General features: G+C 35.3%; 10 protein-coding genes and 1 pseudogene across 10 annotated transcripts in view; 6 read left to right on the forward strand and 5 right to left on the reverse strand.

Annotated features, from left to right (window-relative positions):
- Nucleotides 1-553, forward strand: part of LOC101966796 (olfactory receptor 52D1) — an 828-nt gene extending 275 nt beyond the window's left edge. Inside the window, exon 1 of the mRNA XM_021721302.2 lies at nt 1-553. This exon is cut by the window's left edge and continues 275 nt beyond it. Coding sequence (XP_021576977.2) covers nt 1-553 — 553 coding nt within the window.
- Nucleotides 554-3,726: 3,173 nt separating this feature from the next.
- Nucleotides 3,727-4,683, reverse strand: LOC101966511 (olfactory receptor 51L1). Its single transcript, XM_005342098.3, has one exon. It carries the CDS (start codon nt 4,681-4,683, stop codon nt 3,727-3,729), a length of 957 nt encoding a protein of 318 aa, XP_005342155.1.
- An 11,120-nt stretch (nt 4,684-15,803) lies between these two features.
- Nucleotides 15,804-16,966, reverse strand: LOC144376837 (olfactory receptor 52A5-like). Its single transcript, XM_078045113.1, has one exon. The coding sequence runs from the start codon at nt 16,964-16,966 to the stop codon at nt 16,016-16,018; it is 951 nt and encodes a 316-aa protein (XP_077901239.1). The 3' UTR covers nt 15,804-16,015.
- Nucleotides 16,967-40,019: 23,053 nt separating this feature from the next.
- On the forward strand, nt 40,020-40,958 carry LOC101963312 (olfactory receptor 52E4). The gene has a single exon (XM_005342088.3). It carries the CDS (start codon nt 40,020-40,022, stop codon nt 40,956-40,958), a length of 939 nt encoding a protein of 312 aa, XP_005342145.1.
- Nucleotides 40,959-46,911: 5,953 nt separating this feature from the next.
- LOC101966216 (olfactory receptor 52A5) lies at nt 46,912-47,891 on the reverse strand. The gene has a single exon (XM_005342097.2). It carries the CDS (start codon nt 47,871-47,873, stop codon nt 46,923-46,925), a length of 951 nt encoding a protein of 316 aa, XP_005342154.2. The 5' UTR covers nt 47,874-47,891; the 3' UTR covers nt 46,912-46,922.
- Nucleotides 47,892-56,040: 8,149 nt separating this feature from the next.
- Nucleotides 56,041-57,033, reverse strand: LOC101963028 (RNA-binding protein 4 pseudogene; annotated as a pseudogene).
- A 6,909-nt stretch (nt 57,034-63,942) lies between these two features.
- LOC101965622 (olfactory receptor 52E8) lies at nt 63,943-64,887 on the forward strand. The gene has a single exon (XM_005342095.2). It carries the CDS (start codon nt 63,943-63,945, stop codon nt 64,885-64,887), a length of 945 nt encoding a protein of 314 aa, XP_005342152.2.
- A 14,691-nt stretch (nt 64,888-79,578) lies between these two features.
- LOC101962745 (olfactory receptor 52P1) lies at nt 79,579-80,523 on the forward strand. The gene has a single exon (XM_005342087.2). The coding sequence runs from the start codon at nt 79,579-79,581 to the stop codon at nt 80,521-80,523; it is 945 nt and encodes a 314-aa protein (XP_005342144.2).
- A 10,440-nt stretch (nt 80,524-90,963) lies between these two features.
- Nucleotides 90,964-91,908, forward strand: LOC101965328 (olfactory receptor 52K1). Its single transcript, XM_005342094.2, has one exon. The coding sequence runs from the start codon at nt 90,964-90,966 to the stop codon at nt 91,906-91,908; it is 945 nt and encodes a 314-aa protein (XP_005342151.2).
- A 13,427-nt stretch (nt 91,909-105,335) lies between these two features.
- On the forward strand, nt 105,336-106,280 carry LOC101965035 (olfactory receptor 52M1-like). The gene has a single exon (XM_013366081.2). It carries the CDS (start codon nt 105,336-105,338, stop codon nt 106,278-106,280), a length of 945 nt encoding a protein of 314 aa, XP_013221535.2.
- Nucleotides 106,281-125,979: 19,699 nt separating this feature from the next.
- LOC101964740 (olfactory receptor 52A1) lies at nt 125,980-126,936 on the reverse strand. Its single transcript, XM_005342093.3, has one exon. It carries the CDS (start codon nt 126,928-126,930, stop codon nt 125,980-125,982), a length of 951 nt encoding a protein of 316 aa, XP_005342150.2. The 5' UTR covers nt 126,931-126,936.
- Nucleotides 126,937-144,179: the final 17,243 nt, after the last annotated feature.

Genomic DNA, 144,179 nt, shown 5'->3' on the forward strand with positions numbered 1-144,179 from the left:
TATCTGTGCACCACTCCATTATGCAACTCTGCTTACAGGTTCTCTCATTGGCAAGGTGGGTCTGGCTCTGGTGGCTCGGAGTGTGGTTGTTGTCATCCCCGGTGTCCTCCTCATTCTCAGGCTACATTTCTGCAGGAGCAATGTTATTCACCATACATACTGTGAGAACATGGGCATTGCCAAATTGGCCTGCAATAGCTTTACCCTTAATAGCATTTATGGACTCACTGCAGCTCTTCTTACCACAGGGCTGGACTGTATCCTTATCTCCCTCTCCTACTGGCTAATCTTGAGAACAGTCTTTCAACTGCCTTCAAGGGAAGCTCGGAAAAAGGCCTTTGGAACCTGTGGAGCTCATATATGTGTCATCCTGATATTCTATACTCTGGCTTTCTTTTCCTTCTTTACCCATCGCTTTGGGCACCATGTGCCCAGGCATGCCCTTATCCTCCTGGCAAACCTCTATCTATTGGTGCCACCTACCATGAACCCCATTGTTTATGGGGTAAAGACCAAAGAGATAAGGATACGAGTACTGGCACTTGGTACCTAACCAAATTGATGTAAGAGTAATGAAACGAGGACTGGGGGACTCTAGAATGGATAATCAAACTTAAATATAAAATCTGAATCAATCAGGACAAATCTATCCTAGATCACCTAAATATTGGTTAGAGCCTAAAATATTCATATTTACAAATGCTATCTTTCTAAGATGGAGTAAGTAAAAAGTTTACAGGGAATTTAGACACCATCAAGAAATATATCAATAAATTAAGGAAATAAGAAGAATGTCAGAATAACAGAGTAGGGGAATTAAATACCACTTTTGCAGTACATATGCTTCTTCTCTATCTATTTTCAATGAATAAAATAAAGTGAAAATTCCATGAAGTAAGGATTACTTCTGATCTAAGTTTCCCTATTATATTAACAATACCCAGAATATAAAAGTAATTTAATAAACAGTTGCAGAGTAGATAAACATCTCAATTAATCAAATAATAAATACATAAATAGAAAATTTCCTGGTAGACCCTCATGAATAGGACCTGCATGTAAAATTCTTCTTTTTATTTTCTCTCTAAAAACATTCTTTTAATTTCCAGAAAATATATATTTCTTATCTCCTTTGGTAAAATAAATATTTGTAACATTATTCAACAATACGAGAAAAAAAGTTCTCCTAGTTATAAATTCATATCCAAATGAGATATATCCTCAATCATACTATTGGAATTCTAAGCAGGAACAGGCAGGCTTCCCATGTTAGAAGCATTGCTTACCAGAGGACTGGACACCAGCCTTCAGTAAGTTTTCAATGGCAAGATAAAATTTCTGACCTTAATCCACAATGCTATGACATGACCATCTACTTCTTTATTTAATCATATGTATTCAATCACTCTTCTCTTCACCAAATGTATTTTGCTAGGAATTATTATCTTAATTTTGACAATATATATTTTAAATGCTTTTGTTGAGATAAATTTCATGAACATATATAAATATCCGTGCTAAAAGAGTTTTACTTGCATGTAAATTTAAAAATATAGACTCTGAGATTTTAAATGTATTTTTTCTTTTTTATTAAATTATTTATTTATTCTAATTAGTTATATGTGATGTCAGAATGCAATTCATTTCATATTATATAGAGAGAGCACAATTTTTCAAGTCTTTGGTTGTACCCAAAGTATTTTCTCACCATTTGTGTCTTCACATTTGTACTTAGGGTAATGATGTTCAACTCATTCCACAGTCTTTCCTAGCCCCATGCCCTTTCCCTCCCCTTTGCCCTATCTGAAGTTCCTTCATTCCTCCCATGCTCCCCTATTCCCATTATGAGTCAACATCCTCATATCAAAGAAAACATTTGACCTTTGGTTTTGGAGGATTGACATACTTCACTTAGCATTATAGTCTTCAACTCCAGCCATTTATCTGCAAATGTCATGATCTTATTCTCTTTTAATTCTGAGTAATATTCAACTGTGTATATATACCAAAGTTTCCCTATCCATTCTTAAATGTATTTTTTCAACAAAAAGATAGATAGTATATTTTGAATCATAGTCACTAAGAAAAGTATGTTTAATATTCAGAAATGTAAAATGTAGTTTGCATTTTAAAGTCTTATTTCAAGGATGATTATATATAGTTGAATATTACTTGTATGAATGATAATAATGTTCAGTTTCTCGAAATTTTCTTAAATTAATTTTGAATTATTTATTTATCATATCAAGAGAATCATCTCACTCTGATGTTTCTATTTCTTGCATTATTCTTAGTTGGTATTTCTTTGGTCAAGGTGAATGTGCTCAAAGAATGTGGTAATGAGATGTAAATTCAGGAAAGGGGTAAATAAATACTATTGGGAACAGACATGGTTGAATCGAAATCAGGGAACAAACAAAAGTTCATGGATTTTCCAGGAATGCTTTATGTACTTGTAATTTGCAACACCAATTACACATTTCTAAGATCAATTTTATTGTATGAAATGAGACTTCATATCAGCTCCAGGATTAAAAACAAATACATATACATACAAGTCTTTCTTTGTTCTATGATTGGTTTATTTCTTAATATTTATGCACCCAGTAATTGCTAAGTACCTCTTTTACACCAAGTATAGTCTAATTTTTACAAATCATGTGTAATTGTAGTTAGAATAAAATACATATATTAAGACCAACATCAATATTAGAAGTAATAAAATAACACATGCCAAAAGTCTTCCTTTCCTTCTTGGTTTATTTTACTCCTTCAGCCATTGTATACATGTGAATTAAGACAATTCAATTAACTTTGCAAGTATTAAAATACAATCTTATACACAAGCATGTCTGGTCTATTATAGAGATATAAGAAAACAGTTTTCTGTTTTGAAAAGAGATCTGGGTAAAACTTGTATAGAATTTTGTGTTTCTACCACACACTTGTAAATAGTTATACCTCACCGCATTATCTTTTTATATTTAAAAGTATAATTTAACCTAAATTATTATTAAAATACAGTGTAACAATGGTTTATAGTTAGTAATTTCAAATGATACAGCCTGGGAGCTTTAAAAATTTATAAGTCTAATATTTCTACAAGATTAAAGTTATTATCACAAAATTAGATAAAATAAACATGGGAGAAGCCCTTTGTTTTCCTGAAGAAACCAAATTTTCCCAGATAAGGAAGATCATACATATCAATGTTTAAAAGATGATTCTGATACACTATGATGGTTGATAACTTCTGCTTATATTTTTGGATCAAGATGTTAACATCTGTAAGAAAGAAAATAAACATATATACAAAAACAATAATATAACAGAAAAGGAAGTATAAAATTTTATGCCAAATGTTATAGAATAATACAAATCAAAGAAATGAGTTTTGAACATTCAAGGAAAATTTCATAGGTAAATCAATACCCTGGGTAAAGGTTTAGATTAAAAATGGAAGATGGGAGGAAATGATTTAAAACACATCCTCTGCAAAATATTCATAATTAAAGGGTTTTTATGAAGCATGTGTTAGGTCAGGCTGACTAATCCTAGTGAATGTCAACTTTCTCTTTTATAGCTCTTTTTTCATGCTATGTTAGTTTTTCTTTTATACTTTCAGTAGTCTTTTGTTGACAAGGTTGGTTCCAACATACCTAGAGCAGATAATTAGCCAGGAGTTCTTATCATTAGTGCTGATTCGATTGTTGCCTTGAGGACATTCTACATTGAAGAAAAGATTTTGTGGGGGAGAATCAAACGGAGGACTCCTTGGCGGATCTGTTTGGTTTTCACACTATAGATGATTGGGTTGAGCACAGGTGGAACCATTAAGTAGATATGTGCCATAAAGATGTGTGTGAAGGGAGAGGAATGTTTGGCAAAACGATGGACAATAGATAAGCCTATCATGGGCACATAGAGAATGAGCACAGCACAGATGTGGGACGCACATGTGTTAAGAGCCTTAAGCCTCCCCTCACGGGATGCAATCTTCAACACTGAATGAAGGATGAAGACATAAGAAACTAAAATACCCAGAGAGTCCATGCCCCACAGCATGGTAATCACAACCAACCCGTATATGACATTAAACTTGGTGTCAGCACAGGCAAGGCGGATGATGTCCTGGTGTAGACAGTAGGAATGAGAAAGGACATGGGAGTGGCAGAAGGGAAAGAAGGCCAAACGGGTCAGGAGTGGAATGAGTGGAAGAGCACTTCTGAGCAGGGCTGCAATTCCAATCTTGGCAATAAGCTTTGGGGTGAGAATAGTAGCGTATTGCAGGGGGTGACAGATAGCTACATACCGGTCAAGGGCCATGGCCAAGAGCACTGATGATTCAGTGAAGGAGAAAGTGTGAATCAAAAACATTTGGATGACACAGATGTTGAACGGGATCTCCTTGGAAATAGACCACAACACCCGTAAGAGTGATATCATTGTGGGCAGGGACATGCCCATGTCACTGAGGGAGAGCATGGCCAGGAAGTAATACATGGGCTCATGGAGCCTGGGATCTGTCCGGACAATATGCAGGATGATGCAGTTGCCTGTTATTCCAACAAAGTAGAAGAGGCAGAAGGGGATGGAAATCCAATGGTGGAATTCTTCATATCCAGGGATCCCTGTGAGAAAGAATGTGGAGGACAGGGTACTGGTGGAGTTTGAGGCTCCCATAGGGCTGACTTTTAAACCACAACCCAATTCCACAGACACTCCAATGGGTAAAGCATTGATAAGACCAGAATCTGCATCATGGAAAACTGAGGAAATAAAAAGAAAGAAAACAAAACTTCAGTCCTTACCTCTAATCACACTTTAACCCATCCCCAAATTTCTGCTTTATTTTTGTCCATATCATTGCCAGTATTCTCAGTTAAGTAAAATATTCACTTTAAAATCCCTAGGACCTTCACTTTTGCCTCCCAAATGAAAAGCCATTCAATATCCCCTCTAAATGGTGATGATCTTCCAAAACCAGTTTCCAGACAGAGCAGCATACATGAAAAGTTCTATAAAATATTTTTAATTTTATAATGTATTTAGGAGATTTCTTGGCCAGGATGCTTGTAATACATTAGCCATATTTAATGATTGCTGCACTGGTTAACATTAAATTCCTTCATCTGCCTAAATTTAATATTTTCTTTCACAATGTTAAAAAAATAGACAAGGTACATTTACAGAATTCAAGCAAGTATGAGACAGCATGAATCCTAATCTTTTTCTTAATTAATTAATTAATTTGTTCTAATTTGTTATATATGATTCCTATTCTTATCTACCCACAATGATGAGATTGATGACATAGTCTAGGCCTCTCCAGACAACTGACTTTAATATCTATTTGGTTTTGCCTTGTCATCTCCAAGAGCTAACAAGGGCAGTAAGACTCAATGTAAATAATATATAAATTTCAACGAAAATTTTATAGTAAAATATAAAGTATACAACTTAAAGTATAATTGACCTTCACTATGATTTTTACAAATTTCAGAATCTATTTCCTATTACCTCCTATTCAGAACTGTGACTTGTTTAGAAACTTACAATTTAAAGAAAAATATAGAGAAAATAAAATAACAGAAATATTTACTTACATTAGAGCCCAAATTAGTCTGTCATTCTCTGACATTGACATTAAATCTTTTGTCAACAAACCAAATGAGAAAATATAGTCCCCATTTCTATAGTCAAAAACTAAAACTAAAACTAAAAAAAAAAAAAATCTCTGAAGTAGAAAAGAGAGCTGTCTCTTCATAACACACTTGTGTGTCATTCCCACATATCCTTGTTTACCAAATGCTGACCTGGGAATTTACCATCCAAGGGACAAATCACTTCCAATGATGATGAACAGATCAATATCCTCCTGTCTTGTGAAGTCTATTTTGCCCCTTGAAGGTTCTTAACTCCCCTTTAATCTCCTTAAGTCCCATGAAGATGCACCCTAAATGTAGCAGATATTTGCCTGGAATGTTTAATAATGGTAATTTTCTAGGAAACTAAAGACCCACAAACAAGAAATCAAACAAGTAAATTCCAGAAATAAATTAAACCTTGCTGACTATTCACATTATAATCAAATTCTATCCATGTATTGTACACACTGGTACTTAGAGCCCTGCCATTCTCTTTACTCTCTCTGCCTTTTCCCACTTGCTGCTCTCATCTTGGGCTTGTGTGACTGTCTTTCTTTATATGCTCACACTCCTGATCACCATCATTCTCCAGATTTCCAGATCTGATCCCTTCTTCTTGATTCCTTTCCAGTCTCTCAGCCCAAATCAGAAACAGGAAATCTGTCTTTTCCATCTCACTGTTCAGTCAGTTCAGACGATTTCTCTGATCTAATAACATCTGTCTCTAACTGCCAAGGAGGAGGAAATATGAAGTTAATTGGAAAGCTGGAAGATATCTGAACTGAAGTCCAGTTTCTTTTCTGCGTAGTGATCTCAGTGATTCTTTTTGGGGGGCTTTAAGGAGGTGGCTGCCTACCATCTTCCTAATTAACACACTGCTTCTCTGGCTCTGTAGTCACACCCCTCTAGGTTATTTTCTACTTTCAATGCTTGATCATTTTAATAGGGGACAAATGATTATTTTTATCTGCCCCAAGTTGACTCCTTTGTCAACTCAAGATAATGGCAACTTCACTGATCGTTATGGGAATAAATGGGGATATCACAGAGTGATCACGTCAAGTAAATTAGCATATTCATCATCTCAAACAGTTATCACTTCTGTTCAGTGAAACATTAAAACATGTCAATTAAAATTAAAATACAAAAGAAAATGATATATTGTAGGTAAAATACTTAAAGTCTATCCTGTATAAGGGACCACAATGTGCCACTATTGCTACTAACAACGTGGCAATGAGGACAGCAGCGGCAGAGGTCCTGTGAGACCTAATGGGAGGGTGGAAGAGATGGGCACATCTGGAGTGCCTTCTCATAGAGATAAACAGGAAGAATGGGCATTTCACAAAGTGATCTAAGTAGTCACATGGTGAGAATGACAGTTTGGTTCAGTGAAGTCCCAACATAGGCAGAAATAGGAATAACTTCTGTTTTTCTCCCCTCTGAATTCCTTTAATAATTTTTATGGGCCTAACTATGTGCTTTTCATTCTATTTAGTTAGTGCCAATTTTTTTTGGGAAAAAAAAGTATAGAGTGGCATGGGAATTTCCACCTAAACAAACCATGATTTCCTTGGGCTTTAGTGGATGATGACCCTGAATAGCCACATTCGTATTCTGAAGTTCCCACAGTTTCTGTATTTACTGTGCAACATCTGTATTCACCAGTGATAGTTCTCCTGATGTTCCACAACCCCTTATACTGCAGCACTCCTTTATTCCATCATCCAACTCCTACTGCTCCTGATGCTGTATTTTTATAATCATCCCCAAGGCCATGTGGTATCTTCCACCCTTTCTCAGAAGAAGAGGGTAGATTTTGAGGGTTTTGTTTATTAACTTCAAAATCTAAAAGACTTATAAATTAGAGTTAAGATCTCTGAGCTGTAATTAAAGTAGTAATAGAAAACACTGATACTTCAGATTGAAAGGAATCTTGAGGTTATCCGGTGAAAATCTAATTTCATTCTGTAATTTAATCCCTTCTCTGTTATGTCTGAAAACAATCTTTACTTGTGTAAACAACACACCCCTGGACATTAACATCCAGGGCATCTTAAATAAGCCCTGTCTATCTGTAAAGCCAGTCTGACTTGGAGACTCAAAACATGAATATGAACAAGGTAGGTATTTTGATGAAAATAATGTCCTTTGGTGAAAATAACTTTTTCTCCTGACCCAGTTTCTGTGTCCTCCTCACACTTTTAATGTCTGCCCTTCTCTTTTGCTTCTCAGGTTACCCCCTTATTTGCTTTTCCTCCCACTTTTATTTCCCCCAGGTCTCACATACTTGGTAGACTAGTTCCTCTTGCTGTGAAGGACCCTTCTGTTTCTGAGAGCCAGCAGGATGCCTTAATAAGCCTTTCTTCTTCAGTCTTCAGAGATATGAGGCCCCATGATAAATACAGGACAGTGGCTGCAATCTTGCCAATGCTAACATTTGGGAACCTTTTCAAAGTCCTCTCTACACTACTTCAAGATTGCAGCCAGACATTACAATTTAAAAGCATAGAAGGAAGAATTCTTTGGAAATGCTCAAATATTTATTTCATCATTGTCTGAAATACATGATGTAATGCAACAGGAGATGAAATGCTGGCATACGGTCACAATATGACAACATCCACTACTAGTGACAAAAATATAATTTTGAATATGTTATAGATAATAGCAGGGACTAATTAAGAATTTATACTGTGAGGAACATAGGTCTATTACTTAAGTACTGGAAATATCTTGTGTTCAGTTCTACATAATATTAATAATGGATAAAAATGAAACTCAATTATTTGATTTCCTTCCTCAAAATCATATAATAAGCAATAAAGCCAACATTATTATCCAATATCCTGATTCTCTAGTGTGGTGACTTTCTCTCTGTGCTAGAGTTCTCAAAAAAGCAAATTTGAGCTGACTATATGACAGCTTTTGTTCAATGAATAAAAATCCTGTTTGTCAATATTATTGACTTCTAAATGCCTGTTGTCAGATTGAGTGCTGCAATAGGTAGACTACTAACTGATAAAAATATCTATAGGATTTGGAATTTGAATTGTAATATCAGTCCCACTCAGTACAGGAACTATCTTAATATCTAAGCTTATTAATCTTCAGATGCTACTGTACTCCGTGCACTCAACCAATAGCTGTTTTTTTTTTTCATGAACTCATGACCTCAGGAGAAGTTACACTTCTCATAAAGAAAATTTTGTTAATTACTAAAGAAATTCAACATCCACTAATAGTCTATGAAAATGAGATGCTATGCCTTATTATAAGAAAAACTTTCCCATCTCCATCTTTTTACCTCCCATTGTGAAACTACTACCAGATAAATAATTTGTTCTTATGCCATTCACTGGTACTGGATATCCTAAAAATTATCTTTGTACTTTAATTATTTTTATATTAATTTAAATAACATTGAATTTATCTAATTTTGGTATGATAAAAAATCCTTAATTTAAAAGATTATCATTATTCAATGCAAATATACTGCTTTATTTTATGTTTTGTATATTTCTCAGATATGCAATGAGAGAGAGAAAGCAATTACAACCCCTCAATTGCCAAATGCTCTGACAACCCAGCTCATAAATGCAATCCCATATGTCCATTCAGATGAGGAGAACCTGATGGGTAAATACCCACCTTTAGAGTTACAAGTAGAACATTACCTAGACCACCAAGAGTGAGAATGGGTACAAATGTTGACAGCCAAGGAGATGTCTGAAAAAACAGCAGAACTCATTTGTTCTCTATCACACGATCTCTTGGGAGCACCGCACATTCAAACCATAACACTCCACACATTTTAATTTTTTGATGTCCCCATTTACATCTTTCTATATTGCATATTAAATAACATTAATATAGTTGTTATTTGTAATTTTTGTTTTTTAGTCTTCATACTAAATATATGAATGGTTTATGAACCACATTCACTTTAGAGCATTTTGAAACTGCGTATTGCTCTTTTCAGTGAGTCTCTTACCATTCAATATATTCTTGTTACTCATTAACATGTCTTTCTTTCAGTTCAGAGAAATCCCTTTATCATTTTTGGGTAGAGATCTGATGCTGTTAAATTTTCTCAGCTGAGCAATAGTGCTGGGCACCTGCTCCTCCTTAGCTGGTACAGTGGACATCTCATGCTACACTCTACTGTCCTGTGTGTGAGGTTTCTCCTGAGAAGTCTGTTGTCAGGCCCATTGTGACATCCTTCTGTGTTATTTCTTTTCTTTTGCTGCCTTGAGAACCCTGTCTTTATTAGAACCCTTGGAAAGTTTGAATATAATAGGCTTAGACTTGGTCTAGCTGAATTTGGCTGATCTTTGATCTGCCTGTTTCTGGATATATGTATCCATCTCTAGTTTTCTATCTATTTATTTATATATTTTTATTCTTTTGGTTATTCTCTTGAATAAGCTTTATACCTTCTTTGATATTATCAACTTCCTCTGGATTGCCCATTAACTTGAATATTTTCCATTACAATGGTGTTCTAAAATTCATATAAACTTTCCTCACTATTTTTAATTCTTTTTTTCCCTCCAACTGGGTATTTTCAAATATTCTATTTTTAAGCTAACTCATTCTTTCATCTGTTGTCTCTTCTGTTTTTTGAGACCTTTTTTCACAATTTTAATTACACTTAGTATGCTTTTCAGCTCAAGGTTTTCTGTTGGACTTATAAAATTCTAAGTGTTTCAGATTTTTAGACTGTTTCTGTGTCTTCTTGAAGTCTGATGAGTTAGTTATTAAAGCAGTGATTTTTTGAATTCTCCATCTGAAAGTTTTGATCCTCTCTGAGTGTTGCTATAGGGTCACATACTGTCACCTTATTCTGTTCTTTAAGATCATGATTCCTGGAAAGTTCTTCATACTTGTTGATGTATAATTTTGTCTCTTTATTAAGGATTAAGTTTTTATTCAATTTCTTAGAATCTGGCATTTGTGGAGTTCTTCCTTTCAAAAACTGTAAGCAGTGCACTTGTTTCCTCTCTGGACACTTCCACTATTTCCGCACTGTTTGGTCCCTTAAGTCCAGGTTTGCTGTCTAAGTGTTGTTTTTTTAGTTCAACACTAGAGGGTGTCCCAAGCCTAGGCCTGTCCCAAATTCTAGGTGTGTTGTTCCAAAAGATCTGGGAGTGTCTAAAAAGGATGCCGCATCCCCACATCTCCTACCTGGTAGGAGAATATGCCACAATCCTCATCCATGGTCACAGGCTTGTGATCAAGTGCCAAAGGATTCTGCTGGGTTCTGGTCCTTACTATGAGGAGATCAGCACACAGACCTAGGCAGTGGCTTCACAGCTACCTTTTTTTATTCTTCTGACTCCCCTGTCCAGAGTGGGAGGCTGAACTAAAGTCACTCGTGTGAATTTGGGATGACACAAAACACCACACAAACACAAAATATCTTTTATATGAGCTTCAGGATGGCTTCCATGACTCCTGGCCTTAGGTTCCCCAAGAAGGGGAGCAAGAGAAGGTCATGAGAAGCTGAAGAGAGAGAGAAAGAGAGAGAGAGAGAGAGAGAGAGAGAGAGAGAGAGAGAGAGAGAGAGAGAGCCCAAGAGCGAGCAAGCACATTCAGAAGTGGGCTTTTACTTTTTTACTTGGGGGGCACTGTTTCTTAGAACATTCTATCCAAAAAAGTCAGAATGGGTAGGATGACAAAGGAACAGGTGAGAGTAACTCAACCCCAGCGGGTGGCCTACATCTGGAGCCACACTTTGTTATCCCAGCTGGGGTAATGCCCAAGTTACTGCAGAACACAATAATTGTTCAGGACCCTGGGGCATCAGGAGTTAAAGGCGTGTTCATCCAGGGAGCCTCCCCAGACAATTGCTTTATTCAGGGGAAGAAGGAGTAGGCAGTTTCAAGGACATTGGCGACAATCACAGATCATACCCTGAACCCAGAACTTACAAGGAGCAGTGCAGCACTGAATGGCCCAGCACGCACTCTGCTGTGGCCTCTCTGCTGGCCCAAGACTGCTGCAGAGAGCCACAGCTGGTGCTGGCTGGGATATTAGTCTGTGTACCTGGGTCTGTGAGTCACCAACAGGCACACAGATGGGTCCAGAGGCACCAGCTGCAGGCACTGTCCTGGGGACGGTGACTATTGTGATACACACAGTGCTAGGTTTTACCAGCCCCATATTAAGTTCTAAGACAAGGACTTATGCTCACTTTCCTGTCCTAATCAACAGGAGCTGGAGCTTTAATCCTTATTGTCTGTCCAAGGTTGTAGGAGAGGTGGTGGCCACCTGACTAAGAGGGACAAGAGGCTCAGCTGGGCAGCAGAGTCTATGAGCCCTGTCCAGCACTGAGTTTCCCTGTGTTGGGGACCACACTGGGAAAGATCAGGACTTAATTTCTGCTTCCTACAACTTTCTGCACATTGGGCTCCCTGGGGTTGGAGGAGGGCTGACACTGACAGCTCTTTTCTTCCTACTTTCTTCAGTGTGTGTTTCCAGGCACTGCAGTGTTCCACCTGAATTCCGAGGTGATGTGAAGGTGTTTGGTGCATGAGGAGCTGTCTAAACTGGGCAGATGATCACTGAAGCCTCCTAATCAGCCTCCCTATTCTCCCATCTCCTAACTTTTAATCGTTATCTATTTAATTACCTAGCCCTTTTACACCTAAGTGTGCACCCCAAATGAAACACAGACCAAAAGAGATTTATAAATGAACATGAACAGCAGCTTTATTTATCACACCTACAACTTGGAAAGAACCCCAATGCCCATGGACAAATGAATGGTTAAGTAAATTGTAATATATTCATAGAGTAAAATATTATTTAGCAAGAGAAAATGAACAATTGATGAATTAATTTAAAAGTAATTATGATAAATGAAAATAATTAAACAAAAAATGCTATTAAATAGCATTTTTTTTTGCATCAAAATCTACAATGTGCAAAATTCACCTTTACTGATAGCAAGCAAGTGGTCACCTGGAGATGATGGTAAATGGAGGGAAGAATAACAAATGCACTTGAAATCTGGGTGATTGCTGGCTTAATTGAAGTAATGGTTTTATAGATCTACATGTCTGTCAAAACTGATTAGATTGTATACTTTATGTACAGTTAATCATATGCTCTTTTATACTAAAGTTGTAAAAATAAACACTATCTACTACTTCTATTATTAAAATGTGATTCTACATTTATTTTATATCTTAAAATGAAGATAATGGAATAGATATGATCATAAGCGTCCATGAGGCAGATGTTTTAAATACAGCAGGGTAAGTATTAGACTTTAGTGTTTGAGAATTTTGGATACATTGAAGCACATATATTGGTTCCTCAAAATGCACCAACAGTATATTTCAGAAAAGATGACAATATTTTCAATATGTATAGCAGAAAATTGTTGCACACAACATATATAAAGGTCTCTGAAATATTAGTAAAAACTAACGTAGATAATTTGATAATTCAGGTAGAAAATGGACACAATTATTAAATTTATACAAAAGAATATGCAATCAGGCTATATATGTGAAAATGTGATCCAATTTTGATAGTTTTCAGACAAATGTCAATTAAAAACCACAAAGAGTTTCTACTACTTATAAACCATGTGACTAAAATCACAAGGTCCAGTCTCAAGCATGGGAAAAATATTAAACAACACAATATTCTTATTCTTTATGGTAGTTTTAGTTGATGGAAGCATTCCAGAAATGTTTAAAAATACCTACCAATATTGATATGTATGAATTGGTCTTTTGATTCTTAGATGTACCAATCAGCATTCAAAGTGCATGAAGACACATACATACGAATATATCATTTATAATTGATCTTTTACATTCAAATATATTATTTATATTTGACCTTTGTCAATGCACATCAACATAAAAAAGTCAACAAATTACAGTGTATTTTACCATGGCATATTATTCAAGGAGAAAATGAGCAGAATAGAGGTACAACCAGCAACCTAAACAAAATTTATAAGATACACACAATATACACTGTGTAAGTCATTCACACAAAATTCAAAATCAAGCAATACTAAAATTTAAAACTTAGGAATGCCTGCTTAGGCTTCGAAGTATATAGAATAAACGGGGGGGGGGAGGAAATAATTATATTAGATGTAAGAAAGAAGTTTATACTTGTTAAGGGAAGTGAGAGATTGTGATAACAAAAGGACAATTACAGGACATGTTGACAGTGAGTAATGATTTATTTCTTCACCTACATTATAATATCAAGGTCATTTTCTTTATAATAAGTTTTTCCCTTTTATGCTTGTAAATTGTAAACTAAAATAAAAAGAAAAAATACATTTCCACCAGTGGTTTTATTTACCTATTTTTTTTCTAATCACTTAAATCTAAGATATTTGTAACTACTTACTCATAGATGAAGAAGAGCTATTACCACACTTGTATTTTCTTCTGTACTGTCTACTCTTACAAATGTACCTAAATCTAATCTCTTTTATGTAGAGAAAATAGTTGCTAAATTATTACAACCTAAAATAGTTTCCCATAGTTAATTCTGATGTCATAGGAGTTTCATTTAAAAATTCTTTTTCCAATTTACATGTGTATTTTAAGATTTTTGTTATCTTACTTCTTATTCCAGAAAAATACTTAAACCATGAATTCCTAAGGATACATACTGGATTTCTTTTTTCTGATGCAAGGAGGTTAGATTATTATATTTTCTGTTTATATGTTCCAAAAAGGCATTTTTCTAGTTTCATTTATTTACTTTGTTGTATTTTACATTTGATACCTTGAATTTCATTATTTAATTTATGATTAACTGGTAGTTATCATTTTATTCTATCATTTTGGTTTCTTATTTGGAAATACCATATGTGTACTCTCTCTATTCGTATTTTTTATGCATAATAACTTTATGAAATTTTTGTATATATGGCACATATTTTTCTAAGAGAATGATTCTTCAACAATTATTCGCTCTGTATTATTAATCCCACAAATACTGGAATATCTAATTATCCAATGCAGAATTAAAATGAATTATTTAGTTGTTTGCATTTATTATTTCATTTAACATCTTATTCAGCTTGTCTGCCTATCCACTAACATGATTCTTTTTAATTTTGAAAATGTTTCTATTAGTGCATTATAGTTGTGCATACTATTTCAGTTCAGTTGACATAATCATACACGCATGGAATATAATTTGCTACACTTCAGTCCCCAGTACTTCAGTACTTCTTCTTTCCCTCTTTTCCTCCCTCCCTCTGTTCCCCTTCCTCTACTCCACTGATTTTCCATTTTTTTAAATTACTGCTTTATATACATATACATAAAGAAAAGTTTACTGTGATACATTCATATGTGTACATAGTATAATTTGGTGAGTTTCTCTTCACCATACCTCCTTTTTCTTTTCCCTCCTGCCTTCCCCTCAACCCTCTTCCTCTATTACACTGATCTCTTCCACTGATCTCTATCCCCTTCTTTAATTTAGCATTCACATATAAGTGAAAACATTCAGCCCTTGACTTTTGGAGTCTAGATTATTTCACTTATAATGATGTCCAGTTCCTTCCATTTACGCTGGTAAATAACGTAATTTCATTTTTTTTATGGCTGAATAAAACCCATTATGTATGCATACCACATTGTCTTTATCCAGTTATCTGTTGATGGGTACCTGGGGTGGCTCCATAGCTTGGCTTCTGTGAATTGTGATGCCATAAATATAATTGATTCCAAATTTGTTAAAATGTAGATTTAAAAAATAGCAAATACAGTGGAATGAATCTAACATAACTATCCTATATATATATGAATACACCACAGTGAATCTCCACATCATTTAAACCACAAGACTGGGATCCTAATTAGATAACATGTACTCCATGTTTCTATAAATATGTCAAAATATACTCTACTGTTATGTATAACTAAAAAGAAGAAATTTATAAAATGTTCTTAAAAAGCAGACACCAGGAAATAGAATATAATAATTATAAATAAATAAATATAATAATTATAAACATAATAAATTATAAATAAACATAATAATCATAAATAAATAAATAAAATAGAACATAATATTTAGAATCAAGCACTTTTCTCCGAAATCTTATTTTATATAAAAGTCTAAGGAACTAGAGAGGAAGCATTGAGTTTAAATGGACAGGGTATACATAGAAGAATGACATAACTAAATTGAAATCTCAACACAAGAGAAATTGTGTTCCTTATATTTTAGAGAATCAGTTGAATTATGAGCATCTGAGATATAAACCTTTATTTTTAGATGTAACTATATGAGGAAGATATAATTTTTTACCTCAGTGAAGTTGTTACTTATAACCAACCAAAAACTTATATGCAGGGAGTAGTTAACAATCAAGAATTTGGGGAGGAGACAAACATTTTCCAGACATGTCTGCGGATTTCTTTGGTTTTAACTCCATAGACAATAGGGTTGAGAAAAGGTGGGACTAACAAGTAAAGATTTGACAAGAGGATATGAACATAGGGTGGTATATGAGAACCAAACCTGTGTGTAAAGAAAGAGAAGAAGGCCAGGAGGTAGAATGGTAGGAAGACACAGATGTGAGCTACGCAGGTATTGAAGGCCTTGACTCGGGCCTCCTTCTGGGGCAACTGGAAGACAGTGACAAAGATTCGAACATAGGACATGGTGATAAAGATTATGTCAAATCCTAGGATGGCAAAGGCAACAAATAGGCCATATATCTTGTTGACTGTGATGTTTTCAGCAGCCAGTTTCACAACAGCCATGTGCTCGCAATAAGAGTGGGAAATAACTGTAGTTTGGTAGAGTTTAAGTCGGCATTTGATAAGCAGCAGGGATGGTAATGAAAGAATGGCAGCTCTCAGTGTTACCCCCACTCCAAGATGAGTCAAGAGTTTCTGGGAGAAGATAGTAGCATGTCTCAAGGGGTTACAGATGGCCACATAGCGATCCAGGGCCATTGCCAGCAGGACGCCTGATTCAGTTCCCTGGAATGAGTGAATAAGACCCATTTGCAGCAGGCAAGCATCAAAAGAAATCTCTGGCCAATGAAACCAGAAGATGCCTAACATTTTGGGAAGAATACAGGTGCTAAGTGCCATGTCTGTGGCTGCCAACATGGCCAAAAATATGTACATGGGTATGTGGAGGCTGTTTTCTTTTTTGATGATAACCAAAATGAGGGAATTCCCAATCACAGCGATGATGTACATGGCGCAGAATGGAATCCCAATCCAGCACTGCACTGACTCCAGGCCAGGAATCCCAACTAGTGTAAAAACAGAAGGCATGAAGAAGGAGCCATTGAATGTGAGCATGGTGACTTGGTCAGAAGAGCCACGTGCTACTGCTTCATCTTCTAATCCATGTCAAGACTGGATGAATGAAAAATGAGGAGGAAATAATTTATGTTAGAAAAATATACTGGAGTTAGATTACGAGTATGGTCTTTTAACCATTTCACCCCCAAAACTCCTATTTTTTTTTTCTATTTCCTTTGCCAAACTCATTGAAAAATGAGCCATCAGGATCCATGTTTCTGTATACCATGATCATATTAAATGAGCAAAATTAAATTTACTAGATGATTACTTTCCGTTTCCTTACTACTAAACCAAGAGGATTCCCTTTATCTGTGTTTGCTACTAATCGGGTATGTTTTTGACTTGTAACTTGGAAAAGAGACAAAAATTATTTAATTATAAAGATATTTCAAAATCTAGGTTCCTCCTGCACCTTATATAAAGAATCCAGAGGTGACAGAGCAGTTTTCTGAAACTCAGAAGACAAGTTTCCAGGTACATTTTTCAGTTTTGTAGCTCTTTAGCTGGATTTCTTAGGTTAGTCTATTTATACTTTCTTTTGTCATAAATTCCCTTGGAATACAATCAAACTCATTTCTCAAAGTTCCAATTTTCCCAAATCCAAGCATTTATTTGACAACTTTCTCTATCTGTCCTCTGAGAAAATGAATCCATTATACTTTAGTTCATGGACACGTTCTCTCAGAACTTCTCACCTTCCATGACCAGCTATGTGCACATCACTTGTATTTAACATCAGAGCCAACCCATGTTCTCTGCTTCTCTTGCTCTCTCTGAGCAATCATTTCACTTTTCTAAGAATGAACAGTTATTTCTCTTTAACCTTTTGAAATAACATGGAATGACTTATAAAAAGTATTTTTTTTCTTTACAGCCTTGTAGATCTTCCATCTAACCAAACTACAATTTCCATAGAGGTGAAATTTTTCTTCTCCACAGTGTTTTCCCTAGGACTCTCTCCATCCTGTTCTGTCTCTGCCTTCACTGGTCACCCCCACCCCCATGACACTGCAGACATCCATCTTGGTTACCAAGGAATTTGCTTCAGCATAGAGGAACTTTGCCTTACATCTTCCAAAGCTCAAAGTCATTTTCCTGCCTGTTTGCAATCTGTATTTATTTCTCCTTCAAGAAATAATTTTCTCTCAGAATACAAAAATCTTAAATCATTTACACAATGCATTTGTTTTCTTGTAGAATTGTGAAAAGCATTTTCTGAAGCCTTTGAAGTAATATTTAAAATAGTTACTTAAGAGATAGTGAGGTTTCATTGGAAAATGAGGAGAAAATAATTTATTTTAGAAAAATATACTGGAGTTAGATTAGGAGTATGATCTTTTAACCATTTCACCCCCAAAACTCCTCTCTATTTTTTTCTATTTCCTTTGCCAAAGTCATTGAAAAATGAGCCATCAGGATCCATGTTTCTGTATACCATGATCATATTAAATGAGCAAAATTAAATTTACTAGATGATTATTTTCTGTTCCTTTACTACTCAACCAAGAGGATGAAAACCATGTCTTCTCCATCATTTCACAGGGGTGTTTGTTGTTGTTTCATCCACTCCCTTGATCAACTAAAAATGAATCTCAGAAATAAATTGGCAACTATAACCCACATCAGGGCAACTGGAAGAGCATTTTCAGCTTCCTTTTCTTTAAACTTATCAAACTATGATCAAAACTTTCCTGAGTCTTGTCATTGAGAAACTCTTCCTTTTAACAAATACAAAATCATGTTCAACCAGGTCTTCTTTCCATCACAAGGTAATGTTATCATACACAAATTAAATGTTTATCTCCTAATGTTTTTATTCAGATATACTTATTAAATATCTTTTATCATCTTAGTATTATTTAAAGCATTTGAGGAATAAAGACAAATTAATACAATCTATATTTAAGAAGTAACTAAGTTGTACTAAATACCTAGAGTTCAAAAGGAATCATCTACTATTTATTAAAAACACATTAATCATCACTTACTCTTCTAACATCTTTGAAGGTTTTAGATTATTATACTTTCTTTGCCTTATAATGTTAGCATGTTATCCTACAATATTAATGAACTAAGAAAGAATCATTATAGGCAATTTTCTTTGGATCTGAACTCCATGGCATATTTACTCAGCAAGAACAAAATAACAAATTTATATCCTTTGAGGTTTTGTAGTTATAATTTAATTAAAAATATTAGGAAATGTTCAACATAGTATAACTGAATCAGTCTGGGCTATGTAAAATACTCTAAATGTTTTACGTGGTATGTATCTGTTCAGAACCTGTTCCTGTATCACTTCCTTAATCCACAAGGTACATAAATACAATAGAAATAGTATAGAACATGTACATTACATGCCACCTATCTGATATATAATCACATATCCTACAGCATATGAACGTACAGTAACCAAAAATAATCTGTGATTCATCTAAAAATTACAATTTTGGTTTTATCATTATGTTAATTGGGGAAATTTTACATTGCCACATGACTGACAGTTGACCTGAAAATAAGAGAAAGTGATGATACAAGCTGACTCTGACACTGTGTGTACAGAGTGATCAGATGAAGGAGAGTGAAAGTAGAAGAATGCAGTAACTAAACAAAATAACAAATAAATTTTTAAAAATACACATTTTCAGTCTAAAAGACCATGCTGCAAAATTAATTTACCTTTATTCTCCCCAGTTTTCTATTTCCAAATTCCATGATTATCTAACTGATAATCTTCTAGGGCAGGTTTCTCTATAATGGCCTAACTACATTTTAAGGCAAATAATTTTGTTGTTGTTGTTGTAAGGATAGTCTCTGTGATGCTGATGTTTTAGCAGCATCCCTGTTTCCTACCCACTGGATATCAGAAGTAACAATAAAAAATGTCTCAGGCATTGCCAAATGTCCCCTGGATGTGTGGGGAAGAATGTATCAGAGAAGGAGCTGAACTTTGTTCAAGGGTCTTACACTGAGAAGAAGAGGAGCCCTAAATTAAATAAGAATTGTTGAATTTACATACCTTTTAAAATCAAGCAGGATAAAACTAGCTATCCATGGGAATAATCTTCAGTAGATAGTAACCAGACAAAATATATGAAGAAAGGAATTCTAAGAAAAGAAAATACATTGTTCAAAATCACAGATGTGATGTATGCTGGCATTATCAATCAATAAATGTTTTAGCATTAAAGTGGCTAATAAGCAAGAATGATAAGAGTTGTGGCAATGAACAGGGAAGAAGACCAAATGCGAGGTACCAATTTAAGCAAATCAATCATGCAGGTGGTTGGGCAAAATTTTTGCCCATTATAAATTCAATCTGTCAGTAGCTTGGTGAATGAACTGATGAGCTTGAAAATAGTGGAACACAGTGGAAAGCTATTTGTAATAGCCCTGCTGGCATATCATGAAATGATGTGAAAATAGTGAAAGAATAACAAGGCAAATCCATGGAACTCACTGACTTGATGTAGGAGTGTCATCACCTATCCTAGCTGGTGACTTATGCTGCATTCACAAATCTGACTATTCCAACAACTTAAGAAAATGGGGAAGAAAACACACAAACACGCAGAAGTACCTTTTCAAGAATCGTAAAGGCTCTCCAACCCTAAGGGTCTATGGAAAGAGAGAGAGCCATTGGATTCTCTATTCTTATATAGGAGACACACAAGAGGAGGTTCCATGGAACATTCTATCCCCAAAAGGGCAAAGGGGTAGGATTACAAAGGAAGAGGTGAGTGTAACTCAACCCCCTCCCCAGTAATCCCTACTCCTAGAGCCACACCCCATTATCCGAGAGGTGGGAAAGCACAAGTTATTGTGGGGTGCAATAATTGTTCAGTATCTCTTGCTCAGGACTTAAGGGCGTGTATTTCCAGAGTGGCTCTCGACATAAAATAATCTGAGAGAGATGAAGCAGAAAATGTTCTTGGTCTGAGAATTACTGGTCTGGATGACAACAGACAACCTGAGGGAAACACTTTGTGTGCATAAATATGCACATCTTTAAAAGAATAAAAAGCAATTTCTCTAATCATTGAAATCCTGGAGCCAAACAATACTGAAATTTGGATATTCTCTGTATGGGTGTATCCTTAATCATTATTCTCATCTATAATTCCTGTTCCAAAATATGGCAATTACCAACAACTAGAATTTTTAAGAAATTTAAAGATCTCAATATAAATTTCCTAAAAGGGCAAATTTCTTCCCTGCAATATAAAGAGCTCTTCTTTTTATCTCATATGTGATCTTTATCCTTTGATTTCTGCCTCAAGGTCTTCAGTGACAGAAAACTCCCTTATTTTTTCTATGACAGTCTTTTACATTGCAGGTCAGCTCTGAGTGTCCGAAAGATCCTTGTATAATTATCCCCAAACTCCCTCCATCTTGATTTTTTATTAAGGTTTTAAATCTACATTCCCAAAAAACACATTTTCCATTGATCATAGCAGTGAATTGTCCAGAATTTAAGACCAGACTAGACAGTTCAAACCCTGAATCTGCTGCTGAATACCTTTCATGCTCTTGAGCTCATTATAAAAGTAAGTTCAACAATGTCACCATTGGTAAAATTAGACAAATGGATAGAACCACATTAAAGGATGACTGAAAATTAAATGAGATAATTCATTTCAAATACATAGAAAGAATTGTAAAATATACTGTTATTTCATAAAATGCCAGATGTTAACTCACAGATACTTACCCACTCCTTCCCATGAAACAAATCAGATATTTGAAGATACACTGAGAACTTCTGAATCCCCTCCAGTCAGCATGGATAGGCTCCTAACCTTTAGCAAACAAAGTTTAAATTCAAATATTAATCCATTTCTCTAGAGATCCTCCAACTTGTCAGACCTTAAATTTTTCCACTCTATATTTTGTCAACTGTTTGAGATATATTCTGGAAAAGATTTATTATGATAATATGGAATCTTCCTGACTTGAAACACTTGACTCTAGACACTGTTGCTTTCTGATCATTCTTCCCTCATATAGAGTCACAGAGGTATGTCTTCTTTGGGAAACAAATCCTCTATTTCCCCAATCACACTGCAGAATCTCAAGATCTCAAGCCCACAGACTTACCAGGGCCTATCCACTAAAATATAAACAGAACCCATAGAGTAGAAACTTTTGGATATTTCAGGCTGTGAAAATTCAGTGTTTTATACACTAGGGTGCCCCTGTGGGATTGGGTTTCTTTAATTACTTCTGAGCCTTTTGGTCTCCCTAAAAGAGAAAAAAGAAAGCATAACATGGTTCAGAACTTAAAGAGTCCTTGTCTCATAGAGGTTCTGTCTCATTTTTCTTCCCCTCAAACTTGGATATCTCTTTGGAACTTGGAACCAAAATGACTTTCCTTTTAAGAATTCTGAAGAAAAGACAGCATTCAATGATGACACCAAATAAACCGTAGTGTTTAAGTAACGAGCCATAAGGAAAATAGAAGCACCTTGAGATACTCAGACTAATCCAAAGAGACCCTTCCTGGCCAAGAAACAAGGGGAATATTTTTAAATTTAATGCCAGTGTGATAAACAGTGATTCTTCTTAGGCCCCTGAAAGGGGCTGATCTTAGAATCATTTTTAAATCTCTGAAACTCTTCCACTTGAACTCTGGTGTCAGGAATCTTTCCTATATCTAACCAGCCCTCACCAAGTTTTTCTTGCCATGTCCAAAAGTTTGCCCTGAAAATATGTATCTTTGATAAATTTAATGTGAATATATCTACAATAGAGATCTAATATTTAAGCCTCCATTTACATAGTTGAGAGAAGAACCTGTGCCTTAGAAAAGGGATTTTAGGAGGTGAACTCATAGAATCAGAGAGGAAAATGATGGTTACTAGAGGCTGGGTGGGTAGGGGAATTGAGATGTAGGTCAGAAGAAAATTTCAGTTAGGCACAATAATTTGAGGGATCTATGGTACATCACGGTGAGTACGCCAATAACAATATATTGTACACTTGAAAAATGCAAAGATTAGAATTTAAGTGATTTTGCCACAAAACAGGTATAGTGATAAATACAATAAATATCTCAATGTAGCCATTACACACTGTAATCATATATGAAAATATCACACGGTATACAATAAATTTACAGTTTGTATGTGTTAATTAATAATAAAATAAAAGGAATTTAAACCTTTAGCTTGAGGAGAAAGAAGAAAAAAGATTCTCATTCTCTGCATAGTACAGGAGATAGACTACCAAGACTGGATAGCATGCAAATGTTTGAGAGACACAATAGTAACACATGACAGGCAAAATTTTTGTCTTGTGTCATTGTATCTGACCTTATTCAATAGAACTTCTCTTTTGCATTGAAAGCCATTTGACAGATCTTTTGGTTAACCACCTGTAAAATTATATCTACTCCAGGGAAAAAAGTAGGGCATAGATTTGAGGACAGTTATGTTCATATGACTTAGTTCATATGGCTTAGAAAAGCTAGTTGCATGCATCTCTACCCAGCTGTATGTATAGGAAATGTGTTGTAACCTGAATTGATCCATTGCAGGAGCACCTACACCAGGAAAAACAGCAAATGATTCAAATAAGGGTACAAACCCACCTAAGGGACAGCAGAAAAAGCCAGAATAAAAGGAAATGTTTGCACAGAAAATAAGATGAATATTTTTCAAATAAAGCATGAGGTATGCTCAGGTGTGCATTAGTGAGTTCTCCATTCCATACACAATTCTTCATGTGTAATATAACCAATAAACTTATCTGTTGAATGATTCTTAAGATACATTTAAAAACACACATTTGAACATTTGTACAGTGCTTGCCTCACATGCACAAGGCCCTGGGTTCAATCCTCAGCACCACTAAATTAATAAATAAACAAACAAATAAATAAACAAATAAACAAATAAGGAATTTTTAAAAATAAACATCTGAAAGTCAAGAAATCACAATGCTATAGAATGCTAGAGTCAAAAACAATCCTAGATACTACCTTTCTAAAACTCATTAAAATAATGGAGAAATAATCTCTTTTATAAATGATGTGACCACTCATGACTGGTACATGTCTTTAGAACTCCTATATTAAATTTCAAAAGGAGCTTTCACAAAACAACTTAGAGAAATACAAACTTCTACAAAATGTAATAGAAAATAAAGACAAACTTTTAAAAATTAGACTTATATTTCCTCGTGTTTTTCCAAGAAAACAAAAAGCTAATCACACTTAAATTCAATTATAAGAACGTAGAATGAAATTTGAATAGATTTACCATAGAAGGTTAATAAATTTATGTGAAGAAAAGATACATGTTTTCATGAAATATAGAAATATATAATACAAGGGCCTGACCATAGATATATTAATTGGGAAGTTGTTTGAATTAAGTTGGGAGAGTTTACCATACAAAAAAAAAGAATTGTGGAAAAGCTCACCCTGGCCAAAGACCTGCCTGCTAGGCTAACGAGCACTCAGATATTTCTATTCAATGGACAATTATTTGGCAGTAAAAGTAAATGACATTTGATTCATGCTAAAACATGGATCAACTTGAAAAATGCTAAGTGAAAGAAGTCAGATATATAATGTTACATATTATAGGATTCTTCTTACATGAAATATCCAGAATCCATAAAACAGAGAATAAAGTAAAGGATGCCCAAAATGGAGAGCAATAGGAAATGCAGTGACTGCCAGTTTTGCATAATATTTCTTTATTACTGTGACTGAAATTCTATAGAACTATACAGAGTAATAATAGGCAGGGACATACCCATATCACTGAGAGAGAACTTGGCCAGGAAGTAATACATGGGCTCATGGAGCCTGGGGTCTGTCCAGACAATATGCAAGATGATGCAGTTGCCTGTTATTCTAACAAGGTAGAAGAGGCAGAAGGGGGTGGAAATCCAGTGGTGGAATTCTTCATAGCCAGGGATCCCTGTGAGATAGAATGAGGAGGACAGGGTACTGGTGGAGTTTGAGGCTCCCATAGGGCTTTTAAGCCACAACCCAATTCCACAGACATTCCAATGGGGAAGGCATTGATAAGATCAGCATCTGCATCATGGAAAATTGAGGAAATACAAAGAAAGAAAACAAAACTTCAGCATTTACCTCTAATCTCTCTTTAACTCATCCCCAATTTTCTGCTTCATTTTTTTCTGTTTCATTGCCAATATTCTCAGTAAAATATTCACTTTATAACCACCAAATCATTCAATTATGTCTCCCAGATGCTAATTCATTCAACAACCCCTTTAAAGGAATGAACTCCTTTCTAAAGACACTATATGTACAGAGCACCATATACAAACTCAAGATATTTTTAATACAATTATTTTCTTAGGAATTTTTTGAACAGGGGTTCTGCTCATACATTAACCATATTTTTAAAGATTCTTATACTGATTTACATTACATCCTTTATCTGCCTGATCTTGATATTTTCTTCCACAATGCTAGAATAACAGGCAAGTCAAATTTACAAAATACAAATCCACATCCTACCACACACACACACACACACACACACACAACTTGATAAGAACCAAAATGAGTTTATTGATGTCTTACCTGACACTGAATAGTTTGCAAACAGAACAAATAAAAAAATATTTCCGTACTTCTGTGGATAAGAAAAACATCAATGAAAAAGAAACAAACTGCCTCTTAAAACCCCATTTGTGATTACTTGCAGTCATACCTGCTCACCAAAATGTTGATATGAGAATTTAATATACATGACACAGATTACTTCCCATCATAAATAAATGAACATCTTGGTATCTTAGAAATTCTATTTTGGCCTTCTGAGAATTTAAGGCACTCAAGTTTTTAAAAATTTGTTCTCATTATTTATACATGATAGTACAATACATTTTGATACATCTTCCATATATGGAGTATAATTTCTCCTTTTTCTGGTTTTAGATGGTGTAAATTCACACCAGTTGTATAGTCATATATGCATATAGGGTAAAAATGTCAGATTCTTCTTACCCCCATATTCTCTCCCCCCTTCACTCCCATCTGCCTAATCTAAAGTAGCTTCATTCTTCCCTAGCCCCCCACACTCTTGTTATAAGTTAACATCCACATATTAGAGAAAAAAAAAACATTCAACCCTTGGGTTTTTTTGCAATTGCCTTTCTTTGCTTAGCATGCTATACTTAAGTTCCATCTATTTACTGGCAAAAGCCATAATTTCATTTTTTTAAGTTTGAGTAATATTCCATTATGTTTATATACCACATTATCTTTATCCATTCATCAGTTGAGGGGCACATAGATTGGTTTCATAGTTTAGCTATTGTGAGTTGAGCTACTATAAACATTGATGTGGCTGCATCACTTTAGTGTGTTGATTTTAAGTCTTTTGGGTATAAACCAAGGAGTGGGATAACTGGGTCAAACAATGGTTCCATTCCTAGTTTTTTCAGGAATCTCCATACTGTTTTCCATAGTGTTTGTACTGATTTACAGCCCCATCATCAATATATGAGTGTACCCTTTTCCCCACATCCTCATCAACATTTTTTGGTGCTTGTATTCTTGAAGATTGTCATTCTGACTGGAGTGAAATCAAATCTTAGAGTAGATTTGATTTGTATTTCTCTAATTTCTAGAGATATTCAACATTTTTCATGTATTTGTCGATTACATTTCTTCTTCTATGATGTGTCTATTCAGTACCTTAGCCCATTTATCAATTGGATTGTTTGTTTCCTTGATGTTAAGTTTTTTAGTTCTTTATATATCCTGGAGATTAGTGCTCCATCTGAAGTACATGTGGTAAAGATTTTCTTTCATTCTATAGTCTCTCTTTTCACATTATTGATTGTTTCCTTTGCTGAGAAAAAGCTTTTCAGTTTTAATCCATCCCATTTATTGATTCTTAATTTTACTTATTGAGTTTTAGAAATCTTGTTAAAGAAATCAGATCCTAAGCCAACATGGTAGAGATTTGGCCCTACTATTTCTACTATTAGGTGCAGAGTCTTTGTTCTAGTGCTGAAGTCTTTGATCCACTTTGAGTTGATTTTTGTGCAGGATGAGAGATAGAAATTCAATTTCATTTTGCTACATATGGATTTCCAGTTTTCCCAGCACGATTTGTTGAAGAGGCCATCTTTTCTCCAGTGGATTTTTGGCACCTTTGTCTAGTATGAGATAATTGTGTTTATGAGGGTTTGTCTCTGCATTCTTTATTCTGTACCATTAGTCTACAGGTCTATGTTGGTGCCAATACCCAGCCATTTTTGTTACTATGGCTCTGTAGCATAATTTAAGGTCGGGCACTGTGATATTTCCTGCTTCACTCTTCTTGCTGAGAATTGCTTTGGCTATTCTGAGTCTCCCATTTTTCCAAATGAATTTCATGATTACTTTTTCTAGTTTTATGAAGAATGTCTTTGAATGTTAATAGTAATTGCATTAAATCTATATACCACTTTTGGTAGTACAACTATTTTGACAATATTAATTCTGTCTATCCAGGAGCATAGGAAGATCTTTCCATCTTCTAAGGTCTTCTTTAATTTCTTTCTTTAGTGTTCTGAAATTTTCACTGTAGAGGTCCTTCAACTCTTTTGTTAGGTTGATTCCCAAATGTTTTATTTCTTTTGAGGCTATTGTGAGTAGGGTAGTTTTCCTAAGTTCTCTTTCAGTAGATTCAACACTGATGTATAAGAATGTGTTTGATTAATGGGGTGTTGATTTTAAATTCTGCTTCTTTACTGAATCCGTTTGTTAGTTTTAGAAGTTTTCTGGTGGATTTTTTTTATCTTCTAAATATAGAATCATGTCATCAGTAGATAGTGATAGTTTAGGTTTTTATTTTCCTTATACTATCTTTTTAATATAATTTTGTATGCTATTTGCTAGAATTTCATTGAGAATGTTGCATCTATATTTATCAGAAAAATTGAGTTGAACTTTTCTTTCTTTGATGTGTCTTTGGTTTGGGTATCAGCATGATACTAGACTCACAGAATGAGTTTGGAAGGGGTCCCTCCTTTTCTACTTCATGGAATAATTTGAGGAGTACTAGTGTTAATAGTTCTTTGAAAGTCTTGTAGAACTTGACTGAGAATCTCTCTGGTCCTGGGCTTTTCGTGGTTGGATGATTTTGGATGGCATCTTCCATTTCATTGTTTGGAATCGATCTGTTTAAATTGTGGATGTCCTCCTGATTCAGTTTAGTAGGTCATATATCTCTAGAAATCTGTCAATGTCTTCAAAATTTTTTATTTTATTTGAGTATAAATGTTCAAAATATTTTCTAATTATCATTTGTATTTCAGTAGTATTCATCATGATGTTTCCTTTTCATCACATATTTTAGTAATTTGAGTTTTCTCTCTCTTACTCTTTGTTAGCATGGCTAGGGGTTTATCAATTTTATTTATTTTTTCAAAGAATGAACTTTTGTAATAATACTTTTTGTTTCACAGTATTTATATTCTTACATCTTATGAAATTGTGATGGGCTTCTTCTCATCCTTATGCTATTTAAGAAACCATTTTTTTTTTACTAGTAGTGCCTTGTAGCAATCATTTACATGTAAAGTTTATGTGCATATTTTCTTCCATAGTTTAAAAAGTATGTTCAAATATATATTTTTATTCATTCAGATTGGAAGATAGTTTTTAGTCGAATTTTAAGATGCTACTTATCCTGATAGAATGTGAATGTTAATATTTAATATTAGTGTGAGTATGTCAAAATAATTGTCCAGAAATCAAGTCTACCAATTTATGGACATATCATATTGTAAGATTTTTTCCCATTTACTGACTTATTAAGTGTTTTGATGAAAACATTGCTAAAAGTATGGAAGAGGAGGAGAAAAGGAGAAGGAGAAGAAGGATGAAACAAACAAAAAAAGCAAACAGGCACAGGAATGGGATGAATCCCATGAAAATTCAAGGGAGATTAGTGAAATAAAGGAAGGAAATTGAGAGGGAGGGAAGAGGGATGGGAAAAGGAAAGAATGGTGAAATTAATGTGATATGAATATACCACCATGAATCTTCATGTATGTCCACAAGGCATTAACTTAAAAAAACCTGTATGTAAATAGCAGAAAAATCAGCAGAGTGAAGGGAAGAGAACAGGGGAAGAGAGGATGGAAGGGAAAGCGGAAGTACTAAGGAGTGAATTTTGAATTGGTGCAAATTACATTATATGATTGTATAATTATCTCAAAATGAACACTAATATTATGTATATCTATAATAAAAAGGTGAAAAGAGAAAATGCAGCCAAAGAAAATCTGATCCTATGTGTCTTTTGTTTCTATGCTTTTTTGGTTTTGTTTTAGTTAATACTGTCATCTTTACTTGTTGCTGTGTTTACTAGTAATGGAAATTAGTTTTATGCTATTATTTCTTTTCTTTTCCACTGTTCTTACTTTCAGATTCTGTCATCCCAAGCCAACCCACAGTGGGTGAGATGTTATCCTAAAATGAACTGAAAACAATTAAAAAACAGTTCAAGTCTTTGCATCTTGTTCTGAAAATCTACACTTGTTAACTTGGAGTTCTCAGATGGAAAAAAGAGTTCAAGTCCCATTTATGCAGCTGCCTGGCCACATGTAACATCTGCTTCTTCAGATTACCTTTTCATCTCATTTCCAACAGTCACCTCTTCTTTGTACATTTTGTTCTACACCATATCATTGCCTCAGTTTCTCTCATATGAGAGAAGATATTACACCCTTGACTTTCTGGGGCTGGCTTATTTCACTTAGCATGATTGGTTCTCTAGTTTCATCCACTTATCCACAAATGCCATAATATCATCCTTATTTATGGCTGAGTAAATCTCCATTGTGTATATATATCACATTTTCTTTATTCATTTAGTAAATTTGAATATATGAAATTATTCTTCATAAATATTAAATGAGTCCTTTTTATCATTTGCTACTATTCATTTATGTTCTTATTATTCATTTTCTGTTTATATTTCTAGATTTTTCTGATGCCAATCTCTCCATATGGTCTGTGCTAAGATAGCCCTGATGTGTGTTGTAAAATGATTCCATGACACTCCACGTTTCTGACATGTTGATATATTTAATGCCTCCAAAGTGTGTTTTCTCATAGGCAGATAGAGTTGAAAACTTCAGCAGAGTTTACACATCAATGTCTTGAAGCAACTTTGTATAACTGGTGATTTCACTAATAGATTTGACTCACAAAAACTACTGCTTTTTTTTTTTTTTTCATCAGGGCTGAAGATCAAACCCAGGTATTCTTGCAACCCAAGCCAGTCCTCTGCCAGTAAGCCACATCTATAGCCCACACAAAACTTTTAATAAGACACTTATAAGACAAAACCCCTCTGGATATCTGTGTGTATTTATATGCTATTATGTAAAGGAGAGAAATGAGCTGCTTTAAGGGGACAGGTGGGGAGGGGAGGGCAGGAAGATATGAATAAACAAAGGTACAATTATTTTTGAATGGTGGAATTATGAGTGATTGCAATGTTACTCTTCAAGTTTTCTTCCTGGGCATGCTTCTATTATCTCAGCTGAAGAAGAGGGTCATGAATTTGAGGCCAGTCTCTGCAGAACCCATCTCAAACAAAACAAAACAAAACAAAATCATAGTTTCCTCAATGAACTTACATTACATTAGTCAAGAAAAAGAATTGGGGATTAAAGTTTTAGGCTCACTAGTTTAAAAAACATCATTATGGTGTGTTACATTTTAAATTTTAAAATCATTTAAATTTTAATATCTGCAAGTGAACATAAATTATTTTGCCTTTGTCCCAGATGTATAAACTGTATATCAAATGTAGATATTTAATAGGAAAAATAATGGAGGTAAATAACACTCTGGAGCTTGTTCCTGGTATAGTGTCTGATAAATTTTTGAAGTTTAATCAATTTTCTAAATCTTCAGCAGCGTTCATTAAATACAGATTTTTTCAGACAATTTGCATATATTATTATATTTAATCTCCATGATTCCAGAAACATAGTGCTTATTGTGTCAATTATAATGAAGAGTAGAGTGGACCTCAGTTGAGTCACAGAATCACTTAGTAACCCACTTGGAAAGTACCAGATTGAGGAGTTCAGATTCAAGGCGCAGGCTTGTTGTGCTATGACTTACTGCTTCCTAATATTTAACAGATTTATTCAAAGGGACACTTAAGAAATGACAATGAAAATATTGTCGGAATAGGATACACTGAAATTAACTAGAAAAGAGACCCAATGTGATAGAAATCTGAGCATAAGAGTGCAAAAGTCAATATCAAGGTACTAAGAGTATAACAGTGGTCCACTTCATTTTTGAATATAAGTTCTGAATATATGCTCTGAAGCTTATTTTAAAAAGATATGTTCTTTTCCTTTTCTCCCCCTCCCCCTCCCTAACCTGGGGGCAAAGAAAAAGCTTACCTTCAGTTATCTCTGTTCCACAGGAAGGAGAGGTCTGCTGGAGGATCTAAGAAGTGACTATCTCCCAAATTAACAAGTGAATCCTAACATACCATGGGTGCCCTGGGACCCCTATATTTCAGTATACCTGGAATAAAGCCTTTGAATATCTTCTTTAAGAGTTCTCTGTTTTCCCTGATGGGCAGAATCACAGCCTCAGGGACAGGAGTCCCCTATGTTTCTCCTTTACTAGCAAAGCAATAAAAGAACTTTTTTCCCCCTCAAAACAGAGTCCTCATTATTAAATTGGCACTAATTGGCACTGGGGACAAGGACTGAGATTTCTGCAACAAGGGCACTCAGCTGAGAAAAGACATGCTGACCACATTTTCTAGGTCCCACTAAAATATGGTGTTTTTTCACCATGCCATTCATCCTCTTCCCTCCTCTTTGATGTCCACCATCTGTTTTGTGTCTTTTTGGAATAAAGAGTCTTGCCACCCTCCAAAATTTCCTCCTACATGTCACCAATTCATAGGAGTATTCTTTTTTCTCTTTTTTATTCATATTTTCTAGCAAGTGTTTATTTTGCACTGTGCTTAGAATGGGGGATTGAACATTGAATAAAGCTGGTCTCCCAGCAGGTGTGTGGAGCACTTCAAGTTTGGCAGCTCTGCCAGGAAGTTATGTGTGCAACAACTGAATTGCCTCTCCAGGTTATGCAAATTAATTGTAGTCACAAGGGCAAATAAAGCTTCTCACTCAGTTCCTATAAACACTGAAAGAGGATTACTTTCACAGCAGTGGGTTCCTAACCCTCACTTTACATAATACCTGGAGGACTGTGTGGTAAAAATACACATTGAATTTCCTGATGCTGGTGATTGTCAATCACTAGGTATGAAAGAGTAACTCGCAATTTCTGTAAAGCTCCCTGGAATATTCTGATTTGACAATTTACATCAATTTGGAACCATAATGAACATATAAAATTATTAACTTGAATGTCTTAAAAATGTAAGTGTGAATTGAATAAATCAGTATCTCTTAAAATCCTGACTTTATATACACTTTCCCTTCTTTGAACCAACAAACCAGAATTACTGACACTGATTCCATCCTGTACTATGATACTTTCAGGATTTGTAGTAACTTAGCCTTTCCCTGGAGTTCTGTGAAAATTTTTGCTTCACTTGATTTTTATCTTCCATGCAATTAAACACTACACCAATTAGTAGCCCTCAAAATTAATATGTTAAGGTAGGATGACTAATATATGTAATACAACAACAATTCAAATAGATAAATGAGGATTTTCTTAGGATTTTCATGTGCCCGTGCTACCCTGATAGTGGAAAAGGATAAGAAAAGCTTAAACAGAATTGATCTAGACAAGACATCTTTCTTTTGGAGGCTCTACCAGTTCAGAAATTCTGAGAATCCAGTTATTCTTCAACCTTCGAGCTGGGCATTTCCAGGAATTCATTATTATTATGCAAAACTACTAGCTGATCTGAGAAAGGAGTATTTTTTAATCCTATTCATAACAATAAAAAGAATAAATTATGAAAGACTTACATATTGACTAGTTTGGGGAACAAGAAAAAAATGAAATTTGCATTGAAGAGAGGTGAATGCTCCTTGTTGCACACACCCAGAGGTAATAATTTGGAGGCAAAACTCTATAAAGGGCTTTCTGTGACTAAAACTTGTTCTCAAGTATCCAAAGGAACTTCATGTCATGTGATAATGAGTGGAGTCCCGGCTTTGAACCTGGAACAGATTCTGCTTAACTGGCAATTCTATTTCTGTCTCCATTTCCTGCTCTACAAACTGAATCCTTTAATCCCTAGTGCAAAACATTGTGGAAATTTAAAAAGTTAATGTTTGTATAGCCCTCAAAGCATTTCACGATATAGAGTGGAAATTCTGTAAATTTTTTTTTATAATAATTAGAACTAAAATGTTCTGTAGAAACTCACATACGTCTTAGCTGCCATGGAGCTGTCTTGTGGATTTCAGCAGTTATTGAGGCATCAATGAATGACATTCTGTTCTTTAAATGTGGACATATTGACATTTGAAAATAAGACATGTAAACCAAACAAATGGCATTTGAAACATTTGGTTTATTACTTAGTAAAACCTGTATAGCATGTCTTCGTTTAGATATTCATCTAAACTGGTAAACTGAGCTATTTAAAAATCTCTCCCACTACTATCCCCTCCTAATTAGTTTAACTTACCTCAAGCTTCAGGCTTTCAGTGGAAGGAACAGGGCTTTTTCAGGAAAGGAGTGAAGAGTGACTCTGAGATCTTTAGGGTTACCACTTTCATATGTCAAATAAATCCATGTGTTTCTGGATTCTCTGTTTTATGCATTGATCTTTTTGTGTATTCATTTGCCAATAATCTTCTTTCATTAGTAGAAGAAAATTATTGTTATATCAGAGAATACATCTTGTTTCTCTCTCCTGGATCTCTAAGGTCATTCCTTAGCTAGTTGTTTTTCAATACATTTTTTTAAAAGTTTCAAATAAATGGTTTTGTTTTTGCAGCACTTGCAGATTACAGATAAATAAAAATACAGTACAAAGAATTTTCTTATAAAGGTACATAATTTCTCCAATCATTAATATTTAGTATCAGCAGGGTCATTTGTTATAATTGATAAATCACATTGATACATTATTATTGACTAAAGATAAAAAAAGTTGGAATGAATATACTTCACTCAGATATTCTTAGTTTTTACCTAATATACTTTTTCTCTTATGTTATTCCATTCAGGATACCACATTTCATTTATAGTTATGTATCCTTAAGATCCTGCTGGCTGTGACAGTTCCTCAGATATTCTTGTTTTTAATGACTTAATAGTTTTGGGAGCATTTGTCAGAAATTTTGTAAAAATATACCTCAACTGGAATTACTATGATTACTTTTTCTCATGGTTAAACCAATGTTAACTGATCTGAGGGGAAAGATGAGTGAGGGAAATCACAATTTATACTTCTGCATACCAGATGTTTTGCATATCAAATATATATTACTATCAACGTGAATTGTCATTGTTGCCATTGAACTCAGTCACCTAGTTGAGGTAGAGCTTATCAGAAAGCTCTTTGTCTTGCTTCCATTTTTATTCTTTGGAAGTAAGTACAATTTGCCAATAAATGGATGGAGCTGAAGAATATCATGCTAAGTAAAATAAGCCAATCCTAAAGAAACATTGGCAGAATGTTTTCCCTGCCATGAGGATGCTAATTCACAAATAAGGGTGGGAGCCAGGAAACAATTGGTGTACACTGAATTAGATAAAGGGGAGTGAAGGGAGAGGATGGGGTATGAGAGTAGGAAGGTTAGTAAAATGAATAGGACATTATTATCATATGTGCATATATGACTACACAACTGGTGTGATTCTATATCATGTCTAACCAGAAGAATGAGAAGTTATACTGCATTTATGTATAATGTATCAAAGTGCATTCTAATTAGAACAAATTGTAAAAATTGGAAAAAAAGAAGTAATATTACTACTAAAAATATAATCTGATATTTCTTAACTACTTACAATATTTTGGGAATTACATTTTGTACTTTGTTTAGTTCACATTTCATAGTTATTTATGGTTCAGAATTTAACAGCTTATATACAGCCACAAATCTATTGTATAACAGAATTTGAAATGAATTGTTGAGTTCCTGGGCAATTTCTTTAATCTATCTGCTATGATTTATTGTAAAAATAGACTATAAACAATCACATGTTAAAAAAAACTTTAGAAGCCTACCCGATATGATAGATGTAATTAAAAATATAATTATATAAAGTAAAGCTATTGTCAGAAAAGTGAATAAAAGAGGGCAAGGACATATTTGAAAAATAACAGTTTCCAAATGCCAAAAGGCCATGATTAAAATAATTAGAGAGACATATGAAGATAAAAAAGTTGGAAATAAAGATGTCCCACATGAAAAGTTGGTGTGCCTATGAGAGAACATACAACAGGGATTCCTGGTTCCTTAGATGTAGCTTTGAACCAGCAGGGATCAGATTGCTTGACCCAAGCTCTCAGATGCTCTTAGTTCCTGAACAGATTGAGCCAGTCTGTACTTCTCCAGAGAGTTACCTCCTTGTCATAGTGATCCTCCTGAGAGGCATAAAAGCAGGGATCCTGGACACAAAGGCCAGCCTGACCCTGCAGAAAAAGGCACTGCAAGAAGTGCACTTTCACTGCAGATGTGGGCCCTGGTGAGTGACAAGTGTCCAGATCTATGGACCGCACCTGATCAGCATGGTAGTAATCTTGGAAATAGTTGCTTTATCTTATCAGCTGGAAGGGGATGAGTTCTGCACTCTGAGTTGTCAACAGTTTCTCTACTTGTGTATGATGGTCCTCATATCCTATAAAGATGATAGTGTTTTCATAATCTCAGTTATTTTTTTAAAGCAAATTTGAGTTGCAGAATCCCATTTTGTTTGATGATGCCAATTCCATTTTATACATTCCATGTTTCAGGATAAAATTCAAGTTATTTGTAAATTTCCCCCAGAAAAAAATGACTTTCCCTAGTGGATGTCCTTAAAGTAATCCTAAAGGTTTTTACTTCTGTTACCTAACTAAATATGCAATGAGGGCCTAGAATATATTGAATATGCCTTAAAACAGGCTCCTAATCTAATTAAATAAATTTGCTCACCTTCAATTTAGACTAAATTATGGGGCCTCAATTTACATGGTCCCTTCTAGAATAACAAATTTCTGGTCTATACTATTAGTGAAATGTTGCATTTTATTTAGTTATCAAATATTAGCACAAAGAATCATACCCATGGATAATAGTAATGGCACATTATTCCAGAAATGTTAATAAAGATCCAGTGTCAGAATACTCGTTAGGTACCTGATACCTTTTTTTATTACTAGTAGAGTGGTATGGGTTGATACTATTACTTTCTCAACTTCCACAGATAAATAAAATTAAGCTAAGGGAATGATTTCTCTAAGATCATTAGTAAGTGGGAGAGTGAAAACATAAACCTAGGTTTGCCTAGGTCCAAAGGGAATGGTCCTGAATACCAAATGAACTGATTTACAATCAACCACAGTAGAGAGATGGGTTTTGATATATAGAGAATCTATGGGCAGGATGGGCATTGAGTGGGCCTTAGTTAGCAAGAACACTCTAGTAAGAGGAATAGCATGTCATAATACTTCCTATTATAGTATATGTCATTGCATTTGACATCATTTAAATCATGAGTTCTTCAAATAAGTCCGTAACCTTATAACTTTGGAAAAGGTGGGAAGGTTTGAAATGTGAGTTGGAAGCTGGTACTTCTATTAGGTCACCATCTACCAATGCATAGTGAATGTAAGCAATGCTGTTGAGATGTTTTGGTTCTGAATCTATAGGCTCAACAAAAATAACATATTTTTGTATTATTACTATATGCTTTAAACTTTAGATATAAAATGTTGTTATTGCTATATATGTTGAATAAAGGTAATCTCAGAATCAGACCTGCTATCACGGAAATATTGAAAAGGGCATTTGTTTCCTATTGATGGCCCAACTGCTGATAAAGGGGAGAGGAACCTTCAGAGAATACACATATAAAGGAAAAAAAGGTAAATACAATTCAAAACAGAAGTCATAATAGAATGTTTAAAATTCCTAGGGTACTTTATTAAATATTATTTTAATGTGAATATAAATATAAATATGGTAATTTTTGATTTTTTTCTTTCTTTATGAAGTACAATAAATTAATATTCTATTCAAATATAATAATGTATCTAAAAGAAGCTCTAAAATTTAATATTTGATTAAAGCAAATTATACTTGTGTAGGTGATAGTACTCTGTAAAGTATAATGATAACACTTATTTTAAGTATATTAACATTTTATACCAATTTATTATCAAGTATTGGAAACAAATAGAAAGGAAAAAAGGAAACAAAGAAAGATAATATTCTCATCATCCAGTTTCAACAACCATAATCATTCTGTTATTTTCTCCAAGCTTGAAATTGATTTTTAAGATAAAATGTATTTATGCTTAAATGTACTAACTTACCTATACATTTTTGACAAATGTGTGTGTATACATATATATATTTTATTCCACCATAAAGATGGAATTTTTTTATTACCTTAAAATAACTGTTTATATTTCTTTCCAGTTCATACCTGACTTTTCCCAGCTCTTGGCAATAATCCACCTGATAATTTGAATCTATGATTTCATGTCATGCTCTGGAGCTCTATATAAATAGAATAATATAGTAAGTATTGTTTTGTTATTAGTGAATATCTTTAACTCAGCACAATTATTTTTGATTCATTTATGCTTTTGCATTATAAGTAATCCATATTTAACACTGAAAAGCATTCTTTATGTAAACATTCTGTGGTACTGCTGATTGAACCACTTAACCACTGAGCCACATTCTCAGCCTTTTTTCCAATTTTTCTTTGTGCCTAATTTTTACTATAAGTTTTCTTAGTTTTCACTAAATGGCTGAGGCTGACTTTGAACTCACAATCCTCCTGCTCCAACCTCCCCTGTCCCTTGGCTTATAGGCATTCAACACTGGGCTTGGCCTAAATTTGGCACTTTTTAGGTAACACTGTTTGTAGAAGAGTCCTTTGTTCCATAGCCTTGCCAAAATTTGGTGATTTAATGCTTTTTAATTTCATCCAGTCCAGTGGGTGTGTAGTACTATGTCTTTATACATTTAACTTACAATTTCTGATGATTTTGAGAATTTTAATGTTATTTGTGTATTTTATTTTTCCCCTATTTTTCTTATTTTTTATCTATAAATATATTTATATGTTCTTAACACAAATTCTTTTTCAAAAATAGGGATTGTAGCTATTTCCTTCCAATCTGTGCCTTCTAAAATTCACTTTCTTAATAGTATATTTTAAGATTTAACAACAGGCAATGGATTCTTTTTTATGGTTATCATGTTTTGTGTCATAAGAAACCATTACTTGAGGGCAAAGATATTCTCCTTTGTTGATTATAAAGATTTTAGAGCTTTAAATTAAAAATGCTTGACTTATCTCAGAAATATAATTAAATATTACGTGTATTGTAATGTTGTAATTAGAGATTTTTAAGCTAAATGTATTCAGTTTTACTAGTATCATTTCTAGAAAAATGAGTCTCTTATCTTCATTGAATTGCAATATTGGTCTCTTTATAAATACAAAGTTGTGCATATAAAATGTGTCTATTTCTGCTCTATTCTGGCTTACCTATACTTCCATCGCTGTTAAATGCCATTCTTCCTTACTATATTAGTTTTATAATGGGTTTGAAATTGTTTAACATATGTTACACTATTTTGTTATTATTTTTCTAGTGAATTTAGGGTATATCTGTCATTATCTCAAAATACATCTAATTTTTTTGGTATTGGCTGAAACTATTTTAATTTATAAATTTGACCAATCAGAGAAGAACTAACATCTTAAAATATTTCAGTCTTGAAAATAATGGATCTATACCTACTTGGGCACACATACATGTGACTTCTTAATTTCTTTTTCATGTTTTATAATTTTAAGTGCTGATTACTAATACTTCTTTTGTTATTACATCAGAAGTGGTATTCTAAATTTTTATAAATTTTTTATTTCAATATTTTTCTATATAGAAAAGTATTGGTTCTTATACCAAAGTAATTACATTCTAAATGGTTCTAAATTTTTAAATTTTTACCTGAACGTTTATATTTTTTATGAATAAGAAACTTTATTCTTTTCATTTCAGTTTTGATACCTACTTATTTCTTACTTCTTTTCTTTTTTCCAGTGAGATATCAGATAGAATTGCCTATGTTCTTGATGTATTTTCCATTATATAGGAAAAGCCTTTTGTGTCTCATCATCCAGTGTGTCAGCTGCATTTGTGTTCATTAAGTTGAACACAATTCTTTCCTAAGTTTGCTAGAAGTTTCTTTTTTTAATATCATGCATGTATGCTAAATTTAAATGTTTTTCCTACCTCCAAGAAAATTATCATGTTTTTGCATTATTAGTTTGTATGGTAAATCACAAATTTTTTAATCCATTAAAATAGCAAAACACTAATACTTGACTCATCAACCATAGGAGTCTCATTAAGAAATTGGTAAGAAATACACCTATAGAGCAGGGCTCTGAAAGACAGATGGAAGAGTACAGTTTTTTAACCATCACCTACAAATTTTCTTCCCATTCCAATTTTTCTCTTTTTTTCTAACATTTTGAATACTTTTCTCTTAAGTATATGCTCAATTCTGTAACCATGGTAACATGAAGTTATAAAAGTTCTAGTTACTGGAGGGGTTTCATTTGATACTAGTTTATATAGATAAGCATTGCATAAAAGAATGAGTAAAGATCATTGTGAAACACATTACCACCAGAAAAGACAGCTTCTAACCTCAACAATCCTCAGGCAATATTAAATGGGACAGTTAATAATTTGAGTATCTCTGATAGTAATGGTCCAGTAATTCCCTTGGGCTGTTCTCTTAGAGTTTGATTGACTTGCTATTTAACATAGTGATATTTGACCATGATGTATTCTCTTATGTCTCCACAGAAGTGCCAAAGATAACAGTAGAAGATCTTCCCAGAATCCTCAGCAGGATGTCCTCTGTCAATGGCACTGACTCATATCCCTCTGCCTTCCTCCTTCTGGGAGTCCCCGGTCTAGAAGCTTTCCATATCTGGATTGCCTTCCCTTTCTTTGCTGTTTACCTAATAGCACTTATGGGGAATTTCACAATCCTGTATGTGATCAAGAATGAACAGAGTCTTCATCAACCCATGTTCTATTTTCTTGCTCTTCTGTCTTTAATTGATCTAGGCCTCTCCACCTCTACCATCCCCAAGATGCTGGGCATCTTCTGGTTCAACCTCAAGGAGATAAGCTTTGAAGGCTGCCTCATGCAGATGTTCTTTATCCACACCTACACTGGTATGGAATCTGTTGTACTCTTGGCCATGGCAATTGACCGCTTTGTTGCCATATGCTACCCATTGAGATATACCACAATTCTCACCAATAGAGTGGTGGCTATCATGGCCTCTGTGGTAGTGGGGAGGCCAGTCGTACTTGTCATCCCCTTCTGCCCTCTACTCAAGCGACTTCCCTTTTGTGGACACTACATCATCCCTCATACCTACTGTGAGCACATGGGAATTGCTCGCCTTGCCTGTGCCAGCATAAGGATCAACATCATCTACGGTTTGTTCACCATTGCTGCGCTGATCTTAGACTTGATCCTTATCGCCCTCTCTTATGTTCGGATCCTACAGGCTGTTTTCCGCCTTCCTTCCAGGGATGCCAGACTCAAAGCACTTAGCACGTGTGGCTCACACGTCTGTGTCATCTTAGCCTTTTACACACCTGCATTTTTCTCCTTCATGACTCACCGTTTTGGTAGAAACATCCCTCGCTACATTCACATCCTCCTGGCCAATCTGTATGTAGTTGTTCCTCCCTGTTTAAATCCAGTCATTTATGGAGTCAGGACAAAACAAATTCGAGAACGAGTTGTGAGACTATTCGTAAAGAAAGAGTAACTCAAGTGTCCTCAGAAGTTCATAAATTCTCTCAGGTTCCTCTTTTCTTTCAGGCACATTTCTCAGAGTGCTGAAAATTGACATTAGGTAAAGAACCACTCAAACTTTACTTCACAGATTTTTAGGGTGTAAACATATGCTCAGTGGTTCCCTTATATAATTTCTATTTTTTATTTCAATAATTCATATATTGTTTATTTCTCATTGAGTTATGAGGTACAAATAAGAGATATAACAAGATCCCTGAATGTGTGGGACAATTATGTTTCTCCCTCATTAGTAAAATTTCTATATTGGTTTTACTAAAGGAAGATTTTGAGAGCATAAAATTCTTCAGGCTTTGACCCATAAATCAATATTTTCTAACTCTTCTTCCAACCTACTTATCTGTCAGTATTACAATTTTTTAGGTTTTATATCTTAATTTCACATTTGTTTGACATCTGCATGTTGTTTATCCCTTATTTCTCTCTCTGAAAGAGTCAAATTCATTTTCTGTTGCCAGCTTTACAATGATACCAAAAACAGAAGAAAACATCATGCAAAAGTAAAATCAGTAGTCAGATTGTTTTCATAAACAGCTATAAAAGTGATTAAGAAGATTCATGAAAATTGAATAAATAATTATATAATACAATCATATACCATGACCAAGTAGCATTTATCTCACAAATGTAAGGGCAACTCTTACATCTGAGAATCATTCAATGTATTTTACCATATTATTAGAGTAAAAATATCACATTATTAAATGTAGGGAAAACATTGAACACAACCCATTATTAATCCTTCATAAAATTTCTGAAAACTAAGAGCAGAGGGGGAAACTACCTCAGATAGAGGAAGGACATATATCAGAATTCAATATCTTTCTTCACATTTACCACATTTCAAAGTTTTGTAACCCACATCAGAATTTAATTTCAGAATACATTTATCACCTAAATGAATCTCCATTGGCTTTAGTCATTTCATGTTTTATTCCCAAATTCTTCACAATGCGGTCAGAGATTAACTTTCACATAAACGACCTTATCCATATATTTCCCCAAATCCAAGACAATTATTTCCAATGCAGATGGAAGCCACTTCCAATATTTCATAACATCTGGCTAAGAAAAAGTATGTGTTATATGGGAATATATGTAGTGATAAAATTTCAACAGTTTTGGAACTATATAGCTTGACAAAACTTCTTTGGTATAAAAGACATTATATCTTCTACAATATGATTCGTATATTCTTTTGTGTCTCTTTAGAGATTTCTTCCCACATATTATAAGACAAAAAAACTGCACTATTCATTAAGAATGGGTACCAGAAGTAGCCATGGGTTCTGGCATGAAGTCTTTTCACTTTCATTTTCCATAGGCCTCTGACAGAAGTACCAAACTTACTTGTTTTTGTTGATTTATCCCTCATTGCCCTATATTTTAACTGCTACTTTTCCTCAATGCCTGTTTTTAGTGAGGTCTCATTTCACTTCTATTAGTAAAAATGAAGAGAAGTAATTTATTTTATGTCATATCCTTGTGTTGAAAAGAAGTTTTCAAGTTAGAGAATAAACCATCATGCGCGCGCGCGCGTGTGTGTGTGTGTGTGTGTGTGTGTGTGTGTGTGTGTGTGTGAGAGAGAGAGAGAGAGAGAGAGAGAGAGAGAGAGAGAGAGAGAAATATCAAGAGAAATATCAGCCTGAAAATGAGTCTGGGCTAATAATTTTGGAATAGGTCCTTTCCAACTACAGAGGGAAAAGAAATGGAACTGAGAGCTTCAAGTGCCTGATCCCTAATGCAGGTCTGCCATACAAGGGAGAAGCTTAAGTGAAAGATCTGTCAGAATATAGGTCTGTCAACAGAGAGCAAGTTTAACAGTTTAACATGTTGAAGTATCCTCCTGTGCATGAACTTCACTGTTGAGCCTGCTGGCTTCATTCAGCTTATAATTCCCTCATCATGTATCAGAGGTTTCACCTGAAGTGACTGACATCACTCATACTCAAGTAATGGCTGTGGTCAAAGTCCTGCACAATTTTGTATGTAGATACAGAATTTTGGAGATCATTAAGTATCTTTAAGTGTAATATATGCATGTCTCATAAATAGAAAGAAGACCAAAGTCCCAAAGCGATAAATAGAAATAAGAAGGGAATTCTGATGTATTCTTTAACCTGAGGAATATCCTCATTACCTTTTGCTTCAATGACTGCCATCACTTTTAATTCAATTTTATTTCTACATTTCCCTCTTAGAATTCACCCGCCAAACAATGACTTCCCAAAATGCAATTGCAAATCTGACTATGTTGATCCTCTGTTAATAGTCAACAATCTTTCAAAGGCTATCTCTTGTATAAAGAATACTGTTGAAACTTTGTGTGTGTACTTCTCTTACAGGCCTTGCCATATGACAGAGGGCAGTGGCAATATTTACTCTTCATTTCTGTTTCCAGAAATCTCTATCTCTTATATTCACTTGATCTCACTCTTAATGAGTTGAGAATAACCTTGCTCTAAATGTGACCCAAGGCTGATATTTACTAGTTCTTGTTCCTGGGAGACATCTTTCTCCAAAATCCCCTAAAATTTTTCTGACTTTGTTTTCCAGGACAGAGACCAGCTTGCTCTTGATAAATAAATCTGTAGGTCAGAAGGATCATGATACTATGGGAGAGTCAGAAGGATAACAATGCTCTGAGATCAGTCCAAACTTGAGGAAAAATACATTGACTCTTCCATTAACATCTATATGTGATGGAAATTTGAATGGAAACAGTTGATACAACCAGGCTTTTTATATGCTAGACTACTCCTCAGATCTTACCAGTAAATTTTTCCTAAAAATTGGGAACTGAATGAAAGTGATGGCAGTTTATTTTATGAAAAAAAAGGGGGGTGGGAAATAGGGGTTTTAAAGCTAGCTTTATTCAATGATTTCTTTGTCCATTTTTCTGTTATATATTTATATTTATCATCATTAAAAAAAGATAATGAGTCAAACTAATGTAGCTTAGAGTTAAAATATTGTCAGAGGTAATTAGGTAATTTAAAAAAATTTTGGTCCTCCTATAATTAAGGACATAAGCAAGCTTGTAGCCAAACTTTCTGGATTATAGTCAATTAGATTTCAGTTAATTCTAATATTTCTTGATTTTTTGGAAATGAAAGGGGTTGATGTAGAGGCAACCATTTTTCTCTTTACTTTAAAGGTCCAGAATGCTTCACAACAAAGATTAAGCCCTTTTTCTATGAAATCAGTTGACTTATTCAAGTGGAATGAATTTTTTCATCTATTGTGTCATGGGAACAATTTGTTCATATAACTTTAACTGCAATACTCACATGCAAATACAATCATTGGTTTGCACCATTTTCTTCATATTGAATATTAAAATCTGGTAAATGTGTTGTCAAAAGCTTGGTCCTTTTCCCTGATGCTAATCCAAAAATCAGGACACAATTTTGAGAAAAAGGCAAAAGAAGGTTTATTGCTTTGCTAGCAAAGGAGAAACACAAAGGATTCATGTCCCAAAGTCTGTGATTCTGAAATCAGCAGAAACAGGGAGCTTTTAAGAGGCAATTCAGAGAAAATGAGATTAAGGAGGAGAGATCAGGAATAAGATCAGGGAAAAAAGATCAGGGAGGAGAAGGCTAGGGAAAAGAGGATCAGGGAGAGGGTCAGGGAGAAGAAGGTTGGGAAAAAGAAAAGAATATATAAGTTTCAAAGTTACAAGGGGTATAGTTAAAGCATCAAGTGAACCCCTGTTACAAGTGGATAGAAATGGAGTCTATCATGCTAAATGAAATAAGCCAATCCCACGAAACCAAGAACATTCTCTCTCATGGATACTGACTCACAATGGGGGTAGGAGGAGTGGAAGTTCACTGGATTAGACAGGGTGGAATAGAGGATGGGAGGGGGGATGAGAATGGGAAAGGCCATAGAATGAATTGGACATAACTTTCCCATGTTCACATATGAATACACAACCAGTGTAACTCCATATCATGTACAGTCACAAACATGGGAAGTTATACTCCATGTATACATGATATGTCAAAATGTCTACATAACTAAAAAGGACAAATAAAAGATTTCAAAAAAGAAAAACTTACCCTGGCTGGAGTCTTGCATGTTACACTGAAGAGTATACTTGTATATTTTTATTCAATGGACTATTATTTGGCCATAAAAATAAATTACATTTTGCTTGACTTCTGCTAAAACATGGATGAATCTTGAGAAAAGCTAAGTGAAAGAAGTCAGATATAAAAGGCCACATATTAATTATATGATTCTGCTTACATGAAATATCCAGAATGCATAAAGCAGAAAATTCATTAGTGGGTTCCAGAAATAAAGAGCCAAAGGAAATGCCGTGACTACATTTTGTGAAATATTTCTTTATTAGTGTGATTTTTATGCTCTAGAACTCTCTATCGATAATAAATAAGAACATACCAATGTTACTGAGGAGCATAGTAGAACTGAACTTTATATTGCTAAATTCTAGTGTCTATTGTAGCCCTCAGGACACTGCAATTTATTTATTTATTTATTTATTTTTGTTGATGGAAAAAAAAGAGGAGCTTGTCAGACAAAAAAAATAGGATATTAATTGACAATGATTGTAATTTGTCTCAAAAATAATTGCCTGCAAGACTGGTAGTTATCATATTCTTTTTGCTTTCATTTCTTATTTGGTAATACCACAAATATACTGTCCCACTCTTTATTTTTCCAGGACAAAAAATTCTCTGAAAGAATTTATATATTTGCATTAATTTTTCTAAGAGGATAATTTCTCATCAGTTACTCATTCTGTATAATGATGCCACAAATACTGGAATATCTAGTTCTCCAAAGCAAAATTAAAATGAGTTATTTAGTTATTAACATTTATTTTTCCATTCAACAGCTTCCTTATCTTGTCTATCAACTAACATGATTTTTTAAAAATTTAAATGTTTCTATTAGTGCATTATAGTTCTATATACCATTGGGGTTCGTTTTGATATAATTTATATGCATGGACTATAATTCACTCTACTTCATTCTCCAGTACTTCCTCTTTCCCTCTCCCTGTTCCCCTTCCTATACTACACCAGTCTTCCTTTATTTATTTATAGCTTTTTAAAATTATGCTTTATAGATGAACCCAAAGGTGAAGTTTCCTGTGGTACTTTCCTACATGTACATAGAATAATTTGGTCAATTTAATTCCACTATGTCTCCTTTTTCTTTTTCCTTCTGTCTTTCCCTCAACCCTCTTCCTCTGCTCCACTGAGCCCCACACCCTTTCTTTAATCAAGAATTCACATACAGTGAAAACAAACATGCAGCCCTTGACTTTTGAAGTCTGGTTTATTTCACTCAGCATGATGGTCTCCTGATCCATCCGTTTACAGCAAAGGCCTTAATTTTATTTTTTGATATGGCTGAATGAAATCTACTGTGTATGTGTGCCACATTTTCTTTATTCATTCATTTTTTAGGAGTACCTCGGTGTTCCATAAATTAGCTACTATGAATTATTGCTATAAACATCACTGATTCCAAATTTGTTAAGACATAGATTCAGAAGCAAATATTAGAAAATGGAACACAGCCCAATTAAAGATGTGGTTCAGGTTAGTAGTTTAAGAATACTCATGTGTATTTAGAATCAAGTGCTGTTTTTTGGAATTTTGTTTTCTATAGAGGTCTAAGTGGTACCAGAGAAGAAGCTTTGAGTTTTAATGGATAGTATATAATCAGAAGACTAAATTAGGTAAATGGAAATCTTAACAAAAGAGATACTTTATTTCCTTATGTATTAGCCAATCAATTGAATACCTTCTTAAATTATGAGCATCTGAGATTTAAAGCTTTTTTTCACATACACATACTTGTGGAAGACATACTTTTTTCTCAGTAAAGTTCTTACTTAAAACCAGCCTAAATTTTCTACTCAGGGAGTCAGTTGCAATCAAGAATTTGGAGAGGAGACAAACATTTTCCAGGCATGTCTGCGGATTTCTTTGGTCTTAACTCCATAGACAATAGGGTTGAGAAAAGGTGGGACTAACAGGTAAAGATTTGACAAGAGGATATGAACATAGGGTGGTATGTGAGAACCAAACCTGTGTGTAAAGAAAGAGAAGAAGGCCAGGAGGTAGAATGGTAGGAAGACACAGATGTGAGCTACGCAGGTATTAAAGGCCTTGACTCGGGCCTCCTTCTGGGGCAACTGGAAGACAGTGACAAAGATTCGAACATAGGACATGGTGATAAAGATTATGTCAAATCCTAGGATGGCAAAGGCAACAAATAGGCCATATATCTTGTTGACTCTGATGTCTTCAGCAGCCAGTTTCACAATAGCCATGTGCTCGCAATAAGAGTGGGAAATAACTGTAGTTTGGTAGAGTTTAAGTCGGCATTTGATAAGCAGCAGGGTGGGTAACACAAGAATGGCAGCTCTCAGTGTTACCCCCACTCCAAGATGAGTCAAGAGTTTCTGGGAGAAGATAGTAGCATGTCTCAAGGGGTTACAGATGGCCACATAGCGATCCAGGGCCATTGCCAGCAGGATGCCTGATTCAGTTGCTTGGAATGAGTGAATAAGCCACATTTGCAGGAGGCAGGCATCAAAAGAAATCTCTGGCCAATGAAACCAGAAGATGCCTAACATTTTGGGAAGAATACAGGTGCTAAGTGCCATGTCTGTGGCTGCCAACATGGCCAAAAATATGTACATGGGTATGTGGAGGCTGTTTTCTTTTTTGATGATAACCAAAATGAGGGAATTCCCAATCACAGCGATGATGTACATGGCGCAGAATGGAATCCCAATCCAGCACTGCACTGGCTCCAGGCCAGGAATCCCAACTAGTGTAAAAACAGAAGGCATGAAGAAGGAGCCATTGAATGTGAGCATGGTGACTTGGTCAGAAGAGCCACGTGGTGGTGCTGCTGTTTCATCTTCTAATCCATCTGAAGACTGGATGAATGAAAAATGAGGAGAAAATAATTTATTTTAGAAAAATATACTAGAGATAGATTAGGAATATGATCTTATCTCTTTCATCCCGACAAGACCTTTCTGCGTTTTTTCAAACTCCTTTTATAAAGTCATTGAGAAACCAACAATCGTAATCAATGTTTCTCTAAGCCATGATAAGCAAAATTGATTGAGTAAAATTAAGTAATTTACTGTGTGGCTACTTTCTGTTCTATGACTACTGAACCAGAAGGATTACCTTTAGCTATGTTTGCTACTCATAATGTTATGTTTTTTTCTGTGACTTGCCTATTCATATTAGAGCAAAAAAAAAAAAAGGTATTTTAAGAACTATGCTACCGATACTTGACATAAAGAATCCAGTGGTCTAGTGGTGATGGATCAGATTTCTCAAAATCAGATGATACGTTTTCCAGGAATATTTTCCAGTTTTGCAGCTTTTTAGCTGGATTCCTCAGGTTAGCCTCTTCATAGACTCTTTTCTCATCTACTTTCTCAAAATACATTCAAACTCATTTCTCAAAGTTCCAATGTTCCCTAACACAACCATTTATTTTGCACCTTGTTCTCATCCTCTGAGAAAATGAATCCATTATATTTTAGTTCAGGGACACTTTCACTCCGTGCTTCTTGTCACCTTCCATGATCTGCTCTGTGCACATCACTTGTATTTAACATCAGTGCCAACTCATGTTCTCTGCTTCTCTTGCACTCTCTCAGCAATAATCATACTTTTCTAAGAATGAACAGCTATTTCTCTTTAACCATTTGACATAGTATGGAATGGTCTATAAAAAGTATTTTGTTTTCTTTACAGCTTAGTAAATTTCTATCCCTCCAAAGTACAATTTCCATAGAGATTAAAATTTTCTTCTCCCCATTGTTTTCCATAGGACTCTCTCCATCCTGTTCTGTCTCTGCCCTTCACTGGTCACCTCCACCCATGACACTGCAGACATCCAGAGCCTCTATCTTGGTTACCAAGGGATTTGTGTCAGCATAGAGGGGCTTTGCCTTACGTCTTCCAAAGCTCAAAGTCATTTCCCTGCCTGTTTGCAATCTGTATTTATCTCTCCTTCAAGAAATAATTTCACCTCAGAATGTGTAACATGTTAAATCTACACAATGCATTTCTTTTTATATTTGCAAAACTCATTTTCTAACAGAATTTAAGTAAAGTATAAAATTGATAGGGAGAGTAAGGGTGGCCTGAAACCATGCCTTCTCCATCATTTCACAGGGGTGTTTGTTGTGGCTTTATCCACTCCCCTGATCAACTGAAAATGAATCTCAGAAATTATAGGACAACTGTAACCCCAGTTCAACTAGAGGAGCATTTGCTGCTTCCTTATCTTTAAACATTCTAACCCTGAGCAAAGCTTTCCTTTCTGAGTCTTCTCATTGAGGAACTCTTCCTTTTAACAAATACAAAATCCTATGTTCAACCAGGTTTTCCTTACATCACAAAATAAAGTTATCAAATACAAATTAGATGTTTATTTCCTAATGATTTTATCCAGATACATTTATTAAGTATCCTTTATAGTCTTAGTATTGTTTAAACTAGTGGAGAAATAAAGACAAATTAATAGGGTCTGTATTTAAGAAGTAACTAAATTGTACTACTTACCTAGAATTCAAAAAGTATCATCTACAATTTATTAAAAATATATCAATTATCACTTACTGTCTTAAGATCTTTGAAGGTTTTAAATTATTTTATTTTCCTTAGCTTATAATATTGGCACTGTTATCCTATTAATGAACTAAGAATCATTATAGGTATTTTTTTTATGTGAATTCCATGGCATATTTACTCAGCACGAACAAAATGAGAAATTTATATCCTCTGAGGTTTTATAATTATAATTCACTAAAAAGGATTATAAAATATGCAACAGATTATAACTGTATAAAATACACTAAAGGTTTTAGATGGTATGTGCCCACTAAGAAACCATTCCTGTATTACTTCCTTAATTGACAAGGTTCTTACAGTACAAGTGGGATAAAACATGTAAATTACATGCTGCCTATCTGATAAATAACCACATATCCTACAGCATATCGTCATACAATAACCAAATAATATGTGACACATCTAAAAATTATAATTGTGTTTATATCAGAGTCTTAATTTGAGACAGGAGTGGTGGTTCACACCTGTAATCCCAGAGGCTTGGGAGGCTGAGGCAGGAGGATCAAGAGTTCAAAGTCAGACACAGCAAAAGTGAGGCACTAAACAACTCAGTGAGATCCAGTCTCTAAATAAAATACAAAATAGGGCCGGGAATGTGACTCAGTGATTGAGTGTCCCTGAGTTCATTCCCAGTACCACTTCCACCACCACCAAAACAAGAATAATGGCAATTTGGGAAATTTTACATTGCCACATGACTGATAATTGACCTGGAAAATAACTGAAAGTGAAGATACAAGGTAGCTCTGACTATGTATGTATACAGCGATCAAAGGAAGGAGAGAGAAATTAGAAGAATGAAGTAAATAAACAAAAGGACAAATAAATAAAATAGAAAAATATGTTTTCAGCCAAAAATCCAAGGGTCATGCTGAGAAATTAACTTACCTTTCTTCTCTACAATTTTGTTTCCAAATCTCATGAGGACTGTCAATGTTCTAGGGCAGGTGTTCTCAATGATGGCCTAACTGCATTTCAGGCCAAATAATTTTTTATTGTTGTTGTGTGGATAGTCTCTATAATTCTTATGATTTAGCAGGATCCCTGTCTCCTACCCATTGAATATGAGAAGCAACAGTCAAAAATGTCTTGGGTGTTGCCAAATGTCTTCTGGATGTGTGGGGAAGAATGTATCCTTGAGGAATGCTGACCATTGTTAAGGGGTCTTACACTGGGAAAGAGAGGACCCCTAAGTTGAATGAGGATTATTGATCTTATATACCTTCAATAAAATTGAACAAATAAAACTGGCTATCCAGGGGATTACTCTTCAGTAGACATTAGCCAGGCAAATATATGAAGAAGGGAATCCCAAGGAAAGAAAATGGATTGTTCAAAATCACAGATGGGATGTATGCTGGCATTATCAGTCAATCAATATTTCAGCATTAAAGAGGCTAATAAGCAGGAATGATAAGAGCTGTGGCTAATGAACAGGGAAGAAAACCAAACATGAGGTAACCAATTTAGCAAATAAATTTTGCAGTTGTTTCAGAAAAATTTCTGCCCATTGTAAATCCGGTCTGTTAACAACTTGGTGAATGAACTGAAAGCTTGAAAATACTGGGTTGGAATAACTTAGTGGAAAGCTATTTGTAATATCTCTGATGGTATACCATGAAATGATGTGAAAATAGTTAGTGAAAGAGGCAAATCTATGGAACTCATTGACATGATGCACAAGAATATGAGAGAGATGAGGCTGAAAATGTTCTTGGCCTTCAATATCAAGGAGCTCTTCTCTATCTCATCTGTGATGTTCATCATTTGATTTCTGCCTCAAGCTCTTCAGTGACAGAAAACTCCTTTATTCTTTCTGTGACAGTCTCCCACATTTCAGGGGACAGCTCTGAATATCAGATAGATACTTATATAATCATCCTCAAACTGCCTCTACCTTAATGTTTCATTAAAGTTGTAAGCCTACTTTCCTTTAGTATTCATTTTCCATTGATCATAGCAGTGAATTGTCCAGAATCCAGGCCAGAGTAGACAGTTCAAACCCTGAATCTGCCACTGAATATCTTTTATGCTCTTAAGCCGGTTATGAAAGTAAGTTCCACAATGTCACCATTGGTAAAATAAGATAAAAGGACAGAACCATATTGCAGGATAGCTGAAAATTAAATGAATAACTCATTTCAAATACATAGAAAAAATTATAAATATACTGTTCTTTCATAAAATGCCAGGTATTAACTCACAGATGCTTACTGGCTCTTTCCCATGAATCAACTCAGATATTTAAAGATACACCAAAAACTTCTTCTGAATCCCCTCCACTCTCAGCATCTATAGGTTCATGACCTTTTAGCAAACAAAGTTTACAATCAAATATTAATCCAATTCTTTAGAGATCCTCCAACTTGTCAAACATTATATTTTTCCACCCTATTTTTATTAATTGTTTGAGAAATATTTGGAAAGCATTTATTACTAGGAGATGAAAACCTTCTGAATTTGAAACTCTCAACTCTAGACACTGCTGCTCTCTTATCATTCTGCCCTCATCTAGCCTTTTATGGGGTCACATGGGATAGGCGTTCTTTTGGAAACAAATCCTCCACTTCCCCACTTACATTGCAGAATCTTAAGATCTCAAGCCCCTAGACTTACCAGGGACCCTCTCCTGAAACATAAGCAGAACCCATAGAGTAGAATCTTTTGGATATTTTAGGCAGTGAAAGTTTAGTGTTTTATACCATAGAGTGTCCCTGTGGGATTGGAGCTTCTGAGCCTTTACATCTCCCTATGGTAAGGGAGAAAAAGAAAGCATAACATGGTTCAGAACTTAAAAGTTCCTTGTCTCATAGGGGTTCTCAATCAAATTTTTCCTCAAACTTGAATATCTCTTTGGAATATAGAACCAAAATGACTTTGCTTTCAAAAGTTTATAAGTTGGACAACATTCAATGATGACAACAAACAAAACATGACACTTAAGTAATGAGCCATAAAGGAAAATAGAATCACCTTGAGATACTTAGACTAACCCACGTAGACTTTTACTGGCTGAGAAACAAAAGGAATATTTTAAAATTTAATTCCAGGATAATAAGCAGTGTTTATTTTTAGGTCTAAGAAAGATGCTGATCTTAGAAAGTGCACCACAGGCCCCAATCTCCTTCAAGTGTCTGAAATTCTTCTACTTGAACTCATGATTCTGTCATGATTTTTTCCTATATCCAACCAGCCCTCACCAAGTTGTTCTTGCCATGTCCAAAATTTTGCCCTGAAGAAATGTATCTTTTATAAATTTTTTGTCAATATTTTACAATATAGACCTAATGTTGAATCCTCTAATTTACTTGGTTGAGAGAAGAACCTGTGCCTTAGAAAAGGGATTTTAGGAGATGAACTCATAGACTCAGAGATGAAAATGATGGTTACCAGAGGCTGGGTAGGTAAGGGGATTGAGATACAGGTCAAAAGAAAATTTCAGTTAGGAATAATAATTTTGAGAGGTCTATGGTACATCATGGTGAGTGCAGCCAATAACAATATATTGTACACTTGAAAATGCTAAGATTAGAATTTAAATGATATTACCAAAACAGTTGAGGAAGTAGACACACTAAGTATCTCAAATGTAGCCATTACACACTGTAATCATAGATAAAAATATCACACTGTACACAATAAATTTTCACAATTAATTAAGAATAAAATAAAATGAATTTACACTTTTAGTTTGAGGAAGAAGGAGAAAGAAGATTCCCATTCTCTGCATAGTACAAGAAATAGGCTACCAAGACTGGATGGCATGCAAATGTTTGAGAGACACAATGATAACACATGACAGGCAAATTTTTTGTCTTGTGTCATTGTATCTGGCCTTATTTAATAAACCTTCTCTTTTGCATAAAGCCTTTTGATGAGATCTTTTGATATAAAATTATATCAATTCCAGAAAAAAAAAACTGGCAAAGCTTTGAAGGCAGTTATGTGCCACAGTCAGATCAGATGGCTTAGAAAAGTTGGTTGCATGTATCTCTATCTAGCTGTGTATATAGGAACTGTGATGTAGCCTGAAATCATCCATTGAAGGAGCACTTATACCAGGAAAAACAGTAAATGATTCAAATAAAGGTGCAAAACCCACCCAAGGAAGCAGAAAGAACCAGAATAGAAGGAAATATTTTCAGGGAAAATAGATGAATATTTAAATATTCATCTAGAATATTTTCTAGAAGACAAACACTTGAAACTCTAAAGGAAACAAGAAGGTGGATCTTGTGGTCCTAAGTTAAATATGACAAAAAGGCTCTTTCAGAGTTTTTGAAAGTGACCTCAAATCTGCTCAGAAAACATGTAGGGTCCACATAAGAATCCAAATATTCTCCAGGCAGTAAAAGATCACATCAAGATTATCTTCTTTAGTTGAAGCTTTAATTGCTAATTATTTATATTAAAGCTTCTATTTTAGAAAATATGAACATATGTCAGTGTAAAGAGAATATTATAATACATCTGCATGTGTTTATCACTCAGTGTTATGGATATAAGGTGTCCTTCTGAAGCTCCTGTGTTAATACAGGAATAAGCAGAGGTGAAATGAATGGATTATCATAACACTAACATAATTAGTCCAAACTAGCTTGAATGTACTGATTGGGTGGTAACTATAGGCATGTGAGTAGTAGTTAGAGGAGGTGAGTTACTGGGGCATGCCTGGGAAGGATTCATGGGCCTCATGGCCCACTTCCCTGGTGTTCTATCTTCCTGATTGCCATGTTCTAAGCAATTTCCCTTCACACTGCCATCCCACCATAATGTCATACCTCACCTTGGGCCCAGAGCACTGGAGTTGTCCCACCATGGACCAAATCTGAAACAAAGAACCAAAATAAATTTTCCATCCTCTAAGTTGTTCTTGTCAAATAATTTGGTCACAGTGACTCAAAGCTGACACTATCAAGTGATACAGAGTTTTGCTTCTGATTTTTTTCTCTATAATTTTCATTATTCCTAAATTGTTTGGACACATTACACACATTATATAATTCAATATGCAAACACTTCAGTACCCTGAATATATGAACTTGTGTCACATTTTTTTCTGATCAGAAACCCTTAAACCTGTCAGTAAAAGATTTTATATAAACACACACACACACACACACACACACCTATGGACCAAATACCTTTATTTTATTTATTTATCTTTATGTAGTGCTGAGAATTAAAATTCAGTACCTCAAACATGTAAGATAAGCCCTATATCACTGAGCCACAACTTCTGCCCCAGATTTCTTTCTTTTTTTTTGCAATATAGAACTAATATTCTGAAACTTTAATATAATGTGTTTCTTTTGATAGAATCAAACATTTACTTGTATATTTATATCATTCTTTCATTTTGATCTTTCATAACTTCACTAACATATGCCTTGGTCAAAATATTTCCATATTGAAAAAAATGTTTCTTACAGTTTCTATTTTGTTTGTTTGTTTCCACTGTAAAGATACCCTTTATTCCGATTATGAGTCTCCAAGTTGTCTTACATATGAATTATTATCTTTCTAATTATTAAACATTCTATAACATTTCTTTTTAAACAATTCTGTTATTTTTTTGAAATGTTTATTATGTTATACCAATTATTTAAACATATTTGTTTGTTATTTGTGGTACTATCTTGCAATTTGCCCCCTTTGCTCTCAATTCTGCCTTTTTACCTCATTTCATCTTTAAAGTGTATTTTCACAGAACTTTTGCTTTTATAGGTTCATTTGGAACTGCAAAGTTTGTTGTTTTTTCTACTGTTCTCTTTAGCATGATGAATATATTTTCCAAGAATTTTTTTTAAACCATGGCTGTGAAGAGTTTAAGTTTTCATTATTTCTGTATTCTTTCTTCTATTTAGTTTATCTAAATGATAATATAATAAAAGCTTTATTTTATTTTATTATTATTATTTTTTTTAAGTTGAGAAACCATTTATTTCACAGGAAAGAAAAAATAGAGGTTCAATTCTATAGATCTATCCTTTGGGCCAAAAGAAACCTAGTAGCGCTCACCTTCTTATTAAGTCATTCCCAAATCCAACACCCACTGGAGGAGGTGGTGCAGAGGAGACAGCATAGCACCTACCACCGTATCTGCATACAGTGAGGCCTGCTGGGAGAACAGAAAGTGAACAGGAAAGCTATAGGAACTTAGCTAGGAAAGTTAAAGTCCATGGTTCCTGAGGACTGAATGCTCGTCCCGGAGATGAGGTACCATGAAGGTTATGTTTTCATGCACAACCGCAGCTCAAAATTACAGGCTCCACCCATCCCACCTCAAGCTTTAAAAGGCTGAGTACTCCGCGGGATCTGCTCAGCCTTTTAAACTGAGCAGATCCCGCGGAGAAACTGCTCCACCTCTTACCCAGCCCTGTCTTACAGGGAATTCCGTGCGACTGCTGAAGCCTGGGACATCTCACTCTCGTGCCCATAACCATTGCCCTCTCCAACAGTGAGGACCTGGGCTGTAGCGTGACACAGGAGGCTCCTTTTCCCATAAGGTGAAGTGGAAGCTGTAGTAACAGCAGCAGCTGTGGCAGCAGCAACGCCTGAGATCCACAACTGATGTCTATTATAGGGATCAAGAGGTGGAGGTGAGGTGACTGGCCAAGGCTGTGTTCTGAACGTGTGGCAGCTGGGACAAGGGTCTGCTTATTCGCAGAGGCAACTGCAGCCATCACTGCCTCATAGAACCCCGTATATCTTGGCAGCGCTTGTAGTAGGCAAACCCCGCTTCTCTAAGCCTTGTAATACTGCCAATCAGGTAGCTCAGGGTATAAAGCATACGCACTGCTCCATAGGGCTCTTTATATTGCTAGGTCGAATCTGCCACGTTGCCTGAACAACTGAACACTTTGTACCAGTGTCCCTCTTTCCTACAACGATAGCAGCAGCTCTGGTCTTCCATCCCTGGCTCAGTCCTAAGCCTGCTGGTGGACAACTGCACGTAGTATTCGTTTGCCTTGGAACTCTGCCTTATCATGGCTCCTGATGGCCTTCATTGCATCCTCTCCTTGCTCCATGTGTACAAAGGCATAATTTTTCACCATGTCACATTTGATGACTGGAACATACTCCTCAAACTTGGCCTGAAGCTCCTTGTCCGTGCAGGTGAGACTGAGGTTGCCCACATGCAACTTTGTTGGGGTTTTTCTCTTATTTTTGCTGGCTTCTACATTAATATTCACCCCCATGTAGCTTGTAGTGGTGCAGGTTGCATATAGCATCCTCAGCTGCAGTTTTGTGCACAAAGCCATGTTTCTTAATGATGTCACATTCCAGCACCTTCTCATACCATTCCAAGAGTGAGCAGATCTCTTGCTCTATGGCCTCCCTGGGCAGGTTCCGAATAAACAGCTTCACCATCTCCATACAGCAGCACAGAAATCAGCAGGGCCTCTTCCTCTTGGTGTGGACACTTCTGACAAAAAGCTCAAAAACTGTTATTTAGTTGTTGTTTTTTTAGTTTCCTATTATTTAAAGTTACATTTTTATGAAGTTAATTTGTTTAAGTTCTGCTGAAATCCTCTTTTTATTACTTCAACCCATTTCTGTTTGCCCCGTTGATTGGGTACTTTAGCTTTGAATATTGAAGCTTATTTATTTTTCCCTGTTGATTTCTGAGTGAGTTAGGTGCTAAGAATAGTGAGCCACTGTTATAGTGATTTTTTTTTTTTAAGTTTTAAGAACTATCTGGGCATTGGTAGTTTGAACATTTACATACTTGACCTCTTTCTTTAATGCAGGATTGCACATCCAATGGTCTACTGTAGATCTCTGCCTGTATAGCTACCAGATACAACAAATAATACATGCCAAAATATAAGAATTCTTTCTCTCTCTCTTTTATTTGGGGGAGGGGAGGAGTGAGGGGACTAGGAATTGAGCCCAAGATTGCTTAACCACTAAGTCACATCCCCAGAACTTTTTATTTATTTTTATTTTTTTTTAAATAGAGTCCTGCAAAATTTGGGAGGGCCTTGCTAAGATGCTGAGCCTAGCCTTGAAGTTGCATTCTTCCTACCTCAGCCTCCCAAGCCACTGGGATTACAGGCATGCACCACAATGCCTGGCCACTAATAACGGGTTCTTGATAACTGCTTTAGTGTTTCCATATCGGCACATGTAATTCTTGCTATATAGTTCAAATGGAAAAAGTAGGTCTTGTCCTCAGTTATTCAAATCTTTACCCCTACCCAGCTACTAAAAGCATCTGTAGTGATAATACTAGTCAGTAGTTGTAACTTTAAAAAAATACATGTATTGTAATCACAGACTCTAGTCTTGCTCTGAACCAATTCACCTTTTTACTGTAGAGTTGTCTACAATTTTTCAGTTCTTTATATCTTCCTTATCACATTCTGGTAACTATAATTTCATTCATGGAGCAATTGTGTTAGGTTAACACATGTTTTGGATATAATCTTAGATTCTGGGGACTAGGTAGTGACTAAAAAGAACAAATTCTTTGCACTTATAATCTCAATGTTTTCATAAGATAAAAAAATACACAATAAAATTTCAGATAATGATAAGTACAGACTCTCAGTCTATTTACCAAACTATGGGCTATAAAATATGCTATTATGCATATACTTTTATTTATGTATCTATGAGGTAGACATTATAATATCATGTAATTTTTTGTGGAAACTGAATACTGCCATGTCAAGTCATGAACTAGAAAAGTCTTAGGAAGAGCTTGCCTTGGTTGAGAAGTTTTCAGTAATCCAATAAAGTATAGCCAGAGCCAAAGAATGCTGAGCAATGAACTTTCTTGGTGGGTCTTCATCACCATAAAAATATGTAAATATGATTACTTATAAACACTCTACTGACAATGAAAATGACCATGTTTTTATCTTCCTAGAACTCCCAGATTTTTTCTATACAACTTCATTATTTTTCAAGAAAAATTGTAGCTTATATAAAAAAACGGTCTCCTTAATTATCTTCAAAGAGGTCTGAATCCTACATGCTTGTGCAAATAGGCATATTTCATACAATTTACAAAGAAATGATCATCTAGGGGGAAAATGAGATTATGGATGTTGAAGTTCAAGAACAGGCTTTATAAGTCTATGATTGAGATTAATAAATCATACCCACAGGGAGCTGACAAATTTTTAGATGAGTAGGGAAGTTAGTATTTCAGCATATAAGGCAGGGATGGTGATATAAACTTGGAAATCATCAGCAGCACATAAATGCTGTTTGTAGCCCCAGAACCATTGAAAGAAACTCTATAAATAGATGGAAGATAAAAGCAGAACAGGGAAACATTTTAGTTATTTTGGAAACCTAACATAATCTTAACCTGGTCTTTGAAAATGGCCTTACAATCAGCTTTGTTTGCAAATTTAACATTCTTTATCAAGTCTCTATAGAGGACATCAAATTACATATCACCAAAAACTCTGGTTCCTATAGCCTTTTTTGCAGTGGTCAATAAGGTTCTAAATGGCCTAGCCTGCGCTCTCTTTAACCTCCTCTGAGGACACTCTTTCTGTTGTATTGGCTTGCCATGTTCAACTGTCCCAACTTTTTCACTTCCCTGAACGCTTAGCTAGGAATTTTTCCCCAGGGATGCTGTACCCCATATTTGTGATAGTTCTTTTCTTGCAATTTTCTTCCTCAGTTCTTTGAAGAATTGATTTATTCTTTTTATTTAAGTCTCAATTTAAGTATCATCTCCTCACAGAGGTCTTCCCTGGCCATTGTCACCATGTTCCTCCTACTTTTGATCAGTCTATATCACCTCAATTTCTTCTATCAAAGAACTTTCTGTTTCCTGAAATATTATATAATTATTTTATTGATGATTTTTTGATTACATCAAATATTTATAACACTTCAGATCTTATTTGTATGTTTATTACATCCCCAGTCCCAAGAATATTACTTAGTACCTGTATACCAATTAAATAAATAATTGAAGAGTATGAAAGATTTCCATGTATATGGTGGTGCAGTAAGAGATCATAAAATTTTCTCTGCATATTTCTCTGTAGGATAATACTCATACGAGTAGATTCTAGGTCTTTTTTTTTCTTTTTCTGTTTTTCTATTATGTTCCTATTAAACTGGCATAAAGAACTGATCTTCAAAGTTTTCCCTAATAAGGGGATCAAAAAAAGAAAAAAACAAACCACAATTATACCCAGGAAGTGGACAATGGTTAAGTGAATTATTGAATATAATTTTAATAATGTATTTTGTGAAATTTGGAATGATAACTATGAAAACTATAGCATTAACAGAGATTTTATTGCATTACATTTCTCATAGGATTATGTGTACTCAATAAAGTAAAAATTATTATGTGAAGCTCATCTGATCATACATTTCAAGGAATTTACTGGAAGAAGCATATTTCTAAATATTTTTGACCAATTGATATATCCCCAATGAAAAGAGTTTTATAGTGAAATGGATTTCATAGAAGAAATTGTCTCTTTTCTATTCCCTTTGTCAATTTTTTAATTTAAAAAATGTGGAAGAGAGAAATTCCAATGATTGTTGCTATCTTCCACTCAAAATCTCTACTGTGGTAGATGATGGGCTCCACAGAGAGTTTATGCTCCTCTGGGTCACTTCGTCTCCTGTGGTAAACTGTAATTTTCCATCTATTAATGTAACTAGGTTATATGGGGGAAAAACATATTAAGACAGAGCTGTAGTTTCTGGTGACACAAGACAGGTAGGGTCAACCATTTCAGCCTCTCCATTCATTAGAAAAGCAGAGAAGGAAGCCCTTGGCACTTCATCAAGACCAAAGGAATCAGAAAAATAGATTGAAATTGGAGAATTAAAGTGATTGTTCCAGGAGAATAAGGGAAGAGAAAATGAGAAGGAGATGATTATTACCTTCTATAAAGGAAATTTTTCATGTCAACATAGAAGATAATATGTAATTTTTTTAAAAAAAATCTATCTTTTTTTTTTATTTCTATGAACTCAAGGTCTGTATCAACTATCAAATTTCTTTAATAACCAGACCTTGTTCTGGGTCTTCCTTTTCCCCATTAGCTTTAGATATTAGATTGGATTTTGATATCTAATCTTGCCTCTAGGAAAGACACGCCACACAGTTGAGATTTTCTAAGGATAAGTAGTTCTTGGTTAAAATAGGAGATCTAACAGTATTTGCCCTGATCCTTTGTTTTGTCATCATGTTGGGCAAAGGACACATACTTGTATTTGATATGCAGAAAAAATGGTCAAGAGTAAGCCAAGTTGTTTAAAGTATTCAGCAAGGAGCTGAAAGTGAACAACTGCAGAGTATGAAATAGAAAGAAATCCTTGGGAGGAGAGAGAGAATAACTATGTTTACTCATTTTCTCTCCTGTTTGTCCAAGATTGCTACTGGCATATGCCAATAGGCTCCAGGGTTCCTGACTCCTCCACTCTGTTTTACCCAACTGAAAAAATTCTAATTCCATTTGAACTTCTAATTCAGGCCTTACTAAGTCTTAAGAAGAAAATTAATTTAGCAAATACATTTATTATAAAGTTTGAGACTGGAATTAGGTTAGAAATATAGGCATATTCTCCTATTGTACAATGTGATAAGGGTCTATTCCTTTGAACTTGATTTACTGATTAAAAAAGAGAGCTCTTCTGAAGAGCAAATTTAATGGCACAATCATGACTATACTTTACCTGTTCTTTACGTACTACCAACTACTTCTTCAACTTCTGTTTTATTTGCTAAAGTACAGCCATTATTCAAAATAAATCTTGCACCATATTTATTGAGTCAAATTCCAGTTTCATTACCAAATTATTTTAGATTTCTTTTGTTTAAAAAAAACTGTCTTCTTATTCATTTTTAAAATGGGAAATCTGCCTATATTTAGGGACTACCAACTTCAAAATTGATTGAAAAATTTAGGTTTAATTTTTCTCCCTAGCCATTCTTTGGACTCTAGAACCATTGACTCTTTTGAATTCTTTGACCTACCCCTGAACTAGAAGTTGAAGAGGACAGATCTGAGAAATTTGCAACCTAACAGAGATGAACTATTTTGTTCAGCCACCTACCTGGTTATACTATTATAACACTGATAAAAATTGTAGCTTTTATTTTTGCAGTTTTTCTACTTCCTATATCTACAGCTATTTATTTTTGCTCTGATTTGTATGTCTCTAAGGATACAATGTGCCCTGATTTTGTTTGTACATCTAATCTGTAAGTTAGATATAGTAAAATTCACTTTATATTGTTAAGTTCTAGTGTCTTCAGAACATAGTAAAATTCACTTTATATTGTTAAGTTCTAGTGTCTACTGTAGCCCTTAGAACATTGCAATTAGAATTTTTTGTTAGCTGTGAAAGAAGAAGGAAAGAGGAGCTTGTCAGAGAACAAATGGGATATAAATTGAAAGTGATTATAACTTGGCTCAAAAATAATTACTTGCCATAAAAGTATAGCACATTTTCTATTTAGTTTGAGGAGACAAATGCAGAGAGTATCCTGGTTTAGAAACTTTTAGTCTTACATTTGTAGCTCATTCCTTTGGTAAAGAGTCTAGATCACTGTCAATCAAAATTATTTATTTTTATGTTATAATTGTGGCAAGGGGAATTGAGGAAAAAATCTTCTATTCCCTCAAGTCTTTTATAAATAGGCAATATTTTATTTCTATATCCCTTGATATGCAACTTACAGATTCTGCCAGCGGATTTGTTTAAAATGTCTCAGATATTTCATTCTGGTTTGTAGTGTTTCAGGTGCTTCATTTTACCTAGGTCTACTCAAAGAATCTTTTTTTAAGAAAACAAGGTAAGTATAATACACAGCAAATTTTTATTAATTAACTAATAATGTATCATGATGATCTCAGCTACTCATTTTATAACACACACACACAAAAAAAACAAATGTGACAGGATCTCACACATAGAAATTTATAAAATCTGAGCTCATAATGTATCCAGTAAAATGGTAATTACCAGGGTTTTGGAGTTAGGTGGTACTGGTGAAAGAATTCATAAAATTTGGAAGATTTTTAAAAGGAAACTGCTAATGCATAATTCTGTTGAACTACCATAGCAGAACTCGAACTTTCAATAAATCATCTCAACTTAGAATTCATTTATTCAAAACTACTTTTAAAATTTATTAATATGACAATGACATTATAGATTTAAGGAAACAGAAGATTTGTTCCTAAATTTCCCTTGCCACAATTACAATGTACTAATTAAGAACTTTAATTGAATATTATCTAGACTCTTTTACCAAAGGAAAGATATATAAAAGTAACACCTAAAGTTTCTAAACAGGGATACACTCTGTATCTGTTTCTTTGAGCTAAATAGAGTATCAGCCATACTCTTGTGGCAGGTAATTATTTTTGAGCCAAGCTATAATCAGTCAAAATATCTATTTCAACACATAGTGCCTACAGTTAATAAAAATGTACTGAATTATTGAAAATTGTTGAGAGTTTTTAGTGTTCTTATCACAAAAAAAATATTTAGGATAACTCATATGTTAAACATTTTATTGAACTATTCCGCAATGTATACATATTTCAAAACATCATAAGTATATAAATTTTCTATTTTCAGTCTTAAAAAATTATTTAAAGAAGTGTAGGAACTAATCTCTCTACATATACACAAAAGCTATTTTTTTTTAAAAGACAATTTTTTTTCTTATTTATTATTTTAGTTTTCAGCGGACACAACATTTTTTTTTTTTTTTTTTTTTAGAGAGAGAGAGAGAATTTTTTTAATATTTATTTTTTAGTTCTCGGCGGACACAACATCTTTGTTGGTATGTGGTGCTGAGGCTCAAACCCGGGCCGCACGCATGCCAGGCGAGCGCGCTACCGCTTGAGCCACATCCCCAGCCCACAAAAGCTATTTTTTTTCTCAGTAGAGTTAATAATGTGTTCCAAATTTGAATTTTTTAAATATATATTTTTCTCTTTATTTTAAAGGTCCAGAATGCTTCACAACAAAGACTAAGCCCCTTGTCTATGAAATCATTTGACTCATTCAAGTGGAATAAATTTCTTCACTATTGTATCCTGGGAACAACTTGTTCATATAACTTCAACTGCAATACTCACATGCAAATACCATTTTCTTCATATTGAATGTTAAAATCTGAAATTAGAGATTGGGTCCTATTTGCTCTTTGTTTGGGTGGTAAAAAATATGGCAAGTATTCTGTGTAAGTTAATATGTAAGGACATCAGCATGTGAATGGACGGGTGTATATAAAAGAATCCAATTCACAGCTGAACCCAGCCAGTGGCTTTCATCATGTCATTGTCAAATAACACCAGTTTCCATCCTGGTATCTTCCTTCTCCTTGGCATTCCAGGAATGGAATCAGTCCACACCTGGTTGTCAGTGCCCTTCTGCTTTGTTTACCTGAGTGCTCTCCTGGGCAATTTCTCTATTCTCTTCATTATCAAAACAGATTCCAATCTGCATGAGCCCATGTACCTCTTCCTGTGTATGCTCTCTGTGACTGACCTGGTCATCTGCACCACAGCTATGCCTAAAATCCTCAGTATTTTTTGGTTCCATGACAGGGAAATCTATTTTGAAGCCTGCCTTATACAAGTATTTCTCATTCATTCACACTGTAGTATGGCCTCAGGGTTTATCTTGGCCATGGCCTTTGACCGCTATGTGGCCATCTGCAATCCTCTGAAACATTCCACCATCCTGACACACAGAGTCATCAGGAACTTGGGGCTGGCTATTGTTATTCGAGGGGTTTTACTTTTCAGTCCTCAGCCATTCATGCTTCGGTGGCTTCCCTACTGCAGAACCAATATCATCCCTCACACTTACTGTGAATTCATGGCTCTGATCAAGCTTGCTTGTGCCAAGACCAGGGTCTGCAGAATATACAGCCTGACTGCTGCCTTTCTCACAGGGGGCTTAGATTTCATATTAATCATATGCTCCTATGTTGTGATCCTTTACACTGTCTTCCGTCTTCCATCCAAGGAAGCTCGGCTCAAGACCCTCGGCACCTGTGGATCCCATGTGTGTGTCATCCTAGTAGCCTACACTCCAGCCTTTTTCTCCTTCCTCACTCACAGGTTCGGGCACAATGTGGCTCCCCATATTCACATTTTGGTGGCCAACATCTACCTCCTTGTTCCACCTATGGTAAACCCAGTGATCTATGGCATAAGAACCAAGAGAATCAGAGAACGTGTCCTTCAAATTTTGACATCACACAAAATCTAAAATGGCAAACTCATCCCTTCACAAGATTCCTCGACTTAGGAAAACACAATGATGACACAATTACAACAACATAAGCCCTTTATATATAAGCCTAAACCTACATCTTCTACTTGTAATGTTTAAAGTATTTATTCTCATTTTTATATTTTGTTCTCAATAAATTTGCTGAGAAGGTATCTGACATAGGAGATTTGTTTGTGATATATTTGTCTCATAGTATTCTCACTATTTTATGAGGGTTTTTTTTTGTTGTTATGTTTGCTTCCTCAAGACTCTTCTATTGTTCAATTTTATCAGCTTTATCAAGAGATGTTGTCCTTAACTTTTTTCCTAACATCTCTGAGAAGACTTCTATTTTTAGCTGTCAGTTAACAGTTTTGTCTACATATTCTGTTGGAATAGACTGAAACTTAATTTTACCCTTGAAACTGGGATGGTGCTAGTAAAATAAATACCTTCTGAACAAGGAGGTGAAGAAACTCTTACTATATCCTTTGCAGAGGCCTTCTTGAGTTTTTTTATGATGTGTTATTTTTCTCTACCTAGGGTGAATTTTTTTTAATTTCTAAATAATATTTATTCTCAAAAATACTTCCACAAAACACTTAAGAATATCCAAAATTGATGAATCATTTTTTTCTCCTTTTGTTTGTTCAACATGTTCTAGTTGATTCTCAGAGAATACCTGTAATCTGTTGTCCCATTCCATGATGAGACTGATATACCTATTTCCTCCTATTCTTTATTACAAAATAGAGAAACATTGTTTCCTTGTAAATTGTGATTCTCGGTGTTCTTTACTGATACTGCTCATTCTTCTTTCTTTTGTGAAGTCTAATAACTGGAATTTGTATGGAGAATCTTGTAGGATAAGTCTTCATGAGTAGGTGGTATGAAGATTACAGTGCTTTACCATCTATCATATCCCGTTGGTGACCAAAATAGCTTTGTATATAAGTCAGTAGTACATTTTGCCATGTTTTTCTGTGAGTAGAGTGCTCCTCTCAAACTGTGGTTTTAGAGAGGATCATGTGATTACACAGTAAGTATCATGCCATTTTTGCCCTTGAATTTTTAATTTCTTCTTTCTGAACAAGGTAAGACCTATGAGGGACTGCAGGTATGGAGTATCACAGAGGTCTTTTCAGCTGATCCTAAGAAGATAACACACCCTTTTCCTTGAAAGGAAAGTGTCCACCTGATGTTCAGGTTTCTGATTGTATAAACTTATTTTATCATACTCAATTTGACATTGTCTTGGTTATGATGGAATACAATTGTATGCCTAAAATTTTAAGAGTGGCAGTAAAAGTTAGAGTTTAAGACTCATGCCTTTCAACCCACAGTGTTCAGTTGTGAATTGTAAACAAACTATCACTGGCTGTCTTAATTTTTTTCAAGATACATTTTGATAAAAATCCATATCTCAGTTTCCTGAATGGGAAATAGAGATATTAATATTTTGAAAAACACTGCTGACAGCTAATGTTTTCATTTCTAATTTTTAATAATCAATATCACTATGCTCTAAAATGAAAGCAATAAGACAGTGTATCCCTCAGAATACTTTGCATCATGTGCCAATCTATAGAATTAAAGGCGACAGAAATACTTTTGAAATCCTACAAGAGATTTGGTTCTATTTGCAGTTAATTTATCATGATCTTGATAAAATCTGAAATTTAGAAAATATTATGGAACAGTAATATTTAAATTACAAACTTCGCGCTTAAACTAAAAATAATTTGATCATTTAGGGGGCTGATTTTCATAAATTCTGATGGCAAATGATGAAGGACTTCTAGTGAACGTAGAGAAGACAAAGATTCAAAAAAAAAAAAGGAATATCAATTCAATTAGAAAATCTGGATGAATGGCTTCCAAGAATCATCTTCTAGCTCTGTTTATACAGAGTGTTTGTAGGTGAATGTAAGGGCAAAGACTAACCTGTGCCTCATGATCCCACTTAAATGGAAAATTTCCCCATGTGTGAATTTTAGTGAATATTGAGAAAGTATTTTCACTTACTTCTACATTCATGACAATACATGTTCTAGAGTAGTCAGTAACATGTAAAAAATGTAGTAATTTTTTAAGGTTAAAAATCACATAATAGTCCAGGCAATTTCTTACGTGAAAAAGACTCATTCAGGAAATGCATGCTAAACTCCTACAATGACCACTCATGACAAGGGTCACGTAAAATACATGGAACACATGCTTCATAAAATGTATGTTTGATGGGAAGACAGCAACTAGGAATCTGCATAAAATAAATTAACCTAAATATTGACCAAATAATTTCATGTTCTAAAAATGTGGTATAATCTTTCAGAGGTGAGATAGTGTGAGAGAATAGGAAATAGTGGCTGGAACACAATGATCATATTATTTCTGACATAGATTGATATGTATTAGAAAGGTTTTTATTTTGTTTTGTTTTAAGCTAGAGAGAGAAAAATACATGTGGAATAAAGAATAAGTACAAATTTAAGCTTGGGTTGGGCACAGTGGAGCACACTTTTAATCCCAGCAGCTAGGGAGATTGATACAGGAGGATCATGAATTCAAAGCCAGCTTCAGCAACTTAGCGAGGCACTAAGCAACTCAGTGAGACCCTGTCTCTAAATAAAATACAAAATAGGACTGGGTGGGGATGTGGCTCAGTGTTAAGTGCCCTGAGTTAAATTCCCAGTACAAAAAAAGGGGGGGAGCGTGGCTCGGAAGTCAAAAAAACTCAAGTTTTTTAAGGACAGATAATAAATCAGTATGTCATGAAGAAAATGATTAAGGAAAGAGAGGTATATTAGAAATCAAAACAAATCATAATCAAAACTTAAATCATAAGTCATACTTATTAAGAACACAAAATTGTATGACTACGTTTAGGGACACTGATATATTAAAAATATGAAAATGAGACCATTATTAATCATTACTTTAAGATAAACCTGGATTAACATGTGACGTTTTGAAAGAATATAATTAACTCTTATTAACAATGCTTGATGAGCAAAGAAAATTAGGAGTAGTAGAGCTCCAGAGAAGATGAAAGTCTTCACCCTAGAACATGTTCTAGGTCAAATTCAAGTCATGTTTGAGAAAGAGTAGGACACCAAGATTTAGAATGGTCACATCTGGGTTGAAAAATCTAAAAAAATTTTAAAATCTCAGATTAAAAGATGTATCAAAACAAAACAAAAACAACAATGATGATGAGATACTTAATTAATAATTAGATATGGAAATTTTATTGATATGGAAGCAAACCTCCATGACATAAGACTAAATGTCTTTGCAAGAAACTTGGGAGATGGTGCTAATATATTGTAGTTTAGCTTTCAGAAATTTGGAAAAATGATGTTACATAATGAGTAAGATAAAAATGATAGTAATGTCATGACACATTATACAGAAAGGTACCAGTGTTCTGGACATAATATATTATAAGATGCCAAAAACCACCAGTAAAATATGGTCCATGGAAATCACTAGAGGACATTTCATTAAGTGAACATGAAGGAATGTAAGGGAGAAGGTACCATAATCATTGAGGATGCAATGGTGGCTAGCCTTTTTTGTTTAGTATAAAAGTAGAAAGCACTATTATAAAAACAAGGTACAAGTATGTGAATGAGACTATTCAACTAAAAAAAAAAAAAAACACAGGTCAAGTGGCAGCATTTAATCATCTGAAAGAAGATGGTAATTCTTTTTGTGTAAATTGTCAAGGCCAGAGTCGTGACTAACTGGCTTCATGTAGAGAGAGGGACAGGGATAGCTATTAAAATGTGCTATTCCTAGAGGTCAGCCGGTTGTCAACCAACAAAGATATTTTTCATTCTGTATCTCTAAATAAAAACCAAGGATATGACACAGAAATTTGATGTCTGAATAAAATGGTCAAATATGTTGCTTAGTTTTCAACCTGAGGCAGTTTCCAGATCCAAAACCCAATGACTAAAGAAAAATTCATGTTCCTAAGAGCCAGAATACCAAAACCAAATTCCAAGTATATGTGAGACTATATCTTCCAGTTCTTCTATGAAGGAATCATATAGAGATATGAAGGAAGGCTAATGTGAAGGCTAATGAGTGACTACTCTAAGACTTATGTTAAAATTAAATAGCATTTTTAACAGTACTAACAGGTACTTAGGCAATAGGGGATCACCTTCAGAAATGGGTAATACTGTGATCATGGGAATCACCTGCTCATGAAAGGATGCATTCAGATTGATTTTAATCTAATTCTTGTTTGTATCCTTCCTCACTATGTGATATTCTAATACATGTTGTGACATAACTAGAAGGACCTTACCAGATGCTGGCACTGTGCTTTGGACTTCCAGACTCTAGAATAGTTTAAAAAAAAATCAGTTCTTTATAGATTAGATAGTCTGAGGTATTCTATTATAGGAGCAGAAAATGGACTAAGGTACTCAGGGAACTGCATAAAGGAATAAGTATACATGATAAAACATATTCTAAATGGACACTAAGCTAAAAACCAATAGAATGATCATTACCTCTATATTGTAATGAGAGCATATGGAACAAGGTAAACTTGGAGGTCTTTCTCAGCTTTGTTTCATAATGAATCAACAAATCCAAAAGTAATTTACCTATTCCCCAGATAATAAAATTCAAATGAACATACAAAGTAGTTGGATGAAATTACATTATATGGGTTTTCAAAAGGCCATATCCTTTGTCACCTGTGGATAGATTTAACTGCACTGTGTTTAAGCATTAGAGTAGTAAAATTGGGGAAAGTGAGTATAAACAACTATTTCACAGGTTTTACTGTAAAATGCTATAAGATAAATTGGTCAATATCTAATAGGTACATGGTACATAAGAATTTCTATAGATATATCTCACTATATCTTTTTTTAAGGTAGCTTGTTCATATATTGATAGGAGTGCTAATATTGAAAGGTAGTAATGATTACCGATTAGACAGAATGGAGAAACACCAGAGCATATCAGTTGAGATGCAACAAAGATAGGATACATTACACAATGTTAGAAAATGGAGATGTTGGTTTTTGTGAGGAGTAACATTCCATTCACATTGTTACTGGAGTCCTTGCTGAAGGGCCTGTCTCCAAGGGTCCTAAGAGACCAGACCCAACCACCTGCCTCAATATACCAAATAAGAGATGAGGGTGGTAAAATCGGGAAATGAATTTATTCTGTGTGGTAGACATACTAGGAAGAGTAAGCTATAGTGAACTAAGACCTGTCTTCAAGGTGATGCAATAGCTCAAGCATGATAGAGGGGAAGGACAAAGCAGAGGCAAGAAGTATGAATAGCCAAGCCATCTTGGTCAACCTGTGGTCTGGTTGATCATTATCTCAGATCAGTTTTGCAGGGTCTTTATGGCTTCAGAGGAGATGATTGCTTGAAAGTTGCCCTGTTCCTGGAAATGGGAACATTGAGATATGCTAAAGAGGATAATTGGTGTAGGGAAGAGTAGCAAAATGGAACTAAGTTGTGCCATTGACTGCATCCTTTTAGGCACAACTCCAGTGGTATAGTATGAAATGGTGCATAATACTAGCTGAATTCTTGAGATATCTTAGTTACATTTATCTTGATATTTTCAGCCTTCAAATGGAAGAAGATATTAAGCAAATGTAGGTCCTATCAATCTTTTATTACTAGTTTTTAGAAAAACACTCCTTGAATGATTAACATGTTAACCTACAGAGTTGAGAAGGGATCTGATCCAAAGATTAATGTAGCCAAAGGGGGCAGATGCAATATGAAGGCCAAAATACTAATCTGTTATACCATATTTAGCCAGCCACCAGACATATGCAGGCCAATGTGAAGAGTCAGAGCCTTTACAAAAGCAGCCTCCAGGTCATTGTTACAATACAAGCAGGAAATCATTGAAGATGTACAAATTCAGAGAGAGGTGCATGAGTGGAGGTGTAGATGGGATTTTCTTTTGCAGCTCTTTTTTTTTTTTTTCCCCTGTTGCTGTGAAATCGGTAGCTCAGTGGGTTTGGAGATGAAAACAGAATTGATCTGGATCCAGAGAAAATGTGAAATAATTTTGAGGAGACAGAATAAACATAGGGACTCCAGAATTACATTCCATGTTAGGGGACAATTGGTATGGTGATGGTGAATCAGGCTTCATTGTAGGAGATACTCCTCCCATCCCAGTTCAGTAGTACAGATACAGCCATGGAGTGTTAGGTATACAAATATGCCCATGATGTCCCCTATGTTTATATTTCATCACAACAGATGGAAATACATTAGATTAGAGATTTGCCTTATTAAGTTGATGTTTTAAACATACATTGGCTTAAAAACATCAATAATCATATGCCGGGAGCCATTTATGAGCCATGGGTAAACTGAATGATGTTTTAGCCGTTAAGGCAGAAAAGCCTGGTATCAGGAATGCCCAGTAGGAACCCACTGGTTTGAGAATGCCTGGTTCATGTGGGGCCCAGCCTAGCTCACTGCTCAAATTCTAGCAAATTCTAGCATATTTGTGGAGATGGATGTGGCTTGTCAAAATGCCAATCAACCTGTTTACTGCAAGACTCTTGCCACACCCCAAAGCAAGCCTAAGCAAGATTAAGTATGTAGCCATTGTTCTATTAAGGTGCTCTGATGTGAACCTTTAATAGACCATCTGTTTTATCATCATAGATGACAAAAAGGTATAGACAAGATCACTGAACCAAGACTCCTCCCACTGAAACCTTATCCCTGCCTTTAATGTACTCCCCCTTAAATTTAGAATTGGGGCCTTTTTTCATTTGTTCATTTCCTGCTCCAATAAGGACTGGAAGACCCATCAGATTCTCCTCTTTTTGTATCTAATGTCTGGCTCTGTCTTTATTTCTTACATATTATTTCAGACTTTTTATTTTCCCATGCAGCTCATACTTCTTGGGCATTAATCTGCTCTGTTGGGGTTCTGGCCATTCAATAAGAACATTTTGAGCTATTTGCAGTCTGCCTACCATGCATATCCAGCAAAACTATGCCCAATGTCTATAGCCATAAATAAAATAAATCTGGAGATTTAAATGCCCAATTCTTAAGGGACTCTTCAGAGCTCTCTAACCTAGAAACTCCCCCACAATGCAGCTGAGCCACATCACCTAGAAATGCAAACTTCCCTTTCCCCTGAAAGTTCCCTGCCTGCCTACCTTATTTTCCCAGTTGGCTATTGCTTCTAGATGATCCCAACCTGCAAACCCATTAATGTAAAACCAAATAAATCATGTGTGCACTACCATTATTTAATGGAAATACTATGTTTACTTGGTGGGTCCTGATAGCCTTCAAACCTTCTACAATAACAAATGTCATGAGATTATTAACTTGCTCTGATGTGAACCTTTAACAGACCATCTGTTTTATCATCACAGATGACAAAAAGGTATAGACAAGGAAAGGTCACTGAATTAAGTTTTACAATTCTGAAGATTAGGGATTAAATTGTCTGATATGTTTAGATTTGTAATAGGATTATTACTAAGAAATTGGAATCATTATAGGTCTTAGAAGTAAAAACAGATGGAGAGACTGAATTTACCTACCAAAGGGGTGGACAAGAATGAGGCACTTTTGGTTTGTATATAGGGGAGGGTAATAAGGTGATACATGTCTTTACTTTTATCATAATAGAAAATAAAATTATTTTTTCTCATATTTTTTTTGTCTATGGGCTCTCTAGATGTTTTTGTAGGACAAGTGACCTGAATCGCACAAGAGTTCATTAAAGACTTTTGCTGACTTGGATTAAGAGAAAATGATGGGGGCTGGGGATGTGGCTCAAGCGGTAGCGTGCTCGCCTGGCATGCGTGTGGCCCGGGTTTGATCCTCAGCACCACATAACAACAAAGATGTTGTGTCCACCGAGAACTAAAAAATAAATATTAAAAATCTCTCTCTCTCTCTCTCTCTCTCTCTCTCTCTCTCTCTCTCTCTCCTCTCTCACTCTCTCTTTAAAAAAAAAAGAGAAAATGATGTATTTACAGTTACAGTGAGTAATTTAATATAAATCTATCCCTAAATGTATCTGTGGCATAACACCTGCTATTTACACTAAGAGTAAAATTAATAAAGGCAAGAATACCCAAGAGACTGTAATCACCTGAGAAAAGATGTCAATTTAGGCACACGTAAGAGAATGATGTTGCATGTCTTGTTGGCTAAGGCAGAGAAGATGAGGAATGGACTGCTGAAGATGCAGGACAGAAAGAAACAAACTGGAAAAATATGACATATAAGGTAGGAGATGCATGAGCTCAAGTGAAGTTATGAAAGGGTTTAAGTTATTGACAATGATGGCATCTAGAGTAGAGAATAGAAGATGCTACCAGTGACTAGAGAGTGAACAAGTTAGAAAAAAGTGGGGTCTTTTTTTTTCCCCAAAAACAAAGTTATACACAACATGATGGGTTGAGATAAGTAGAACTTTTGAGAAGTTATAATGGGCCAGCAACAGATACCTACAAAGAAGGGGCAAAGTTTCAAAATTCAGTTGGGGAAGACAGATTATCAGTGTCAATTCATGAAAACACAGACATCTTCTTCCTACGTTTACCTTAAGGAAGTGACATCCCATCTGTAACCTTAAAATGAGGAAGGAACTAAGAAGGCATGGGTAAGGTGTGGGGAAGAGCATTAGCTGCTAGAAGCAAAAACGTGAGGGCTGGGGATGTGGCTCAAGCGGTAGCATGCCCTCCTGGTATGCGTGAGACCCGGGTTCGATCCACAGCACCACCTACAAACAAAGATGCTGTAAACAAAGATGCTGTGCCCGCTGGTAACTAAATAATAAATATTAAAATTCTCTCTCTCTCTTTACCTCTCTCTCTCTTTAAAAAAAAAGTGAAATTATGTTAAGCAGGCAGACAGCACAGAAAGGCAATTTGGTTGAGACTCAAGGAAAATCAAGAATGAGCTGGATGGCAGGAAGTGATGCCAGAGTACTCAGAGGACCCAGCTTGTAAAGGCATTTTTATCATTTTGGACAATGTCACTCTAAACATGCATTTAAGCATTTTGTACAGGATTATAGACTTTAACCCAAGCATAACTCATTTTTTTAAAATCTTAATGAAATATTGGTTTAAACAAATGAAATTTGTAGCCAGAGCTACCTGGATTCAGGTACTAATGTTATGTTTATTAGTTGTAAACTTTATGAACAATTCTTAAGTCTATTGGTCTTTCTGTTTACTCTTCTGATAAATTCTAACTTTTCTTTCCAAATGCTGCTTTGAAGATCAAATGAGAGAAGAAATTTTAAGCTCTAATCTTAGGATCTAACAAATGGTGGTTTCAGTACATTAATAAGACCTTTTTCTTTAGTTCTAAGGTATCATATGTGTTTGGATGTATTCAGCAAATACATCCCATAACAAAGCACTCAGCAGACCTTTGGAAACAATCCTTTGTTAATTATCTTAACAGATAGTTCATGAGAATTATTCCACTTCAAAGTAATTTAGGTCTTGTAGTTTTGGAAAAGGACTATTATCCCCAGAAGATCACCAATTCCCTCACCATGTTCATCCTTTAACCATGTGGAATCTGGAGTCAGCCATAACTCCAGCTCCTGGTGGCTGAGCATGTGTTCCCTCTGTTCCTTTTAGGGATGGCTCTCTGGAGCACTGCCAGCTTTAGGTTCTTGTGAGTGAAGGCATAGGTGCAGAACAGGAAAAGGGTGAAGAGAGCTGTATTTAAGTATGTGCATTTATAGAATGACGAGATCCTTGAAAAGGTAATGTCCAACTTTTGAATACCTTAGTAAAGTGAAGCATAAAGATCACAGATACTTACTAATTATACACTTCTATAACCAACACAAACGTAATTACCTGTTGATTAGCTAAAGTATAGAGTGAAAGATACTCCAAATTAGAATTAAAATGGCATTGCAGTTGTTTGAATCAAACAGATAATGGCACAGACACAGCTGTGAGAAAAAAAACAGCTGTTTCCTGCCATGCAGAATTAGAGATTCATCAATCCTGGTGATTCCTGTTGGAGGAAGCATATTTAGAAAGAACCTACAAATATTTCTTATTCATTGAGGTGATCAATTGTTCAAGGACAAGATCTAGCCAACATTTTCTTTTTACTTACTTTCTTAAAGCAACCAGAGCACTACATTATTAGTACAGGAACTCTAATTTTAAAAAGCTAGAAAAATGAATTTGAATATCTTAATCATAAAGATATAAAATTTTAAAAATTAAAATATTATAATTATTACTATGTTTTATTCAAACTAGTTAATCTACAGTGGTAAGAGTAAATTTATGAAAAAAAATTCCAAACTGAAACTGTTAGCATGACATTTTCTCCTGAATAATTTTTTTGATGGGGGGGTACCAGGAATTGAACTCAGGGGCACTCAACCACTGAGCCATATTGTTGTAAGGGACAGAGGAGGCAGGGCATTGAAGATAGCAGGAAACAGTTTTATTTGGCTACAGCCAGGTAGAGAGGGTACAATTTTTGTTGTAATCAATTAATAGTTTCAGAACTTTATACCCAGCGTGTAAAGGGAAGGCCTCCAGAAGCTCACATTCTGCAGAAGTTCACACAAAAGCAGCTTTTTCTTTCACTGTTTTTGGGCAAGTTAACCCTTCAAGGACAGCACCTAAGAAGGGTTGAGCTTCTACTCTCCACCCCTCCCCCCAGCTGTTACCATGGAGCCCAGTTGGTAACTTCTCTTATCTTAGAACTATAGACATCTCTTTGAAGCTCCAACTTAAGGCCAGAGGCCTTATTAAAGGATTTGTCTTTTGTTTTGTTTTGTTTGTTTTTGTTTTTGTTTTAATCACATTTTGCATTTGCAAACACACTTCTACAAACTACTATACTGGATAAATGTTTGTGAAAAACTAGTAAAGGGGCATTCAGCACCTGCAGTACTGATTTCTTCCAGGCCAATGGCCAAGTAAAATAGAGCAACAGGAAAATAGAAAGTTTAACTACATTGAACTCTTTTGTAGAGACTCTTGTGCTGATAGTACTAAGATTAATTATGGTGAAGCTTTCTGGAGAAGCTTAATTAAGATTTTCTGTGGAGGAGGGGGTGCCATTACAATATCCCTAGCTTATTTTGTATTTTATTTAGGGACAGGGTCTCACTGAGTTACTTAGCACCTTGCTTTTTCTAAAGCTGGCTTTGAACTGACAATCCTCCTGCCTCAGCCTCCTGATATCCTGGGATTGCAGGCATACACCATCATGCCTGGCTCCTGAATGGATTTTTTAAATAAGTATTTTCTCATCTCTAGGTCTTCCCCTTCCTCACTTCAACTTTGATTTCTGCCCCTAAATAAAACACGTTAGTAGCAAACATTAGAGTATATTTTAATAGGCTTAACAATTTTTTTTGTTTTAAATATGATTTATTCAAATGTGTATATGCATATAAAGTAAATTTGTTTGAGTATTGATGCAGTGTGTTTGAAGGAGCTTGACACATCACAAGTAAAAAAATTATTTTGTTCTTAAATCTCTGTATGAACAAAACCATTATTTATTATTCCATGTCTGTTTGTATGTGTGTGTGTGTATATGTATATATATATATATATATATATATATATATATATATATATATATATAATCTATATTTTCACCACTCTAGTCATGTAGGAGTAAAGATATGTAGGTCTTCTCCAGTTTATTATGTTAATTTTCAAAGTTCTAGGAGCCAACAGAAAAGTGTGAACAGTTTAACAGCTTTCTATTTTTCTATAGTGGAGATCTGGATAATCAAGATTCCCAAGCCCTCGGGTAATCTGTAATTGGTTTGGAATCAAACCTTATTGAACTGTGCTCTCTGCTCCTGCCATCCTCTTTCATAAACATGGCTGAACAAAGTAATAAAATCTTTTTCTTTCACTATAGGCGAAGGTGGCAGGGACATGTTTCTTAACCCCTATATTCAGGCATTTTGTATTAATCTAAGTAAATATTAGAAACAGTATTCCTCCTGTGTAAGTGTTCATAAAAAGCATAAAATCATACTTAAGTACATGGTTTTGAAGCCAGACAAAGGGTGCAACTGCTTGGTTTTTCATACTAATAAGAATAACCCAGTGCTAGTCTTTAGGCTGAGTCATAGTAATTCCTAGCTATGCTAGAGTTTCTACACTGTGAGTAATTTAGTCATTCAGGGAGTTACATGTCTGAATAATAATATATTCATAAATGTTATGTTCTACAGTTTAATAAGATTATGAAAATATTTTTTAAATATTAAGCAGGCAAAAGGAACACAGAAAATAACAATCTTGTTGTCTTAATCCAGCAGAGTCTAGAAGAGATTCCATTTGAACTACATGCTATAAGATGAGCATTATTTGCCAAGAAAACATGACAAGGGTTGGGGTGTGGGAATCAAAAGAGGAAGTACAGAAAGGCACAATATTTAAAAGAGGTATGGTGTCCTGGGACAATAGTTAGAAATTCAGTAGAACCCAGTGAAGTGTAAAGAGAGTGGTTAGCTAAAAGGGTGGATCATGGTTTAATTTGTATCTGGTATGCAATTCTGATTGTTGTGTCTTTGCTTACACACTTTAATGGAATCACATTATCCTGCAGAAAAATGGAACAATGAACTAATTCCAATGCTTGATTTATTGAATGCTTGCTTTGTGTTGTTTATATGTTTTAATTAACTTAAGACTTCCACAACTTTTTGTTTTCTCCACTGTGAAGACTAGAAAACTGAAGAATGAGCTATAATTCATAGGTACAGAATAACTTAAACCTTATCATGGAGATAAATGCATTTAATAAAAAAGAAAACAAAGGGAGAATCGTTGCTGGAAATAGAAACAAAAGGAAGAAAAGCAGGTGATTGCTGGTATAATTTGAAAACCTTTAAGGTTTAATGTGCTTTATTTTCTAGGAGCAAAATATCATAATAATTAAATGCAATTACATAAATAATCATTTTATAAAGCCCAGGTCAGACTGAGAAAATTTTCAATTAACACTGAAAGTATTTATAATCCAGCATCTAATCAGTTCAATATTTGCTGCATTTATTCACAAATAGTGAATAAAGTGAGCATATGGGACACTTGGCCAGACTTCACAAATTATAATAGTATACACAGGATACATTACTTGTTATTTCATGATTGGTTAAGTTCAAAATATTTTTCATTAATTAATCAATACTATGTAAATTATGTTTTAAATCAATAAAAAATTTAGGCAGATAAAAAGAACCGTGCTATTGGCCTAATCTTATTTTAATAGTATATTTATATTACTTATATGTAGATATAGAACACCTACCTACAAAGGCAGCAGATAATGCTGATCAAATGGAGGGTAAAGACAGTGATAAGTGCTTAAAAATAAACTTAAAATATTACATAACACAATACAACACAATTTGATAAATAGAAGTACAAAGTTTTGAACATTGCAAAAATTATCAAGAGAAATCTGACATTTGAAATAATCAAAATATTGATAAGTGTCTACACACTAAATATCTGTGACAGTAAAGATGGAGTTTGGCATAGTGAAGAATAACATGAACTCTACAGTCATAAAGAATTGTGTTAGAATTCTTGTGTTTGAGTCACTATTTCATAATATTCTGGGCTTCTATATTTTGTGTGTGTGTGTGGGTGGTGCTTGGGTTTGAACCCAAGGCCTAGTGTGTGCAAGGCAAGCACTCTACCAACTGAGCTATATCCCCAACCCCTGGGCTTCTATTTTTTAATTAATCAACCTGGAAAATAATATTTAGCTGGCATAGTTTTGCAGCTTAACAGTAACAAATACAAAGGTTCTAGGACAGTACTTTTACTCATGTCAGGAACAAATAAGTATTAATTTCCTTCTTGATATAAAATTATAAGAACTGTGATCACACCAATATTGTAAATATTAAAATAAATACCAGAAACAGTGGTCTTTGTTATGACTAGTACACTCAGATAATACCCATAAGGAAAGTTAAGATGCACAGGGCATACTATGGGAGGTACAGAAGAGTAAAAGTAGAAAATTAGGATTTCTAAAAATTAGGTATAAAAAAGGTGGGTAGAGTTGGGAAATTATTCATTTGAAAAAGTGAAAAATTGATAAAAATGTGATATATGTTAACATTCCAGAGCTCCAAGAGCTAAGGGGCCAATACCATCTCAAGTGTCCTGGGTATAGATTCTGGGAAGTACTAAGAAATAATAAAAGTGCAATGGACCCTCTACAAAATGCATACCCTTAGCAGAGAGTACTCAGATGTCAGCTAAAAAGTTGTCCTTCAGGTTGACATGAGAAGGAACTCAGGATAGATGAATTTGAAGATTTTCCACTTATAAAATTTAATCTTTCTAACAAAAGCTAATATAGCTTATCATTTAAAAATGTGAATTAATTTTTTATTTTATTGCTCACAGATAATTAGGTTTTAAAACAACTGAAGAAGCTCTTGACTTTGTATCTGGCTGCATAGTTTGTGTTCAGTGTCACTGTTTTTTTGTTTGTTTGTTTGTCTGTTTTGTTTTTTCACTCTAAATTCAGAAAGCTTTCTAATATAATGCTTCGGATCTTCCAGATGCGTTTTTCATTTTTCAGATTTGTTGTAATGACCCTGGCAGAATACTTTTGCTCTAACTGGAAAGACTCCTCCAGAGAAGACAGAGGGCAGCTGCACCATGGAACCAGCCAATAAATCCGAAATATCTCCAAACAGCTTCTTGCTGATGGGCATCCCAGGGCTAGAGCACTTGCACGTCTGGATTGGGATTCCCTTCTGCTCCATGTATGTGGTGGCTGTGGTGGGGAACGTGACCATCCTGGCTGTGGTGAGGGCAGAGCGAAGTCTCCACGAGCCCATGTTCCTGTTCCTGTGCATGCTCTCAGTGACTGACCTGGTGCTGTCCACGTCCACGCTGCCGCGCATGCTCTGTCTCTTCTGGCTGGGAGCCCACCACATAGCCTTTGATGCTTGCCTGGCTCAAATGTTCTTCATCCACAGCTTTACCGCCATGGAATCAGGCTTCTTCTTGGCCATGGCCATTGACCGGTACGTGGCCATCTGTGAACCACTGCGCCATGCCACAATTCTCACCCACAATCGCATTGCCCAAATGGGAGCTGCTGTGCTGGTGAGGGGAGTAGCCTTCTTTTCCCCACACCCCATCCTGCTCAAGCAGCTCCCCTACTGCAGGACTCGAATCATCGCACACACCTACTGCGAGTTCATGGCTGTGGTGAAGCTGGCGTGTGTAGACACAGGAGCCACCAAGCGTTACAGCCTCAGTGTGGCTTCTGTGATCGGCTCCTGTGATGGCTTTTTCATTGTCTTCTCTTATGTTCTAATCCTCCGTGCAGTCTTTCGTCTTCCCTCCAGAGAAGCCCGTCTGAAAGCTCTGGGCACATGTGGCTCCCATGTCTGTGTCATCCTTGTTTTTTATTCCACGGCTGTTTTTACTTTCTTGACTCACCGCTTTGGACACAATGTGCCCCCCCAAATTCACATCTTCATTGCAAATATGTATCTTCTCGTACCCCCCTTTTTGAACCCCATTGTTTATGGTGTTAGGACGAAGAAAATTCGGGAGCATGTTCTTAGTTCTCTAAGGGCAAAAGTTGTCTGATCATACTGTAATTGCAGTGGTAGTTAGGAAGAGAAGAGGGTAAATAATTGATACCTTTCTCATACCTTACTGATGGGCATCCCAGGGCTAGAGCACATGAACATCTGGATTGGAATTCCCTATATTTAAGGGTTTGTTTGTTTGTTTTTCTTTTTCTTTTTTTCCTCCAAGGAAATTAGACATGTTATTTATACTGGAAGAATAAGTACATAAGAAATTCCCCAATCCTAATGAAACAATGGGCATAATATTTTTTGTGTGGACCTGAGTTTTAGGAACCTAATTGAAATTGGATGAGTAGTAGATGAGTCTTCATCTGTTCCTTGTAGTTTCTAACCTGTAGTATAATTGGGATAATAGCCGACTTTCAAACAAGGAGGATTCAAAAAGGACAGAAAGTCATGAAAATGTCAAAAACTTCCCCATGAGGAATCAATTGAAAAAAAGTTAAGATCACTGTCAATATTTCACAGAAGTGGCAACATAACTGATTTTTAGTGTTCCTGAATGCATTAAACAATTTTGTATATATTCAAGGGATTGATGGAAAGGACAAGTTTGGTTAACATGAAATGGTTCAGCATTACAATAATCAAGTCAGCAAACATTTAGAACCTCTTTTGCTTTCAGACTGCGAACATTCTTTCCACCAATAGCAACTTGTGCCTGATGTTAGTTACTTGAGTTCACATGTGACCTCTTTAGACCTTTATTACAGAATCTCTTAAAAGAAAACCAGCTTCATGCTTGACAATACCTATTTGTAACTATGCCCAGAGCTGACTTCAGGTCACTGAGTGTGATTCATGTGTGCAGCTCTTTTTAACTTTTACATGTTAATACTTTTATTGAAGGAAAATGTCTATGATTTTTAAATAACTGATTTTATATTTGGGGATAATCATGCCACAAGAAATATTGAAATTATTAAAAAGAATATAAATATTTTTACAAAATTATTTAAGCATTTACTCCTTAAGAAGTGTGATTCCTTTCTTCATTTCTTGGCTCATTACAGAGGCACTCAATAAATGCATGTTGAATTTCATTGAACTGATCTTATGTTTACAGTAATTTGCTATTTGAAGAGTATTATTTGCATCTTTCTTTTCTCACCATTTGCTTTCTATTCAATCCAGGAGGTTCCTAAAGGTAGTGGTATGGGCTTCTTTCTATCTCCTTTTCCCAGAGGCTCTCTTACATACTATTGTTTCAGATTTTATTTCCTATGAGAATCACTTCAGCAATTTCCACTGAAGCTTTTACAGTATTAGATTTTACTTACTATATCTATCTCATCCTCTATATTGGGATTACGTTATATTTCCAATATACATAGAGAGCGGAAAACCTTGGTTATGTCAGATTCATGCAAAATCCAGTATAACCAAACAGAGTTTTAAGAAATTCTTTTTTAAAAATGTCTCTCTTTCTGTTCTTGCATATACCTTTCACATTTCATCCTCTCTATGAATACTCACACCTGTTTTCAAGCAACATATCTCTTCACATGTTTATATCTATGCTAAAATTCTCCTCTCTACCCTTTTTTTCTTTCCTGTGAAGAATTAATTGTTCTTCCAGATACAATTCCTGTTTAAACTCTTCCATTTTTACTGAAATATTAATGTCTTCAAGTTGTATTGACAAAAACTCTATCAGTATTGTAAAACAACAACAAAAAAAATTGTTGTAATTAACTCTTCATGTGCTTCTTTGCCAATTTGGGTTTTAGCACAGTTAAGAGGTTAAATGAACGGTCTCTGAAGACAAAGTGCCGAAGTTCTTCATTCATCTATCTGTGTACACTCACACAAGTTGTTGAAATGTTCTAGGACATACTGTCACAATCAATAAAATTGGGATCAAGAAATTTCATTCTCCATGGACTTTTAAGGATTAAATGAGTGAAAGCATATAAGACACTGATAATAGTAAGTGCTTGAAATTTTACTGAAAAAGCTGAAATGATGGATTATTATTACAAATATACTTGTGTATACAAATTATATACCAAATATTGACATACGCTCTAAAGCATATATCACACTTATACATTTAATAATATATGATTTAGACTTAGTGTATATATATATGTATATATGATATACATGATATTTTAATTACATAATTATTACAGCAATTATTAAAGTAGAAACTATTCTGATTTCATAGATGAGGAATTAAGTTTTATAGAGATTAATTAGCTTGCCCAAGGTTGCCCATTATTTAAGTTTTTTACTCTGGATTTGAGTCAACACAAAAATACTTAATCCCATGTTTAGGGACTATTCTTTTACCTTTTATACCTAACACTTTTCAGATTCTATGTAAGCATATGTTTAGTGAATGTGTAACTGAAAGCTCAAGCTCAGTCCCTGTTCCTGTATCCAAAAGTCAATCAATGCCAATTTAATAATGAGGAGAGGGGGTGCTGGGGTTGTGCTTAGCAGTGGAACGCTCCTCTAGCATGTGCAAGGCCCTGAGTTTTATCCTCAGTACCACATAAAAATAAATGAATGAAATAAAAGTATTGTGTCCAACTACAACTAAAACATAAAAAAATAATAACAATAATAATAATAATGAGGACACGGTTTTGAGAAAAAGGAAAAAGAAGTTTTATTGCTTTGCTAGCAAGGGAGAAAGACAGGGGACTCCTGTCCCAAAGGTTGTGACTCTGTTCATCAAGAGGGAGTGGAGGGCTGGGGATGTGGCTCAGTGGTAGAGCACTTGCCCAGCATGTTTGGGACCCTGGGTTCAATCCTCTGTACTACATAAAATAAATAAAATAATGGTATTGTGTCCAACTACAATTAAAAAGTAAAATATTTAAAAAAAAAAAGGGACTAGAGCTTTTTAAAGGAACTTCAGGTGTTACATTCCAGGTGTGCTCTGGTAGGGGCCCCAGGACCCCCCCCACACACGAAGGCATGTTAGGTTTCACTTGTTAATTTGAGAAATATTCATTTCCCAGATCCTCAGCCAGCATCTCCTTCCTGTAGTGGGTAATTAATTGTTCTAGGGCAATTAACTAGGGGGAAAAAGATAACACCTTGTCCCTAATCTTGTTAGGGAGAGGGAGAGGGGAGAGAGAAAGAACAAAAGCATTTAAAAAAAATAAAGAAATCTTAGAGCAATGGAGGCTATATTCTGAAGGTGAAGCTACCACTGTATTAATTCTAAGTGAATTAATAAAGCCAGAAGATATTTGGATATATTTGTATTTTAGAATTCCTATTCAAGTGACAGTTATAATTTATCTTAATTAAAATTATAAAGGACCTGGCACAGTGCTGCACACCTATAATCCCAGTGTCTTCAGGGATTGAGGCAGGAGGATTGCAAATTCCCGACCATCCTCAGTAACTTAGCAAGAACCTGTCTCAAGGGCTGGGGATGTGGCTCAAGCGGTAGCGTGCTCGCCTGGTATGCGTGCGACCCGGGTTCCATCCTCAGCACCACATACCAACAAAGATGTTGTGTCCGCCGAGAACTGAAAAATAAATATTAAATATTCTCTCTCTCTCCTCTCTCATTCTCTCTTTCAAAAAAAAAAAAAAAAAGATGATGACTTTTAAAAAAAAAAAAAAAAAAAAGAACCTGTCTCAAAATTTTAAAAATAAATAAAAAGGACTGGGGATGCAATTCAGTGGCACAGCTACTCCGAGTCCATTCTTCAGTATCAAAAGAAAAAAAGAAAAAAAAACATAAAGATATATTTTAATGATGTTTATTAAGATAGTGGGAAAAAATAATAAGAGAGTGGGGACAAATTTCTTCCAGGCAAAAAGAGGATTTTCTAGGAAATATAGAACTAGGAACTATTGCATTTTGTTAACTGTTTCCTGATGATGATTGGACAATTCTTCAATCTCATACTATATTTTTTGTTATTTGTACCTACCATTAATACTGAAGTTTAATTTGGTTCTAATATATTTAGTGTAAATATAAGCTACAGTGTTACCACTTACCAGTTATCTACTAACAACTGTAAATTGGAAATATTTAATGAGAGCAATAATAAAACCAAATCCTCAAAAAAACCTCCATTAAATTCTAGCTGACAGAGAAAATATGCAGACTCTTTATGTCATCATAAAACAAATATTTATGTGTCATGTTGTGCTAGATTCTTACAAAAACAGTGAATAAAATAAATGTGTATGCTTCAGGGAACACACATTCTGATGGAGGTGACATAACTTAATCAGATGATACTTTAATGCATGATTATAGTGGATCTTAAGTATAGTAAGGGCAGATTAATAAGGAGTTTCTATGAGGACACACAACATGGAGTTTTGATCTAGTCTGGGGAATCAAGGAAAAATTTTTTTAAGTAATATTAATTGAGTGAAAATGGGAGTTAACTAGATGAAGAAAAATAGAGTGGTCATGGAAACAGGGTGGCAATGTTTAGGGGAGAGAAAGCAGTATGTTTGAACAAGTGTGGTTCTTAGGATAGAGTATCTACTTTCAAAGGACTGAAGTAGTCTGCCTAGTGTGTTAGAGTTAAAAAAGCGATGGGAAAGCCATTGAGAAAGACTGGGCAGTGAATACTGGATATACTCAATTTCATTCCAAAAACTAGAGGAGGACAATGAAAGTTTGATTAGGTGTTAGGAGCTGCCACTTGGGAAATGAATGCCCCTTAGCTTTGAGCAATGAAAGTGTGGAGATGTAGCTGTGTGTGTGTGAACTATGAGCATTCAGCACACAGGGTGGACTGAACCCATGTTGCCCCTCTGTTTGGGCCAGCAACTTATGAGTCTTTTTGCTGGCTCTGCCTATGATTCCCACATAGCACGAGAGATGGGGATGGCCTTCCTAGATGTCAGTCAACCTGCTGACAGCAAGACATCAGGAAGCTAGACTCAACCTCCTGAAACCTGATCCCTTGCCTCATTTGAATAGCTTCTCCCCAATAAAATGGTTCAGCAAGATTTCCTTGCTCCCTTTCTTTCCTGCCTTGCCCCCTTTGTGGTAGCTGTGGCTGAGGAGCGGTCACTGAACCCAAAGTAAAGGTACTTTCTGTGTCTGTGCCTTTATTTAGTCCCCAAATTCACTTGGAGTGATCCTGACTGGCTTCATTGTGTGGCGCAACAATTAGGTTTGTGTTTTTAAAAGATTACATTCAACTTTAAAATAAAGGATTCTGCCATTGTAACAATAAGGGCAGACTTGGAAAACATTATGCCAACTTGAATATGACAAACACAAAAAGACACATAATTACATGACATTATATGTGAAATCAAGTGTGTGTGTGTGTGTGTGTGTGTGTGTGTGTGTGCATGTATGTGTCTCAAACACAATAGAAACAGAGTAGAAAGGTAGTTACCAGTCATGGAAAGAGGGATGGACAGATTTGGGGCAAACAGTGCAAATTTGCAGTTATGTAGAAATGTCTGGAGATCTAATACATAGATCTAATGAGGAATATAGTTAATAATATGGTATCATATGTTGAAAAATTAAAACTTCTTAGTGAATTTTAGGTACTCTTACCACCAAACAAGTTAACTATATGGGATGATACTTATGCTACTTGCTTACACATAGTAACCATTTCACAATGTGAATTAAAACATCATGTTATATAGCTTAACCATACAAAATAAAAATATGTGGTATATCCAAAAAGAAAGAGCATCATGGCTGCAAGGAGATAACTAGCACTGAGGAAAAGAATGGAAGAAAAGAATGCTGAAAATCTTTTTAAGAGATTTTTTTTACTAGACCAATATAATAAGTTAATCCAGGTTGTCAGTAACTACTTTGGGAAAAATTAGATTTATTTGAGTGTCCTGAATATACTGTAGGCTGTAGGATATGGCTTAATGAAGACTCTGATAAGCTCTGATAAGTCACTTATCCTTGGCAATATCATTCTCAGCCTACGGTCCAGGCCTAATCATGTTTGATGAAAAAGCATGGTGAGTGTGTATACGCACAAAGATGTGTGTACAAGTACATTTGCTCATAGAAAAATATTTGAAGATCTAAAATTTACCAGGCACTGGGGACATAAAAATGAACAGAGCTCTGGTGATTATCTTCAGTTTCTCTAGCAAATCAATTGTCCGCACTTGCTCTCCCTCCTTTAAATCTACTCACAAGTTCAGCTTCTTATTTCTGCCAAGAGTCATTCCAAAACTCATTCTCTCCTAAACTTAATTTTGTACAATATTTGTTGTCTAGAGTTCCTTTTTGCTCTTATTTCTACTCTCTTTATGTTTCTTTTTGCATATCTTTTTTACCCCCAAGTAGTATATGATCTTTCTCCAACCTTTTTTGTGGGTTTTAATCCCATCTAAGAAACCAAGATTCTTGATTCCAGGTAAGGTTTTACTGATGAAATCCTCAAGACCATTAGAAATAAAAACATCTCGTGGTGCAAGCCTGTAATCCCAGCAGCTCAGGAGGCGGAGGCCAGAGGATCTTGAGTTCAAAGTCAGCCTCAGCAAAAGCAAGGCACTAAGCAACTCAGTGAGACCACATCTCTAAAGAAAGTACAGAATAGGGATGGGAATGTGTCTCAATGGTTGAGTGTCTCTTAGTTCAATCCTTGGTACAAAAAAAAAAAAAAAAAGTCAACAAGTGATTTAGACAAATTGGTAGAGAAATTTGTATATAATTATAGCTGTGAGCAACACTGTCCTGACTATAATCTTCCTGTTGTTCCAGCATTCTGATTTCCATTCTAAATGATTCCCTACTCCCTTCCTCTTGGGTCTGTAAGCCACACCATCCTGCTCCCACACCACACCAGCAATTAGCTTTCCATACTCCTGTCACGTGTGCTATCCTCAGAATATCCAAACTAAGAACAGTATTCACTTGGGACCCAGTAAGGCAAAGAACTCTGCTTAAATCTCCCTCACACTCAGTCATTCCACCTTCTTCTGAAGATAAGCAGGTCTTCCGCAAACCTCAAGTGCACTTTGCAGGTCTCAAGTTCATTGTGACCAGACTCACAACTCTCTGCAGGTACTATTCTAGGGAAAGGGGAAAAAGAGTGAAGGGAAAAGCCAGAAAATCCTGAGACACAAAAAAATAAGTTATGTAGGAAAAAAAATATTCTTGAATCTTCAATCAAATACCACTACCAATAACATTGGTAAGCCCATGTCAGGTTCTATAATTTTTAGTGTAACCAGTGACATTTTTAAGGAAAAGGGGAAAGGGAATAGAGGATGGGAGGAAGGGAGAGACTTGGAAGTACTGGGGACTGAATTAGAACAAATTATATCCAATACTTTTATAAGTATGGCAAAATGAATTCTCTTCTCATGTATAATTAAAAAGAACCCATAAGAAAAGAGATAAGCAAATAATCTAATATCTCATAGCTACTGAGTGTTGTAGCAAAGTTTAGCATGATCTTGTGACTCAAAACATGATTCCATTATCTATAATGAAATTTTGCTTTCTAATGTAAATGGACTCGGTCTTCTTTCCTGAAATGAACTACCAGTTACTCTTATTGTATTATAATCTTTCCATCAGTTTTCTAGGAAATCCTCATATTTTTGCTAATTCATTTCTCTACAAATCTTTATAAAACATATTTATAAAGAAAAAAAAAAGATATAAATGATAAATATCCTTCAAATTTTTATGCCTGAATTGATGGTGCCTTTACTTATAGTTAATGTTGATGGAGTTGTTGATAGTAATGCTCCTGATAAATTCTTGGATAATGTCCTAAGGTCATTACCACATGAAAAATTTTCAACGACAGCGTTACCCAAAAGTGATTATTCAATTTCTACTGGAAAGCCCAACAGATAGTGAGCTTCTGGAATCACAGTGTTGTCTTTTCTGTCCAGAAGCAACTCTTAGGATAGGATCCTTTCCTTGATTGAACCAAAATGCTCATTTTACTTTTAACACACTTTATTTCCCAGATATCTAATTATCATAACATGAAATATTTTTCCCTTAAGCATATAATGAATCTAAAAATATCAGAGAACAGAATCACTAGGATCATCAAATAATCCTTCCCATGGCATCCTAGTTACCCTTCTTTTCAAGAAAAAAAAGAACAAAAACAAAGATAACATTACTTTGCTCATGTCTCACTTAAATTTTGCATTTTATAATAGAAGAAAATTTGCATTTCTAGAGTACCAAACCTTTAAAGAATTATGTTAGTAACAAGAATGTATTGCATACTTAGAATTTAATGGACAATTTAATCCTTTCTACAAACTTTGCAATACATGCTTCATCTAATTTCTTGAAGAGGAAATGATACTCAAAGTCTTAAATGACTTGGTCAAGTTATACAGAATAAGTAACAGGGCAGAGATTCAACTCTGGAAATGTAATATTCCAAGGCCTTATTTTTACTATGCCAAGTTCACCTTCCAGGAGAGTTTCCTATCAGTAAACTGTGTTGTGCCTTTAGAAATGAAGTTGAAATATAAAATACTTATATCTGAGTAACACAATTTGTGATATGTAAATTGTTACAGAAGATTTTAGCAAATATGCCTTCCAATTTTAAACTCTTAACTTATTTAGAGTGAATTAAATTAACAAAAATGTCATTCGTGGTTTATAATGTTTAAACTTAACTTTGTTGTTATTTTCTTAATTTTTGTCTTAAAGGTTTGGCTAACAGGTACAAAAAACAATTATTTATAAGAAACTTAAAAACAATGCACTTCTATTAAAAATAAATTGGAAACATTCTAAATTAGAAGGTGAATTAAATTGATGCAATATAAATAAAAGACTGTTGATAAACAACTAAAGTGATATTAATGTTGTAATATTTTTAACTTTGTGAAACACTTTTATGTTCTTCATTTTAAACTTATTAAAAGAGTAGAGGAAGAGGATTGAGAGAGATGGAGGAGGAGAGTGCATGGGAAATTAAAAATTTTTCTTTTTCTATGACAGTTGTACTGTTTTTAACCAATATAATCACTAAGCCCTATTAGTGAAATTTAATTAAATCATAGAATTTTATAAAAGTCTTGCTTTCATATTCTTATTTTTACATATATCAAATTTTATGGTTTATATTTTGAATGGATCAAATATATTTATGACTTTTATTATATATTTCTTAAATTTGTAAATATGTATTTCCTTTCAAAATACTTAACATAAATTAAAATATTTAATAAATATAATAATGCCTTATTTCTATAGAAATATCTGTTACTATTAACCCCCAATTATGCTACCCATACAAACACACACACACACACACACACAAATACACAAAACCATTAAGTTCTCTTTCCCTTTACCCGCTCCCCAATTAGACTTTATCAAATACTCTGGAAATTCAATACTTAATTATTATTTATTGAGGTACTTTTGGATTTCATTTTTGTCATAAAATAATCCATTATACCTCCATAGTTCTGATACCACCAGTTATCGGTGATGAGTTCTGCTCCCTCATATGTTGAAGTATAACATTAGAGAAGCATGCCAAGGCAAGCATATAAAGCAGGGTTTATTTAAAAGGGGTAGCATAGACTTCTCCCAGGAGGGAGAAATGAGCCATAGCTGGTATCCTGGTATCCCCAGAAGTGAAGTGTTCCACCTTTTTTATATGGCCTTCCTTTGTTTTCCTGCTCTCTTTCCCTTATCCCTCTCCTTCCTGAGTAAGTGACTAGGCCCAGGAGATGCTCTAGTGGGATGGCCAAAAGGTGAGAAGCAGATGGGCTGGAGGGCCTAAGACAGAGTGATTTGTTCAGGATGTGGGGCACTTTTATACCTTCCTGTAGGGAGGAGAAATTCCTGGGATAGGTTACCTTAGCAACAGGTTGGAGCAGGAGCAGGTAATCTTGATAGGATGGAGGAAGAGCTCTGAAGAATTTTAACATTTCAATTCCTCCATTCTCTGGATTCTACCCTTGCCTATCTGCCAGTCTAATTCTAGCGTCAGTACCATCATGCTTTCATATAAAATATCATCAGGGCTCCTAAGTCCCTTGTCAGAATCAACAATTTACATCTAAACATTCTAAGGAAGAACCACAAAAAAAGTCCAATCCCAGAAATGGAGGACCAGGGTATGATTAAATTTAGCTTCCTTTTCTTAAGCAAGATCTCTGCTTTCTGGCTTGTTCATCCTCTCAACTCTGCCTACAATGTTGAAAATTTTATCATGCCGGTCCTGCTATCTCAGAAATAATCCTAGAGGATACTAAATGCTTTATATTAAATGAAATAGAAGACTCTGTACTCTTGATGTGGTTTGTTATTGAGAGTTTTCCCTGAGAATGCTTCTCCTTCTTCTACCCAAGAAGCATTCATTCAATCATTACTGCCCATAATATAATCATGATTATCACTATTAACTACTACTAATGACCAGCATTTTGTAGGTATAAATGATGCAGTGAATTCAAATGCTCATTTCTTTCTCCATAGGAATCGGACCTTGGAAAGTTCAGATTAGGGATGCCCTCTTGTAACAACTCTCTCCCCCAGCCCTTGATATTTATTCTGGCTGGAATTCCTGGCCTGGAATCTTCCCATGGTTTCTTCTCTGTACCTTTTTTCTTGATATTTGTTATTACAGTCATGGGCAATGTCACCATCTTATGTATCATCCGAATGGAAAAGAGTCTTCACGAGCCCATGTTTCTTCTCCTAGCCATGCTCTCGGGTGTTGACCTATGCCTGGTCAGTGTCACTGTGCCCCGCATGCTGGGCATCTTCTGGATGAATGCCAAGGAAATCAGCTTTGATGCCTGCCTCACACAAATGTTTTTTATTCCTTCTTTTTATGTCATGGAGTCTGGGATCCTCCTGGCCATGGCTTTTGACAGATTCGTGGCTATCTGGTGCCCTTTGAGATACACAACCATCCTTGATGACAGCATGCTTGTGAAGATGGCACTAACTGTCCTAGCAAGGGCAGTGGCAGTGCTAACCCCAGCACCCATCCTGGCAAAAAGACTGGAAAGCTTCCAAACCCACATCATTGGTTACTCCTACTGTGCTTATATGGCTGTGGTGATGATAGCCTGTGGAGACATCTCTGACCACATTATCTATGGCCTCATGGTCATTGTGGCATCTGTGGGATTTGATTTGTTTTTCATCATTCTGTCGTATGGACTTATCCTTCATGCTGTCTTTCAGATACCATCTTGGGAAGCAAGAGGCAAAGCTCTTAGTACATGTGGCTCGCATCTTTGTGTCATTGGTCTTTTTTATTCTCCTGTTGTTTTCTCTGTTCTGGCCCAGATTTTAGGCTACCATATGGCTCCTTATCTACAGATCATCATCGATAATCTCTACTTCCTGGTGCCTCCCATGGTCAACCCCTTGATTTATGGAGCACGTACCAAACAAATGAGGGAGTGGGTATTGCGAATATTCCACTGTCAAAGAGACTGAGGCTGATTGATGCCTTTGACAGACAGGAGGCCTGATTATGTGGAGTGGGAAGTCCTATTGGATTGGAGGTAGAGATAATTCCTTAAAGGTTTGGGGCTTCATGAGGAAATAACCAATGCAAGAAAGAAAACTCATTCAGTGTGGGAATGTGATGGAAGCATGTCCTTTCTACCAGGATGCAGTTGAGAACAAAATTCTTATAATGAGAATTCTCCTAAATACGCACACATGCAATAATATAGGAGAATATTCTATTGTTAATTTGACTTTATTGAATCACAGCTTTTCCTATAAACTAGAAATACAATTTTCAAATAAGAAACATTCAATTTAGGTATATAATATTAAGATATAGGGACAAAAAAATTATCAAAAACAGTGACAATTTAACATTTTCTCTTTTACATTCATGTTTTAGCTACTGTGTAGAAATAATACTAATGGAAATAGATATACATTGGTATTCACTAGCTCATAAATAATTGATTATATTCTTTCCTCTGTATAGAAGACTTCAAGAGAAAATGAAACCATTTTTAGTAATATATAGTAGATTTCATCTGAAGATAGGCATTTAGCATACAAAGAACCTTACAAAGCCATTTTTCCTTCTAGCTTTACTTCTTACTTCATCTACTTCATTTCATATATTTTTACAAATTTAAGATACCCAAATATATGCCTTAAATCATTTTGTCTGTTTCCCAGAAGATGAGATGCAAAAGACTTGTGAACCCTTTTTCATAGGCACCTTAAACTTAATGTTCTGAAATTAGAATCCTAAAAATTTTATTTTATGTGGTAAAAGCATCTGAGATGTACCCACATAAAAGATACTTATGCTGTATAATACAGTACATGTGCATAGCAATACTGTAGTGCATACAAACTAAGCCCCTCATCTCCTTTCCAACCATAGGGTATTCTGTCTTCACCATATTTGTTCATTTGACTTGAGCCAAATTCAATTTGCAACCTTGAAATTATGTGATTATTTTTATTTCTGTTTCTTAGTCCAACTGATCACCAAGGTTTCCCTGCACATTTCCACTAACGTTTTTCAACCTCACTATTATCTGACTTGTATGCATCTCTAAATATAAAATCCATGTACTTAACCTGTCTATCTTTAGTGGTTTTCTTATTCAAAGTTGTTAACATGGGAATTGAAGATGTGTTTCTCAAACACCTCATTTCATCTACTTAAAAATCTTCAGCATCCTGTTCCTCAAGGTAGAGGAGACATGCATGACTAGACTCCAGTATGAATAGAACCAGGAGTTCTCTTCTAAATAAATTATAGAACAGGCATCAATCCAGCCCAACATGACTGCTTTGCTTCTAAAAAACTCACATTGCTTACTATTCTAGCTGTTGTGATATTTAGAAGCCATTTCTCTCAGTCTTTCTTAGTTAAAATTCTTCCCACCTCAAGAGGCACTTCTTCCAATGGGCTGTCCTTAACACTTATTTGCAAATGATGTCAACCATTCCTTTTCTTGACTTTAGCTATCTTCCAGTATCTGCCCTGTATCTCGGTTGTTTATTTTCCAACCCTGCCATTGTTCCTCCAGTGACATTTTGTTAAGGGCCAGAGACATATCCAGAAAATCAGTTTTTCACAGACTTTAAATCTATGTCATATTTTTTAAAGTTAAAACTTACTTGTTCTTGTAAAGAACAAATTCTTGTAAAGAAAGGGTCTAGACATGTAAATAATACTCATCTTCCCATCTCTGATGCTACAGGTTGAGATATCCCCAGGTCTACCTGAATGAACAGAATTATGGATGATATTTACTCTCATGAATATATATAAATATACACACTTTTTAAATACATTTTTTCAATAATTTTATCTACAAACAGCATCTTGGCTCTGTCTCTCATGCTTACATAATTATATTTCTAAACCTCACCTAAAGTATGCATACATACACAGGAATGTGTCCTTATATATAACCTAAATATGCATATTAAATTTCATTTTAAAATATGCAAAACCACTATTAATTCTCTCAGTTTTCATGTGTCAGTTTTCAAATGCATAGATTTGCTCAAAGAAATTGACAACCTTTCACATGCCTTTATTCAGCTTTTAGGAATCATATCCTATGCATACTTGCTTCTTTCAGCCTTTCTTTTCCTCACTCCTCCTTTATCTTCACTCAACATTGTTTTCCTTTTCTGTGGTCTCTAATTCACCCATGTCTCTAATACCACCTCATTCATGACCCAAATCATGCAATATGAAATATTCTTTTTGCATGATCATGTTCTATACTAAAACGAGTGTTTTCTATTCTTGTTCTTAAAGAATCTAGAATTTCCATGACATATAAGATAAATTTTATTAGTGGAACAAGTAAGTCTTAGCTTAAAATAGCTTTGTTCATGAAACTAGAAAAACACAAATAATGCACAGACTTCCATATTCAGTCCATCCACGAAAATAAAAGAACAAAACAGTTGAGAAAAGGAAAGAATTAAATAAGAAGAGATGGAGAAAAGAAGAAGTGGAGTGAGGGAGGGCAGGGGGCATTATATGTTACCAGTTGACTTTCCTGGTTGTTTTTTTTTTTTGAACAAGGTGAGACTTAAATAGATTGTTGGTATGAGGTACCCCCATGGATCCTCTAAATCACTTTGATTTGATTTCACATCCTCTTCTTTGAAAGGAAATTTTATACTTTTTGCTCATATTTCTGATTATATACACTCATTTTTATCAGACCCTATTTGACATTGTTGTGTTTAGACTAATATATATAACACTTTGTTAGGGAAAGAACATAGCTGTGTTAAGACAGAATCTACACAGCAGCACTTAAGAGGAAAGATGCCTGTGGCTTATGGTCTCACTTGCATTATAAATTTCTCCTCATGTGAATTTGAGATAATATTCAAGAAATATAAGTGTTTTCATATCGATGACAACACAGCAAACTCTTATCTGATAGACTCATTCAGTGAATATATACTGAACTCCTACTATGACCCAGTCTTGGCAAGGGTAATGTGAATCACAAGTTTATATAAAGGTAGATAGATAGACAGATAAACTAATATATATATATATATATATATATATATATATATATATATATATTAGAATATATATATTTTTAAGTGGCAGTAAAAGGAAGATTTGAAGACCACTCCTTCTCAAGACACACTGCTCAGTTTTTAAAATCAAAACAAACATCCACTAATTCTGTTGATATTTATCAAGACAAATCTCAGTGACTGAATTTCCTACTTAGTAAATGAAGATAATATTTCATAAAATAATTTAAACTTTAAATATTATTCCTTCTAAATTTTGCTGTTTCCATAGACAACACTTGGTTAAGGAAAGAATATAAAAAGTTAATGTATTCTCAGAATACTGTCTTTCACATACCAATCAACATAATTAAAGATGATGAGAACTTTGTATGTGTGATTTGATTCCATTGGAGTTAATTTACCATGATCTTGCTAACATCTGAAATTTAAAAACAATCATTCAGGAGCAATGTTTAAATTGGAACTAAAGGTGTAAACGTAAGGTAATTTCATCACTTGGCAGGCATTTTCATTAATTCTGATGACAAATGGTGGACATTTGCCGGTGAAAACAAAAAAGAGAATGATTGAAGAAAGAGGATAATTATGTTGGAATGAATTCTACTGTCATGTACAACAACCAATTAAAAGAGAAAGAAAGGAAGAAAGAAACACACCCTTTAGTCTTTCAAGCTGAAATAAAAGGACTCTAGAAATAATTCAAAATAGGGCTGGGGATGTGGCTCAAGCGGTAGCGCGCTCGCCTGGCATTCGTGCGGCCCGGGTTCTATCCTCAGCACCACATACCAACAAAGATGTTGTGTCCGCCAAGAACTAAAAAAATAAATAAATAAATATTAAAAATTCTCTCTCTCTCTCTCCTCTCTCATTCTCTCTAAAAAAAAAAAAAAAGAAAAAGAAATAATTCAAATTCACATGAAAAATAAAGAGCACCATTAATGGTAATGAAATGTATAAAAATAAAAGTGTAAACATGCAAAAAAAAAAAAGAAAAAAAGAGTATATTAATCTACTTAGAAAACCTGGATTAGCCGGGCGTGGTGGTGCAATGCCTGTAATCCCAGGGCTCTGGAACTGAGGTAGGAAAATCGCGAGTTCAAAGCCAGCCTCAGCAATGGCAAGGCACTAAGCAACTCAGAGACCCATTTCTAAATAAAATACAATATAGGGCTGGGGATGTGGCTTAGGGGTTGAGTTCTGCGGATTTCAATCTCCAGTACAAAAAAAAAAAAAAAAAAAAGGAGCTGGACTGATGGGTTTTCAGTATCAACTTCATAACTGTTAAGACAGAGTCTACACAGCACTACTTAAGAGGAAAGATGCCTGTGGCCTGTGGCTCATGGTCTCACTCTCATTATAAATTTCTCATCATGTGAATTTTAGTTAATATTAGAGAAGTATAAATATTTTCACTTATTTTTATAGCAATGACAACACATATCATTGAATAGTCAGAAACTAAGGGCTACAAATCACATAAATGTTCCAACAAGCCATTACTTGATAGAATCATTCAGTGAATATATACTGAATACTGAACTCCTACTATGACTCAGTCTTGGCAAGGGTCATGTGAATCACACGGAACCCACGCTTCATGTAATGTGTATCTGATGCGGAAGGCATATCTGGGAAGCTGCGTAAAACAAACTAACATATATATTTAGCAAATAACTTCACATTGTAGAACCATGGAATATTTTGTCAGCCATGATGTATTAACAGAGAACATGAAATGGGGGCAACATTGGACAGAGGGTCATATTTTCTCTGAGTATAGATCTGAAATATAATGGATAAGTTTTATACAAGCTAGGGAAAGAAAAGTCCATGCAGAAAAATTAGTAAGAAATATCTTAGGCAAGGCACTCAAGAAAAGCTCAAGTTGTTTAAGGACATATGGTCAACTAGTACACCAGGAATGAAGCAGACATTTGAAAGATTGGTGCTATTGTGGCTGAGCAAGGACATTTGTGGAGTACAAGGAACCACCAATGTCCTTGTTTAACTGCTCCATGATTATGCAGAAAGATTTCAGATGCATGGCAGAGAGTAGCAGGTATGAGTTAGAAGAGATAGGAAATGGGGTAAAGGGGACACTCTCAAGGGAGAGCAGTGAATCCTTTCAGAGAGGAGAGGTGGCACACACCTCTTGCCCTCTAGTTGTGGACCCCAGGGAAGTTGACAAAGAGTCTTGCCCAACTGTACTTTAGACTGCTGACAGACAGCAGAATTTTGATCCAGGCTTCCAGGTCCCCACTGCACGTGGTCTTACCCCATGGAGGGGAGTATTTACTACTGTAATGGCATGTTAAAGATCCAAGGCAACTCTGGGGCACAATGGCCCATGGTAACCAGCTCTAATTTGAAAAAGTTCTTTCAAATTTTTAGGTGAGGTATTTTTGAGTCTAGTTATCCTATCTCTCTGAGTTCTAGAATCTATTCTGCATAAAGCTCCCCAAATTCCCCTCACTTGGGATAAGCTGTGTTCTTATCAACACGGAGGAGCTTTGGGGGCCTGTATTTCTCCTGCAGATAACAGGATGTTGCTGAGGAATGTGACTTAATCCAGGTAGAGCTGCAAGTAAATTACTTTTAAAAGAAAGCATTAGAGGATCAGCAGACAAAGCCCAGTTTATGGAATAATCCTCTTAACCTCATGTTCCCACCTCTCATGTCTGTCTGTTGTTTATCTCTATAGCCTCTGTATATTAACCCTTAAAGTTAATTTTTCAACACAATGAACTGAGATAGATTAGAATTAAGGGGGCTTGTGTCAAACTCAGTTTTTTAGCATAAAATCTTGAAACATAGCTCAAACAAGAATATTTTAAGCTATTTATGGTCTATCTGCAATGCATATCCAGTAAAATTGTACTCAACATCTGTAGCCATAAATAAAATAAATAAGGAATTATAAAGATGAAAGACTTACAGGGCCCTTCAGAGTGCCTTAACCAAAAGACTCCCCCATAATGCAGCTTTAGCCATATTACCTAGACATATCAGCTTTCCTTTAGCCTTGAATTCCCTGGTCTCCCCTCCTTATTCTCCAAGTTGACTACAGCTTCTAGATGGTCTCATGCAGAAGAATGTCCTCCCATTCCTCATCAACATTCAAATCTGTCAATGTGTAATCCAAATAAGTCTTATGTATGCCAATGTGACTTCAAATCTGTCAAATCCTTCTGACTCTCTACAATGTCACATGATGTTACATTATATCTGTAGGCATTTATTAATTACGTTGCTCTGATATGAAAGTCTAATAGATCTTCTCTATTATCATTGAGATGCCAAAAAGATATAGTCAAAAATAGATCACTAAATTAAGTTTCCAAAGTGGAAAGATGGACTTCAATTTTTTGTGTATTTATATTTTTAAGATTAATATTACCTAATAACTTAAGAGTCATTCTAGGTCTTTAAATTTAAAACAGGTTAGCAATGTGGCTCCTGGAGAGACTGTACTAACATTCCTAAGAGGTGGATGAGAAGAATCTCCTTTTCGTTTGCATAAAGGAGTGGATGAGGAGGGAATTGTCGCCTTTACTTTTGTAAACAGAGAAAAACCATTTCCTCCTACATACTCTGCCTATAGGACTGTCCAGAATTTGAGTAGGAAAGTAATCCGAATTTCACACTAGTTAGATCAGCCACTATGCTAAAGGGAATCCGATGTTCTTATGGTTTCAGTGAGTAAATTAATATAAATCTTACCTTAATCTGTCTAAATCACATAACACCTGCTATTCACACTCAGAGTAAAATTAATAAAAGCGAGAATATCCAAGAGGTTACAATTACTTGAGAATGGAAAAGATAGTTTAGGCACATGCAAGAATCTGATGTTGTATCTCTTGCTGGCTGAGGCAGAGAAGATGAGGAATGGATTGCTGAAGATGCAGTACAGAAAAAAACAAGCTGGAAAGATATGAAACAGTAGGTAGGGAACTTTCTGACCTAAACATGAGATTATGGAAGAGTTTAAGTTAGTGAGGAAAACTAGGGAAAAGATGTGAGAAGTTACTAGTAATTAAATAGTGAACAGGATCTTTGGGGGTGGTAGAGAAACAATTATTTTGTGGCATTGGATATTGAACCCAGGGCATTATGCATGCTAGGCAAGCACTCTGCCACTGAGCTACACCTCCTGCACTTTTCATTTTTATTTTGATACAGGGTCTTGCTAAGTTGCCCAAACTCATCTCAAACTTACAATTCTCGTGAGTCAGCCTCCTGAGTTGATTGGGTTACATGCATGCACCCCGCTGCTTACCTGGAGAGGAAAAAAAATTAAAGAACTAAATCACTGAAAATCTGAAGAATTTAGATAAGAACTATTTTGGAGAAGTTGAAAGGGTCCAGCAACAGATATGTACAATGAAGGGGCAATGTTTCATAATTCAGATTTGGAAGACAGTCAATGGCAAATCATGAAAACTCAGGCAACTTCTTCCTAATTCTTCCTTAAAGAAGTGACATCCATCTGTAACCTCAAAATGAGTAGGGAACTGAGAAGGCATGGGCAAGGGAGATGGGAAGAGCATGAGCAGCAGAAGCAAAAACATGAATTAGTCCTAAACAGGAACAAAACATAAATTGCAATTTGGTTGAGACTCAAGGAAAATTGAGGATGAGCTGAATAGTAGAAAGTGATGCCAGAGAGGTAAGAGGACCCAGACTGTAAAGGCATTGCTTATCATTTTGGATAGTGTCACTGTAATCCATAGTTTTAAGCATTTTGCACCAGAAGAAGTATATACTTTAACTCTGGCACACATCATTTTTTGAATCTTAGTGATACAGTAATTTTAACGATTGAAATTTGAAGCCAGAGATATCTGGATTCAGTTTCTGGCTTTGCCTTTATTAGCTGTAATGTTCTTCATAGATTTTTAAGTCTATTGTTCTTTTTTCTAATCCTTTATTGCAATTTGTATTCCAAAGACTTCTGAAGATGAAGTGACAGAAAGAGTTTTAAGCACTAATCCTAGAGTCTAATAAATAATGGTCTCAGTACATAAATTAGACCCATTTTTTACTTTTTGTGTGTGTGACGGGGGGTAGTGTCTAAAATGTTATATATTTTCTGATACATTGAACAAACACATTCTATATCAAACCACGCGGCAGATCATTGGAAATAATGCCTTCATTAATTATCTTAAGGGATAGTTTATGATAATTACTCCACCTCAAAATAATCTTGTAGTTTGGGAAAAGGACCTTTATCCCCAGAAGGCCATCAATTTTCCGACCATGTACATCCTTTAACCAAGTGGAATCTGTAGTCAGCTGTAACTCTAGCTCTTGCTCACTGAGGATGCTTTGCATCTGCTCCTTATAGAGGTGACTCTCTGGAGGACTGCCAGTTTGGGGTTTGGTTTTGGTGAGTGATGACAGAGATACAGAACAGGAAAAGAGAGAAGAGAGCTGTATTCAAGTATGTGCACTTACAGAATTATGAGATCCTCAAAAAGGTAATTTCCAACTTTTTGAAAAGCTAACATTAAGAATAAAGATCACTGATGCATAATAATAAATATTAGAAAAAAGGAGGTAGGGAAAGGAAAGGTAATGGAAATGAGATTGATCAAATTATGTTATGTGCATATGCAAATAGCCTAATGAATCCCTCTAATATGCATAATTATAATAAAATCAATATTTTTTAAAATTTCAAAACAAAGTTGTACACTCTTATTACTGACATGCTTATTTTTACCTGTTGATTTGTTTTTAAGTATGGAGTCATATATAATATTCATTTGAATGAAAATAACACTATAATGCCATTATAATTATTTGTCCTGGGTAATTCATACAGCAGAAATAGCTGTGAACAAAAATATTTGTTTCCTCCCATTCAGGGTTAGAAGTAATCCATCACTGTGACTCCCATAGGAGGAAGAACATTTAGGAAGAAGAAAGAGGTGTCTAATAAGTTGAGGTTCTTAGTTGAACATGTATGTACAAGCCAAAGCCAATATTTTCTTTCTACAGTCTTTCTGTCCAAAACATCTACATCACTACACTCCCTTAGTTACAATAACTATTGTTTTAAAAAGAAAAAAATTTTAAACACAATTATATTAATATTGTCAATTTTTAAGCTATTTAATCTATTGAGACTAAGGTGAGAGACGAAGAATTAGAAAAAATACTACAAATTGAAACTTTTGTGACATGCAGTTTTATCTAGAGTGGATGTTTTAACAAAGGCTATTCACATCTCCCTGTTCACTTCTTCTCCACCCAACCTTGATTTCTGGGGTAAAAGACAAGAAACACTAATGATTTGAGGTAAAAATTAGAGAATGTCTTAATTGGTAAGACAGGAGTTTTTCAAGTGTTTTAAAATATGATTTTGTTTAAATAAATCTATATATAGAAAATAAATTTGTCTGAATATTTATATAGTGTGCTTGAAGACACCTTTACATGCTACTAGAAAAATTAAAGAATTATTTTGTACTTGGATATCTGAATATACAATATAAATTTTTATAATTCCATGTTTAAAAAAAATCAGATTTATAAAACTCTTGTTTGTTTCCCTCTCTAGGCATGTGGGAGTAGCGATGTTTAGATCTTCTCTGGATTAATGCATCTTTTAAAATTTTTTTTGTTAAGTTTGAGAGTCAATAAAATATTGTAAAGAACTTTGTTTCTTTGCAAGTGGGCATATGGGTAATTAAGATCCTCTAGCTCTCAATTAGCAGTAACTGGTTTGGAATCCAGCATCAATTAGATCCCTTTTTTGTTCCTGGATTCTTTGCTTATAAATGTGACAGAACAAAGCAGACAAAAGAACAAATCTTTTTATATCACTATAAGAAGAGGTGGTAAGGACAATTCTCTTTTCTTAATTCATTTATATCTATCTTGTATTAATTGAAGTGAATATTAGAAATGTAATTCCATTTAGTTAAGTGTCAGGAAGCAGCATAAAATGGCACTTAGACACATGACTTTGGAGTCAGACAAAACATGCAGTTGTAAAGATTTTCCTACTAATAATAACCCTGCACTGGTCTTTGGGCCTGATCATGATATTTCTTAGTTTTGCTAGAGTTTCTACCCGAAAAGCAATTTTATCCACAAGGGAGTTACTTGTTAGGGTAATAATATATTAATGAGTATTGTGCTCTGCAATTTGATAAGACTATCAAAAATGTAAAAGTAAAAGAGTGAACATATTAATAACAAATTTCTACTTAAGGTAATCCAGCAAAAAATCATAGATGAGATTCCAATTGAACTGGATATTAAAAATAAGCAGTTGTTTGTAAAGGGAAATGAAAGGAGTTAGGGGCATGACCATCAAAAGAGTATGTTGAACAAAGGCACAGTATTTCAATGCAGCATGGTATGTTCAGAGAATAGTTAGAAATTCAGTATTAACCAGTGAAATTAAAGAAAGAGTAGTTGTCTGAAAGGTTGGAAAAATTGCTTATTTTGTTATTAATGTGCAGCTCTGAGTTTATTGAGTCTTTTCTCAGACACCTTAGTGGAATCACGTTACATACAGAATAATGAAGACATGAACTCTTTCCAGTGCTTGATTAATTAAATTCATCTTTGTGTCAGGTGATATTCTAAGTTGTTGGCATGCTTCAGTTAGTTAATTCTCCCAGAAACTTTTGCTTTTCCCACTTCACAGACTGGGAAGCTGAGGAATGAGATATAATTAACATGTAGAGCACAAATTAAACTTCATGATGGAAATAAATGCATTTAGTAAGAACATAAGAAGAACATATGCTGGGAACAAAACCAATTAAAGGGAGATAAAGGAGAAAATTGAAGAGACAGCATTGCTGGTGTGATTTGATACATTTTAAGATTTAATGAACGTTATAGCTTATAAGCAATATATCATAGTAATTGAATAGAATTGTGTAAATAATCATTTTATAAAGCCCAGGACAGACTAGGATAATTCCTAAATAACATTGACAGTATTTCTAATCAAGCATGCAATTGGTTTAACAGTCTCCATATTTACTCAAAAATATTGGCTCATATGAGCATATTTATAATTGTGGTATACCTGGCCAGACCTTGCAAACTACAGTGGGGTAAAAAGAATTCATCATGTATAACTCCATTATTATTAAACTCAAAATATTAATACCTAATCAGTAGCATATAGAGAATGCTGATAAGAATAAACCTATTTTTTAGAAGGCTATAAAGGAGTCTGCAACTTACCTAAACATGTTTCAAATTTATATTTTAATATTTTTTTTCCTGAGTGACTGGGGATTAAACTTAAGAGCTCAACCTCCAAGGCACATTTCAGTTCTATATTGTATTTTGTTTATAGACAGGGTCTCTCTGTGTTGCTTAATGTCTTGTTTTTGCTAAGACTGGCTTTGAAATCATGATCCTCCTGCCTCAGCCTCCTGAGCCACTGGCATTACAGGACTGCACCTCTGTGCCTGATGTATTTCAATAATTTTTATACATAGGTACAAAATCAGCAGGCGATTCTGATGGAATTAAAGGTCTGAATAGTGGTAAGTGTACATAAATTAATTTCAAGTTGTTACCTAAAATAATATAATTCATTAAGTTGAAGAGCAAACCCTAGTTGTTTTTCCCCCCTGTTTTCGGTTAATGCACATTAACTACACAGAATATGGGGTTCATTGTGTTATATTCACATATGCAAGCAAAATAAAGGCAATGTTTAAATATTTGCTTAAATTGTGTTCTGAAAAGTGATTTAAAATAATGTAAACTACTGAAAGTTTAAAGGTGACTATATATTTAATGTCTGCCACAGAAAATATTGTGTTTGGCAAAACATAAAAAAACATGAGCCCTGAAGGCATGAATTGTGTTAGAGTTCTTTTTTCTCAGTCACTCTGTGATGCTCTCCGTTTTCTATAACTTTCTGGGCTGCTATTTGAATTGGTACAATTGGAAAACAATATACAGCTTATATATTATTCCCAAGTTAAAATTGAAATATGCAAAGGTCCAAAAATAGTGTCCTTTTCATGTTAGGAACAACTAAATATCATTTTTCTTCCTCATTTTGCATGTGAATGATATGAACTGTGATCATACATATAGTGCAATTACCAAAAGGAGTATTAGGTGAGTAGTCTCTGATGTGGCTAACATGTTCAGATACACATGATGAAAGTTAAGAGGTATAGGGCACATGGCAGAGTGTATAGAAAAGTGTAGGAAGGATACTCAGATTTCTGAGAATTAAACATAAAATAAGTGGGTATTTTCATTTGAAAAAGAATTTTGTAGAAACATGCATTGCCAAGGCCAAAGTCTCGGCTTGGCACCAGAATCACGAGGCACTCACAGCTTTGTAGGTTCAAACAGCAATTCTTTATTCCAGCTCTCACACCGCCTCCACACAGGTCCAGGGGCAAACACGTTCTGCCGTCTGCCTGCACAATTCACCTACTCCACGAGGCTATCTCCAAATCCCAATTTAATCTCACGAGAACTCAACGGGAACAAGCAGCAGGAACACCCTAATCCCAGCAATAATCTTCAACTTCCAACTTCCCTAAAACCCATTATCTTAAACTGGCAACGCCTTAAACTCAAGGAGCCGGTTACTTCCTCAAACCTGATCAGCTCTAAACCCGGATCTGTCTAGGTCCTTGAGCAAGGTCACCTCATTAAAGCATGCATGCAATGTCCCATCAAATGTCCTCTAAGCAGCATGGGGTACACTTGGCAAGGAAATTTCGATGCGTCATTCCTACTTGGTAATGGCCCTCAGCAATGCATGTTACTCTCAACTGTTACCACACAGAAAGTCCATTAAGCCTGTGGAGCTCAAGAAGTTTAGGGTCAATGTGTCTCAAGGTTCCTGAGTATAGCTTTTAGGAAAAACAAATATGCAGTGGACTCTCTACAAACTGAATAACCTTACTTGAGAGTACTCAGATGTCAGCTAGAAAATTATCTTTCAGGATAATAAAAATTAAAAAATGGGATTGAGGATTTCTAAGACCCTTTTCATTTATAAAATCTTATATTAAAAGTTAATTTGGCTTATGATTAAGAAAAACTGAATTCAGAAAGCACTATTCAATTTTTATTTTATTTTTCACAGATAATTAGATAGATTTTTTTTAGAAAATTCATGAGATTCTTGAATTGCAACTGGTGTTTTGTGTCTGGCTAATGCTTAGGGCAACTTGGTGTGTACCTAGTGCTTAGTGTCACTAAGGGTTTTTACTCTAAATTACAAACCAGATAGTTTTCTAAAGTGAGCCTTTGGATCTTTCAGCATTTGTTTTCAGATTTGTGGTAATGACATTGGCAGAACACTTTTGCTCTAACCTGCAGAGAAGACAGAGGGCAGCTGCACCATGGAACCAGCCAATAAGTCCGAAATATCTCCAAGCAGCTTCTTGCTGATGGGCATCCCAGGGCTAGAGCACTTGCACGTCTGGATTGGGATTCCCTTCTGCTCCATGTATGTGGTGGCTGTGGTGGGGAACGTGACCATCCTGGCTGTGGTGAGGGCAGAGCGAAGTCTCCACGAGCCCATGTTCCTGTTCCTGTGCATGCTCTCAGTGACTGACCTGGTGCTGTCCACGTCCACGCTGCCGCGCATGCTCTGTCTCTTCTGGCTGGGAGCCCACCACATTGCCTTTGATGCTTGCCTGGCTCAAATGTTCTTCATCCACAGCTTTACCGCCATGGAGTCAGGCTTCTTCTTGGCCATGGCCATTGACCGGTACGTGGCCATCTGTGACCCACTGCATCACACTATGGTTCTCACCCACAGTCGCATTGCCCAAATGGGAGCTGCTGTGCTGGTGAGGGGAGTAGCCTTCTTTTCCCCACACCCTATCCTGCTCAAGCAGCTCCCCTACTGCAGGACTCGAATCATCGCACACACCTACTGCGAGTTCATGGCTGTGGTGAAGCTGGTGTGTGTGGACATAGGAGCCACCAAGCGTTACAGCCTCAGTGTAGCATTTGTGATTGGTTCCTGTGATTGTCTCTTCATTGCTTTTTCTTATGCTCTAATCCTCCGTGCAGTCTTTCGTCTTCCCTCCAGAGAAGCCCGTCTGAAAGCTCTGGGCACATGTGGCTCCCATGTCTGTGTCATTGTTGTTTTCTACTCTACTGCTGGCTTCACTTTCCTGACTCATCGCTTTGGACACAATGTGGCCCCCCAGGTTCACATCTTCATTGCAAATATATACCTTGTGGTACCCCCCTTCCTGAACCCTATTGTTTATGGTATTAAGACAAAGAAAATTCGAGAGCATGTTCTTAGTTCTCTAAGGGTAAAACTTTCCTGATTTCACTGAAATTGTTTGCAGAGATAGTAAGAGATCAGAAGGAAACACAATAAATAACCAATCACTCTCTGATATCTGACATTAAATATTTTTAGTGGATATCAGATACTTCATTAGATTTTACTGGGAAACAATGAGTACATGTTATGTAAGTTCCCTTATATTATGAAACTAACAGGTGTGATATTTCTTATGTGCTCCTAAACTTTATTTAGAGCTTAATGTACAATGAGAAAATCTCCTGTTCATTGGTGGTACCAACTGAATGAGATAGTATAGTTAATGAGTTCCATCTAGGGTTTGTTTGTTTGTTTGTTTTGTTTTGTTTTTGTTTTTGTTTTTGTTTTTGTAATGCAATAGGTCACCAGTTAAGGTTTTTTTCCAAATTTAAAGACCACTTCATAAAAATGAACTGTAAAACATTCCAGACACCTCATTGATCCATCCTGGAGACAAAAAAAAAAATGGAAATGGTATTTCCTTTATGTCTCCTTCCTATGAACCACTTTTTATAAGCATCTTTAATGTTTTAATTAAACTCTCTACAAATGGTTGTTTTAGTGTATAAAAATATTTTATATGAGGTTTGCCCTTTAACAGACATATGCTATATAATACAGTACACAAAGTATATAGTTCTCAGGAAGATAAGGATAATTCCTCCTAACCATAAAATCCGTAAGAATTTATTGTTAAGAATACAGTTATAACTTGTCAGCATGTACCAGTATGACCTAGAGCTTAATGTACAATGGCGTAACGTTCAAGGGCATAATGGCCCTTCCTCAGCAGCTGATGTACTTGGCCTACAGGGAACTGGAGACCCAGGCGCGAAGAGTGCAATTTGGCCTTATCGCCAGTCTTGCCATGGCTGGACATAGTGCGCTAGGTAGAACAGTTATGGAAGTAGGACTTGAAAATCTGATGCCATCTTGCCATAGTATACACTATACATTTCACCTTTTTGCCAACCCTATGGCATTTGGTACTCCCCACATTTATCATTTTGATAGAGGACAATTAGAACATGAGGTTAAGGGACTACTTTTATTAAATGGGCCCAATTTGCTGAACCCCACATGCTTTCTTTTCCAAGAAACAATTTATGGGCATCCTTGCCTGGCTTAAGTGGACAGTCTAGATCACATTTTTCAGCAAACCACCTGTTATCTACAGGAGAAATGAAGACCTGAAAGAATAAGAAATAAGAAGAACCCACGTTACCCTAGAGGAGATTTTGTGACCCTTTTCATTAATCAGATCCTAAAATTCAGGGAGATAAGGATAATTCCTGCTAACCATGAAATCTATAAGAATGTACGGTTAATGATCCAATTAGAACTTGTCAACATGAGTCAGTGTGACCTAGAGTTGTCATGGCAGTGGGCCTTGAAAGTCTGATACCATTTTTCCATTAGTCATAAGTCAGGCGGTGGATTTGGGTAGGACTCTTGGGAAAAATTTCTTGGATCCCCCATAAAACTGGAGTGAAGGTAAGGCATGTTGTCCCTCTCTTCTCTAAGAGGACCCACTCTCTCCATTCAGAGTATCCTCTTTCCCTTTTCCTGTCCCTTCAATAGACTCCTGTTTATCTGAACAGCATGTCTGAAATCTTACTGACTTAATTGCAAGAATTGGAGTTTTGTTTGGGTGAGAGAGTCTTTGAGCTGTTTCAGTTTCCCATAAGGCCCCAGCCCTCTAACAATTTGAGTTAAGCTAAATTCAAAATCTGCAGCCTTAAAATTACGTAATTATTTTTATTTCTGTTTCTTCATCCAACTGATCACCAACATGTCCCTGACATTCCCTCGACCTTTTTTTCTACCATACACTTGTCTGCATGTCTAACAGTTTAAACCTTTTTAGCTTTAGCTTCTCTCATTTTCAAATTAATAGTAATGAAACTGAAGTCATTTTCTCAAACATCGTCTTTCATCCATTTAAAATCTTCAGCATCCTGTTCCCCAAGGTAGAGGATCAACTCCATGGAAGAGACATTGCATGACTGGACTCCAGTATGAATAGAACCAGAAGTTCTCTTCTCAAAAAATCATAGAACAGGCATCAATCCAGTCCAACATGACTGCTTTGCTTCAGAAGAGCCTCACATTGCGTACTATTCTAGCTGTTGTGATATTTAGAAGCCATTTTCCTCAGTCCTCTTAGTTAAAATGCTTCCCACCTCAAGAGGCACTTCTTCCAATGGGCTGTCCTTAATGTTTATTTGTAAATGATGTTAACCATTCCTCTTCTTGACTTTAGCTTTAAGATTCATCTAGTATCTGTCCTGTACCTCAGTTGTTTGTCCCCCTTCTCACCCTTCACCCCATTGTTCCTCCAGTGACATCTTGTTAAGGGCAAGGGAAATGTTCAGAAAATCAGATTTTCACAGACTTTAAATCTATGTCAGAGTTTTTTTTTTAATTAAATTTTTGTAAAGAAAGAGACTAGATATGTAAATAATACTCATCTTCCCATCTCTGATGCTCCAGGTTTAGATATCCCCAGGTCTACTTGAAGGAACATAAATATGGATGATATTTACCCTCATGAATATATATAAATATACACACTCTTAAAAATATTTTTTTTCAATAATTTTATCTACAAATAGAGTCTTGGTTTTGTCTCTTGTGCTAGCATATTTATATTTCTAAACCTCATCTGAAATATGCATATATACACAAGAATGTGTACTTGTACATAACCTGAATATGCATATTCAATTTCATTTTAAAATATGCAAACCACTATTAATTTATCTCAGTTTTCATGTGTTTATTTTCAAATACATAGATTTGCTCAAAGAAATTGACAACTTATTTCACAAGGGACTACCACATCAATAAAAGCCTTTATTCAACTTTTAGGAATCATATCCTAGCATACTTAACTTCTTTCAGTCTTTCTTTTCCTCACCTCTCTTCTTTACCTTCACTCAACATTGTTTTCCTTTTCTTTGGTCTCTAATACCACCCATTTCTTCCTCATTCATGACCCAAATGGGGTTCAATATGAAATATTCTCTTTGCATGATCATGTTTTACACTAAATTGAATGTTTTGTATTCTTGTTCTTAAAGAATCTAGAATTTTCATGACATATAAGATAAATTTTATAAGTAGAGCAAGTAAGTCTTACCTTAAAGTAGCTTTGCTCTTGAATCTGGAAGATCACAAAATATGCCAGACTTCCACATTCAGTCCATCCACTGAAATAAAAGAATAGGAGAACAAAACTGTTGAGGAAAAGGAAGGAATTAAATAGAAAGTGAGGAGAAAGGAAGAAGTATAGTGAGGGAGGGCAGGGGGCATTATATGTTCCCAGTTGACTTTCTTCTCCCCTTCTGAATGAAGTGGGACTATGTGGGTTATACCTTTGAGGTACCCCCATGGATCCTCTAACTCACTTTGATTTGATTCTACACCCCCTTTCTTGAAAGGAAAGCATATATTCTATGCTCATATTTCTGGTTGTATACACTCATTTTTATCACACCCCATTTGACATTTTAGTGATTAGGTTGGAATATTTATATGTGTGTATATATATTTAAAATGCTAATATATATTCTAATATATATATATATATATATATATATGCATATATATGTAACATTCTAAAAGTGGAAGTAATAAGAAGAATTGAAGACTATTGCTTCACAAGACATATTGCTCATTTTTGAATTTCAAAACAACAATTCACTAGCTCTGGTGATCTTTATCAAGACACATCTCAGTAACTGAATTTCTTAAATAATTATACATGCAGATAATATTATTTCAGAAAATAATTTAAAATTTAAATATTTTTCTTTCTAAATTATGCTTTATTTATAGTTAACACTGAGAGAAATAATGTATTAATTACAGACAGAATACTCTTTGTTACATACCAATCAACATACTTAAAAGCAATAAGAACTTTAAAAAATTCTACATGAGTTTTGATTCCATTGGAGTTCATTTATCATTATCTTGCTAAAATCATAAATTTAAAAAGAATGTTTCAAGAGCAATGTATAAATTGGAACCTAGAGTGGTAAACTTAAGGTAACTTCATCATGAGGAGGAGATTTTCATTAATTCTGATGACAAATGGTGGAGATTTGCCAATGAACAAAGAGAAGAGAATGATTCCAGAAAGAGGATAATTATATCAGAATGCATTCTCCTATCATTTATAATTAAAGAACCAATTAAAAATAAACAAAGGAAGAAAGGAAGAGAGGGAGGGAGGGAGGAAGAGAGGAAAAAAGACAGACAGGCTTAAGCGGGTCTTTCAAGCTGAAATAAAAGGACTCAAAAAAATAATACAAATTCACATGAAAAATGAAAAGCACCATTAAAGGTAATGGAATAGATAAAAATAAAAGTGTAAAAATATGCAAAAAAAAAGGCAATTTAAATGCTTAGAAAAAACTGAGCTGGTGGATTTTCACTATCAACTTTATAGCTGAATCTTCACAGTGGTATACAAGAAGAAAAATGCCTTATAAGTTTATCTTCATGTGAATTTTAGTTAATATTAAAGAAACATACATATCTTCACTTATTTTTTTTAATCAATGGCAACACATATCTTAGAGGAGTCAGGAACTAAAGCTACCAATCACATAAATGTTCCAGTAAGTCTTTACCCAATAAACTCATTTAATGAAAGTACACTAAACTCCTACTATGATATAGTTTTAGCAAAGAATATGTAAATCACATGGAAACCACCCTTCATGCAGTATATATCTGATGGGAAGGCCATATCTAGGAAGCTGCATAAGACAAACTAAATTATATATTTAGCAAATAACTTCACATTGTGGAAACATGGCGTATTCTGTCAAACATGATGCATTAATAGAGAACATGAAATGGGGCAACATTGGACAGAGGGTCATATTTTCTCTGAGTATAGATCTGAAATATAATGGGTTACGTTTTTTAAAAGCTCGAATAAGAAAAGTCCATGCAGAAAAATTAGTAAGAAATATCTTAGGCATGAAAGTCAAGAAAAGCTCAAGTTATTTAAGGACATGTGGTCAACTAGTACACCAGGAATGAAACAGACATTTGAAAGATTGGTGCTATTGTGGCTGAGCAAGGACATTTGTGGAGTTCAAGGGACCACCAATGTCCTTGTTTAACTGCTCCTGTGATTGTGCAGAAAGATTTCAGATGCATGGCAGAGAATAGCAGGCATAAGTTAGAAGAGATAGGGAATGGGGAAAAGGGGAAACTCTCAAGGGAGAGCAGTGAATCCTTTCAGAGAGAAGAGGTGGCACATACCTCCTTCTCTCTAGTTGTGGACCCCAGGGAAGTTGACAAAGAGTCTTGCCCAATTGTACTTTTGACTGTTGAAAGACAGCAGAATTTTGATCCAGGCTTCCAGGTCCTCACTGCACGTGGTCTTACCCCATAGAGGGGAGTATTTATTGCTGTAATGACATGTTAAAGATCCAAGGCACCTCTGGGTCACAGTGGCCCTTGCTGACCAGTTCTAATATGAAAAGGTTCTTTCAAATTTTTAGGTGAGGTATTTTTGAGTCTCGTTATCCTGTCTCCCTGAGTTCTAGAATCTATTCTGTATAAAGATCCCCAAATTTCCCTCACATCAGGGTAAGCTGTGCTCTTATCAACACAGAAGAGCTTTGTGGGCCTGTATTTCTCCTGTAGATAACAGGATGTTTGCTGAGGAATATGACTTAATCCAGGTAGAGCTGCAAGTAAATTACTTTTAAAAGAAAGCATTAGAGGATCAGCAGAGAAAGCCCAGTTTATGGAATTATAACCTTAACCTTATATTCCCACCACCCACATCTGTCTGTTACCTATCACTGTGGCCTCTGTATATTAACCCCTAAATTGTTATTTCACCACAATGGGCTGATATAGGTTAGAATAAAGTTGGCATGTGTTGAACTCAAGTTTTTAGCATAAAATCTTTACACATGGCTCAACCAAGAATATTTTGAGTCATTTATGGTCTACCTGTGGTGCATATCCAGTAAAATTGTACCCATATCTGCAGCCATCAGTAAAACAAATCTGAAACTATAAAGACCAAGGACTTAAAGGACTCTCAGAGTGCTACAACCAAAACATTCCCTCACAATGTGGCTAAGCCATTACCTACACATACAAGCCTCCTTTTTGTCCTAGAGTTCTTGGCTTTTCTGCTTTATATTCCCAGTTGGCTATAACTTCTAGATGGTCCAATGCAAAGAAACTTCCTCCCCTTACTCATCAACATGCAAACCTGTCAATGTATAACCCAAATAAATCCTGTCTATGCCAATGTCACCTGAAAGTAAAATAGTTTTGCTTGATCACCCCCCCCCCCGCCCCTGCAAATTTCTCTGACCCTCTACAATGTCACATGCTATTAGGTTAAATCTGTAGGCATTTGTTAATTACGTTGGTCTGATATAAAAATTAAATAGACCTTCTCTATTATCATTTAGATGCCAAAAAGTTATTATCAAAAGTAGATCTCTTAATTCAGTTTCCAAAGTGGAAAGATGGGCTTAAATTGTCTTATATATTTATATTTTTAAGAGTAATATTACCTAGGAACTTGGAGTCATTCTAGATCTTTAAACTGAAGGCAGCTTAGCTCCATGGCTCCTGGAGAGACTGTACTAACATTCTTAAGAGGTGGATGAGAATAATCCCCTTTTGGTTTGCATAAAGGGGTGGATGAGGAGGGAATGGTCTCCTTTACTTTTGTAAGCAGAGAAAAACCATTTCCTCCTACATATTCTGCCTATTGACTGTCTAGATGTTTGAGTAGGAAAGTAATCTGAATTTCACACCACTTAAATCGGCCACTATGGTAAAGGGAAACTGATTTTCTTATGGTTGCAGTGCGTAAATTAATATAAGTCTAACCATAGTCTGTCTACATTGCATAACACCTGCTATTCACACTCAGATTAAAATTTAGTAAAGGTGAGAATACTCACGAGGTTATAATCACTTGAGAATGGAAAAGATAGTTTAGGCACATGCAAGAATCTGATGTTGCATCTCTTGCTGGCTGAGGCAGAGAAGATGAGGAATGGATTGCTGAAGATGCAGTACAGAAAAAAACAAGCTGGAAAGATATGAAACAGCAGGTAGGGAACTTTCTGACATAAACATGAAAGAGTTTAAGTTAGAGATGGAATCTAGGGAAAAGATGTGAGAAGTTACCAGCAATTAAACAGTGAATAGGATCTTTGGGGGTGGTAGAGAGATAATTATTTTGTGGTATTGGATATTGAACCCAGGGCATTATGTATGCTAGGCAAGCACTCTGCCACTGAGCTACACCTCTAGCTCTTTTTATTTTTTATTTTGAGATAGGGACTTGATAAATTTTCCAAATTCATCTCAAACAATTCTCCTGAGCCAATCTCCTGAGGTGGTAAGATGACATGTATGCATCCCTATGCCCAGCTAGAGAGAAAAAGTAAATAAAAGAACTAAGTAGTTGAAAATCTGAAGAATTCATATAAAAACATTTTTTGAGAAGATTAAATGGGCCAGCAGCAGATATGTACAAAAGGGGAATTGTTTCTTAATTCATATCTGGAAGACAGATTGTTGGTGACTAATCATGAAAACACAGGCAGTGACAGTCCATCTGTAACCTTAAAATGAGTAAGGAGCTGAGAAAGCATGGGCAAGGGAGATGGGAAGAGCATCAGCAGCAGAAGCACAGGCAAACCGTACAAAAATGCAGATTCACAGAGACTCGAGGAAAATAAAGGATGAAGTGGACAGCTGAAAGTTTTGCAAGAGGGGTTGGTTTACCCAGATTGTAAAGTCATTCCTTTCACTTGGATAGTATCACTGTAAATGTGGATTTAAGCATTTTGTATCAGTTGGAGTATAGACCTTATTTCAGGCATACAACATTCTTTGAATGTTTCTGAAATATTTGCATTGGTTACTGGCATTACCTTTATTAGCTATAGCATTCTCAACAAATTTTGAGTCAATTGTTCTTCCTTTTTTCTCATTCATTTAATTTTAATTTGTATTACAAAGACAGGTAAAGATTAAGTGAGGGGAAAAATTTAAAATACTAATCCGAAAGTCTAGCAAATGATGGTCTCAGAACATAAATAGGACCCCTTTTTTGTGTATGTGGGGGGTTCTAAAGTATTATATATTTTCTGATACATTCAACAAATATATTCTGCCGAAGTCTGGGCTTGGCACAAGATCACGAGCCACCACACAGCTTTGTAGGTTCAAACAGCAATTCTTTATTCCCGATCTCACACCGCCTCCACACAGGTTCGGGGGCAATCCCCATCCCCCGCACAATTCACATCCTAAATACTTTCTCTCCATGAGAACTCAGCAGGAACTCAGGCAGCAGACACGCCCTATTCCCAGCAGGAATAATCTTCAACCTCCAACTTCCCTAAAACTCCTATTGTCACGCCCTAAACCCAAGGACAGGGATATTCCTGCAGGGTACACCCTAATCCTGGATCCACCCTGGTCATTGAGCAGGGTCACCTTTCTCAAACACACAAGCAAGGTCGCAGCAAATTTCCAAGGCAAGTCCATTTAACATGGGGTACGCTGGCAAGGATTACGATGCATCATTCCTACTTGGCAATGGCTCTCAGCAATATTCCATATTAAAGCATTCAGCTGACCCTTGGAAATAATGCTTTCATTAATTATCTTAAAGGACAATTCAGAATTACTCCACCTCAAAGTAATTTAGGTCTTGTGGTTTGGGAAAAGGACCTTTATCCCCAGAAGGCCATCAATCATATATATCCTTTAACTAAGTGGAATCTACAGTCAGCCATAACTCCAGCTCCTGTTATCTGAGCATGCTTTGCATCTGCTCCTTATAGGGGTGGCTCTCTGTAGGACTGTCAACTTTGGGTTTGGTTTGGGTGAGTGAAGGCTGAGACCCCAAACACAAAAAGAGAGAAGGGAGGTGTATTCAAGTATGTGCACTGACAAAATTATGAGATTCTCAAAAAGGTAATTTCCAACTTTTTGAACACCCATGGTAAAGTTAAGGACAAATATCACAGATACATGATAATAAATATTAGGAAAAAAAGAGGTAGGGAAAGGGAAGGTAATGAAAATGAGATTTATCAAATTATGTGTATATGCAAATATGGCCTAATGAATCCCACTAATATGCATAATTATAATATAATGGCCATCAACAGAGTATGAGAGCAAAGGTACAATGTTTCAAAGAAGCACAGTATGTTCAGAGAATAGTTAGAAATTCAGTATTATCCAGTGGAAGGTAAAGAAAGAGTGGTTGTCTAGAAGGTTGGAAAATGGCTTATTTTGTTTTTTAATGTGCAGCTCCAAGTTTGTTGTGTCTTTTCTCAGACACCTTAGTGGAATCACATTACCTACAGAATAATGAAGACATGAACTCTTTCCAGTGCTTGATTAATTAAATTCATCTTTGTGTCAGGTGATATTCTAAGTTGTTGGCATGGTTTAGTTAATTTTCCCAGAAACTTTTGCTTTTCCCACTTCACAGACTGGGAAGCTGAGGAATGAGATATAATTAACATGTAGAGAGCAACATAAAGGAGATAAATGCATTTAGTAAGCACATAGGAAGAACTTATGCTGGGAATAAAAACAATTATAAGGAAGAAAAGGAGAAAACTGAAGAGACAGCATTGTTGGTGTGATATGATACATTTTAAGGTTTAATGAACTTTATAGCTTATAAGCAATATATCATAGTAATTGAATAGAACTGTGTAAATGATCATTTTATAAAGCCCAGAACAGACTAGGATAATTCCTAAATAACATTGGCAGTATTTCTAATCAAGCATGCAATTGGTTTAACATTCTCCATATTTACTCAAAAATATTGGCTAATGTGAACATATTTGCAATTGTGGTATAACTGGCCAGACCTTGCAAGCTACACTGGGGTAAAAAGAATTCATCACGTAAAACTCCATTATTATTAAACTCAAAATATTCCTTATTGCCTAGTCAGTAGCATATAAAGTATGCTGATAAGACTAAACCTAATTTTTAGAAGGACATAAAGGAGCCTGCAACTTACCTAAACATATTTCAAAATTATATTTTAATAACTTTTTTTTTCTGGGTCACCAGGAATTGGACTCAGTAGCACTCAATCTCTGAGCCACATTTCAGTCGTTTATTGTGTTGGGGTGCAGCGGAGCGACGGAGGGGAGAAACCACACAAGAGACTCACTTCATGCAATCGCAGGGGGGAAGTTTATTGAGGATCCTGTTCCAGCGCGCTGGGACTCTGTGCCCACTCAAGAAGGGAGAGCGGCTCAGAGCCCAGAGCGGAGGTCAGGTGGAGCTTAAGTACACTTTTTGGAGAGGGTGGGGGGCTTTGCATACATCAGAACAAATCATCATGAGGCGCGGGAAAATTGAACAACAACCCTGAGTCAGGATTAGTGCATACATTGGCGGGAACAATTTAGGCAGAGATGATTGGTCATTTCTAAGTGGGGTACACATTTAAACTGATTGGTTCTGGGGCCTAGATGCGTACGTGTCATGCTACCTAGAGCCCTTAGCTATTAATCAACCAGGGAATCAATGGAGACATTTACTAGGCAGTTCCCTCATTGTTCTAACAACTTTACAGGGATTACAAATTCCGGGGATAGCAGAGGAATTGTAACAATAGACTTGTATGATTGTAACAATTGTCTTTTACTTTTTAACCCAATCCCTGCACTTTGGAAACTTTAGGATGCCTGGTCTTTTACATTTTAACTCAGGCTCTGCAGCTTAGAATCAGCTTGGAAATTTTACCTTTACAATTGTATTTTATTTAGAGACAGGGTCTCACTTAGTTGCTTAATGTTTTGTTGTTGCTGAGACTGGCTTTGAAATCATGATCCTCCTTTCTCAGTCTCCTGAGCCACTGGCATTACAGGACTGCACCACTGTGCCTGATGTATTTTAGTAATTTTTATACATAGTACAAAATTAGAGATAATACTGATGGAATTAAAGGTCTAAACAGTGATAAATGCAAAAAAATTAATTTCAAATTGTTACTTAAAATAATATAATTTGTCAAGTTAAAGAGCCAAGCCAAGTATTTTTTTTCCTTCTTTTTAACTACACAGAATATGGGGTTCATTGTGTTATATTCACATATGCAAGCAAAATAAAGGCAATGTTTAAATATTTGCTTAAATCATGTTCTGAAAAGTGACTTAAAGTAATGTAAACTATTGAAAGTTTAAAGGTGACTGTATACTTAATGTTTGCCACAGAAAATATTGTGTTCAGAAAAGCAAAAACAACATGAGTTCTGAAGGTATGAATTGTGTTAGAGTTCTTGTTTCTCAGTCACTCTGTGATGCTATTCCTTTTCTGTAACATTGTAGGCTGCTATTTGAATTGTTACAATTTTTTAAAATTAATTAATTTATTTTTTACAATTTGTCATTCATGACAGCAGAATGCATTTCAGTTCATAGCACACAAATGGAGCACAATTTTACATTTCTCTGGTTGTACACAAAGTAGAATCACCCCATTAGTGTCTTCATACATGTACCTAGGGTAATGATGTCCATCTCATTCCACCAACTTTTCTACCCCCATGCCCCCTCCCTTCCCCTTCCTTCTCTTTGCCCTAACCCTAAAATTCCTCCATTCCTCCCATACCCCCACCCCCAATATGGATCAGTATCCACTTATCAAAGAAAGTATTCAGGGATTGTCCTACTTCACTTAGCTTGATATTCTCCAAATCCATAAATTTACCTGAAAATTCCCTGATTTTATTCTCTTTTAATACTCAGTAATATTCCACTGTGTATATATACTTCAGTTTCTTTATCCACTCATCTATTGAAGGACACCTAGGTTGGTTCCACAATTTAGCTATTGTGAATTGTGCTGCTATAAACATTGATGTGTCTGTGTCATCATAGTATGCTGTTTTTAAGTAGTGTGGATATAATCCAAGGAGTGGGATACTAGAGTCAAATGGTGGTTTCATTCCAAGTTTTCTAAGGAATCTCCATACTGCTTTCCAAATTGGTTGCATCAATTTTGCAGTCCCATCAGCAATATAAGAAGTGCCTTTTTCTACCAGCAAGATAAAAGTATGCCTTTTCCCCACATCCTCACCAAAATTTATTGTTGCTTCCATTCTTAGTAATGGACATTCTGACTGGAGTGAGATAAACTCTTAGAGTGGTTCTTATTTGCATTTCTCTAATTGCTAGAGATGTTGAACATTTTTTCATATATTTGTTGATCAATCATATATCTTCTTCTAAAAAGTGTCTGTTCACTTCCATTTATTGATTGGGTTATTTGTTTTTTTACTGTTAAGTTTTTGAATTCTTTATGTATCCTGGAGATTAGTGATCTATCTGATGTGCATGTGGTAAAAATTTGCTCCCATTCTGTAGGCTCTCTATTCACCTCACTGATTGTTTATTTTGCTGAGAAGAAGCTTTTCAGTTTGAAACCATCCCATTTATTGATGCTTTATTTTATTTCTCAGACTTTTGAAGTTTTGTTAAGGAAATAAATGCTTAATCTGACATGATAAAGATTTGGGCATTCTTTTTCTTTTATTAGGCTCAGTGTCTCTGGTTTAATTCCTAGGTCCTTGATCCACTTTGAGTTGAGTTTTGTGCATGGTGAGAGATAGGGGTTTAATCTCATTTTGCTGCATATGGATTTCCAGTTTTCCCAGCACAATTGTTGAAGAGACTATCTTTTCTCCAAAATATTTTTTAGGGCCTTTGTCTAATATGAGATAACTATATTTATGTGTGTTTGTCTCTGTGTCCTCTATTCTGTACATTGGTCTACAAGTCTATTTTGGTGCCAATACCATGCCATTTTTGTAACTATTGCTCTGTAGTATAGTTGAATTTCTGGTATTGTGATGCCTCTTGCTTCACTTTTCTTGCTAAGGATTGCCTTTGGTTATTCTGGAAAACAATATTCAGCTTACATATTTCTCCAAATTAAAATTGACACATGAAAAGTTGCAAGGACAGTGTCCTTTTCATTTTAGGAACAACTAAATATCATTATCTTTTCTTATTTTGTATATGAATGCAGTAAACTGTGATCATACCAATAGTGAAATTATCAAAAGAGTACTAGGTGACTAGAGTAATCTCTATTATGACTAACATGTTCAGATACTGTTAAGGTGCTATTTCAAAATCCCAAATAAAACTTTGGGTCTTTTTGAAGCAAAGACAAAGGATGCATTCTGGCCAGGCTCAAGGGAGCAAAAAAGCAAAGAGTTCTGTAACCCAAGGCATTGAACATTGGTGGGAAGCTACTTAAAAACACAAAAACCATAAAAAATGGGGGGCATGAGAGGTAAGTATAATCATAAGACACATTTCATAGAGTCAAAAGCACCAAGTTAAATACATTCTCAGAATTTACACATTTTTATACCAACTCAGGAAGCAAGCTAGAGTAAGCTAGTAAGCTCCATAGTTTAAAGACACATTGTGGTCTGGAATGCAGTGGGTGGAGGTGGAGATGCCAGTTCTATGCAAGTGGCCACATGAGGAAAGGGGAGCCAACTTCACCCAGGGTGACATGTCTGAAAAAAATGGGGTCTTCTATGTGCTAATTTTTAAATTAGCACATAACAATACACATGATGTAAGTTAAGAGGTACAAGGCAGATGGGAGAATGTGTAGAAATGTGTAGGAAGAAAACTCAGATTTCTGAAAATTAAACATAAAATAAGTGGGAATTTTCATTTGAAAAAGAATTTGGTAGAAACATGCATGTTACTCTCAACTGTTGAATCCATTAAGCCTGTGGAGCTCCAAAGGTTTAGGGTCATATTCCCCAAGGGTCCTGTGTATAGTTTCTGTGAAATACTAGGAAAAACAAATATGCAGTGGCCCTTCTACAAAATGAATAACTTTACCTGAGAGTACTCAGATGTCAGCTAGAAAATTATCTTTCAGGATTATACTAAAACTAAGAAAATGGGATAGAGGATTTTTAAGACCCTTTTCATTTATAAAATCTTATAATAAAGTTAATTTGGCTTATGATTAAAACGAACTAAATTCAGAGAGCATTATTCATTTTTTATTGTATTGTTCACAGATAATTAGCAATGATTTTAAAGGAAATTTATCAAATTCTTGACTAGTACAGCTAGTACTTTTTGTTTGGCTGCATGTCTTTGTTTTGTTAGTGCCATTAAGTTTTGTTTTTTTTTCCCCCACTCTAAATTCAGAAAGCTTTCTAATGTGATGGTTTGGAATCTTCCAGACACGTTTTTCATTTGTTTTCAGACAGCGTTACAGCCTCAGTGTGGCTTCTGTGATCGGCTCCTGTGATGGCTTTTTCATTGTCTTCTCTTATGCTCTAATCCTCCGTGCAGTCTTTCGTCTTCCCTCCAGAGAAGCCCGTCTGAAAGCTCTGGGCACATGTGTCTCCCATGTCTGTGTCATCATTGTTTTCTACTCTACTGCTGGCTTCACTTTCCTGACTCATCGCTTTGGACACAATGTGGCCCCCCAGGTTCACATCTTCATTGCAAATATGTACCTTGTGGTACCCCCCTTCCTGAACCCTATTGTTTATGGTATTAAGACAAAGAAAATTCGAGAGCATGTTCTTAGTTCTCTAAGGGTAAAACTTTCCTGATTACACTGAAACTATTTGCAAACACAGTAACAGATAAAGAAGGAAACAGAATACATAATTGATCCTTTGATCATATCTGACATTAAATATTCTTTTAGTGGAAATCAGATACTTCATTAGATCATATTGGGAAACAATGAATACATGTTATATAAATTCCCTTATATTACGAAACTAACAGTTTTGCAGTTTTGATATTTGTTGTGTGCTCCTGAACTTATTTAGAGTTTAATGTACATTGAGCAAATCTCCTGTTTATTGGTGGTACCAATTGAATGAGATAATGTATTTAATGGGCTCCAATTAAGGGTTTTTTGTTTAATTATATATATATATATATATATACATATATATATATATATATATATATATATAATGGTTTTCCAATTAAGGTTTTTTTTTTCAAATTTGAAAACTATTCCATAAAAATAACCTGTCAAACATTCCCAACATTTCTATCAATTATTCTGTCCTAGAGACAAAAATGGAAGAAGTGTGGTTTCCTTTCTATCTCCTTCTTCCTTCAGCTCTATTAAATACCACTGTTTGGCCTTCTGCTTCCCAGGAGGACAACTTCAACAATTTCTACTGAAGTTTGCAAAGCAGTAGTTTTTAATTGCTATTTCAAGTCCAAATCTGTGTCATAAACCATGAATTATAACCATGCTCTAGAAAGCAAATTACAATTTATGAAGCACTTTTTATAAGCATCTTTACTGCTTTGCAAATTAAACTCTCTTTAAAAGTTTATTTTATGGTGGTAAAAACATTTTATGTGAGGTCTACCCTTTAGATGCATGCTACATAATACAGTACCTGTGGATAGCAGTACTTACTATACAGTTCACCAAGTGAACTGTTAACCTCCTTGAAATACCTATTGCCCTTTGTACTCTCCACATTTGTCTTTTTGATAGGAGGTGACTGAAACATGAGGTTAAAAAGATAATTCTATAAATGGGCCCAATGAGCTAACCCCCATATGCTTTCTTTTCCAGGATGCAATTTACGTGCATCCCTGCCTGGTTTAAGTGGATAGGCTAGGTCACATTTCTCAGTAAACTGCCTGTTATCTGCACGAGAAATGTAGGCCTGAAATAATAAGAAATAAGAGGAACCCACGTTAACCTGGAGAGGGAGAATTTTGTGACTCTTTTCATAGACCTGATCCTAAAACTCAAGGAGATAAGGATAATTCCTCCTGTTAAAAAAAAATCTGTAAGAATTTATAGTTAAGAATCCAATTAGAACTTGTCAACATGGCCAATGTGACCTAGAGTTGTCATGGCAGTGGGCCTTGAAAGTCTGATGCCATCTTGCTGTTAGTCAAAAGTCAGGAGGTGAATCTGGGCAGGACTCTCTGGTAACTTCTCTGCAATCTCCTATAAAACTGTAGCAGAAGAGAGGCACGTTGTCCCTTTCCTTTCTGAGAAGACCCACTCTCTCTTTAGATATCCACTTTCCCTTTTCCTATCCGTTCAATAAACTCATTCCTGTTAATCTGAGTGACATGTCTGATAGCTTTATGACTTGATCCCCAGAATGAGGGTTTAATGGGAGAGAGGATTCTTCATGCTGCTTCCTTTTCTGTAACAATTTGAATTGAGCCAAATTTAATATGCAGCCTTGAAATTACTTAATTATTTCGTTACTGTTTCTTCACTCAACCAATCACCAACATGTCCCTGCACATTCCTACTTCCTTTTTTCCTACCTCACAAGTGTATGCATCTCTAAAAAGTTTTAGCCTTTTTAGTTCTAATTTCTCTGTTTTTCAAATTGCTTGGAAACTGGAACTGAAGTCATCTTTTTCAAACAGACACCTCCTTTCATCCAGTTAAAATCTTCAGCATCCCGTTCCTCAAGGTAGATATGAACTCCTTATTGGAGTCATTGCACGACTAGATACCAGTGTGAAGAGTCAGGAGCTCTCTTCTCAACAAATCACAGGACAGGCATATCAATCCAATCCAACACTATTGCTTTGCTTCCAAAAAACTCACATTACTTAGTAATCTGTCTGTGTTTCTGATATCTGGAAGACATTTTCCTCAGTCTTTCTTAGTTAAAAATTCTTCCCAGCTCAAAAAACACTTCTTTCAATAGCTGTCCTTACTGCCTGCCTTCACATATCAACCAACCCTTTTACATATTCATAGATTCATCTATGACCTATCCCATACCTCAGTTGTTTGTTTCTAGACTTGCCATTGTTCCCATAGTGACATGTTTTAAGGGTAGAGCCATTCCCAGAGATTCTGTTTTTTCAGAGGCTTTAAATCCTGTCATAGTTTTATGTTGTTGTTGTTGTTGTTTGTTTTGTTTTTTGTTTTAAAAGTTTCTAAACAATTCAAACACCATGATCTACTTACCCACACAAACATGCACAAATATATATTTTTCTTTCCTACACATATTTCTAAGTCATTTTTTATCTATAAACAATCTGTTGGTTCTGTCTCTCTTTCTTTCATGTTTTCCCAGTACATTCATGTTCTTCACCTGAGCTATGCATACATATACACAAATCGCATATGTTTATATATTAGATATGCATATTAAAGTATTCCAACAAATCTCACAGCCTGTAGATGCCACTTTCCATGTACATAAATTTACTTATATAAATTGTCAATTGTTGGGTTACAGTGCTAGGCCAGCTATGCCTGACATATGTTATTGTCCATTTCAGTGATTCCCAATGCCACACATTTCTTCCTCATTCATGATTAATATCACATGGTATAAAATATTCTCCTTGAATTATGAATAGTTTGTCTGTTCTTGTTTTCATAGAATCTAGAATCTCTGTGGCATGTAAGTTTGATGAATGTTTATACAATGGGTAAGTCTCATTTTAAAACAGCTTCTCTCTCAGAAAACAGAAAGATCATAAAAATACACAGGCTTATACATTCGGCCCATCCACCAAAATAAAAGAAGAAGAAAATGAAAGAAGAGAAGAAAAGAAGGGGTGAAATTGAGAGAAATAGAGCGGAACAAGGAGAGAGGGTAGAAAGAAGCATTTTGTTTTAGCTGATTTTTCTCTCCATCTTCTGATAGTGAAGTGTCATCAGTTGTATTTCTAAGTTTTATTTAAAAGATGTTCTTTTACCTTCAGCGGAACAAAGTGTTCCTTGAATATAGTCTCCTTCTCAATTATTATGCTTACCTTTTTCAGAAGTATAAACAACTTCAGGGTTTAGAGTTTGGGTTGGCTATAATCAATTGAATGTTCTCTTGAGTTTGGTCACATGCCTGCATGATGGGAGGGGGAATGGGGCTGGAATCACTTGAGTGTCTGAGGAGGATAAGTATTCAGTATGACATCCTCACTGATAAGCCTGGGTCCTTTGAATTCCTTTCCATTGTTTCTCCCTCATAATAGCCTTGTTTTCTTACATGGTATTCCAGGACTTCAGTAGGTAAAAGATTCAAGTGCTAGACCAGCTTTGCCCAACATACAAAACCCTTAGCATCATTTCCACAGTATTCTACTGCTCAAAGCAATCAAAGAATCTGCTCATATTCAGAAAATGGGAAGTAGACTCCCTTCTTGATGGTTACATTGCAGAACAATGTGGTTTGATAAATACTGTTGTGAAAATCAGTGCCATAGATCCCTTTCTGCCTACATGAATTCATGTCCCTTTCATGTGGTGTTCTTTAACAAATATTGAGTTAAGATAATCCATATCAAATAAAATGGATAAATGGTAAATGGCAAAACAGATGCGTCAATTTTGTATATGAGACTATGGCAGGAGGATTGAAACTATCCTCCACTAGTATATTCTATTCTTCAAAGAGAATTATTTTATATTATCGAGAAATCTAACTCCCTTGATCTATTGTTTGTGTATTTTTCCATCAAAAAGGGAGGGGAAAAAACACTATAGTGAATGGAGAGACCAAATGAGTTGCTATAGTGTTCCTGTGTCAGTAGTCATGGTGGTGTATATGCACTCAAGTAACAGAGGCTCTGGAGAGGAAGGTCTGACATGAAAAGGAGACTAAGGAGGATAGGGTTAAACTTCAATGTCTTGGGTTTTCTTCACCAGCTTCTAAATCCTTTTGATCCATAAGGATAAGAACATGTGAGAAGACAATGCCACAGGTTCCTCATCACAGTCTTTCATTAATTTAATTGATTGGGTCTTAAAACTCTTGAAATTATCTCCTAATTACCTCTTGGTAAAAAATAAGTTTATTAAGAATTTCAACACAAAGGCAGATAATGGGCTTCATCCAAGGACCTCAGAGGCAATTCTGGCCTGAGAAGTTGAATTGTTTGCTCGCCCATAAAATCACTTCATTTTTGCAGGTAAATAAAAGAGATTACTAGCTAACTGGAATATTAATACATAATCCCCTGCTGCAGAATGATTTACATGTTTTGGTCACTGATGGAGAGATGAAACTGTTTTTCCTTGATTTGTATGTATAAATCATACCTATACATCTATGGGAATCATAATGATAAAAACTGAATTTAAATAATGATAAATAATATTTCATCATCTGAATAAAATGTTTTTATTCAAATATCACACTTCCCATGACTACCTCTATGAGGTCTTCTACTATTTCTTAAATTTTACATTAGTTGCTCCTCATATGAAATCAATTTTTTTTTACCATAGCCTAACTAAAATTAAAATACGTTTGTACGATATTCTTATATCATCACTATAGAATCAAAGAATATGTTCTTGGGTCACATTCAAAAGATAAATTACCTTTAAAATTACAGAAATACTCAATAGATATATGAATAGGAAGGAATTAAAAAAAAGGAAATAAGGATGGAAAGAAGAAAGACAAAAAGGAAGATCAGAAAAGAAAAAGGGATAAATGGAGGGATGATAAGAATTTATGAGACACATACAAACTTTTTTGCCAGGTTTATCTCCTGTTCTGACTGTTCGTCTTTGTAATATAAATTTTTAGGGGGCATTGTAATGTAAAAATTTCACAAATATGGCCACATATAGTTCACCTTAAACAGGCACATTTATATTTTTCCTCTGACATATTACCTGTTGGCTCATTGCTGGGTGGCAGACTTCAGAACAAACATCTGAGCAACCCTTCTGCGGATCTCCCTGGTCTTCACACCATAGACAATGGGGTTGAGGGCAGGGGGCACAAGCAGATAGATGGTGGACAAGAGGATGTGGACATAGGGTAATACATGACCAAAACGGTGACTGAAGAAGGAAAAAAAGGCAAGGATATAAAACTCCAGGAAGACAATGATATGAGCGGTACACGTGTTGAATGCTTTGATTCGTGCCTCTTTCTGGGGAAGATGAAAAACAGCTTGAAAAATCAGAATGTAGGAGATGAAGACAAAGATCATGTCAAAACCTAGAATTGCAAAAGCCACAAAGAGCCCGTATGACTTGTTAATATGGACATCTTCTGCAGCCAACTTGACTACAGCCATGTGTTCACAGTAAGAATGGACAATAACCAGAGAGTGGAAAAAATTCAGTCTTTTGAGTAGAATGGGTAAAATACCAACAAGCACTGTTGCCCGAATTGCCACCATCAGCACCACTCGAGTTAGAAAGAAAGGTGTGAGAATGGATGTGTGGCGCAAAGGATTACAGATGGCAACATAGCGGTCAAAGGCCATGGCCAACAGGATGCCAGACTCCATGCCCTGCAAGGCGTGAATGAAGAAGAGCTGGGTGAGGCAAGCATCAAAGGCCATGGAGTAAGAATCAAACCAGAAGATGGCCAACATCTTAGGAGCAATGGCCACACAGAGACCCAAGTCAGTTGCTGACAATACTGCCAGGAAGATGTACATTGGTTGGTGCAGACTGCGTTCTATAGGGATAATGATTAGCAAGAAGGTGTTCCCCAGGAGAGCCACCAGACATACACCAAGGAAAGGAAATCCAATCCAAAACTGCACATGCTGTAGTCCAGGGATACCAATCAGGATCACTGTCTTTGGGTTCAGATATGACATGTTGGTGGATCCCATGGGGCTGCTAAGTCTTCTAATCATCATTTATTCTCTTACCTATCAGAGAAAAATCATTAATGGGAAGGAAGAAGGTCACTCCTTTATATTTCCTCTAGGAATAGGATAAATATGGATGAAAATGCCACCAAGTGACTTTAAATCTTTGGGCATTAATTTAGGTCAATATTAGAATAGTGTTCTTGGATATTGTTTTAAAAAGCCAATGTGTATGGTATGCGCATGAATAAATGTATCACACTGAAACCCATTATTCTTCATAATTAATATGCATTAATAAAAAGCCAATGTAATATTTGTGGCTGAGGAATGTGATCCAGTGTTCATCCCCTGGAAAGTGTCTAAATGAAAATTATGATTCAAAAATAATTGATTCTACTAGGCTTTGGAGTCTTCTCAATATGTCACAAAGGCAATTATAAACTTTGTCCATATCCATCTCCAAACTCCAGACATATATCATATTAAGTTAAATCCCCTTGCAACCTTTGAAGTTGTAGTATAGATTCTCAGTCTCATAATATTATTCCATCCACTCAAATCTCAGAATCTTCAGGTAGTCTTAGCCTTGCCCAATTTTCCCATGTTCTCTAGATTAGGGTGAACCATACCTTCTCCCACATTTTAGGAATTGTTTCTCAGATCAGGAAACAGAATATTGTTCTTTCAACAATATTGAATGTTTTACCTACATGTATGTTAATTCTCCAGGCTCTTGTAGGCATTATGCAGGAGTTATTCTTTTACTAGTAGCTGTTGAGCATGTTGGAGTCACTGAGTTAATTCCAGTTCATGAATGTAAGCAGAATAGGGTGGGAGGTGAAGTCCATATTCACAGATCTTAGAGGAGATAGCAAGTTGAAGAGATTGATAAGAAATCTATTGAATAAAAAAAAAGGATCATAAATTAGGATAAGATGTAGCTCACAAAACCTAGCCTGTTGGATAACCTCATAGCTTAAGTATTTTGATATTACTGTGCCTCAGATGAATAAAGAATGGTGTTCTGCTGTTTATAATGGAGCTCAACCTAACTTAGGCTCCTCTTTTAATTTTATTTTTACCAGTTAACAGTGAATATAATTTGTTTGGGTACTGGGGATTGAACTCAGGGGTACTCAACCACTTTGCCACTTTGAATATATTGTCCCACTTCACACCTGCCCAAATATCTGATATTTTATAATTTCCCTGTTCTCTTTCTTTTGAAAATTCCTAACTAAAGTTTAAAGAAACCTTATATAACCTCTCATTTAATTTTTTCATTAATCATTTCACAAGCTGAAAATCATACAAACATCTTATTCTATCTTCCTTATGATTGTATCATAACAAGATATATTGATTGAATAGGGAGTATCACTCTAAATAGGATTTTATGTATTTTTATTAAAAGAAATCTAAAGAGGTTACTTATGTAAAATTTTGGAAAATAATAGAACAAGTTACAGTAAGTAGGAATATATATACATGAGTATAATAACAAACTCCCCAACATTAAAAATATAAAATGTTTTTGTAGTTGATGGAGAGTAGGAGATCCTGCTAACTGAACTTTGTATTTGTAAACATCAATAGGCTATGACCAAGGAAATGAAGAAATATAGATATAAAACATTCTAAATTTTGTTAGAAGAAATTTCTGTTGATGCCCATTATGACTGGAGGTTAAGTCTAAGAAGTGGTGAATTCCTAAATGTGATTGTTGATAACAATGAGCACATCTTGTTTAAATGGCATGAGCTGCTAAAGGCAAAGCCTAGTGGAGCTACAGAAAGAAAATATATCTGAAATCATTGTGTATAAGTTGCCTGATAAGCTAGGAATAAAGGTCAAAATTAGCTCCAGGCTTGCCATAACACACAATAATGTAACAATCACATTAATTTTCTTCTGTATGTGTTATATGTAAAATTATGGGACATGCATTTAGAAATATAAATTACCATTCAATCGCAGATCTACATAAATGGGGGGGCAAAATCACTTAACTCATGGATTACTGGGAGGACTAAATGAGCTGTTCATGAGAGTCTGAGAACAACGTATGGGAAAGTATAACTTCCAATATCTGACAGGTAATTCTTGCCAAACCTGTGGAGAACTTGTATGAAGACAAACAGGCACTGATATCTTCTTGAAGAAATGTAGAATAAAATGCATAAATGAGGCAATTTTCTCAAGAAAACATTATATAAATTCGATTAGAAGATTAATTTTCTGGAGCTTCAGGTTACTGTGATTGGTCAGTCATATAAGCAGAATACACGATTACTTTTGCTTATTTAGTTTTTTTATGTGGTGCTGGGGAAGGAACTCAGTGCCTCAGGCATGCTAGGCAAGTACTCTACCACTGAGCTACTACCCCAGCCCCACATGATTACTTTTTTAACACAAAAATGACATCCCATTTATATGTATTCCTTGATAAAAATCAATAAATTCCACTTATTTAAACTAGCTTTGGGCACATCACCTGAGAAATATACATTTCCTTTTAAAGTTTTACTAGGTAGATGGGAACTGCATAAATAGGAACACACACTTAAAAAAAATCATTAAAATGTTTATGGGACAGCAAAGGGATTCATTGTGTGCCTCTTAGCTTTATGTGATAATGGGATCAGAAAATGTCATTTTCTCTGAATGGAGAAAGGAATATAAAGGAATATATGTTTCTTACATAAGAGAGGGCAGAGCATAGGACACGAGAACACAAGAAACAAAACTAGGAGATTTTAATATCCATGACTCAGAAAAGATTAGCTTTCAGGGGATGGGAGCTGAACTGTGGTCATTGTGGCCCAAGGAACAAAGCTATCAATGACAAAAGGATGCTTCATCTCTTCATATTGTTGGATTTCAAACTACACACACACACACACACACACACACGCATACACACACGTCCCAAACCACAGACTGTCTTTTCATATTTGAAAAATATTAGTAAATTTAGAACTACTTAGTAGGTGAAAAATAGAAGAGGATCCTGAAAATCTTATTCTCATCTTACTTTTGCTACTAATTGAGGGGAGCATGTCCATTTCTTCATATGCAGTTAGAAAGATGTTATTAAATCACCTTTCCATCTCTTCCAACTTTAAATGACAAGAATTTGGTCTGTCTCACGTATTGTTGATAAAACAAACAAGCAAAAAAAAAAAATTGAGGCCAGATAAAGAAAATAATTATACCAAAAGCAAGTTTGTTACTGAGAGATAGAGGATTAAGATAACCTGCTTTGGTATTTTTTCTTCATCCTCTTAAAATTTGCTACAATTAGAAATCCTCAGCTAAGTATAGGTATAACACGTGGAGAAGAAACTCACCCAGATAAACAGCTTCCTAGCTGGAAAGTAAGAACAATGGATGGAACACATCTTTTCTGACAGATCATGGATATAGAAAGGTATTAATATCTAAGTGTCTTTTATTATCTGCTTTAACTTTTTTTTTTTTTTTTTGCTTTGCTTTGAATCTATTTGATCCCAGGTTAATGCTGTAGGACTGGCCTCTGGAGGGGTCATTACACTTATAAAAATCATTTGTGCTTTGCAAAAGTATATTTATTACTTGAAAGTAGACAGAAAGTACTGTTACCTCATGAGAAATTGTTTCCAGGGATAACAAGGAAATATTTATAGTATGATGGATCTGAGATCATTTAACATATGGAAAAAGAAAATCTGAGAAATGGAGAATTCGTAGACTGGAAAAACAACAACAAAAAAAACCAGTCCTTTTCCCCCAAAATTTTCTGACTTATGAATAATTTTATAGCTTAAGGAAACAAAAATAATACCATTTGTGTTTGTAAATATGTTGCTATAACTGTGATTTACACAGCTACAACTACTACTATTACAATTAATATAACTATTACTAATAAAAATCACCAAAATCATTGTAGTGCTGAAGTGGCACCCCCTCTCTCCACAGAAAAAGTCTTAACTGGGCTTCTCCAGGAATTCTCACCATGGCTGATTTTGGGATTGTCAGCCAAAGAGTCTCAAAGAAAAAGTTCAATATGGATAAATTTCCTATTTTCCTGTTGCCCTGTTTATCTTGGCCACTGGCCAGGAAGATACCAGCACTCCAGGTCCTGGGCACCCCCTTAATAAATTTTCACAAATGTATCCAGTATAGTAGTTTGTAGAAATGTGCTAAAGAGGCTTCTGGCCTTGAGCTGGGCTTCACAGAGATGTCTACATTTTTTAAGATAAGAAGAAGATACCAATTGGGCTCCATGGTAACAGCTGGCGAAGAAAGAAAGGGGAGAAGAAGCTCTCCCTTTCTCAGGTGTTGTCCTTGAAGTATTAACTTGCCTAAAACAGTGAAGGAAAAAGCTGCTTTTGTGTGAACTTCTGCAGACTGTGAACTTCTGAAACCTTCCCCTTACGTGCTGGGTATAAAAACTCTGAAATTACCTGTATTCGAGGTTCAGGGGATTGATTACAGCAAAGGCTGTACCCTCTGAACCTGGTTGCAGCCAAATAAAACTGTTTCCTGCTATCTTCAGTGCCTTGCCTTGTTTGTCCCTACAACAGTGCTTTTCGAAATTGTAGCATTTCAAAAATAATGACGTTTTCACTCTTTTATCTCCTTAGCAGAATGACACTGCAAACTTTCCCGGTTGCTTAGATCAATTTGAGAATGTACCACTCTCTGCATTTATTTCATTTTGACATCACTTGGTACCCCATCCCTGGTAATATTTATAAAATCCTACAGAGAAAAGTTATGCAACTCTAATATCAAAATATTCTTCTCAACATCTCTATGTGATGAATTTCATACAATCTTGAATATTTCAAGTGTGATACTGGTATTCCAAATGCAAAATCATTGTAATACATTTCTTTGCCATTGAATGCCATTTATTGTATGCAATATTGAAACCAGAATTAGACAGGCAGTCAGGGTAGATAGGTAAATAGAGTCAGGTCAGATCAAGGAGGCCAATTTTGAGTGAGTCTGGGAAGTTGGAGTCTGTCCCCTGAGGGATTGAAATGTTAATTCCTTCAGGGCCCTTCCTTCACCCTTATCAAGAACCTGGCTCTGCTCCAACCTGTTGCCAAGGTAACCTGTCCCAGGAATTTTCCCTCCCCACAGGGAGCTGTAAGGCTGTTAATGTGTACTTAGCAACTTCATCCTGCCCTTCCCCCTTCAGCCCACGTGTTTCCCACCTTTTGGCCACCCCAACAAACATTCCTGGGCCTAGTCACAAATGCAGGAAGGAGAAAGATAAGGGGGGAAAGGCAAGAGAACAAAGGAAGCCTAGGACATAAAAAAAGGGCAGAACACCTCACTTCTGAGGATGCCAGGATACCAGCTATGGCCCCCTTCTCCCTCCTAGGAGAAGTCTATGTTACCCCTATTAAAATAAATTCTGCTTTATATACTTGCCTCAACTTCTATAATGTTCAGACTTCAACATGTGTGGAAGCAGAAGTTGTCACCCATAACCGGTGGTCTCACTGGGACAAATGGTCTTTTTCAATGTTTCTGTTATGGCAGCTCTGATTCTGGGATTACCTTCAATTGACATATATAGCAATAAGAACATTTTATATCTAAAGTTTAAAGCATATAGCAATAATACAAAAATATATTTTTGTTGGCCTAATAGATTCAGAACCAGAACATCTCAACAGTACTACTTTATTCACTATGCCTTAGTAGATCTTGGCCTAACAGAAGAACCAGCCTCCAACTCACATTCCACCCCTTCTCACCTTTTCAAAGTTGTAAGGTTATGGACTTATTTAAAGACCATAAATAAATTTATATCATTTCAAATGCAATAATATATACTATAATGTCAGGTCAGTGGCAGTGACTTAGGAACAAAGCACCAAGCAGCCCGGAACTGCTGGTCAATCCTGGATCTCAGCCAGTTGCCCCATCAACTCCAGTGGGACAAGGGACTCTAAAAACCTCTTTTCCTGTCCCAAGCCCTCCCTTCCGACATAAGCCCCATAAAATTCCAGTCTGGTGGAGCCCCCACAAGATTTCTCCCCAGACCCTCTTCCTCTGGGCTCTGCCATTCTGATAGGTGAACTCTGGGAGCGGAATCTCAATAAAGCCTGGTTCATCAGCCTTTTAAAATCTGTCTCCTTTTGGTTGCCACCATTGCCTGACCTTGCATATAATAGGAAATATTATGACCTGGTAAGCCTTTTATTAGAGTGTTCTTGCCAACTAATGTTCACTCAGTGCCCAACCTGCCCACAGACTCTATCCATATCAAAACCCATCTCTACTGTGGTTGATATTAAATCAGTTCATTTGGTGTTCAGGATTACTCCCTTAGGACCCAGGCAAATCTAGGTTAATGTTTTCACTCTCCTATTTACTAATGACCTTAGATAAATCATTCCCTTGGCTTAATTTTATTTATCCACAGAAGTTGAAAAAGTGATAGTATCAACCTGCATCACTCTACTGGTAATAAAAAAAAATGTTGCATATCAGGTACTTAAAAAATGTCCTAACACCCGATCTCTACTAACAATTGCTGGAATAATGAGCCATTACTATTATGGGTGTGGTTCTTTGTGCTAATATTTGTTTACTAAATAAAATGTAACATTTTACTAATAGTATAGACAAGAAATTCATTATCCATGAAGGGACAATATAAAGCAAGTCCCCATTATTTAGTCTAAATTGAAGGTTAGCAAATTCATCCAATTAGATGAGGAGCCTGTTTTAAGGCATATTCAATATATTCTAGGCCCTCATAGCATATTTAGTTAGGTAACAGAAGTAAAAACCTTTAGGATTACTTTAAGGATACCCACTAGGGAAAGTCATTTTTTCTGGGGGAAATTTACAAATAACTTGAATTTTATCCTGAAACATGGAATGTATAGAATAGAATTGGCTTCATCAAACAAAATGGAATTCTGTAACTCAAATTTGCTTTTTAAAAAAATAACTGAGACTATAAAAAACATTGTCATCTTTATAGAATATGAATACTGAACACAGATGCATACACAAGTAGAGCAAGTGTGGCAACTCAGAGTGCAGAGCCAACCCCAAAGCCTTCCAGCTGATAAGAAAAGCAACTGTTTCTAGGAGAACACCTGATGACTACCATACTCATCTGTCAAGTGCAGTCCATAGATCTGGACACTTGTCACTCACCAGGGCCCAGGTCTGCAGTGAAAGTGCACTTCTTGCAGTGCCTCTTTCTGCAGGGTCAGGCTGGCCTTTGTGCCCAGGATCCCTGCTTTTATGCCTCTCAGGAGGATCACTATGACAAGGAGGTAACTCCCTGGAGAAGAACAACCTGGCTCAATCTGTTCAGGAACTGAAAGCATCTGAGAGTTTGGGTCAAGCAATATGATCCCTGTTGGTTCAAAGCTACATCTAAGGAACCAGGGATCCCTGTTGAGTGTTTTCTCATAGGTACACCAACTTTTTATGTGGTTCATCTTAACATTTTTATCTTCATTAACTCTATTTTAATCATGTTTTCTTCTTTTGCATTTGGAATCTACGGTTTTTTTTTTTCAAATATGTCCTTGTCATATTTCATTCACTTTTCTAACAATAGCTATGCTCATTGCTTTTTAAAATTCTATTTTTAATTATATAATAGCATGTAGACTCCTAGAATTGTCTTAACACATAATCGTTTATATTATAGTCTATTTCTACATTAAGTCATAAGCAGTAGGGATATTAAAGAAATTGCCCCGGAACTCAGTAATTTATTTCAAATTCTGTTACACAACAGGTATATGGCTATGTGTAAGTTGCTTAAATTCTGAAGCTTAACTTACTATGAAATGTGAACTAGGTAAAGGACCAAATGTACTTCTTAAATATTGTAGGTGGTTAAGAAATATTAGATGATAATTTTAGCAGTATTATTACTTTTTGTTCCATACTGTTTATATGCTTAAATCGTATGAAACTGAGGTGCTTCTTTTTTTAAAGACTTAAAATATAATTTAATAAGTTGATGCTATATTACTGCTCCATTTCTCAAAAAAACTTCAAATTTAAGATCTCAAAAACAAATCAAACATGGTACATCAATAAAAAAAATGCATAGCATAACTACCTAAACTAGGCAAGACTAAGCGCTACTGTCAGACCAACAGCACCTAGCAACTCTATTCCCAAGATTATACTAGGCTTATCAAGAAAAGCTGTGAATAGCAACACCATAGAAACAAAAGGGTCACTTTCAGTTTGTTTTTACCCAAGAAAAAGATGAAGGTAAGTTAACACAAGATTCTTTTAAAAGATACACTAAAATGGAAAGTTCTAAGAGAAAATGTCTTCCTTAGGACATGAAGGGGTAATATATAGCACATAACAGAACTTTCTGTATAGTACCATGTCCTTTGTAGACATTTGCCTGAATTCTCACCTGGGAACAAATGAAGCAATAGTCACTGGTGGATGTTTTGTTTTTGTGCAACCTGTGGCAGTATCTCTGTGTTTGTCGAGTATAAGGATGAGAAAGCAAATAAAACACAATGGGAAAAAATAAAAAAGAATGGCATGATCAAGATTAATGGGGCTCTAACTGGATCTCTTTTGCTATGGGTCCCCAATTCTTCAACAATCACATTTGAGATTTTAGGCATGTACCACACAGAATCAATTAATCAATATGCCAACCAAAACTGGTTTGTTAAATACCAGCCCCCCAACATACCTACCTCTGCCTCCAGGATACTCCCTAGAGTAGTACAGGCAGGGGAGACCTAACTATTGAGAAGAATCTCTAACACTTTCCAGGGTAGAGTTCTAGCTAGTCCAAAAAGGGTCCTTCTTTTAAGTTTTGGGAAATTACATACTGCAAATTTATCAGTATTGGCAATGTTTATTTGGAGCAAATCGGCTCCAGGAGCTGCATGGTTGAATGGAGGAAGGATCCCACCAATTGCCCTGATTCCTTCTATCTTGGCAGCTTGGCCAAAGCATTCAGTTGTTGGTAGGATCAATCCCAAAGTTCCATCTGGCATCATAGTGGCAGGTTCTGGAAGAGCTGGAAAAGCTGCTGGCACAGGAGCAGGGAACATGGTGCCTCTATAATTTATGCCCATTTCACCTCCCATAGCCATCTGGTACATCCTTAACTCTTGCTTTTTCACATCAGGGAAGGTCACCTTGAGTCCTTCTTGGTGTCACCACATCATCTATTCTGGCAATTTCTGCAAGGGTTCATGTTTCCAAGGGGATAAAGCCAAATATTTATCCTTATGAATGAAAACTTTGTCTGCCTTCCCATATTTCTGAAGTAGTTTCATCATTTACTCCTCTTCCTCATTTACTCCTCACTGATGTCACGAGGGAGATTACCCACAAAGAGACACTAAGTTAGGTGAAGACCTTCTCTTCTGGTTTCCTAAAATTATTCAGGTCAATAGTCAAGGCTTCATTTTGGCCGCTGGCCTGATGCCCATTTGCAGGTATTGGTGGTGGCTGTGGCTGCTGCTGTTGCTGCTGGTGGTGATGCTGATGATGTTTCCTTACAGTATGGTTCAGTTTCTCCAAATTAAAGGTTGTATCACTCTGCATTTTTGCACTCCTGTACACACAGTTCTCTCCTTAGAGTAAAGGCGATCAAGGTGCTTTTTCTTATTCTTACCTTATTTAAAGAGTCAAAATGCTTTACTAGTAGTGCCTTATACCAATTATGCATATGTAAAGTTTATGTACATATTTTTGTTTCATAGTTTTAAAAGTGTGTTCAAGTTGTATATTTTTATTTACTCAGATAGGTAGGCAGTATCTATCATTTTAAAATGCTACTTATCTTGATACAATATTAATGTTAATATACACTATTAGTATAATGTGCGTCAAAATAATTTTCCACAGACCAAGTCTACTAATTCATGGACATATCATAATGTATGTTTTTTCCCATTTACAGATGTATTAAATGTTTTTTTAATGAAAATACAGCTAAAATCATGGGGATTCCTCAAACAAATAGGAATGGAACCATCGTATGACCCAGCTCTCCCACTCCTTTGTACATACTCCAGAGATCCATAATGAGCCTACTGCGAGGATGCAAGCACATCAATGTTTATAGCAGTACAATTTACAATAGCAAAGCTATGAAACCAGCCCAGGTGCCCATAAGCAGATGAATAGATAAAGAAAATGTGGCACATATATGCACAATGGAGTTTCACTTAGTCATAAAGAAGTATAAAATTATGGCATTTGATGGTAAATGGATGGAACTAGAGAACATCATACTGAGTGAAGTAAGCCAGACCCAGACAGTAATGGGTTAAATGTTTTCTCTTATATGCAGAAGATAAAACAGAATAAGGGGGAAAAAAGGAAGAGAGAGGAGGGAGAGAGAGAGAGAGAGAGAGAGAGAGAGAGAGAGAGAGAGAGAGAGAGAGAGAGAGAAAGTAAGCAGACATGAGAGTGGGGAGATCCCATGAAAACAGAAGAGAGACTACTGGAGTAGAAAAAGGGTATTGGGAGGGAGGCAGGAGGGATGGGAAAAGGGAATGAATCTGATCAAAGTTTTCTTAGTACATATATGAACATACCACCTTGAATCTTACCTTTATTTATATCCACAAGGCATTAATTAAGAAAAAAACTATAAGTAAATGGCAGAAAAATCAGTAAAGAGAACAGGGGTAGGGAGGAGGGAAAGGAAAGGGGAAGTACTGAGGATTGAATTGGAGAAAATTACATCCCATGCTTATATCATTATCTCAAAATGAACCTTAATATTATGTGTGTGTGTATATATATATATATATATATATATATATATATAGTGAAATAATAAAAAAATGAAGAAGAGAAAATGCAGCCAAGGAAAATCTGAGCCCATGTGTCTTTTGTTTCTGTGCTTTTTTGTTTTTGTTTTAGTTAATATTGTCATCTTGTTGATGTTATTCACTAGCTGTGGAAATTAGTTTTATGTTTTTATTTCTTTTCTTTTCCACTGTTCTTACTCCCTTTCAGATTCTGTCACCGCAAGCCAACCCATATGGGAAAGATGTTATCCTGAAATGAACTGAAAACAATGAAAAACCAGTCTGTGCCTTTGTACTTTATACAAAATCTACCTTTGTAAGCTTAGAGTAATAGTGTTCACAGGTGGAAAAAGGAGCTTAAGACCCATTTGTGCAGCCACCTGGCCATATGTAGCTTCTATATTTTCACCTCCTCTATATACTTTATTCTAGGCCATATTGTTGCCTCAGTTTCCTACTGCTGTAAAACATGTTATTAAGTAGTGATACTTCTTATTGCAGATGTAAGAATTTAATGATTAGCTATATAGTCTATAAATGTGAATATTATTATGCTATTCACTTTTGTCAACTTCATGTGTTTTACATACAGAAATGATTTTATTTATCATATAGTTGACATGTCTATATTAAATGCTTATTTTTTGATAATTTTTTTCTCACTAGTGTAAGTGAAAAAAAAATGTAAATCTGCATATAGGACACAATCTTCCCCCAGATATCCTAATTTTACAATTTTGAGAATAGAGAATAAGGTCCACATTTCTCCCTACTTAAGCCTCTTAATATCTGAAATACATATGTCAAAATGTATTTCTCAAATTTCAAATTACCCTCTTCAGATGCTTAGTTTTGATGACATAAATAAAAGAATTTATAATAATAGTATAACAACATATAATTTGGCAGGAAAAATGTGGATATAAGAGGAACATTTCAGGCCATGAAGGAGAAAAATGCTAGTATAGAGAAAGCTAGTATGATGCAGACCTGGGAGCCACAGGTGCTCAGTGCCTCTGGCTGAGCATCCCTGGAAGGTAGGCAGGAGACAGTATGAGGATCTGGACATAGGAGAACATAATGGCTTTCTGTTAAAACAGATTAGAAATGGCACATATGCCAAGTTGATGTTAACTTTGATGCTTTCACAGCACAGGTGGGCAATGTCTATGTGCTTATGGTATGTGTGAGCAATGATTTGATGTCCACAGAAGTGAAGTTTTCAAATGAATAGAACAAAGGGGACTTCACTGGATAAGGGCCTCAGGTGAATAACAAGTGATAGAGCTGATACCACCCTGTTTGTCAGCACCAATGTGTAGCGAAGAGTTTTACAGATGGCCTAATAGTGGTCATAGGTCATGGCAACAAGCACAGCTGACTTCCTGCCACTGCACAGGTGGAGGAAGAGCATAAGGATGACAGAGCCCTCAAATGTGCTTTCTCTCAGGTTGAACCAGCAGATGCCAAGACCCTTGAGAATGGTGGATGTGAACAAGTCCAGGTCAATTGATAACAAAATATCCAGAAAGCAGAATATGGGATGGTGGAGAATGTGTTCAGTCCGAATCATAAAAATAATTATAATATTTCCCAGAAGAAGAGTCAAAAACAAAATGGAAAACCAATCCACATATGCTAATCTTCGAGTCCTTCAATTCCCAGAGGATAAAAGTAGAAATGAAACTATGTGCCCTTAGGAGTAACCATGATTCTGTGGCCTTGTATAGCTGCACATGTCACAAACCAGATGTCTCATTCACAAACAGGCTCCAGCTCTTATCCAATATTATGCAATTGCATATCTCCTAGGAAAACCTAAGTATTTGCTGCTTTGTTTAATTTTAATAAAGTTAATCAGATCTATTACATTTATTTTCATTTAAATGTAAAAAATAGTTAAATAAATTTTTATCAAGGACCAAAAGAAAATCAGATAAAGACTAGGTATTTGGCATACATACATGTATCATGCCTTGCTGATTCTCTTAAGGAAGTATATATAGCTTAGATCTTTTAGTAGAATAGATCCTGTGACACAGGCATCTGCTTCCTTTGGCTTCTTTTCCTTCTTGGTGTCTCTATTTCTTCCTTTGTCATCTTTTTAATTCTAACCACTCCTCCCATCTTCATTTTTTCTTCTTCTATACTTTTTACTTAAACACACACATACACATGAATCCTTAATCATGTGCATATGCATAAATACCATTCCACATCTGCTGATTTCCTGTGTGTGTATTGTATGTTGGAAGTAAGTATTTACATGACAGAAAAATATTTCATTTTGTAATTTTTTTCAACATTATGCATGTGTGTGTGTTCATGTGTGTGTATCACATACATGTGTTTATGTGTTATGTATGAATTTGTCACATGACAATATGGCCAATCTCAAGATACTAGCAGTTGAACAGATTTAGATTTCCTAAATTTTTGATATTTTATGATATGCTTTAGTAAATAATTTTATTTGCTAAGCTAATAAAAAGATTCCCCCATTCTTTTGTCCAGTGTGAATACTGACAACATATATATATATATATATATTTTAACAGGTAGGACTTTTCTTGCATCAAATAACACTACATGGAAATGTTGGTTTATTGAGGAATAAAAAAATTGAAGTGGAATGAAATAATAAATCTAATTAGTCTCTATAGTCCATGTCTCTCCACTTTCTTTGAAGTCAGTAAATAACTATTTTTTTTAACAATGTTTGGTAAGTCCCCATGTAATACACAATACAGTGCTAGGTACTATAGTGTGTACAGTGATATATATGATGATTTCAGTACTTTGTTCCCCAGTATATGGGGCATATTACCATAATATTATAAGATGTTCTAAATAAAAATAATGAATGTTATAAGCATATTAAAGGTAAAAGAGGAAGGAGAAAGGTGAGTGCTAAATGGAGGTGAACAAGTAAGAGTGTATATTTGTTCATTTGTTGATTAATTTTATATACTCCTCTGAGAAGTGTCTGTGTTCAGTTCCTTAGCCCATTTATTGATTGGGTTATTTGGTTTTTGGTGTTAAGATTTTTGAGTTCTTTATATATTCTAGAGAGTGGTGCTCTATCTGAAGTGTGGAGTAAGATTTTATTCCCAAAATGCAGGCTCTCTATTGACCTCACTGATTGTTTCTTATGCTGAGAAGAAGCTTTTTAGTTTAAATCTATCCCATTTATTGATTCTTGATTTTAATTCATGTGCTATAGGTGTCTTATTAAGGAACTTGGGGCCTAATCCAACATGATAAAGATTGGGGCCTACTTTTTCTTCTATGAGACACAGTGTCTCTAGTTTAACTCCTAGGTCTTTGATCCACTTTGAGTTGGGTTTAGTGCATGGTGATAGATAGAGGTTTAATTTCATTTTGTTGCACATGGATTTCCAATTTTCCCAGCACCATTTGTTGAAGAGGCTATCTTTTCTCCAATGTATTTTTTTTGGCACCTTTGTCTAATATAAAATAACTGTAATTATGTGGTTTAGTCTCTGTGTCCTCTATTCTGTACCATTAGTCTATAAGTCTATTTTGGTGCCAATACCATGCTGTTTTTGTTACTACTGCTCTGTAGCATAGTTTAAGGTCTGGTATAGTGATGCCATCTGTTTCACTCTTCTTGCTAAGGATTGCTTTAGCTATTCTGGGTCTCTTATTTTTCCCGATGAATTTCATGACTGCTTTTTCTATTTCTATGAGAAATGTCATTTGATTGGAATTGCATTAAATCTGCTTTTGGTCTTATGGTCATTTTGACAATATTAATTCTGCCTATCCAAGAACAAGGCAAATCTTTCCATTTTCTAAGTTCTTTAATTTCTTTTAATTTCTATAACATTCTGTAGTTTTTGTTGCAGAGATCTTTCACCTCTTTTGTTGATTCCCAAGTACTTTATTTTTTGATGCTATTGTAAATAGATTAGTTTTCCTCCTTTCCTTTCTGAGGATTTGTCACTGATATACAGAAATGCCTTTGCCTTATGGGTATTGATTTTGTATCCTTCTACTTTGCTAAATTCATGTACTAGTTCTAGAAGTTTTCTGGTGGAATTTTTTGGGTCTTCTACATGTAGAATCATATTGTCAGCAAATAGTGCCAATTTGATTTCTTCTTTTCCTATATGTATCCCTTTAATTTCTTTCATCTGTCTAATTGCTCCAGTGTTTCAAGTACTATGTTAAATAAAAGTGGTGAAAAGGGGCATCCCTGTCTTGTTCCAGTTTTTAGAAGGAATGCCTCCATGTAGTATGATGTTAGCCTGAGGCTTAGCATAGCCTTTATGATGTTGAGATATCTTCCTGTTATCCCTAGTTTTTCTAGTATTTTGAACATGAAGAGGTGTTCAAAATCTCTAGCAATTAGAGAAATGCAAATCAAAACTAAAGTAAGATTTCATCTCACTCTAGTCAGAATGGCAGCTATTAAGAATACAAACAACAATAAGTGTTGGTGAGGATGTTGGGGGAAAGACACACTCATATATTGCTTGTGGGACTGAAAACTGGTGCAGCCAATATGGAAAGCAATATGGAGATCCCTTGGAAAACTGGGAATAGAACTACCATTTGACCCAGCTACCACCCCTTGGTCTATACTCAAAAGACTTAAAAACAGCATACTACAGGGACACAGCCACATCAATGTTTATAGCAGCACAATTCATGATAACTAAACTATGGGACCATCCTAGATGCCCTTCAGTAGATGAATGGATAAAGAAAATGTGATATATCTATCTATCTATCTATATATAGAGAGAGATAAATATATATATATATCACACACACATACACAATGGTATATTATTCAGCATTAAAAGAGAATAAAATCATGGCATTCATTTGCAGATAAGTGATGGAGAATATAATGCTAAGTGAAATTAGCCAATCCCCCCAAACCAAATGCCAAGTGATTTCTCTGATTCAAGGATGCTGATCCATAATATGCTGGGTGGGGGGAGGTTGGAGGATTAAGTGAACTCTAGATGGGGTAAAGGGGGAAAGGAGAGGGAAGGTAAAGGTGGGAGCATAGGGGTAGGAAAGACAGTGGAATGCGATGGTCATCATTACCCTAAGTGCATGTATCTTCATACACACACACACACAAAAAAAAAAAAAAAAAAGAAAGTAAGTAAGAAAGAAAGAGCATACAGTTAACCTGTGTAGAAAGAAAAGTTAATTTCTTAATAAGCAGAGAATTTGGATTATATTCTAGAAAAATAATAAAAAATATTATATGTATTACATTTTTATTTGGCTTATTTCAGTGTGTTTACTTTGTGCTTTTATATCAAAATGAATTCATGTATAACTACAAAGAGACAATACATTTAAAAAACCATTATGCTGTTACCAAAAAAAAAAGTTTCATTACAATCTGGCAGATGCAATGTGACCTCTTGTCTCATTCTGATAATTTTCTTATTTATAAAAGCCATTCATTCTTTGACTTGATGTTCACTTCATCCCTTCTATTTCTAACTTCTGATTCATTCGGGGATAGTTTTGTTCTGTATTGCTGTTGTTTTCAAGGTTTCTCATAAAATAAATCAAGTGTAAAAATCTGAAGGGCACAATTTAATGTTGTCTGGTGATTTTTTGCTGTATAACATTTCTGTTAGATTAATGCATTTTGTGCATAGCGTTGGTTCATTTGTGCTTGCTCTTTTTGTTATTATTTTATTATGTTTTGTCTTATAGCTTCATATGTAGTATTTATGAATTCATTACTTTAATGGGTAAATAAATATATTTACATGTTTTATTGAAGTAGGATATTTAAGTTAGTATTTTCTTTTTACAAATAAAAGCACTATGGATATTTTTGTAAGTGTATTTTGTTGAAAACAATCACTCATTTATTTTGGATATTTTCCTCAGTAATTACTAGTCTATAGGGGACATTTACCTTTAATAGCCTCTTCCTGTTTCTGAACCCAGCAGTGGTTGCTTCATGTCTTTATGAGCAGTTGGGATGAGTGCTCTACATGGGAGTCATGCTGGGTGGACTACAGAGTGTCACCCTGTGGTGTGAATTAGCATTTTCCTGATGAGGAATGGTGATAAAAGTGTTTTATTGTACTCATTGGATATACTTCAAAGTCCTTTAAAGTACTAGATCTTTTTTTTGTTGTTATTATTCTTATATTAAATTGCCGGTGATTTATTTATAGATTTGTACTATTAGTACTTAATGTACTATTTTTTATGTGTGATTCATTCAAGAAATTTAATATGTCAATATATTTTTCATGATAATTATATGTCAAGAAAAAAAAGATATGATAATGGGCTATGAACATAAGGTATATTTAAAATATAATTAAAACTGGTGTATTTAATGCATATATCATCCCAGTCAGAACCTCTTTTTAATCTTAATAGGAACTTTGGTGAGTAGTGTCCTTGTATTTGATTACAAACAATTTATCAATATTTTAATTTGACATTATTTGTTTTATAACAACTTAA

This window comes from Ictidomys tridecemlineatus, chromosome 4 (assembly GCF_052094955.1).
Source record: "Ictidomys tridecemlineatus isolate mIctTri1 chromosome 4, mIctTri1.hap1, whole genome shotgun sequence".
NCBI lineage: Eukaryota > Metazoa > Chordata > Mammalia > Rodentia > Sciuridae > Ictidomys > Ictidomys tridecemlineatus.

Coding starts and splice junctions, on each gene's coding strand:
- LOC101966511 (XM_005342098.3), bottom strand. CDS start 4,683: ATGGGAGCCTCAAACTCCACCAGTACCCTGTCCTCCACATTCTTTCTC.
- LOC144376837 (XM_078045113.1), bottom strand. CDS start 16,966: ATGCTCACATTCAATGGCTCCTTCTTCATGCCTTCTGTTTTTACACTA.
- LOC101963312 (XM_005342088.3), top strand. CDS start 40,020: ATGTCCTCTGTCAATGGCACTGACTCATATCCCTCTGCCTTCCTCCTT.
- LOC101966216 (XM_005342097.2), bottom strand. CDS start 47,873: ATGCTCACATTCAATGGCTCCTTCTTCATGCCTTCTGTTTTTACACTA.
- LOC101965622 (XM_005342095.2), top strand. CDS start 63,943: ATGTCATTGTCAAATAACACCAGTTTCCATCCTGGTATCTTCCTTCTC.
- LOC101962745 (XM_005342087.2), top strand. CDS start 79,579: ATGGAACCAGCCAATAAATCCGAAATATCTCCAAACAGCTTCTTGCTG.
- LOC101965328 (XM_005342094.2), top strand. CDS start 90,964: ATGCCCTCTTGTAACAACTCTCTCCCCCAGCCCTTGATATTTATTCTG.
- LOC101965035 (XM_013366081.2), top strand. CDS start 105,336: ATGGAACCAGCCAATAAGTCCGAAATATCTCCAAGCAGCTTCTTGCTG.
- LOC101964740 (XM_005342093.3), bottom strand. CDS start 126,930: ATGGGATCCACCAACATGTCATATCTGAACCCAAAGACAGTGATCCTG.